General features: G+C 49.1%; 1 protein-coding gene and 1 long non-coding RNA gene across 5 annotated transcripts; one reads left to right on the forward strand and one right to left on the reverse strand.

The window, feature by feature from the left end:
• The first annotated feature begins 6,017 nt into the window (after positions 1-6,017).
• On the forward strand, positions 6,018-91,620 carry LOC149327789 (choline transporter-like protein 1). 4 transcript variants are annotated; one of them, XM_089563325.1, is made up of 19 exons: positions 6,171-6,546; positions 8,195-8,261; positions 36,524-36,637; positions 46,965-47,113; positions 48,608-48,667; positions 66,266-66,344; positions 66,874-66,937; positions 68,655-68,763; positions 69,843-69,966; positions 70,987-71,034; positions 71,533-71,604; positions 72,299-72,430; positions 73,288-73,394; positions 74,905-75,045; positions 77,493-77,566; positions 86,799-86,965; positions 87,975-88,067; positions 91,046-91,138; positions 91,476-91,620. In XM_089563325.1, the coding sequence occupies exons 2-19, from the start codon at positions 8,220-8,222 to the stop codon at positions 91,536-91,538; spliced, it is 1,731 nt and encodes a 576-aa protein (XP_089419451.1). In that variant the 5' UTR covers positions 6,171-6,546; positions 8,195-8,219; the 3' UTR covers positions 91,539-91,620. The 4 variants fall into 4 exon arrangements, 3 of the variants coding, with proteins under 3 accessions (XP_089419452.1, XP_089419451.1, XP_089419450.1); XM_089563324.1 differs by having other exon boundaries at positions 6,176-6,546; positions 77,454-77,566; XR_016286262.1 differs by lacking the exon at positions 86,799-86,965 and having other exon boundaries at positions 6,028-6,546; positions 77,454-77,566; positions 91,476-91,517.
• LOC149327790 (uncharacterized) lies at positions 48,594-51,910 on the reverse strand. Its single transcript, XR_016286263.1, has 2 exons — positions 51,008-51,910; positions 48,594-48,990 (listed from the first exon to the last, which is right to left on the reverse strand). It is a non-coding gene; the product is annotated as an uncharacterized LOC149327790 (long non-coding RNA).
• Positions 91,621-144,179: the final 52,559 nt, after the last annotated feature.

A 144,179-nucleotide genomic window follows, 5' to 3' on the forward strand; every position in this document is an offset into this window, starting at 1 on the left:
AAGAGGATGGAAGAGGCCTGTGGCAAAGAGCTTAGTGGTAGAGGTAGTGATAGGGAGGTTGAGAGCTGCCTTGTAGAGGCCCACAAGGGCAGTCTCGAGAGCGTTAAGTTGAGTCTGAGTGAAGAAAGCGTAGGGTGCAAAGTACAAGACCTTGTTGAGGGCCAGCGCGTGGCAACTCGGCACGCGTGAGCATCGTGGAGACCTGAGCGTCGAGTGACCACGCGCCGCAGGAGGTGAGTTACAGAGTGGCAGGTGGTGACAGCGCGGTGGAGGGCTTGCACATTCTTAGACGCATGCAAAGGGAAGCCAAGAACTTTGCACTGTGTGTCGACAGGAATGGGAGAGCCAGAAAGGTGGAGAGAGACGAAGTGGTTGTGTGAGCGCTGGTAGGAGGAATGGTTGAGAAGGAGAAGCTCGGATTTCTCAGGAGCAAGAGAGAGGCCAGCGGTGGTGAGAAAGGAGTCGATGAGATCTAGGCCACGTTGCAGGGTGTCCTGTACGTGACCGGGAGAGCCAGATGAACACCAGAGAGTGATGTCATCGGCGTAAAATATGTGATGCAGGTCGGGAATTTCAGCTAGCTGGGAGGCGAGAGGGGCCATAGCGAGATTCAAAAGGGTAGGAGAGAGAACAGCACCTTGAGGAGTGCCACGGGTCAGGTGGTGTGGGTTAGACAAGTGGGTATCTACTCGAAAGCGAGCCACACGTTTAGAGAGGAATGAGCGGATATAGGAGTACATGCGGGAGCCACAATCCAAAGAGGCGAGTTGGAAAGGATGTGATCGTGGCAAACACCGTCAAAGGCCTTGCGAACATCGACGGTCACAAGTGCGTAAATTTGAGTGGGTGTAGGGGACAGGAACGTTTGCTGGAGAATCAGAAACATGTCCTGTGCACAGACGCGGCGTCGAAAGCCAATGAGAGAATGGGGGAAGAACTCCCGTGTCTCAAGAAAATCAGAGAGGCGAGGCAGAGCCATTCGCTCAAGGGTCTTACCAACGCACGACGTCAGGGAGATTGGGCGGAGGTTAGAGAGAGAGGGAGGTTTGCCCGGCTTTGGAATCATAGAAATAAGGGAGGATGTCCAGGAGCTCGGCAAGCAGCCGCTCTCCCAGGCCTCATTGTAGGATTGAAGGAGGAATACTTCGGCGCAGTCAGGAAGGTTACGAAGTGTGGTGTATGTAATGGCATCCTTACCGGGAGCCGAGCTTGTAGCATTAGCAGCCAGAGCAGATTCGAGCTCTCGGAGAGTGAAGCATTGGTCCAGATCGGGGTTAGGTCCACCTGAGTGCACCGGGTAGGAGGGTGCCTGAGGGGGCGGGAGGCAGAGAGAGGCGAGTTGATCAAAAACTTCGGAGGGAGTCCCCTGAGTGAGGGCTTTAGCTAGAGTGGGAGCAAGGGCAGGCTTAATTCCAAGGAGCGATTTAAAGAGAGACCATGCGGATCGCGAGTGCAATGCAGAATCAAGGCCATCACAAAGAGCACTCCAACGAGAGTGCTCGAGGGAGGCGCAGTGGGCGACGATCTCGGCCGGCAGAGCAGTGATCCGGGAGGAAAGTTGGGCATTGTGTGGTTGGGAGCGAAAGGAGCGTTGTAGACGTTTACGGCGACGCCATAAACGGAGAAGGTGAGGATCTGGGTCTTGGATTGGGTTACGAGAGCGAACGCGACGGCTACTGGACGCGACGCCAAGAGCGTTCTTCGTCGGCGCAGCGTCCACACCTAGCCAACTCCACGCTCTAAGGGACGCCAAGAGCTAGCAAGCTGTATCAGCAAAACTGCGCGCTCTGCACGTTCCAGGAGGTGCGGGGTCTACTGATTCGGACTCTGGCGAGCCCTGGGCTCCACCCACTTGTGTGCATAGTGTCATTGCACTGCTAGCGGTCGGAATTGGGTGAGAGCAGAAATAGTAAATCTCCGCCCAACAACCGAAGGCTGTAAAACCAGCTGAACACAAAGAAGTGAAGAGCGCGCCGAGTCTCAGTATGAGCTGGTTTTAAACATAAGCCGCTCTTTTAAACCGCCCTTTTCTTAAACTGCTTGGCATTTTGGTCCAGTCCTTAATAAAACAGAATCGTCTTTTTTTGGGCTAGTTGGTTTTTCATGCTGTAGGTGTTAGCAGCGCACACGAAACAAGAACGAACAGAAAAGGGAACGAAACACAGCGCTGATTTTCAACTGAGCTTTATTGGAAAAATAACCGACTTTTATACAAAGAATTTTTAACATGTGACTCAGAAGATGTCAAAACGTCCTACTACATGTGCCATCCAAAATCACTGATACTCTAGATAAACCCTGATAAAGAACGTGATTGAAAACACTGAGGAATCCTAAGAAGAAATGAAAGGTCAGTCATGATGAAACGGGTTAGATTTATGCAACGCCCACCTTTTTTTCTGAAGACACGTGCCGCTTAAAACCATCTAAAGGGTGTCATAATCAACAACGGTGAATAAATAACAATGGAAAACCCCGTCAAAAAATTTTTGATACCAAAATTCAAAAGCAGGGTGAAGCCGTATATGGGCTCCTGTTGTCAAAAAGTAAAAGAAAATAAAAAGACAAAAGACAGGACTGAAACGGCATAAAAACATATTAACTAAAACAGCATAAAACCCATATTATCCCGCCCGTTAAAGAGTGTCCAACTTTACGGGAGCGCGCCTGCGGCCTGCAAGAATCCAAGCTCTTTATCCTGGAGCACTACGGAGGCAGCGCTGACGCTCATGCACATGTCCCCTTTCTGTTCGATGGCTTTTGCCTCGATAATCTACCTCGTGGTCTCATCGCTGCTTCTACCTAAAATCGTAGTTTCCTGGTTTCCGGGTTAATAAAACACTTTTGTTTGTTAAGAAGTTGGAGTTCGTGTCGTGCTCCAACCGGCAACGTGTCGCCGGACGAGCAGACAAAGACCCGCTTCGTACTGCTAACCGCCGTGAATACGACCACCGGCCAGCGTGCCACCGTCATTCATCGATCGAGACGAGCATCCGACCAGCCCAAAGGGCCATCCGACGTTCGAAGGTTGTCGTCTATAATGCGGCTTTTGCCTGTGGTAAATGTTTATTGATCAAACAGGGAGATGTTTAAAAGAAAAGTTAAGTGACCGTGACTAGAGCGACGTGCAATGTTAATTTTATTTTCCTATTTTTAGAGGCTATTGGTGCTTTAGAGAAACTATGAATTGCCGAACACTTGATCACCCCGCTGTCCGTGCACAGAACTTGACTTCGGTCTCATCCATGGAAGCCATCATGCGGAGAACTATTGCGTTGAAACCCTCTCAATGACCGCACTCTTTTCTACCACCCTTTTTCCATCTTTACTCCCTTATTTCCTCCCCTGCGCAGAGTAGCATGTCAGCGAATATACATGCTGATTAAAATCTCTGTTTTTCATTAAAGAGCTCTCTCTCCCTCTCTCTCGTGACTCAATCTGGACAACGGAAAAGGAAAGCACATGAGCTGAAGACAAAGAGTGCCTGCTGTCCTGTGTTTCAGATTTGTAAAGCGCTATTCAAGAACAAAATAACATCACCAGAGAGATTGATTAAGGATTAGAAATAGCGCGAGCTATTGGGATGATTCTGTAAGTGCTCCTTGAATCGTGTTGTCGAAAAAAGAGATACTATATCTTTCGTTCAAGGTCAGGAGCTGTTCGGCGAGAAGAGAAGAAGGCGAAAAAATACACTCAATCACTTTTTGGTAGAAGCTTTGTAAGCATGCGAAGTTCAACGCCAAGAGTAGAAATGCCGCTTCGTCGCATGAAAAAAAGAACAGTTCGAAAAACACACTGTGAGTCCGTTCTTTAAGCGGTTGAGTGGGCTACTTGCAAAAATAACTAGCCCACATACTGCCCCTGTTCTGTATATCGGACTTGAATCCTGTTTTTTGGGGGGGTTAAGTTATTGCAGGCGTTCCAAAACTATCTGCCACACGTTCGATGAGAGGCGTTGTGGGTTGCTTTTATTATTTGTCCCTTCGACGGTTGGGTTACCTGGCTCGAATAGACATAACCCAGTTGAGGAAAATATATTATACGTTTGTACGGCGCATTTCGTATTGCTGTTGTGCACAAACCTTAGTAAAGGTTTCACAGTTCGGCAAGACCAAAACACCGCTGCAATCTTCCCAAAAGCTGCTTCATTTTGCTTACACACAAAGTTTACCACAACTAATGGAAGTATCCTTTCCTCAGAACACCGTTATTCAATTCACGCAACACCGTTAATGGAACAGCTCTACTTTTTTTCACGGCATAGAGGAATAGAAAAGAAACGACAAAACAGCCTACCTTTTGTGAGCTTTCGCAGCGTATTCTATATTCGGGGAGCCAAACGAAGGGTAGCCGCAGCCCCACCTCCTCTGCCATTCCAGCCCTCGTTAGCTCTTTCCTTCGTATCGCCGGTATTTCGCTTCTGTGCTCGGGACCGCAAGAAAAATAGCCCCGTCTAACCTTTGCTTAAAGTCGCTGCTCGAATCGATTTCGCCTAGTGGAGCGTGTCCTCGCGAAGCCGTGTTTATCCACGAAACGCTGCAACGGCATTGTCATCGCCTCTTCTCCTTGTTTCCGGCAGGCATTCAGTGCATATATCTGCCTTTTTCTAATTTCGGTTAACAACTGCGCGCACGCCACCACGGCCTCAGGAGTTCAGTGCAACAAGTCACGCCGCGTGTTCCTCCGCTGGCATGTGCGCAGGGCGAACCCCAATCGATTCCGCGAGTGGCACGGGCGATCGCGACGTAATGGTGCCGGTGCGACGGATTTGGGTTGGCGTGTGTGTGTGCGCGGATCTATGCAACTCTACCGAGGTTCAAGCGAGGCTCGCTACGGAGCAGCAGTACTCCGCTATCTGTGCAAAGACATTGCAGTGCAGAACAGTAAGCACAGGCTTCGTCGTATGTCTTTAGGCCACGTGGCATTGGAGCAGTATAGTGGGGCAACTAGTGAACCGCTAGAGCTCAAAATAATTTCAGAGATGGAGTACAGGGCCATTCAAACCCTACAGAGATCTACAGCTGGACGGGTGCCACAGGTGTCTCAATTGAGGGATGAGAAGGGAAGCATGTCACGTGAACGCCCTTGGCCGATCGGGTACTTGCTGTCACCGGTGCTGCACAGCCAAGTTTGAATGAGCGAGTGATGAGTTATTGTCGGGAAGATGCAGCTTGGCATGCAATGCTGGCAGCATTATTATGTACACCGGCATTCAAGAGCATATAGTGCGCATAACATGAGCTAGAAAACTTTGCAGCTCAAAGTGGATTGCTTGCTATAGAACGGTGCATTGCGTTCTCACAACCTAGCTACAAGAGCATACATATCATTCCAGACTGCGTAAAAGAATGGTGACGAATATAGTTGCTCTGAGATAGAGGTTAGCTTCAGGGGTGCTTTCGCATGCATTATGCTGCCCGTAACTGCTACACCACAGTATCAAACAAAAATAACTAAAAAAGAGCCTTCGGAACAGTTCTGTGACCTGCGAGATCTCTGCCACCACTCCCACAAGCACCGACAGGAGTCATGCCACGTTTAACATTTGAAAGCCAGTTCAGCGTCCAGAAGGAATTTTAGAACAAGACGGCAAGCTTCCTTCCTGGCGTCTTGGAGAGAACCACCCTGGACGTCTGGACGTCTTGCAGAGAACCACGTGGGTAACCTTAATCTATTGAGAGAAGCGAGCAGGATCCGCGTCTCCGCCTTGGGATCTGGGCGACACATTGGAAATGGAATATACAACGACAAACTACAGCAAACGCCACATGAAGAATGCAGCAGGAGACGATACCAAACCTGTGGTAAGTACCTATACTGGAGTACCACGATGGAGTACGAATGCAGTGAATGAGTGGTTTCCGTCCTCTTTAACCCCTTGGTCACACAGGGTTGCTCCCGTATTGGGGTACACAAAGTTTTCGACAGCGGTTGCGCATACGCTGTCGCGCATGGCCAACCGGACGGAAGAATCATGTACCACCACATGGGCGACGCCACTCCGACTAAGCAAAGAGCTCCGCGCTCTTTGGGGCAACGATTGGAGACAAAGGCCGCGGTCCGGGTGCCGTGTTTTCGCAGTCGGGTGCGGCCGCTAGTCAGAGGAGACGCCGTTGCGTATGCTCTTCTCCAACACGCACGAACGCACGCACATGTAGGGAAAGAAATATAAAGCAAACTCTTGCAATGCGGCCGAGTCGATCCACTGAGTGTGTGTATAAAGGAAAGAGCACCCCGCAGGGGCAGCTCGGCGCGGGTCTCCCCCGCCGGAGCGATGCGCTTGACACGCAAGCTGGCGTCGGCCGGACTGGACAGCGCATCACGACTTCTGTCCAGCGCTGAGAAGGCATCGTAGACTTCAACACCAAGACATTGTAGACGTCACAGACATCAAGGCAAAGTTGGAGTGTGGCACAGCCTAAGTTTAAGGTAGTTGACGGAGAAGATTTGTGTGCCAGACTGAGGCTACTGAGGCACAGTGATCCGTTGGCAGAGCGCCTCAGGAGTTGGCGGAACCGGAGCGTTTTCGCAGCTCCACACGGAAGGGTAAGCAAGCGATATGGTCACGCGATGAACCCGCCTTAGAGTTGCTGGAATCCAATTAGTGCATGGAAGCTGTGGGTAGCGTTAGTTAGATGGCGACTTCTGAAAGTTGCTTGTTGGTTACAGTGGGGTTTGGTTAGCGGGCATCTTTGTCCTCAATACGCCGAAGAAGGCACGCTGGCTGGCGTGACGGGCGTGAGACAGCTTGGAACCCTCCTTGACTGTGATATAGTAAGGCCGTTTGGACTCACGTTTACTGGTTGTAATGACAAAGAGGAATTTTATTTATCTTCTAGTCTACTGTCCTGGGATGTTGAGAGCTGTGGTTGCCTACTATATCTCAGACAGCACGTTGATGATCTACGGGACAAGAAACTAAAGAAAGCAAAAGACAGGGAACTCAATTTGGCCCTCGAGACAGTCAGTGAGGGAGATGTGTTTAAAGGCTAGGTGGTGGTATTTGACTGAAACGAGCTTCAAGTCCAACTTCATTACCGGAATATTGTCAACCGAAAGTGCAGGCAGGAGTCTTGAAGTCGTTTTTCGAAAGATGCTTACTGTTCTCTCCCCTTGGATAGCCTGAGAAAGCTTTGTTGGTCTGGTTTGGTTTGGTTTGGTTTATGGGGTTAAACGTCCCAGAGCGACTTTGTTGGTCTATTGAGTATTTAACGGCAAGTGCTTTCACGCACCTTTTGTCCTGATGCCGCGCCGTTTGAATTGTTTTAAGTGAACTGGAAAGCGTGTGTGATACGTCTTCTGCACATTCTAGAAGCGGGAATAGAATTTCGAGGATCATGAGTACTGTTATCAGCTGGAATTTCTTCGCGGAACGCGCACAGCCTGATTTGGGCATGCAGCTTAAACATGTGCAAGTGCACCCGTGATTCCGTGCCTTGGTTTCGAGACTAGTGAGAACTGCGGGAAATCAGCCACTTTTATTTGAGCACCTTTACTATGCGAACTGTCTAAAAAAAAAATCTGAAACAAGAAACGTGGCAGTAACAAACACGAAGGCAGAACGCCAGCTACACTTTTAATTACCTTATTTAAAGCTTTATAGCTTCTGAATATAATGTGATCGAGAGGATGAGCGGCATAGGTGAACGAGAAACAGATGCTCAGCCTTAGTAAACGTCGGCAAATAGTCCTATTCGCTTATGAACAGAGTAGCAGATAGGGGGGTTGATACAAGCTGTCTTCCTCCTTTGTGTAAAGTCAATCCGTAAGCTTACGGGAGTTTGTTTTCTTGCTTCTGCCCAAAACTGCCATGCCGTAAACACGAGGTTCACGTATACAGATGGAGAAACAAAAAGACGGATAAGTAATTTCATGCTCATGCGTGTCGGTGCTCAGGCGGTCCTCACACAACAGTTGCTACTTCGGCGGTTTCTCCTTCACTTTCGCAAAGGGTTAGGCGCATGCCGAACCGAGTGTGTCAACTGATCGACGTCAGCGTCAAGCCGCGTCCAATCATCCAGTGGATATAGCTTGCCGAGATAGTTTACAGCAGCGGACGCGAGCTAAACGAGCTGCTGAAACCGCGAAGCAACAAGAAGCTAGACTTGCGAAGCAGTCAAACAGAGTTCTTGCTTTGTGTAACTAGGTCTAGCACAGTTAAACTTCACAAGTTTTTTTTTCAATTTTTTTCCAGGAGTGGACACGAGTACGCTGAACAGATGGACTGCTGTGGACCGCCGACAAGGGCGCCGTCAACTGCGGTAAGAAATCCGCTTCATTTGTGACCCCGATAGTTGTTCAGCCGGCAGTCGTTAATTCGATCTCGAAAGGCACCGAAATATTTCATCGAAATATGCGAAATTCGATTAAAAGGGAGCGTGTTTAACACGCGTGTCGTTAACAGGACGGAAGCGACAGCTTGAATGAAATCAGAATGAGAAATAGTTTGAGAGCCCATGTGTTTTTGCGCTGCATATTTTATACACGACGGACCTCATGACTCCGAGCAGGTGTGTGAGGAGCCCCTAAATCGAAAACAAAAAAAATCTGTAGAGACACTAAAGACTGCTTGTGTGTGGGAATTAATGTCAACGCATTTGTTTTTGCGAGGCTGAATTTCTTCCATTATTCTTTCGGCGAAAGGGTTCATTTGCGATGTTTGTTGTGCACGAAGACTGGCACACGTTCGGAACTTCGAGCTGCACACAGCGACTCTAGACAAGACGAAGTGCGCTACAGGAAGAGCAGATGGCATTGCCTCTGGGGAGAGCCGCGGCAACATACGCGGCACCGACCCTTCGAAGCGAAGTGCGCTGCAGCGCGGAGCACAGATGAGAGGTCGCAGCGAGAGAGCTCCTTGCGCGCAGGCTCTTGCTCCGGCTCCATCTTGGCTCCGGCTCAGGGAGATTCGTCATATGACGTTACTACGCGCGTACCACTTTTTGCTTCTCACCTGCCAGCCTACCCCGCGAGTCGGAGCCTGAGTGAGATCGCCCGCGCGCCTAGTCGGTGCCGTGACGTCAACCTGTATGCATGCGGCATCTCTCGGCGCAACGCATGCGCCTCACTCGGATATGGCGTGATGACGTCATATTTTGGGACCATATCACGGCCTCAGCACTGAAGGTCGCCGAAGGCATTTCGTCTCACGGGGCTAGCAATGCTTTCGGATTAAAGAAGCGACTAAATGAGAAGAGATCCCTAAAGATAGAAGCTGATACAAAGGATAGCAAGAGAAAATAACTAAACAAATGGTTCTACATAAAAATCTGCCTCTCCCGTAATCGAGAGTAGAGTAAGCATGAAATGTTTACATTGGTTGTAGATGGCACTAGTCAAAATCTTGAAATGGGTCTAGTGTTCACCACACCACACCACACTCTTCTTGTTGCGTCGAAGCGATCGCCTGCAATAGTGCGGGCGTAGGTAGGCAGCCGCGAACCGTGGCGGCCTGGTCGCTTTCGGGAGCGGCCGCATAATCATGGCGTTGTCGGCAGCGACGAGCAGTCTTCTGCTACGTCGTATCACTCGCAAAGCGATCGCTTTCCGCAAGACGCTTCCTCCCTCCCCTTCATCAGGCTCCATTGCTCGGCTTAAAACAGCTGTGACGGTGGCGGCATTGAAATGCAGGACGATGCAGAAGTGTACGCGGACACGACGAGACGCAGGCCTGACAAAAATGTATAAGCAGCGCGTTCTAATACTCCGCGATCGTGTATACATCTGCCTGCCAAAGGGGCAAACGTCATGAGCTGAAGGCCCAGCGGCCGGTCTTTTACATGCGTGAGTGTGTGGGACCGCAGCGCCATCCTTGGGGACGGCGCGGAAGCGTCCCCCCACGGCCCTCTCTCTTAGAGAGTCTCGTTAAATCTCGTACGGTGCCCGGATGCTCTCGTTTCAGTGTCCGGATGAGTGGAATTCAGTGCCCGGATGTTGGCTCTCGGTCTCGGCGTGACGTCACCACACTGCCGACAACGGGAGCTAAAAGCATTTCATGCTTAAAAATGGCGTATGTAAACAATCGGTGTGAGCCGGCGGCTGAGTGGCAGTGACGGCTTCCTCGCGCTAAGGCTTCATACGCTCTCGCTCCAGCGTGGCCCATCTAGCGCGAAACCTCGTCCGCGATGGCAGTTTCGGACGTTGCAGTTTTGCCCTCTACGCGTCGTTGCCGGCGCCGCTCTGTCTGCTGCGAGCTTCTTGCTGCCCCCCACCGATTGACTTCTCGCTTGGCGGAGAGCCTCGCGAGCGTCCTCAGTATCACCCTTAGCCCTGCGGCATGGGAGCTGCGACATCCGCACGCTGTGGTTTACAGAATGTTATTTTGTTCCTCCGGCGGCCCGCAGAGGGAATCTTGGCTTAGCTACCTCTCACCAAATTCGCATCCAAGCTGCGCCCTCTCGGGAAGAGGGAGAAAAAAGACCGATTAAGCTGGTTCACGCAGCCGATGGCCTTCGCTGATGGGAGTTTTCACAGTTAGCCAAGCGGCTTGAGATTCGGGCCTTTCCATTTTTCTCTCCCCAACGCCGTCCCTTCAGTTTCCCCCCTTGTCTTATTTCTGCCTTGACCGCCCTTCTTGTTTTCTTGTTTCTGTCTCCTTTCTTTCCAGACTTCACCGGGAGAGACAATCTCTGTCAGCAACAGCGTGCCACAATTTCTTCCCCTACTTATTCCCTTCTTTATTCCATCGGCGCCCCTTCTTTGTTTATGTGACCTTTTCCTGCTAGCAGCTTAGATCGATGAACTTGGACTGACTTCATCCACGCGACGGCTCGAAATGGGCTCCTTAAAACAGCTCGTGTCATAACGCAGCAGAAAAAATGTGAGAATGTTGGTATAGCATCTGTGTTCTAATCAGGATATAAGTGCTCGAACTACATTTTTGTATGAACGAAACAACACATCTGACGTGACAGGTTGTGGTAACTTGTTCCACAGGTTTTGTAGCAAAGAACGAAATTGAAAATGATCCTTATTTTTTTTCTAATGGGTGGTGCGGCTAAGTTGGCAGATGAAACTGATCGGAGTGCACCTGTTCCTTGTCAAGACCCGAAGTTCGAATTAAACAAGTTGAATTCGACGAGATTCCATGGCATATGAGTTCTCGTTCAGTGCATTCATAGCTGCGGCTTGCGTAGCATGTCTGAACCGAAAAGAGGAGCGTTCAACAACTTGTATTATTCACTCTAGTTGAGTTATCCATGTCATCCAAGAGAACGCGGGGGTCAGCGCCTCCAATCATTTTCCCGTGATATCTTACAATGTGGGTGGGCCTGCTGTCGGTGTTCGCATAAGTCGGAGGGTGCGGGGGCACAGTTGTACAGCTACACCACTGCTACTTTATTACGAAGAGTGGCAGTCTTATTTTTTATACATCGTTCCTTTATCCGTAACGAGTACATACAAAGCATAAAATGTGCAAAAGGAAGCGTAAAATGCTAATGCCAACGAGAAGAAAGAAGTAAACATTCGCGCTAGAAATAAAGTAAAGGGTATCAAACAGTTGGCAAGAATTTTCTTTCCTCTTGCTTAATTTTTGCTTAGAATATATACTCCGCTTCATACATAGCGGGAAACGTTGCGGAGGCTGCGGAAGTAGTTCGTCCGCGAAGGCATATTACTCCGCCACACATAATTTTTTTTTGGTCGCTTCACTGAGTATTTGAACGAAAACAAAGAGCAATGTAAAACGGAGCGGTAGCGCAGAAGATCACGGTCAAAGCTGTGAGGCGCTCAGAGTTCGGATACTCTGGCTATAATTTTTACTTGTGTGGACTACTTTTTAGGCGCGGATGGAGGAAGAGCGATTCGCCCTACCGGCCCAGTATCATACCGCCACATGTCTTACTTGATCGTCTCGAAGTCTCGATGAGTCACAGAACGAAAATGTGGCAAGAGGTCAAATGAAGTCCAGGAAGTTGCCATTCACGGCACTTGAGATTTGCTCCAACGAAATGTCTGTAGTCAGTGTAGTTGTATGGCGAACTACTTTTTTTTTTGGCGTGGGCTAAGCCTGCGCGAACAGGCGGGCTAGCTTCGGCAGCGTTACCTGCTATGTGTGAAACGGAGTATAAGGCTTAAGGTATTGAGCTGATGAATACTTGCAATTGTCATTACCTTGAGGAGAGCCATTTGGCTTCCGAGGAAAGCTGTAGAATTTTTCCCCCCATTTTGTTTCTTATCGCTGAAAAAATAAGAAATCAATCGGTCTGCTTAGTATATGAATTTTTCTGGAAGTACGAGAATTCCACAAAGCTGTTCAGTTCCCGCCTGCCGCCGAGAGGGGAAATGTTAGTCCTATCAGAAATTATCCTTTCACGTCAATCCTGCTCAGTCTTGGGGTTCTCTCTTAAGACGTTGGGTGTCTTTCTTCTTGCATTTATACCTTAGTCTAAGGAGTGATAATGCAGATATCCTCTCTGTTGCCTCGAAAAATCTCATCCCACTTGTTACCGCTGATGAAATCACTGGTGCTGCTGATATTGCTATTGTACCTTTCATGGCCGGGGACTCGGGCACGAGGCCTTCTTAGCCTTCTTGCCCCACTTGCCCGGAATATTTCAATCTTATTCTGTAAGCGCCATGACATTTAGTTCTTGTTTGCTTCTCCATATGCACTGTGCCCTTTTATTGCTTTTCATAGTCCGACATCAACCAGCCGCGGTGGCTCAGTGGTTACGGCGCTCGGCTGCTGACCCGAAAGACACGGGTTCGATCCCGGCCGCGGCGGGCGAATTTCGATGGAGGTGAAATTGTAGAGGCACGTGTGCTGTGCGATGTCAGTGCACGTTGAGGAACCCCAGGTGGTCGAAATTTCCGGAGCCCTTCACTAGGGCGTCTCTCATAGCCTGAGTTGCTTTGGGACGTTAAACCCCGACCAACCAACCAACCATAGTCCGACATCGCTCGGCTGCTTACTGAGCCTAACCTGAAAGTCAGCGACTAGGCACGTTCTGTAGAAGACATTCCCTCCCTTCCTCCCCCCCAGCCTCAATTTCCTTTTTTTTTAATGTCAAAATTTCACCTTCGCTACTCCCAAAGGGGCCAAAGAGTTTCTCACGTGTAATCATGGGCGCACCGCCCTTTCTCCTTTTTCTATTTTCCCTTCCCTCTCCAGATAGTGTCCCGTAAGAGAGACAACTTTGCCAATGCGGCCATCGCAGCGAGATGTGCTGAGATCAATGGGGGTTAGGTTATGGTATAGTTGATCGTCCGAAGCTGCACGTGAACAGTAAGAGGCGCCGTGCCGTGCAGGAGTCCGGATCAATATCAAGCACCTGTGGTTCATTAGTGAGTGCTGTAATCGCATATTACACGTGCGTTTTTGCATCTCGCCCCGAAGTAAATGCGGCCGTCACGACCAGGTTTCAATTCGGGCCGCGTCCTTGTGCTCGGAAGCCGAACGCGGCAGCCACTAAGCCACCAAGGAAGGTCGGTATACACCATGGGTCATAAATGAAGCGACATGATAGGTGTCCAGTAAGTTGTGAAGAAAAAACAGCATTTTTCTTGCTACCTCCACAGCTTTTGTACTAAAATATGAAGCAGGAAGAAAAGTAGAACTTTCAAGCAAGATAGAACATTAAATTTAAATTATTGTGTACGGAAATAAAAATTTGAAGAATTCATCGCGAGGCTCAACAACGGCCTTAGTTAGTTACATACGCCCAGCTCGCTAACCTACTCGTTTTTTTTAAACGAGACTTATTGCCCCAGGGCCTCAATGGGCGAAAGTGTGATGAAGGAAGCAGTTATGATTAAAGTAATTGGAATAGCTTAACTGATTTTATGAAGTCCAGTAGCGAGCGATGATGCAGTCCCTGTGTCCAGGCAATATACAGGTACGAAGCAGGGTTGCGTGGTGAAAGACCCGCCAGCTTCAGGTGCCGGATATTTGTAGGCTTGAGAACAGGGCAGTTTATGCATGTTTCCACCGGCACGCGCCCGCTATGGCCCGCAGAGAAACTGAAATATTAGCGCTTCTGGTTTGGTTTGTTTGTTGGGGTTTAACGTCCCCAAAGCAACTCAGGCAATGAGGGACGCCGTAGTGAAGGGCTCCGGAAATTTCGACCACCGGGGTTCCTTAACGTGCACTGACATCGCACAGTACACGGGCCTCTAGAATTTCACCTCCATCGAAATTCGGCCGCCGCGGCCGGGATCGAACCCGAGTCTTTCGGGTCAGCTGCCGAGCGCCGTAGCCACTGAGCCACCGCAGCGGGGGTTATTAGCGCTTCTATTCGGAGCTTACAACCTCTATTCAGTTCATGAAAAACTGCACTAACTATAAGCATATTTTTCCGATGACACTGCGCACAATTTTTGCTTGACGTGTCAGTTTTGTCGACGCATTTTGGCAGCGTTTTAAGCGCGTACGAATGGAGCCGACGAAAATGTTATAATCAGGCGCCGTGATGAGAACAAATCAATGTTATGGGAATTTCAGGGCAGCATTTCAAGCCAGGTGCCCAAGAAGCCTTGCGGACTTCATCGCATATACCGAGAATCGGAGCGCTCTTCTCAGCAAGAAAGGCTCTCAGGTCTCATTAGCGGCGAACTAAAGCAAACGTCATCCGGAAGCGGAGGCCGAACCTGAGGCCTAACTTGAAGGAGGACTTTTACGAAACTGTGTTATAATTTCCATCCGGATGGTATCCAGTACAGAAAAACTTTACCCTGCAATAGGCCCGAGTGAACCATCGTCTGCGCTAACAGATGATCTTCATGTCCCGATGCCTTATACCTCTTGGTCATCGCCTTTTTTTCCTCACATGATATTTATCACACGCGCTTCAACAGGAATCAACAGGAAGAGGTGATACAGGGTGTTTCACCTCAGACTTTACACTATTTTTAAAAATAGGAACTTTCACTCAGGAGAGTGGTTTTTTCGGCATGGTTTTGTCAGCGGTTTAGTACATCAGAATAGAGCTAAGACGTGCTAACTGACGGACTAGTTAACCAATATTAATTTTTGAGTTTTAACTGTCACTGTTAGCCTTCTTAATTTACGGGAGGTGTGCAGCACCCCGTAATATCGATATCAATTTTTAGAGTTTCGAAAACGCGGTTACCCTAGGCACTGTGGCCCAACAAATTTGGGCTATTTCGAAGAGTTACGCGTACTGGAGAGGTTGCTTTGCGTGCAAGCTTCTCGAAAGCACATCTAGTTTGGCGTGATGTAGTCAAAGTTTGTTCGGCAACAGTGCCGAGGGTAACCGTGTTTTCGAAGTTCTGAAAACCTGGTATATGCAGATTACTGTGGGCTACACGCCTCTCAATAATTAGTCTAACCGTAATAGTAACTTAATTATCCGATATTACTTAACCCTCCTGTTAGTGAGCAAGTCTTAGCTTTATTTTGATGTACTACACCGTTGACAATTCTATGCGGAAAAATTCGACCTTCTAACTCAAAAAGCCTATCTTTAAAAAGTGTGTAAAGTCCAAGGTGAAACATCCTGTGTACAAAGAGTGTTGGTTCAATGATGACCGCCGAAGGTGTGTTTCGATGGAGACGAGACACAAAAGAAGCCCGTATGCTGTGCAATGACAGCGCACGTTAGAGATCTTAAAGGGTTCTAAATTAATCAAAAGGTCTCCACCAGGGGGGCCCTAATAGCCCATTTGCCCCTTGTGAATGTTCAGCCTCAGAAATTATCACTCCTTTTACGGAGCAGCCAACCAGTGGCTCCTCTCCCTTACAGAAAATTCTTTAGACAATCTATACACTGCCTATGGGCTTGTGTCTATAGTCTACAAGCTTTCTATAGTAAAATCCTATAGACTAGTACATAGGCAATACAAATCATAGAGACAGTATATAAAAAATCTATACATTTATTACCATATACTTTTTGTAGGCATTTTTCTGTAGAAAATGTAGCTAGCAATAGACAAGATGAAATATCTGTGGAAGTCAATAGAGTCTATAAGAAGTGAATAGACAGTCTATAGACCATTTTTATAAAGCCTGCCCAATTTTTTCGCGGAAATAGCGCTGCATGAGCACATGCTGTCGGCTGAACTGACTTCGTTGACAACTTTCATCCGTAATCCTGCAGGTGCTGAGCGCCAGTTCAGCTGCCGCCGCGGCTGTGCAATAATTGGTTATCAGGAAACGAAAGGCGCGGTAATTGTCTCTAATCTCGGTGGACACCTCAATCACGCCGGAAAGGAAGGAATGAAAATGGGAGTGAAAGAAGAAAGAGAGAATGAGGGCTCATAGTGGAGGGCTCCGGAATGATTTCGACCATTTGGGTTACCTTTAACGGGCACTGATATCGCACAGCGCACGCCCGCCTTTTGCTGGATGTGCAATGGAGCCGGTGAGACAAGAGATATATAAGGTTTTCCATTATCGCTGACGGCACTACGTTGCCGACAGGCTGACAAGGCAGCAAAGGCGGCGGTACAGATCGCTAAGGCCTGCGTTGCGTTCGAGACAGCGAAAGCAGCGACGGACGCGATAAGCACACCGACCAGCGCGGAAAAAATTGGCCGTGGCTTAGCTTGGCTGTGCCAGGATATGCGTAGCGAAAGCATGCGACACAGCTGGCGAAGCGAGCGGAGGCGAGCGCGACGACGAGGCAAGCGCTGTGACGTCATACCAAACGGCGGCGGCGGCTCCGCGGTGAGGCGCGCGGTGTGACGTCATGCCAGATGGCGCGGCGTCCGCCAGCTGCGGCGGTTGCTGGGCAACGGCTCAAGGTCGGTCTCTGTGCCTCCTCGGAGCTCCGCCACAGCGAAATCGCAAGTTCGTGGCCAATGTAGCTTTTGCTACAAAAAGAAAAGCGCTTGAACATGGCGGAAGGGAAAACACCAAAAGGAGCGAAGGATGCCGAGCTCTTTTTACAGCTATGAAAAGCGGCTGATGCTAGAGAGAGAGAGAGAAAAACTTTATTATCACAGGTGTGTTTAGACCCCCCTTGGGTCCCTGGACCACCGCACGGTCCCACTCTACGTCGGAACGTTCATGTGGTGTTTGTCCATGACGTCGGCACCCCGAAGCACCGCAGCAAGCTGCGATGGCGGGTCCGGAGACGAGAGCACGACCTCCCAGTCCTCCCAACTTGATAACGCGGGCTGTCCCTGCGGGGGAGGATCAGCAGGGCAGCCGAAAAGGATGTGGGAGAGTGTGGCGTGAGCGTCGCTGCACAGGGTGCATGCAGCGGAGGTGCCACAGTAGTGGGATAGCAGCTGAGGGGATGAGAGAGAGCGGGTCTGGAGGCGTCTCCAGAGGATCTGTTGGGAATGGGTAAGGGAGGGGTGTGGAGGAGGGTAAGTCCGACTGTCCAAGCGGGGCATTTGCGTGAGCTCTGCAAAGGCGTGCGCCCGTTCTCTCGAGAAACCTGGATCGAGGCCGTCCTGAGCCCGGCAAATCAAACCTCGGGCCAATTTATCGGCAGCCTCGTTTCCTGGATTCCCAGAGTGAGCCGGCACCCACTGGAGCTCTACCCTGCGTGGTAAGTTTTTGGTGGGGGTGTTCAACAACTCCCAAGCAGGGGCGTGAATCCTGCCTCTCGCGAAGTTGAACAGAGCCGTTTTGGAATCGGTAAAGATGTAGTTTGCATTGGAATGTACAAGGGCTAGGGCGATGGCGGTTTCCTCTGCCTCCTCAGGCGTACAGCCCGAGGGAAGGCGGTGTGTGAGGGGCTGTGCTAGGACTGGATTGTAACCATCAGCTACAGCTTCATGAGTTGTGCACGCGGCGTCTACCCAAATGGCGTCCTGGGCTTGTCCATAATACTTGTGTAGGGCCTTAGCGCGAGCCATGCGGCGAGGGATGTGGTACTGGTGATGAACGTTCCGGGGAAGGGGTTTCACAACGAGGGGGGTATGAATGTGTCGAGGAATAGCTATAAGGGATGTCTGATTAGCGGGAATGTTGATGCGAAGGGAAGCGAGGATATGCCTGCCAGTTGCGCTCGCGGCAAGTCTCAGATACTGTGTCTGGAGGTGCGCGTCTACTAGTTCCTGAAAGGTGTTATGCACGCCTAGTTCAAGGAGCTTGGCTGTGCTAGTGCTGCGGGGTAAGTTTAAGGCTGCCTTGGTTGCTAGACGAATCATGGCGTTCACTCGCTCTGTTTCCATGCGGTTGAGCTTTAGATATGGGGTGGCGTATAAAATGCGGCTAAGTGTAAAAGCATGCACTACTTTCATGCTGTCCGCTTCGTCTAAACCTTTGTGCAGGGAGGATACGCGGCGTAGAAGTTGCAACACAGATTGCGTGGAGGCCTTGAGTGTTTTAAGGGTATGATCGTTGCGTCCTGAATCCTGCAAGTAAAGGCCAAGGATACGGAGGGTGGGGGTGACGGGGATAGGGATTCCTTGTAAAGCGATTTGAATGGGCGAGTTAGCTGCAGATTTCGGTCTTATGAGGAGAAGCGCGGATTTAGAGGGGGAGCATTCGAGCCCAATAGATGACGCATGAGCAGAGATGCTGTCAGTTGGTAATTGAAGAGTTTCCTCAATTTCTCCATCAGATCCATGAGTGGTCCATGCGGTAATATCATCAGCGTACAAGGTATGCCTTAGGTGTGGGATGAGAGCGAGTTTATGAGCTAGGGGGATGAGAGCAATATTAAAGAGAACAGGGGAGAGGACCGCGCCTTGGGGGGTTCCAAGTTCGCCGAGTGTATAAGGTGGTGTGCTCAACTCTGCGATGTGCAGGGAGGCAGTGCGGCCCGAGAGAAAGGCGCGAACGTAGTTGTAGGTATTTGAGCCTACCTGCAGTGTCTGCAGTTCTCGCATAATGGCATCGTGTCGAATCCTGTCAAATGCCTTTGTGAGGTCAACCGCCAGAATAGCTTTAGTGAGGTGGGGGATCGTGTCATCAAGCACGTCATGTGTAATTTGTAGTAGGGCATCCTGTGCAGATAGGTGCGCACGAAAGCCCACCATGCTGTGCGGAAAAAGGTGGTTGTCTTCCATGTACGTGGTTAGTCGGGCAAGAATTATGTGTTCGAAGGCCTTGCCGAGACAAGATGTCAGAGAAATTGGTCGGATATTCTCTATGTTGATGGGTTTGTGGGGTTTAGGAGTAAATATGATTTTTCCATGCTTCTAGGTGGCTGGGAGGGTACCTGACTTCCAGCACGCGTTGAAGTGGGTGACTAGATGAGATATGGTGGCATCGTCAAGGTTTCGGATGGCAGCATTGGTAATTTGATCTTCCCCGGGTGCAGTATTGCGCAATTTCAAAAGGGCTGTCCGAAATTCCGCCTCTGTAATAGGGGCGTCAAGCTGGGGTTGAGGTGGACCCGTGTACAAGGGGTGCTTGCAAGGGTCACCTAGGGTGGTATATGTTGATTTCACCTGCGCGAGGAAGGCGTTCGTGTCCTGCCTGTGGTTATGAGTAAGGCGGCGAATGCTAAGGCGTGTCTGGGTTTTAGATTGCATAGGGTCTAGCATGTGGCGTAAGAGGTGCCAGGCACGGGTTGTGGAGAGATTGCCGCGGAGACTGTCACAAATCTGATTCCAGTTAGCTTTGCAAAGAGTGGCACTGTGGTGTTCTATTTGAGTCTGAAGCTGTGCGAGTTTGAGTTTTTTAAGGCGAAAGCCTTTAATGCCTCATCGTTGTAAGCAGCAGTTGTCGACAGAAAATGTCACGCTTTTCAATTGGTCGAAACGGCCGTGACGTCACAGTGCGCGAATTTCAAACGGGCCAATTGTACTTTGCCTAGTAACCATGCTACCAATTGAAGGGATCGTATAGTGATGCTCCAAGTGAGACTGAGCTTAGTTAATTGCTTAATTACCCAATTAGCCTAATTAACTGTTCTAGTCAGGCCATATAAATAAATAAAAACGAGTAGGAAATTGGTTGAGCTCGGGAATCGAACCCCGGTCTTCGGCGTGCGAGACGAGCATGCTATCCACTACGCCATGCCAGCTCGATGGTTTGGAATGAACAAAGGCGCGTGTAGTGAATACGGTGTCTTCGCTCACTCTCATCCTCCTCCCTTCCCTTCCGGAGAGGTTTAGGTGTCCACCGAGGTATGAGAGACAGATACATTTCCTTTCCTCAAAAACCAATTTACCGATGAGCGAGGCGTAGAACCGAATGGGCAATGGCGTTCTGTGGACTCCCTGGCAGCGTTGCAAGATGCTGTCGCGTTCCACTCTTAGAGGCGAAGCTTAACATCGTAACCACACATCAGTTACCATGCTTTAGGTAAAAAAAGTGTCCCCCCCCCCCCTGAATTTTGACGGGTGTTCACCGAGATATGTGAGACAGTTACTGCGTAATTCCCTTTCCTCAAATACAATTTTAATTTCCTTCATTACGGGCCCTCTCTGTCTTCTTTCACTCCCACTTCCTCCCTTCCTCTACGGTGCGGTTCAGGTGTCCACCCAGATGACAGAGAATTACTGCGCCATTTTCTTTCCTCAAAAAGCCTTGCGTTCAAAGGGCAAGGCATCGCGCCGAACGGGTGGTGGCGTTCCGTGGACTCCCTGGCAGCGCTACAACACGCTGTCGCGTTCCACTCCTAAAGGCGAAGCTTAAGCGTCATTAATTAGCAGTTAATTAGTATCCCGGCATTAATCAGTAATTAACCATTAATTAGTGATTTCTCGTCACTTAGTAATTAGTACTCAACTGTATGTGACGCCACCAGTGCCACAGAAGCAGCGAAAGTGGTTCGGAAAACGATTTCGCCTCTACGCACTTTAGACAGTCAAAGTGCCCCTGAATTTTTAGTTTCCTATTGTGTTTTTGAGTTTTCCATCTGTGTGTTATGCGTTCTTGAGCTTGAAGGAGGTGCGCGAGCTTACTGTCAATTACGGGGGTGTCTGGGGTAGTGTTTAGCGTTCGGGTATGTTGGCGAATGTCCTCCTGTAACTGGGTAGTTCAGGTGTCTAGGTCGAAGGGTACCTGTGTTGACTGTACGTGTTCCTGGCGAAATTTTCGTAACTGGTCCCAATTAGTTTATCTAACGGTAAATTTGCGCTGAGGGCGGCGATAGCTTAGTGTTATGCGAATTAGGTGGTGGTCGCTGCCTAGTGTGGTTTGCGTTCTTTCCCACTGCAGGTGGGCCACATTTCTTTCAAGCGTGAGATCTGGGCTGGTATCTGTAGTAACACTGTTACCAACCCGCGTAGGCAGGCTGAAATCATTATAGATGGACAAGTGGAGGACCATCATTTCATTGCAGAGAACTGTGCCTCTGTGGTTTGTGCGCCGATAGTCCCAGTCCACGTGTGCGCAGTTGAAGTCACCGGCAATGAGTAGGGGATTTGATCCAGCCAATTGCGCCACGGATTTGAGGAGTGGAGGGAGTAGATTAACTGGCTGTCGTGGTAGAAGATAGCAGTTAAGAACGAACAAGGGAGATTGTGCAGGGGTTGGAGGCAAAAATTTCGATGAACGTGTGAGCGATAGGTGTGGTAATTGTGTGTTCCATGTAATGCAAAGAGTTGCAGACGTATGTGACCACCCGAGGAAGATCAGTAGAGTCCGAGGGGATAAAAGCGCTAGATGCTAGAGGCTCCTCAAGCCAGGACAGCAGCCAGGAACAGCATAGACCGAACTCGAGGAATAGAAGCGCGGTTGAAGCCGGCGGCACGATGTCTAGCCAAAAAGCAATTCTCAAATTTTCAACTTACACCGAGGTACGACCATCTTCGCTCTCAAAATGGAAATTGGTTTGGGGAAACAAAAGCGCAGTAACTGTCTCGCTTCTTAGTGGACGACTCGACACCATTGAAAGGAAAAGCATGAAGGAGGGAGGGAAAAAAGGGAGAGAGGAAGAGGTGCTGCAGTGGACAGCTCAGGAAGAAAATAAATATAATGTAAATTTTGGAGTTCAACATACTGAAGAGGAACATAGGCTATGAGGGACGCAGTAGTGGAATGCTCCAGGGTAATTTATACCACCTGGAGTTCGTTAACACGCTCAGACATCGCACAGCACAGGGGCGCCTTTGAGTATCGCCTCCATTGGAACGCGGCCGCCGCGACCGCCGTTGCTGGCGCGCTTTGATGAAGGCCTCGTTTCAATACAGGCGAAATCCCACAGAGTGTGTTCGTATTCGTCGACATTACAGATGAATGGTTATCTGGAAATGAAGGGCTTAGTGAATGTCTCACAATATCAACCAACAAGCAAAATGTGCTTAAGCAGGTCAGAATTTATGACTGTGTACGCATACCGACGAAGAAATCTTGATTTGATTTTGATTTGATTTGATATATCGGTGGATACATGAACCGCGCCGTAAGAGAAGGGAGGAAGGTGGGAGTAAAAGAAGAAAGAGGTGCCGTAGTTCAGGGCTCCGGAATTATTTAGGTCACATGGGGATCTTTAACATGCACTGATATAGCACAGCTCACGGGAGCTTTTGCGTTTCGCCTCCTTCAAAACGCGGCCGTGCCATTTGGGTATAGGTTACAAGTGCCTTTAAGTAGCTCTAAGCCAAGGAGCTGTAGCAGTATTGTAATGGGCGAACCACTGGGTAGCACCGTGAAGGAAGAGATAAAGGAAGGGATGAAAAATGCAGTGATCTGAAAAAAAATTGATAAGCTAAGATTATCGTGTTAGCGCATTAATTAATCAATTACAGCTGTGATGGCTTCGGTTTAGCCGACACTTTCCCTTGTTCCAAAATATGGAACTCGAGTTCAATAAACTAAAGCCTGCGGATGCCGGCGCTAGTTATCTGTCCATTTGTGCTTTTCTTGACTTGGTGGGGAAAGTGAGTGTGTGAATAAACGCATGCCGAGATCGCACAGCCCACAGCGTCTTTCGCGTTTCGCTTCCTTTGCATTACCACGGGCTCGGCCAGGGGACACAGCACTGCATTGCGTAGGAAGGCATGAGGAGGCGAATATTTATGTGGCCGAGGTGGAGTAACGGGTGTTGGGACTGGGGCATCCCACCGCTGCCACCACTGTTGGGACTGGGAGTCCGAGCCAGGAAACGGTCGAGGCGACGGTGAGTGAAATGAACTTTATGTACAGTATGTACAAGGGCTTTTACATGATACAAGGGTCAAGAGCACCACGGGCTAGCACAAAGAAGAAGGGCGGCCCCGGCGACGAGCGCAGCTCCGGCGTGCTGGCTCTTCTGCTGCCCGTCTGCTGCTCGGGTTCAGCGCGGCTCCGTTTTTATTGCCGCTGGTAACGGTAACGGCAGCCAGCCGTTCAAATCCTCCAATCACTGGCCACCGTTCAAATTAGACCAATGGTCGAGAGCCGGCGAGCGTCGGAGGAGTTCGCACCGACGGAGAGGAGGAGAGGAGGAAGGGTCCGTGTCGGCGCCGCGGCGGCGGGATGAGTCACGCTGCATGTCGCGACTTGTCCAAGAAAGTCTGGGCCTGCTTTGAGCGCCGGCGGGCGCGCAGCGCTGGTTTAGACAGGCCCGCCAGCGAAATAGGAGCCCCGGCACTACAGCACCACCACCGCCAGACAATGCGCCACGAAGACGAGCTATTTCCGCGTGGCTCGGATGCGGGGCGCGCTCGTACACCAGGCTCCTCCAAGTTCTCGTCCGGTGTTCAGCCGCAGGTAGCTCCAGGCTCCTTTCCATGAACAGGTCCCGCTCGTCAGGACAGGATCACTGCTCCGCAGCTTTGTCGCCCAGGTGACTGGATCAGCTTCGCTCGGTCCTTCGGAAGAGCTTGCTTCACAGCATCGGTCGTTGATCGTTCTGCAGGTTGCAAAGAACCGACCGACAACAGGCAACACCCAACACGAGCAAGTGCCCTCCGTCACCCGTCAAAACGCCAGACTTAAAAGGTCATAAAATCTCCGCTAGCAATAGTTATGTCCCCTTTTCGTTCCCTCTTCTACAAGAGACACATGTGGGATACAAGAACTCCAAAGTAATTAACTCAGACAAAGTGTCGAACACATGAAACACTCGAAATGAAATGAATGCAAAATAAATTCGCTCTCTTAAGATCACTCGGCCAGGAAAACACTCAGCTGAGGCCACAAATGAGGATATCAATTTTGCCCCGATTTACGAGCGAACTTGACAACCGTTCGCGAAGATACAAAATGTAGGTCACGAGGAGGCAAAGGCAGCCTTGCTTAGAACACACGGCTTAGTGCGTCTACGCCAGCGTTTAACTCGGTTAAACGACACCCGTTACCGCGGAAGCTAATGACTCAGCCTCTTTCGCTGTAGCTGCGCTTTTCTCTCTCTCTCTCTACTACCGTGGTAGCTAATATATCTGCCTCTTTCGCGGTATACGCGCTTTCCTTTCTCTCTGTACTTGTCTTTCCAGTTTCTAGGGGAGGTACAGTACGAGAGCGATTCGCTTTCACTCACTTGCGACTTGTCCCTTTCTTTGCGCTTCGCGCGCCAGTCGCGACGTTCTGTAGCGAGTGCGCAACGCTTCCGGTGGGACCTTTCTTTCCTTTCCTTTGTTCTTCGTGGCAAGTGAGACATTCCACGAGTCTAAGTTCTCGCGCACCCGTTTGCCTTTCCGCTCGATGTGTGGTTCGCCTCTACCCAGCCTTTGGATTTTACACCTACTGGAGAGCGTTATCCTGACACGCGGCTTTTCATCGCGATAACCGCACTTAGCCGAACGCTTAGACGGTTTCTTCTTGCCAATTTTCTTGCGCCTGTCACTACGGCCCCGTACACGCGTTTTCCTTGCGCGCGCGTGCCGCTTTCTGTGGGAGCGCGGTTTCTCCCGTGACTGCAGCGGAAAGCGAGAGACTTCATGAGAGTACGCGCTTTTGCGTGTTTTGCTCTCTTTGGCTAGAGTACACTCTACTTTGGGCTGGCGGCAAGACTCCCTCTTGAACCGCTCCTTAATTTTTCGCCTCCCGGGCAGCTGTCTTGAATCTCGGTTTGCTGCCTTGGTGCACTTTTCCGCGCGAATGTTTGAATGCTTTCTTTTCGCAGTTTACCTTACTGCCCAGATCTATGTGCCTCGACACACCGATGCGCCTCGCTTTGCGCGATAGCGACGCCTCGAACATTTCTCTAGCTCCGATTGTGACACTAGCTTCAAGGCTGACAACGTTACTGACTTTACTGAAGTCATTTTGCCGGCGACGCTGGCGCTTCCGATGGAGGAAACCCGTTTTCGCGCGTTTGCCCTTTCTCTCTTTTCGGCGGCGCCCGTCTTTCTTCTGCCTGCCTTTCATCTTTCGGCGGCACCACTCTTTCTTTTGCCTGCCTTTCATCGTCTTTCAGTGACAGCTCTCTCTCTCGAGCTTGCCTTTATTGTCCTTTCGGCGGCAGCACTCTTTGTCGGTCACCTTGTGGTGATAGCTCACTTTTCGGAACTGGCTCTCACTTTCCTTCCGGTTGCAGCTTTCTTTCTTATGCATGCCTTTCATTTTCCGATGGCAATACTGTTTCGCTAGCTGGTTCTTCGAAAGCACATGCTGCTTCCGTAGCCTAGGTTCCTGCTGTCGGACAATACCGCTCTGATTGTCAGTCGATTCACGTGTGCTACCTAGATCACGTCTATCTATGGCGCCTTTACTAGCCTCCTCCAAACTGCGTTCTTCCTTGTCAGCCTCTACGAGTGCAGCTTCGTCCTCATCTTTCTCGGAAGGAATGACGTCTACAGCTCCCATGTCGTCTGGGAGGTTCTGTACTCCACTGTCGTCCAGCACCTTAGCTTCTACAGGCGCGGACGAACCAGTGTTCTCGCCTGACATTAGTGCTGACACGCAGCTCGCGTCGTGCTCCTGACGGGTTTCAGCCGATTTCGGATGAGGGTCGGCTCTGCACTCAGTCGCGATGTTCCCGCTGCTGCAGCTGCTTTCTGGAATGTCGTAAAGCTCAGAGCAGTGCGAAAGCACGGGACTCGTTTCGCATCGCTCGCCTGAGACACCAACGCACAACTCAGCGTCCGCAAGCTCTATACGCGTCCGCATCTGTTGATCGTAAGTTTCGTGTTTCTGCATCTCTGCCGAACGCGCTGCACAACACGGTGTGCCGTCCTCATCTACTTCGCTTGCGTCGGCGCAAGCATTTTCACTAATGTCCAGACGGACGTCCTCTCTGCCCTGTTCGGCAACTTCTCCTGCTTTCGACACGCTAGGAGATTCGCTTTCCGGTAACTCCGCCACAATCTCAATGGGCGAGACCTCTGTAAGTGCATCGTCCGATGCTGTGACTACCTTATCCGATGGTAGAGAGGTTCCCTCAGTTCGCGAATGCGAGGCAATTCTCACTGTTACAGCAGCAGTTACATCTGCCAAGTACGGACTGCGTTCCTCTGTGCCGCACTGGCAGGGCTGCTCTACAGCGACGCACTCTACCTCTGTGTCCCGATCTTCCGAACCTTCCGCATTTTCGAGCCATTCTAAAATGTCGGCTTTAAACTGGTAGGGAAAATCGTTAAACGATGGGGTGCTATTCTCTCGCAGGTACCTTTGGCGAAGGTCTCGCGGTGACACGTTATATCTCGTCAGTAAGAAGCTTTTCAGCTCATCGTAGTCCGCCAAGCCGCCGTCCAACAGGCGCTTGACAACGTCATACGCTTCGCTGGAAAGCAGGGCTACCAACTTCTGTGCCCAACCATTCCGCTCAACGCGCTTTCTCTCGCAGACGCGCTCGAACTCCGCAAGATATTTCGCCATATCTTCGGCGATCACGAAGGGCTGCGGCCTGTCTCTCAGCTGCTGACCGTCGGTCTCATGCAGAGCGGATAATGTTCTATCTCTCTCATAAAAGATCTCGTGTGCTTCAAGCTCCAGGTCCATCAGTTTCTTAGCGCGAGCATGCCGTTTTATCTCAAGCTGCCTCCGTTTTTCTGCCTCTTCGCGCTCAAGCTGCTTCTGTTTTTCAGCCTCTTCGTGCTCACGGCGTTCTGTGATCTCTTCCCAGGCCTCATTGGCTTCCTCAGCCGTTACCTCCTCTTTCCGCATGATCTCAAGAATCGCATGCTTTCGTTTTGCGGGGCCCAAATCAATGCCCAACTCTTCACAAATTTCGATGAGTTCCTTCACTTTGAAGTTCTCCATCGCGCACAATAACCTCTTGTAGTTTGCCCTTTTCTTAGAATTCCCTTGCCGTTCACTACTATAGCGCTACTAGTACGACACGCGCAAGTAATTCTTTCCAACAACGCCTCGTTTACGCCCTCTGCACCAGCTTTCGTTTCAAAGCACTCCGACTTGGCTCGAAACAGCAAAGCTCTCTCCAGTGCAACACACAGCCCTACTCTAAACTACAATCACGTGTGCTAGAGCAGTCTGGCGAATTGAGGGGAAAACATCAGGCACTCACCGCGCCGAGGTAGCTGACGCCGGTCGATCCCGCAGCTGCCATCCACTGTTGGGACTGGGGCATCCCACCGCTGCCACCACTGTTGGGACTGGGAGTCCGAGCCAGGAAACGGTCGAGGCGACGGTGAGTGAAATGAACTTTATGTACAGTATGTACAAGGGTTTTTACATGATACAAGGGTCAAGAGCACCACGGGCTAACACAAAGAAGAAGGGCGGCCCCGGCGGCGAGCGCAGCTCCGGCGTGCTGGCTCTTCTGCTGCCCGTCTGCTGCTCGGGTTCAGCGCGGCTCCGTTTTTATTGCCGCTGGTAACGGTAACGGCAGCCAGCCGTTCAAATCCTCCAATCACTGGCCACCGTTCAAATTAGACCAATGGTCGAGAGCCGGCGAGCGTCGGAGGAGTTCGCACCGACGGAGAGGAGGAGAGGAGGAAGGGTCCGTGTCGGCGCCGCGGCGGCGGGATGAGTCACGCTGCATGTCGCGACTTGTCCAGAAAGTCTGGGCCTGCTTTGAGCGCCGGCGGGCGCGCAGCGCTGGTTTAGACAGGCCCGCCAGCGAAATAGGAGCTCCGGCACTACACGGGCCAATTCTTTAAGCGGCCGTTGGAGGGGTGGAGAGAGGGGAGGCGCTCCTCTTTAAAGAATGTATTTGTTAGACTTTTTTTTTTGTTCAGAAAATTTCCGTCATCACGGTGTTCCTATGTCGAATTCAGTGCACTGCGGTCATCGTCCACAGCTGAATTCCTTGCTTCCTTCTAGCGCTGTGGCGCTCGTCCACTCTTCGCCTGCTTTAGACACGCGTTTGGCCGCAACTTCAACGTCTTTAGATTAGTGCTAGGCTACTTAATGCTATCATTGAAGACATTTAAGACATAAGAGAGCACTTATATATGATAACTCATCGATTCGGACTGGGCGGCTACCAGAGAAATCTGGTAGCCTCGCGCACGAGAAAAGTTACAAACGCAAAGGCTGGGCTTTCCGCCGAATGGGATCTTTAACGTTATCGCCCTTAAACACCAAATGTGCCATATTGTCACTTGTTTCAGCGGCAAATACTCTCACCGAGGTAATTCTCCGCGCCTTTGGTCTCGTACGACCGTGACGTTAAAGAAGCAACAAGCTGCGCCGCTCTGTTCTTCGCCGCCTAAAATCGATCCCCCTGGGGACGGCGCACGCGTCGATAGAACCGTGAGTGATGAAGTGGAGGGTGACGGCTAAAGCGAATACAAAGGCACGAGGAAGAAAGAAAGGCGAGACTGAGAGGCCGGACGAGGACTCTATTGGGGTCTCTCCTTGATTGTAGCCAGTGTCGCTCAGGATAGTCGCCACGGCGGCCGCGCAGTCGGAAAGGCCGTGTGCATTAAGTCCACGGTAGGGGAAAGAGGGGTCTACGGACAGGCGCCATTCGGACTTTACAGCAACGCGCCTGTTTTTATCGGGCCGGAATGTTCGACAGGCCTACGATTGTACTCTCGCGCAATGCAAAGGATGCAAAGGAGTCGAAGGTAAGTGAGAGAAGTAGCTCTGAGAAAAAGACTTCTATAGCAACGTGGAGCTCAAATTTGTGCGCTAAATGACGATGTTAGCGCCAGATTGGAAATTTACGAACAAAAGTTGTGCATTGTTAATGAAAAACTTCAAAGGAAAGTGTGCCCTTTTCTCCTTGACATGCTGTTAGCCGTCGACTGGTGTCACACCCTCTCCCGACTTAAGAACCACTCACTGCCTACACGGGATATTAAGAAACCTCAGTATTGCACTGTCATCGCTGGTAGTCATTTTCGAGATGTCCCTTTTTTGAAGGATTTTCGGCTCGGACCGCACTCTAACGTTGCTACTTGCGCAGTCGCTCGAACTGACACGAAGCAAGATCAGATCAAACCGAGGAAGAGTGGGAACTTGCCGTTACTGCCTCATCTCATCATCACCAGACTGATTGCACCGAATGCACGGCTAATGCCTATCCTACGTCTCTCCAACTAACCCTTGCCTAGTGCCTAGTGCATCATAAATCCCGTGTAAATCGGTATAAGATGTTTGGAGACATATGTGCTCTAAACGATTCATTTCACCTTCGCAGTCCATGAGAGGCTGCCCTGTGTGATTCCTATGCCCTCCTTTCCTGGATACTTTTTTTCCTATTCTCCAGTGAATAATTTTTGGGATTTGGTAACATCTGAAATGGTAATATTTATTTCGGAACGTAAAGTTCATAAAAACACTGAACTTTAAATTCTTTAAATTGGCACTCGTAAATTTTCGCTTCCTACTTGTGTGTAGCTCGCCTAGATTACAACACTACCTCGATTGCTCATTGATTTCCTGGCGTCTGAAAGTGCCCGAAAAAATAAGTCACACAGCACACGCGGTTTATCCGTATGTGTCGCGGGCCTAAGATGCTAAATTAAAAATGGAAATGAAAGCCAGTACCCGTAGGCCTGTTAGACACGCGAATAGATTTACTTCAGCGGCGTTTCATAAAATTATTGGAGGTAACCGTTATCCCTGTCCATGTCTACTGCTGTGTGGCGGCACCAATGATAGAAAGTGATCAAGTTAAAAACGGGAAGCGCAGTTGGGTAACATTTTTTTAGTTAGCGTGCTAGCCAAATTGTTAAGAAAACTAGTGCAGGCGAGCTCCGTGTGCTGTAGGATGTCTGTTCTGTCTCTGTGACACTAGGACAGATATTTCAAGCAACAATTTGTCGTGTCGAGGAGGTTTTGTGATTGTTTGCCTGATGCCGCACTGGCAGATTTTTTATGTAATGCAAAACTTATTAAATGCTACAGTTTTTAGGAAATTTGCTGTGGCATGCATGACAGCTGAAGCGAAGAGTACGGGTAAAGGTTAAGTGGTCAGGCATAAACTTTAACCATGAGCGACCTCAACTTTCTCATATTTCAATTTGCGTAGTACGGTCCAAGTTTGGTGGAGAAAGGTTACGTGAGCTTCCGCCTTTCCTTGAGGCCGAATGACGAGGAATGTTCTGCTATGCGTCTGTCTTCATGCCGTTTATATTTTTACATAACACTTTTTGATATCTCTGGGCGGGTTACAACATGCATATGTTAAGCCTGCCCTAAATGAAGTTGCTGTTAAGACATAAAATATATTTATGCAGAGAAGTAGGTCATCGCCAAAAATAGATATAACAGCTGCGTTTCGTTACCGCCTTATAAAGATGAGTTGTTTAGAACTATGACCGTAGTTCTTGAAGCGCCTCGTGTAGAAAACTAACGCAGCATTACATGCGATCGATAATATTTGCATGTGATCGGACGGCACGTTTGCTTAGCGGTGGAAGGTGGATGATAAAAATACCTTTCCATAACATCATTAGCGACTTCCTACTTGTGTGTAGCTCGCCTAGATTACAACACTACCTCGATTGCTCATTGATTTCCTGGCGTCTGAAAGTGCCCGAAAAAATAAGTCACACAGCACACGCGGTTTATCCGTATGTGTCGCGGGCCTAAGATGCTAAATTAAAAATGGAAATGAAAGCCAGTACCCGTAGGCCTGTTAGACACGCGAATAGATTTACTTCAGCGGCGTTTCATAAAATTATTGGAGGTAACCGTTATCCCTGCTCATTGCTCGCAATTTCTTCGACACGTAGTGATTCCTTGCGATGCGGCATCATGCAAGTGACATACATTGCGCCCTACACTGCAGCCATCACAGAGTAGTGATGGAAAGGCTTTTTTCTCGTTCATGTCGTCTCGCTTCGCCTAATGTGAAACTTATTGACGCGAAGCTTTCAGTTCTTCGCGTAATCGACTGCGACACGTTGCCTTTCGATGTATGCGCACTACTTTCCTCTCTCTAAACTACTCCCCCTCCCCTTTAATACCGATACGGCACTGAATCAGATAAATTAACAACGAAATAAATATTTTTTATAATGAAGTCCCAGCATTTCTTTCTTTTTCCTGCCCTTGCTCTTGCAAGAGAGGTCTCGCCTTGAACATAAAAAAAAATGAATTTTTCGAACATTACTGTACCTGCTTGTATGTCTCGTTTTTTATGCTGTTTCGAAACTTCTTTGCTGAAATTCACTGAGAAGTATTATAAAAAATTTGTTTCGTGAACCATGGCGGGTCTGGATTTTGGTAAAACCGTCCAAACAGGCACCTGGCCAGAATTTTTTTCAGGAGGGGCCTAAGAACCCCCCACTCTTTCCATCCGCGGAGGGAAGGGGGGGGGAGGAAAAACTGAGCTTCTTCCTCGAACTATGGGCGTTTCCCGCTCTTACGGTTTCCTGCCTAGACACTCACTTTGCGGACAAAATTTCTTCAGGTCCCTTTAATCTATTTTGCACGCGCTTGTCCTGATGTATCCCAGTTCAAGACATTGCCTGTTTTTCAAACTTGCGACTTTCAAATTTCTTGTACTAATTTCTTTCTCGCTATTAATAATTCAAAAGGCATTGTTTAATAAATTCTAAACTAAAATATGTGCTTCGCGGAAAAAAAGTGGGAACAATGTCTTGACCCGCAGAACGCCAGCAGGAACGCGTGAATGTTGAACCAGCCATCTGCCAAGTTTTCTTTACCAGTCAGTTTTTTCACATGATTAAGAGGAAAAATATCGATCTCTACCTTTGGAGATACAACAGTGACATTTTATGAGTAGTAATTAGAATATTTCTAATATGCTAAAAAAATTCCATGAAGATACATCAAGAAATAAAAATAACTTTCATCTTCAGTGGTTGCCTTCCGCCAATCTTGCCATTGGGTTTTCATGTTAAAAAATAATTTTTTTACAAATAGTCTATTACATTTCGGATTTATTCTGAGTGCTTTTTGTTCAAAGCCACAGACTTTCTAAAGCTAACAATTTAGCTTGTCACCCACGGTCTGTACTCAGCCTTGTGGGAATAAAGCTTCAATTAAGTAAACAATCTTTCATTAAGCTAGATTATCATTACTGCTACCTTCTTGTTGACGGTGCACAACTGAACCCTGCTTCCTGCTTTTACTTCATGGACAAAAAATCATACTCTGTGCTCCCTCCCTGTCTGTTGGGACCCAGTAAGAGAACATGTTGCCTAGAGACGAAATTGTGTACCAGGGCGTATGCTTCGAAATCTTGAAGTTCAGCAACTTTGTGCGCTTTATGTGCATTTAGCGTCCGTTTGGTGAGATTTTTTTTCAGTCTGCGAAGTTATTTTAAGTAGGCTGTTTTTATTCCTCGCGCTGCCCAAGCATTCGATGGTGTCATGCGTGATATCACAGTATCAATTCGCACCGAGGACGGAGCCGAAAGTACAAAGAACACAGAAGGCATGATGTCATTAACATCTATACATTAGATAGCAAATTGTAAATTATTGAGAGAAACCTGAGCGAGAACATCTTCGACGGAAGTCGGTCTGCTTGTGTTTGAAATGAAAGTTGAAGAGAAACTATTACAAAATAAAGACTATTTACTCCAAGCAGAATGAATAAAAATGTAAGGCTGGCAACAAGTGTAAGTCAGATATCAGAAGGCACGACACTATTTCATCCAGACTTCGGCGTGAGGCGCCAGATATCTATTTCTCCGCATTTTAATTGAATAAGAAATATGAAGGTGGGATGAATTATCATAAATTGGCTGATGGTAGTTACTCTAGAACGCACAGGAATAAGTGAAATTAACTTCAGTGTCTCTATGACACTGTGTACGCTTCACTACTTTTCATAGCCTTGCTAAGCCCTATGAAATATCCGTTCTGCTATGAATCAACTAGCCCAAAGGTCTGTGCTCCGTTCGATAGTTACTCAAAGACCAATTGGTACGCTAGCTTTATTCAATAGGTTACTAGCCTCAAATAGGTCCACTGTCTATTACAGGCCTGTTTCCTTTGTGATCGGTAGTTTTGCGTGCAGTTCCTTATGGTCGTTTATATCTTCGTTCTTTTCCTTGAAGCCATTACTTTTAGGATGATTAACACCAGAAGGCTCGTGACCCCACTGCTGCTTTTGCAGAAATAGGTACTTCAAGCTTCGGAGCAATAGCGCAAACAGGACAAGGGACCAGGAGCGATTAGGCACACACAGCGCTGTGTGTGTCTACTCGCTCTTGGTTCCTTGTCCCGTTTGCGCTATTGCTCCGAAGTATGTACCAAGAAGCCCGAATATCAATGTACATCAAGAATTTTAGCATTTAATGCACCTACCTTCATTTTGATTGACATTAGTTGTTTTTTCCTCGTGTTTGGCTACTGTACTAGCGGCGCATCTAGAAAAAGCCGTTGTCTTCAATGGCCTGACAATAATGCGCAGATGCATAGGCACCTTGGGATGGCCGCTATAGCTTCATGCACCCATGTCATAGACACGGCGGCACTCGCGAGATTGCTGGGCTATTCACTGCGGCATGCCTCGCTTACCAAATGACGGGTCGTCAGTTGGTACAACCTGCAACAATATTAGAAAACACTCGTGTTGTACTGAAACAACAAGCACTGCTCATAACGCACAGTAGCCGCAGCATCTTAATATTCGTGTCACCCGGTATTGCGGTTCGTCTTTGATGCCATTATTGAGATAACCTTTGCTCTACGAAGTTTCCTGTAGGCACTTAGCTGCAACAGCACCTATCTAGCCGCTACTAACAGCACCTAACAGTACCTAACATCACCTAACAGCACCTATCCTGTCTAGCCGAACTAGACAGGAGTCGGCTAAAAGCACGCAAGAGATTAAGGAAAGTTACCTCACAACTTTTATACAGGCTGTCCCAGCTAACTTGGACCAAGATTTTTTTTTTTTAAAAAAACCTAAGCGTTCTTCAGAAATGAAATCATGTGGATGTTGTTAGGGTTTATTAAAGTTACACTAAAATTTTTTTCGCTCGTCCTATTTGAATAATTAGTCGAGAAAAATAAATTAACTTTTTAAATATAGCTTGAAACGTTCAGGCGTCAATAGGAAAGTTATGGAGCTCCACAAATGTTGTCCAACCCAGGCATTTTCAACGAGATAGACTTAGCGCGGCTGTTTTTATTGGGGAAAAATGAAAGCCCGCGGATTTTAAGAAATACCACGTGACAGCGCGCCCGGCTGCGCCGCGATTACAGCGTTATCATCCGTGATTTGTCATCACTCGCTTCGCGCCTTTCGTGCTGACACAGAGGGCGAAATGAAGTTGGCTTGTATCGGTACATTCAAGTGTTCTGACCACAAAGAGTTCACTTTGACTGAAACTGGAGATGTTATGAGCTAGAAAAGTTGAAATAATTAATCACAGGTACAGCCGACACTGGCCATTTTTGCAACAGAAGTACGACAGCGTAAAAACGTGCAGATTTCTAGCCTGAGCAACACCATTTCGGGTACGCTAAAAGTCGACACAGACTCTGTGTTTGTCTCTTGTGACCGTGTTGAACCTTGGTACTGGCCAAATATTTTTTAGCACAAACAAATTCGATCTACCGCCATTGTAGCCTCCACATAATCATAGAATCCTTTCCGGTCTGGACGTCATGAGTTTGAATCGAGATGCGTGAAAAAAAAAAGTTGCAGTTTGAAATCTGATTTTCGCAGCAACGAATTCGCTTTTTGTTGCAGAGAAATTCGACGATGCCCAGAAAGAGCCGAACAATTTACTTGCGCAAAGAACAAAAATTGGGTGCGTTGCCTTCACTGCCTTTTAATTATTTACTTGACTTTTTTTCTCTGACTTATTTCTCATTAGATTTCCTTTTATTTACATTTATTTCTTATCTTATCACCCACTTTATTATTCTGCACCCGCTGTGCTTCACCTGCATCCTACTATGTTACGAAGAAATAGTAGGTTTAGAGATCATCTGTTGCCCCCCCCCCCCCCCCCTCCCTGTCCTCCTCCCCCTTCTCCATTTTTAAAATTTTTTCGTGCATGTCTGGTTGCAGGCCTATTTTTTGCTCCTAAAACACCATGCACTTTGAGACCTTCTGGAAAACCATTTTTTTTATTCTTTTATGTCTATTGATTGCTTCTTGCGACCTTTTTGTATGCATTCAATTTCCTGTTTTTCGCACTTCGCACCTGCCAAAAAGCACGCCCTTTAATAAGCAGCTAGCTCGTCGTAAATAATTCCTGATATCTCAAAGCAGCGCGCTCGTAAAATTTTTAAGCGCAAAAAAAGCTTGAGGTGTGAATGTAGCTTTCTTGATTTGCCGGCTTTTTCTACCTTCTGACACCTTCAATAGCGGGGATGTATTTGCTATAAAAGCCATTATTTTCTTTATGGCGTAGTCCGCGAGCTTTCTTCGGCGAGTCTCCTGGGAACCATTCTCGATTTTCTTGCAGCGACCATGTTTCTCTTGACCAGTCGATACAACACGTGCACTTACTGACGCCTTTTATTCGACCTGTGTCGGCACTCAGTCAGCTTGACGCATAGATTTGTATGCATTAGCGAATCGCGCAAAGGGCATAGACAGTGTTTTGTTGGGCCTATGTAGATGTGAAATGTTGCTCATGGCAAACACATGCGCAAAATTTTGCATAGAAAGAGCCAAGGTAAGGTTAGTCTGAGTGAAAATTTCAGGTTTCATCCGCAGATTATGCGGTTTTGTTAAGATATACGACCTTCCTTGAATGCTGAATGCGTCAAACTGGAAACGCTTCTGATGACACGCTTTTGTACGACGTGCCCTCCTTGAAAAATGGCTGAGGCTTAGCTAAGGTTAAGCCTAGTCAGATGCGAAGCATATTGATGGCTAGGCTTGGTAATACATGGCTTTCCTTGGTTGAATACTTGGTCATTTAATACAACCACTAGAAGTTGTCGCCGAGCCGCATATTGAGCACGCCTCTTAGCCAGACGTTCATCCCGCTCTTCATCGGTCTCTGTGGCACGCTGAAGCTTTCGCTTCTCGTTCAAATCAGCCCTGCTTCTAGGCGGCACCCCAACACCTGGCCGCCTCGTAAGTGCCCGGAGAGCGAGGCAAGCTCAGCTTTATACCGCTGCTTTAGCGTCACGTGGTCAGCTGCAGCGCCTCTGACGTGGAGCCTCCACCGCCGCGGCCGACCGCGCGAGCCGGCAGCCCATCTCTCCTCTGCTGTGACGTCATCTTGTCACGTGGTCAGCCGCCACGCCTCCGATGTGGAGCCTCCACCGCCGCGACCGACCGCGCGAGGCGGCAGCCCATCTCTCCTCTGCTGTGACGTCTTGTTGTCACGTGGTCTCACGTGGTCACGCTAAAGGTCAATGGTAGCTCCACCGCCGCGCTCGACGGGCTGTAGTGTAGCTCTAGTAATATGCTTCGCATAAAACTGAGAATGACTGGTTGCGTAGTTGAATCGGCCGTTGCTGAGCGGTCGATGTGGTGCGTTTGCAGTCGATTCCGGAGCTGGGAGAGGATGACGCAACCGACTTTAGGAAGCCCGACCAGTCCAGGGAGTGCAAGGACGTCTTCTCGCTCATGGTGTTCTCCGTGTTTGCTGTATACATGGTGAGAGCAACTTTTTCTGACGCTGTTGGGACGCGGGCTCTCTGTTGCCGTCGGGACGCGGGTCCGCTGTCGCCGACCAGCCGGAGCAATGAAGAGACGAGGGGGTTAAGGAGCAGCGTGGAAAAAGAAGGTATATGTATTTACATATTTACAAGTAGCGAGAAGCACGATACATGGCACGATGTATCTCAACAGGAAAAAGACACAGACACAGGAGACGGGAGCCCTTAAAAAGAGTCGCCACAGACTCCCGCCCCTTTTCATCCAGTCAGGAGCGTCCTGTTGGCTGATTGGCTGGCAAGGCTTGAACGCCAACCCGGGTAGCGTTCCCGTAGCTGTCCGGCCCGAACGCACAACGTGCTCCACGATGACGACGCGCAGGCTCGGAGAGACGCCGGCTTGGACGCCGTCCTTGGGGAGCGTCTCTGTAGCTCAACGGCCGAACGCGCAACACTGGGAGCGTTCCGGGGTTAGAAATTCACGTTCACAACAGCTCGCCCCCGCCCGGAAAATCGTGCACGAAGGGAAGAGGTACGCAGCCACTTCTCGAAGTGCCGAGGTCGGGGCTTAGTCTTTGTCCGCCGGCCGTCATCTGCTCGCCAACCGGTCTCTTCAGGTCTGGAAGAGAGGTGGTCTGGACCGGACACAACAGCAGCCAGCAAATGCCCTTCCATCTCCCCAGGGATCTGCCAGGCTTCTATCTTACCAATACTTTCGCTGACAGGCGACAGGTTCAATCGCGAGTGCACCGTCGCATCACAGACTATTTTCTTCGCGAGTAGAAAAAAAAAAGAAACAGAAGATCACAAAACAGCAAAAAAAAGTAGCAGCCCGTCCAAATCCCTTCTATTCCTTTCTCTTTTCAGAAGCATCGGCTTAAGCCATATGCGTTGGCGTTTGCCTTTCCTTTTTTGTACTGAACCTCGAAGCTGAATTGCTGCAGAGCTAGGCTCCAGCGCAGGAGGCGACCATTTTTGCCCGACATGCGTTCTAGCCAGGTTAGAGGACAGTGGTCCGTTTGTACGATGAACTTCGTACCAGACACGTAGCAGGCAAGTTTTTGTATCGCCCACACCAGGCACGCGCATTCCTTTTCAGAAGCGCTGTATGCTTCTTCCCTGGCAGTGAGCTTCCTGCTTACATAAAGGATTGGGTGTTCGTTCCCTTGATCATCGGTCTGGCAAAGCACAGCACCCATTCCCCTGTTGCTCGCGTCACACTGGATTATGAACTGTTTTGTATAATCCGGGGACTTTAACACGGGATCCTTCATCAGGGATTCCTTTAGAGTTAGAAAGGACTTTTCTTTCGCGGGGTTCCAGGCGACGCGCTCTGGTTCACTTTTGCGCAAAGCATCAGTGAGGGCGCTAGCGGTGTCCGAGTACCGCGGTATGTATTGCCGGTAGTACCCTACAAGACTGAGAAAGGCTCTCACATCATCCTTTGTTTTCGGTGGAGGGCACGTTGAAATGGCGAGCAGCTTTACCTCAGAGCTACGCATGTCTGTCTCCCTGCGATTGTCTCTCCATTTTCTACGGGAGGAACAAGACGAGAACGATTTGCTTTCTCTTGCTGTCTTGTCCCTTTCCTTACGCCTTGCGCGCCAGACGCGACTTTCCATTTCGCGTGCGTAACGCTTCCGGTGGAACCGTCCTTTCTTTTTCTTTGTTCGTGGTGGCAAGTGACACCTTTCAGAAGTGTTTAATTTCTTGCGCACCCTTCCTTTTCGCTCGGTGTGAGGTTCGCACCTATCCGGTCTTTTGATTTTGCGTCTAATAAATGGAGCTATCTTAGCTCGGGGCTTTCTATCGCGATACCTATGCTTGTCCTGATAGCGACAAAACAACAGCCCCTGTCATTTTAGCAGCGTGACACTCTTCAGCCGCGCCCTGCGCGGTCGCAGACCGACAGTAGCTTTAGCAGGCGGTACACGACAAAACCCGAAGGTCTTAAGTGCGCGTTGACCCCTGCGAGCTCCAGACGCCGCGCAACAATGATTCGTACCGCCCTCAGCCGCGCGTCTCCGACACCTGAGCAGTACTTTAAAAGTTGAATGCGAAGGGGGAAAGATTGAATATGAAAAAAATGTCTGGGAGCCTTCCTTTCTTAGTTCCTGAACACCCTTTCTTTCCTTTTTTTCCCAGGCGCCAGTTCTTATGCGTTCTTTCACGTGGTGGCAGTGCGCGCTTCTTTGTGGCCCACTGCGCATTCCACTCCTCGTGCAGAAACTTCTTTGAACGCGTCTAGTCAGTTTGGCTTGCGTGCGGTGCCTATCGCATCTGGAGTGCCGTGGGGAAAGTCTTGCACGATTACATTGTCGACGTGCCTTCACCCTTATGACGTCTTCGGCCCGTGCTTTGTCCTTTCTCTGTGGACTACCCCTTGGCTTGGCTCTCCTTGCACGCAGCCGCTTTCCGGAAACTGCCCTAGCTGTTCTTTCTTGCACACCTCCCTTTCTCCTGGTGCCTTCACCCTTCACATCTGCTTTTTGACTCAGCGCCGAGCCGTCTTTCCCATCTGAATTTGAACTATCGGCTCGCGCTTTCGAAGAGTCACTGCACGTCGTAGCCACAATTTGTTCCGACTGCACTTTACTTTCCGCTGAGTCTAGCAACCTGCTCTTCTGGGGATTGCTATCCGACCGCATGAAACTAACCTCCTGGCCCGCAACTGTATCTAAACCACTCCCTTTGGGTAACGTTGCGTTCTGGCCTGGCGTTTCAGCGACGCCCTCAGGTGACTCACAGTCACTCTGATTACAGCAAAGCGCCTCCAATAATTGGCTACTGTTGCTCACCAGCCGCATCGAAGGAGCGTCTCCTTTGAATCCTTCACTGCGCTGGCCTGTGAGCTCACTACTCTCTTCCTGAGAGATAACAACTGACTCACTGTTAAAAGCAGCATCTGCTTCTGGGTTTAAACCTTCCCTGCCGTTACTTCCCTGAGCAACGGTTGTGTCCTCAGCTGACCAAGCGGGGTTCCTAGGCTGGTCGCTGAGACACAGATGGGAGCGCTGCCCCCTTTTATCACTTCGGACTTTAGCGTCCGCCTCTCCTTTTGGACGGTCGTCCCCCTTTACTGCTCCGGCATTCTTAAAAACTGGCTTCTCGCCTGTTTTGTCTGCTCTATGCCTAGCGGGGTACCGTTGCTTGTACCTGTTGCTTGTACCACGACTTTCAAGCAACACGCGGCGTGACGCATACTCTTCCGCGAGTTCAGCAGCCTTCTCAACAGTGTTTACCTCGGCCCTGTCGAGAATCCACCAACGCATTCGATCCGGAATTGTGTCATAAAACTGCTCTAGACACATGCATTCCACGATCTTCCCTGCGTCCGCGTGAACGCCTGCGCTCTTTAACCATTCCACTAAGTTTGTTTTCAAGTTATAACCAAACTCGAGGTAAGATTCTTCTTTAGACTTAGTGGCGTTTCTGAAACGCTGTCGAAAAGCCTCGGCAGACAGGCGGTACTTCTTTAGGAGGCTTGCCTTCACGGTCTCATAGTCCTCCGATTCTTCCGCACTCAGTCTCCCGATCGCGTCCGCTACCTTACACGGCAACAGGCTCAATAGTTGCTGTGGCCACCCATCTTTCCCAAGATTGTTTTTTTGGCATGTCCTTTCAAAGTTCACCACAAAAATACCAATGTCCTCGCCTAGCTGGAAGGGTTGCATGAAATCTTTAATTTTGATTGTTTCCCTTCCTCCTGGGCTGGGGGATGGTGGCTGAGCGACGCCGGCTTCGGCTCTCTTCGACTCCGCGTCCAGTTTCTTCAGGTCAATTTCCTGCTGTCGGCGTGCTAACTCGAGCTCCTTCTCTCGAAGCTGAAGCTCTCGATCGCGTTGCTTCTGTTCAAGCTCGCGCTGTTCTTTCTCAGCCGCTTCCCTTTCCTTCTCAGCCGCTTCCCGTTTCTCTTCAGCTGCTTTACTTTCCTTAATCAATTCCCATGTCTCGATAAGCTCTTCATCGTCCGCACCGCAAGATATTATTGCCTCTATGATTTGCGGTTTCCGCACGGCCTTCCCAAGTTCAACCCCTAATTCTTTGCTGATCAAAATTAGATCCGGCTTTTGCAAAGATTTCAGGTCCATGATGCGCTCAGACACTCGACCGGTCCCCTATCTCTTCTTAGCAATGCGTACAACAATCAGTACTCACAGCACTGCCAAAGAAAGCCTGCCAGCATTGACGCTAAATTCAAAAGCCTGGCAAAATACCTCAGGGAAGAAAGGTCGGACACTCACAGAGCCACGATCATGGGGTCCACCAACGTGGGAGCTCTTGCAACTGCGAACGCTGCTAGGCGATGCGAAGAGCTGACTTCGATCCCACCGCTGCCATCCAGTTGTTGGGACGCGGGCTCTCTGTTGCCGTCGGGACGCGGGTCCGCTGTCGCCGACCAGCCGGAGCAATGAAGAGACGAGGGGGTTAAGGAGCAGCGTGGAAAAAGAAGGTATATGTATTTACATATTTACAAGTAGCGAGAAGCACGATACATGGCACGATGTATCTCAACAGGAAAAAGACACAGACACAGGAGACGGGAGCCCTTAAAAAGAGTCGCCACAGACTCCCGCCCCTTTTCATCCAGTCAGGAGCGTCCTGTTGGCTGATTGGCTGGCAAGGCTTGAACGCCAACCCGGGTAGCGTTCCCGTAGCTGTCCGGCCCGAACGCACAACGCGCTGCACGATGACGACGCGCAGGCTCGGAGAGACGCCGGCTTGGACGCCGTCCTTGGGGAGCGTCTCTGTAGCTCAACGGCCGAACGCGCAACACTGGGAGCGTTCCGGGGTTAGAAATTCACGTTCACAACAACGCTAATTTTTGCACGTTCTGCCGGAAAAAGTGGCCGGTTGACACTGACTTCTCAGGGTGTCAGTAGGGGCTATAATACATTTTTTTGCCACCACGATGCCTAGACCTGTGGTATCATGTGTGAATGAGCACCACCTTCTGTGATCATGCGTGACCACCGATGCCTAGAGGCAGTGGCATATAGCAGCAGCTACCCCAGTACGCAAGACGCCAGAGTTCGTTAGGTCTCTACAACAATCTAAACTTTTAATCTCTGCTTGCTTGCGTTATATAGCAATCAAGAAGGGTGTTCTTTATATGCAAAACAGTACCTGCAGATAAAATAAAATAGGAATACGGAATGTCGCTAGGGCTAAATTGTTTTTCAGCAGGTGTCCAGAGGGTTCGGAATTGGAACGAATGAAGATAGCGGAAAATTAAGAAGCCCTTAGCAACGTGCTATTTCCTGGTGACATCACATAGCTGAATAAATCTGGAGAGAATTGCAGTACTGAAATGCTCAAAGAAGAACGGTGGGTTGAGCAACACCTGTTGTTAGGGTAGTTGGTAAGCCATGAGCTCAGGTAGAACCAGGGCAAAAGGACAACAGACAAGAATGAAGGAAGACGAAGAGGACAGAAGTGCCGAACTTTCTGCTTTATTTCGGAAGAAACTAGTGCAATGTAATTATACAGTTTCCTGTCAGGGACCAAGACGTACAAGCAGAGCAAGACCATTTAGATAAGGCAATGACCCAGGATATAAAAAGAATGGCGCAAACAAGCAAAAACCTACACAGCACTTTACTATAACACATCAACGAAAGAAATCAAGGAATGCGAAGGTGAACGGCTGACAAGGGACACGCCATAAACCAACGGTGATAAAACATATGCCGCCGCGGTGGCTCAGTGGTTATGGTGCTCGGCTGCTGACCCGGAAGACGCGGGTTCGATCCCGGCCGCGGCGGTTAAATTTCGATGGAAGAGAAATTCTAGAGGCCCGTGTACTGTGCGATGGCAGTGCACGTTAAAGAATCCCAGGTGGTCGAAATTTCCGGAGCCCTTCACTACGGCGTCCCTCATAGCCTGAGTCGCTCTGGGACGTTAAACCCTCATAAACCAAACCAAACCAAACCATAAAAAACATTATCTTGAAAGCTAAAAACTATAAAAGGCGTAAAAAGGTGAAAGTCCAAGAAGTAACACGGCAAAAAAACTAAAAGCTAAAAGGACCAATGTAGATTAAAGCCAAGTTTTATGTAGAGATCAACTGATGGAAGTGCGTAAAAGTGATGAAAGTGCGAAAAACAGCAGACTTGGTGGGAGGGTTCTACAGCTATGAGACCCAGCACGATAAGAGACGGAGCACTCAAACCAAATTTATAAGGAAATCAGCGATGTTTCACACCATGTACGGCGGGTAGAATAGGAGTAGCAGTTGTATAACCCTCAGCCACCGATCTCAACAACTGCACCCACCGTGAGGCCACGTGAGCGAAAGTTTTCCACATTCAAAGCGTACACGCACCACTCTCCTCAAATGAAACATCGCTCCGGCTTAGGCGTCCCAAGAAACAGTCGATTTATGCGGAAGCTGAACGAAGGAGATACTGTTACGGCGAGCAACAGCGAGGGCAGCTTAGTTGCAGTAAGGGGACTCTACTTGAAAAGTTGAAAAGGAAAACAAAGTGCACACTAACAAATATCCGTTTGCTACGATTAATGTGTATTTTCTTCAGGACTCATTTCATGTTACTGCTGCTGGGTTATTTTGAAGTGCTGGCAGTGGTATTACTGTAAGAATTTATGAGATTGGATTTCTTGTATTATGTCTGATTATAGTTACCTGATGCCGCTCGCTTTACAGAGCACTGTTTTCGTGCGTTACCCTGCGCAAGTTTCTCGGCGAATTCTTCGTTCAAACTTTGCTGTAAATCGTTCTTCGATCTTGGTTAGCGAAAAACCACACTGTGTATATTGCAGGCTTCCAGCACCTCAGCACAAATGCTCAGAAACGGCTAAAGATAGTCAAAAATATGTTTTAAGAGTAATAAAAGAATTGCTTCATAGTAAAGTTACTCATACAGCTATGGTGAAATGCTTTAAGTACACTGCTGACTGTTTTGCATAGCTCTTTGTTATGGACAAAATATCGCGATGAAGTCGTCTTCATTGCCGACATTGCCATGAGCACCGGTTCCTCCATAGCTAAATTTGGCCGCGCGAAGCGATTACGTCGCACACAACATTCGTGTCCTGCCGCCGTTCGAGAACGACGTTAATGGAGCCGGCAAAGCGCAGAGATGGGAACGGCGATAGCAGCGGCATGGATCTGTATTCATCCAGGAGCCGAAGCGCCGCAGGGACGGTTCGTGCCGTTCGAACATCACTCTACCTGAACGCGGGACGGTTGCATCGATCTCCAATACCCGTGCATTTCCTAGAACGACGGCTGTTTTACGCTGCCGACAACGAACTCGTATTCAGCTGTACAAAAGCTTGAGTTCACAAAGAAACGGTGCAGACATACGGATGTAGTCTGCCATTTCTCTTGGCCTCGGAACGTAAAAACGTGAGTGTCCTGATTTTCGAAGCGTAGACGGAATTGAGGACATGGGACACGTACGCACGACATCCCGAAGGTTTTGTCCACACGTTTGCCCAGAAATGCTTCTATTCTAGACGCTTCATAACATGCCATTCATTAATGGGGCCATACACTTTAATGATTCCTTTTGCGACAGATTCTTTGTGCCGTTCATCATTTGCAACGACCGCTCGTGACGTCTTGGCATCAAAGGCGGTGGAAATTGACAGTAATGAGGCAAAAAAAGAAGTTGTTCGGAAAAGTACTGTGCAAAGGACGACCTGCCGGGTACAATTTTTCATAACTGTTTGTTCGATTCACCCTTGAGTTTTGTTTTTCATGCAGTTTTGACTTTTTTCTTTAAGAGGAGGAAAAAACTCAGAGTAGGCTGTAGTAACAGTATGAGGCGCTATCACGGCACCTACACGAACGCGTGCACAAAAACTTGTAAAGACTCACTGCCTGAACAAGCTTTTAAAATCTCTTTGAAAATAGTATTTTCCCAATTCCGAGCACAATGATATCAGGAATTCGGTCTCTACTGGCTATCGTGGTGCCGCTTAGAATACTGTTGTGTGAACATATCGTTGCTGCTAGATTTGTAGGCCCTGTATATTTTCCGCATAGTAACGGCTGACTGTCAGGAGGCTTTACCATAATGGCAGCCATTACGCTTGACAGCAATTGGAATAGGGTGTGCATGAAATTGCGACCGTCGCTTTCGCCCTACAGTGTAAACAAAAATACGCCAATATGGGAGTAAGCCGAGCTCTAGCGCTTCCCCTTTAATTTAGTTTTAGTTTTATGGGGTTTAACATCCCAAAGCAACTCAGGCTATGAGGGACGCCGTAGTGGAGGGCTCCGGAAATTTCGACCACCTGGGGTTCTTTAACGTGCACTGACATCGCACAGCACACGGGCCTCTAGAATTCCGCCTCCATCGAAATTCGGCCGCCGCGGCCGGGATCGAACCCTCGTCTTTCGGGCCAGCAGCCGAGCGCCGTAACCACTGAGCCACGGAGGCGAATAAAAATAATAAAATGAAGCGTGCTAGAGGAGTGCTTACTCCCTTTTTACCCTTTTCTGATTAGAGTGTGGAGTCACTTTATCCGCAACCTGTAATGAGGTTTTCGGTCTCGATCGCAGGGCCGTAACACATTGCCCGAGAGGTGCAAGCAGTTCTTTGCGTACCCGGGGTTCTTTTCCACGCCCTCTGCCTGCTCTTATAGGCATGAGAATCCGCGCTTTGTGAAAGCCAGACGTGACATGCGGCATCTAGCTGGGCTGCGTCGAGAGGAGCTGCGCAAAGAATATTATCAGCCAAACGGGAGCCTCAGCTGACTTAGAATGCGGTCTCACGTTTGTAGCGGCCCTAGCGGCGGACGGCCGCAGTTTCGAGGCGCCCAGTGGAACAATTTCAGCGCCTCCTGGGCTGTGCAGGTTGCGTACAGTGATAACTGTATGTTATGACTGGTCAGTATCACCTTTGACTTCAAAGTCCGCAGTTGACTCTCCTTGATAGCCATTAGCCAAGGCGCATTAGAAAGGTGACGGCGACGGTGAAAAAAAATAGATAACAAAAATGTTCCTTTGGGCAAGATAATACGTTTAAACTCCATATTGCAAACCTTTAGTCCAGTAAATAAAAAAACAGCGTCTTAATGAAAACTGACTGATTTCCCCACATAATACCTGCTTCATACCAGGTAGTTTTGCATTGACCGTCACGGCCTATTACTTCCGTAATTTCAGCCACTTACTTGAAAATTTGATGGCGGGTATCTTCAAGCATCGGCGTGCTACAAATAAACAAAATACGAGTAGTCTACGAATACTATCGACTCAATGTGTGCAATGTGAACATGCGCGCTAGATGCAGTAGCTAAAAAGTAATGAATGGTTTCTGATCAACTACGACATTCACCGCGATAAATATCCTCTTGCGTTGGGTGCGCCTGGACGCCTAATCTACGTGCAGAAACGGTTGTCGCGCTCCAGTCATTATTATTACTTTTTTAGAGCGCAGCTCTTTGGCGCCCATTCTTGCGTTTCGCGACGTCGCCGTCGTCCCTCGTAACCAGCTCCGCAGCCGGGGCGGCGCGCTGCCCTAGCTGCGCGCGCTTCTGGCGCTATTTCTCCCACACGCCCAAGCGTCGCCACTGCGTTCGCCACTGCAGTGTTAAATTTATACTCGCGTACCATATGCGTGACCAGAAAACTAAGGAATGTTATGTTCCTGGAAAAGCAAAATTTCGCAGCGAATACCAATTTTGTTCTGGTGAACGTCATGCAATAGCTTCAAACGTAGTTTATTTCCTCTAATGATTCCGAAATCAAAGAACGCTGCAGTGCTTGCACTGTTACGCCAGGCCGCTGTAAAATGCTGTCACGTTGTGGTGACTACAGTCCGGCAGTCAGGAAGACAGCGAAAAGGGCTTCTAAAATAAACTTTATGGGGCTGACCACCGTCAACAAAGAACTGAATGACTCGTCGGCGGCGATAGCAACAAGCGTGCTCGGCGATTGACAAACAGAATGCGTGCCGCCCTTGGTGGCCCTCAATTTAAAGCTGACAAGGAAAAATCTAGATGAGCCGCCAAAGCATTTACAGCAGTCTGGAACAGTGTGGAAGGAGTTGCACTTGGGTGTGATCATTCGAGATATATCTGGCCGCATATCGCGTCGCAAACAAAATGATAAAGCCAAGTGCCGGTGGTTTTAAGCGTGAGCTAACAGTACAAAGATTCGCGGTAATATTGCACATTAAAGAGCCCCACGTGGTCGAAATTTCCGTAGCCCTTCCCTACGGCGTCCCTCATAGCCTGAGTCGCTTTGGGACGTTAAACCCCTTTAAACCAAAGCAAACGAATATCACCATAAACAAAAGCGAAATATCCCTGCTGTGATTTAGCGCCCACGTGTTTTTAATCGCCGCTGTGCGCAGGTGTGCGTCGCAATAGCGGCTGCCTCGCGGCGCGACTACGTTCGCCTGCTCCACCACGCGGACAGCTTCGGCAACCTGTGCGGGGTGGACAACCGGCACCGGAAGCTGATCGGTGTGCCCCACTCCGGACAAGACATGCGGAGGAGGAAGTGAGTCAAGAACACGTGTGGTTAAAGTCTGTTCGACTGTCGGTTACTAAGGGCCGTTGCAACGAACGGTAGTTCAGTTTGGATGGGACACTGCATGAAATGAGACCACTTGACCGTTGTGACTGTGGCACACCTGGGATGTTGATTCGTTCTTTACTTTGTTCATCAGTTTGGTCCTCCACCATTGGTTGCTGCCGCAGGGGACGTGACGGTTCCGAGCTGGCAAGCATTGCCAGTAATTGGCTATGATGTAAAAGGAGAGTGTACACAGCGGCAGAAGCGAATCAGCAAATTGGGAAAACTGCTGCAAAATGCGTAGCCAGGACTCTAATTCGACCCTAAAAAATTAGGAAACGAAGAATACTGGAAAATGCCGAGTTCTAATTAAGGGCAGTCCTTCCAATACACTTGATATTGCGGGGTCAAGGTCGTCGAGTTCGAATAAAGCAGATGTTCGCATTAGGCAAGTTTGAATCAACAAGAGCCCCCTCATTTTTCTTTGGACAGTAGGAGGAGGAGGGAGTTTTCGGTGAGGGCATACTATGCTGAAGCCTTCTTATGTACGCCGCTGCAGCGTAGGGCTGCTAAGGTACACCGGTAATGCTTAAGTTTCACAGGAAAATGTTGCTTCATTTCGTTTCATGCGGTATTCTCAGAAGGCTTAGAAAAACAATTGCTCGCTTACAGGGTACGGCCATACTCTCTCTTACACCTAATTCTACGCATTTGCCAGACTATAGCTTGTCTTTTCACTTCTAACACATTCCGTCCAGCCTCTTATCCTCCGGTAGCTTTAGCAAGCAAGGCGAAGCTGATAAACAGGCTCCAGCAGAGACAGAAAGAGCAAAGGTAATATCCCGGGACATACCGTCGCAACAGTCAGCCCTACCGAATGCCCACTACAGCTTCGAACCCTTAACGTTTCCAACTTTAAGGTGTTGGTGCGCTGTATTTAAACTCAAGGGCTTACAACAAAAACAGGAAGACAACCCTTAAAAAATATTTTAGACAGTCTATAGACTACCTATGGTCTGCCTATAGACTTCTGTTTCTAAAGACTACAAACGCTTCATGGACAAATCCTAGAGAATAGTCTATAGACCTTTTGAGGACCCCCGCCAAACCGGTTTCCTGGGCTGTGTGCAGAACGTGGGGGAGCTTCGTGCCCAACTCTTTTCTGTACTACGAGCACAGCCCAGCGCATAATATGACGGCGCCCATGGACCTCTTTTTGAAAAGGTCTATAGGCAGTACAAATGCTATAAACAGCCTATAACCATTCTATAGATTTATGGTCATACACTTTTAGTATACTTTTGTCCATGGACGGTCTATAGACTACGGATAGACAACAAGAAATATGTATAGGAAGGAAATAGTCTATAAGCAGTCTATAGACTGTCTATAGACCATTTTTATAGACAGATAACGTGCGCAAAACGTTTTGCTTGCTTTCTCACAATAACTGCTTTTGCTTCGATGTTCCTCCAACAGGATGCTCGAAAAGACGTCGGATTCGGTGTGGATGTGCGTGGAGACTTGTCAGAAGGAGACGTGAGTAGAACATCATTGCGACTTTCATGACGATGAACACAGACTTAGCATAATAACGAAATAGTACCTCGAAGCACAAATGTCAGCCATTTTTTTCTACAAAGCTGAAAAAAATAGAAAATAAAATGACGACCGAAATAATATTTTCGGTTATTCTTCTTCCTCGTAATAGTCTTCAGTGATCAGGCCTGCCCGATCTTCGGTGTCAACAGGTAAATAGTGCTCAGTTGTAGTGGTGAGCGGCTTGAAGAGAGCAAGACGACGAGACCCGCCGCGAGGTGGTTGCGAGGGTGCTCCGCCGAGTATGGCCTCTTGCGGTCGACCTGTAAGGACAGCAGCAGTCAAAATAGAAATAAAGGCCTCTGCAAGCGAAGCCTGTCGCCTACAGACGCTGCTGTAATGTTCTGACGAGCAGTAGAAGCCAACAAGCAAGCATTGCGGTAACGCGTATGTATGGGGAACCCCTGTCCCGCACTGGATTTAACCTGGTTCATCATGACGTTAAAAATTGGCAGTGGCTTATCTCGGCTACGCCAGGATATGCCTAGCGAGAGACACAGCTGAACAAGCGAGCTGAGGCGAGCGCAACGGCGAATTAAGCGGTGTGACGTCATACCAAACGGCGGGGGCGGCTCCGCGGCGAAGCGCGTGGTGTGACGTCATGCCAGATGGCGCGGCGAGTTCGCGGCGTCCGCCAGCTGCGGCGGTTGCTAGGCGACGGCTCAAGGTCGGTCTCCGTGCCTCCCCGGGGCACCGCCACAGCGAAATCGCAAGTTCGTGGCCAACGTAGCTTTCGCTACAGTAACAAATTGAACAGCGTCGTAAAAAGAGTGGTAAAATGGACGCTCCAAAGGTGCACATGGGCTGTGAGAAACGCCGTTGTAGAGAGCTACGGATTCTGTTTGCCCACATGGGCTTCCTCACTGTGCGTTTTACATTTCGCCTCCATTAAAGTGTGACCCCGTATTCCATGCTCAGGAAAATCTGTCTGCACGACAGTCTCTATGTTCATATTGTTAACATTTCACACTTCATGACTTCCCGAGGGGTGGGTGCGTCTGGCAGATGCACACGCGTTTCAGTCGCACGTATGACATACTCCATGAAATCCCCGCGTGATAACTGAAGAGACACGCATATGACACCGACACAAGCGAATGCCCCTGCGTTAGTGCACGTGCTTCGGCATGGTTCCATTGTTCTTACAAAGCTCTTATAGCTATAGCATCAAGGAATCCGTTCAGCAGAAAATCCGGCACGGAGCCGTGGCCTAAAAATCCTCATTGGTCGAGAAGTTCCTGGCGTCAGAGCATCTCAATTTATCTTAGAAGAGAAATCGGTTGGTGAAGTGCCGGAATCGAAACTGCCCCTTAGGTTGCGAGCCGGGTTCTCTATCTCTACGCCACCAATGAAGGTCCGCTCAGTGAGGATAAACGGAGGTGTTTACTGGTATTGGAATGCAGAAACGTTACCAGCGGTATAAATGCAATGGCAGTCTCACCTGCCATAGGCCGACCCTATCTGTACGTATCGTTTTCTGCGTCTTATATATCGTCACTGTCAGTCAAAGAGTGAAAGCAGATACCGTTCCTTCCGCGAAACAAGGAAGATTTGAACTTGTCTGCAAACTCACTAATGGCCGGCGAACAACCAGTGCAGGCAAACGACATAAAGGGGCTGTTTTCGACCAGATTTTCTTTCTCTACTCGGTCGTCTTAGATGGCGCGCTCACAGCTGTGAGCCCACGATCGCTAACCCTTCCGTGGATCTCTGGTCCCATGGACTTTCCTGGCAATAAGTTGACTCACCAGCTTGCGTGCGCTGCTATACTACTGGCACCGGGGATCTCGTGGACGAGCCCACTGAAGCTGCACGCGGTCAGGGCTGAAAAGGCAACTGTCCACGAATATTGCGCATACAAAAAATTGCGTTCATCTGCTCTGCCCGTGTTACACCCAAGGCTCTCGATCCGCGAAGCTCGCGCCCTTGGCCGAATTATATTCAGTCTGCTACCGCTGCTCCTACATACACCACTCCTCAATTTTGTACTTGTACACTCCCGCACCCAGATAAAAGTTAAACCTTCCTTCGCCTCTATTTCCTCTTTGCGTGGCCAAATGTAAGTTCAGGTACGCATTTTAGAACAGTTATTCCATTCATGCATTCTTGCGCATATTTGAAATGAGTCGGCCACCTCTCTAAAACAAGCGAAAGTTACTGCGATCGATTGCTACCCGTCAGCACCGACGCATTTTGCTGTTACGAAAAACGTCAGCAAAATTGCCGTTCTTGGCGTACTGAAGCAGTAACTACAGCAAGCTTATGGTGAGCAGGACTTACTCTTGCTTTGTCGCGGCAAGAGGCGACGCGTGAATCGCCGATCCGAGCTGCCACCGCTGTCGGGGGCGTCGTCTTCATATTGGGGTCGATAAGTCAATGCCTCGGATTCGGCAGCTAGCAGGTCGTGCGGCCAAGTCTTAGGCGTCGTTCCTGTGACGAGCGCTGGTGCAAGCCGCCCCGCTAACTCTCTTCTGTCGCCATCCTGCCTGCGTCCATAGATGTCCCCGTGCTTGCGCTTCGGATGCGTCGGAATTGGTGACATCCTTGGGAAAGGATTCTTACGAGGACGGTTAAATAGCCTGTCCCGAATGCGGGGAGGTAGACGCGAGAGCTTCCCGGACGTTGAGGTAGAAGAACGCTGGCGGCGACGAACTAAAGCGGGACCATTCTTCGGCGGTGGTCGCTGCCGCCCAGCGCGCCGAACGGTGGGGTTCACCTTAGTGGAGCGTGTGGCGAACCCGAGAAGTTCCATTATGCCCATTGTTGTCGATGCCTCCTCGGTAGTGCTGGTGGAGGCAGTGGTACGGGGAAGAGGGAGCTTGCGGGTCCTTCGCCGAAATTTGTGACCATGCTCTTCCGGGTCGACCCTGTCGCCGACGTCACTGATGTCTTCGTCGTCCACGAAACCGGCCTCAGGTTGCCTTCTCGTCGACGCGAGAGGCGTCGTCACCGTTGCTGTGGGCGCTTTTTTGGTCAACCGCGGGGGATTCCAGCTGACAGCAACAGCGAACCAACCTTTCTTCGTTGCAGAGCCAGAAAGAGTGGTCGTCCCTCGGGCAGTACTTAGCGTCGGTTTCTTGACATAGGAAAAGATGTCTTGCTCTGCGTGTCCAGAGGGGGACGGACTCTCACCGGCTGCTTGATGTGGGGCGACCGTTGTCTTGGTTGGGTTTGCGACACCAATTTCCCATCGCCGTCTTGGGTGCGTCTCTGCGTCGTAGTCGGCTGCGTGGTGCCTGGCGATCGTGGGCGACGGTGAGCGGTCTGATCGCCCCTCGGCATTTGCGGCCATGTAAGCGAGCGAAGCAGCGGTGATTACGAAAGTGAGAAAGAGCGGCAGCAAGATGATGCAGGCGGTCTTAATCATGCGGTGTGTGGAAATCAAGTCCGGCGAAGGGTTTTCGGATTCGAGGTTGGGCGGCCCTTGTGCAGCAGGAAAGTCATTTCTGGTTGCAGGAAGCATCTTGCAGTTGCGCAGTCCCGATGACCTCTTTCTTCTTCTTCTTCTGCCTCTTCTCCTCCTCGCAATCTGCTTTAAAATAAGCAAGCGCGTGGGAACGGATACCGGTCCTGATGGTTGAGAACCAAGCGGCAGTTAGTGTCAGAAATTCCGCTCTTCTCTAACGCTAGACGGCCAAGCAATTGTGGCAGCTCAATGGCGCACCCGACTGATTAAAAAAAAAAAATGTGCGAGGCCTTTGTCCTGTAGTGGATGTAGTTCGACTGATGATGGTAATGATGACATGGAGCAGGCTGCGCTTCGTTTTTATTTTTTTAACTCCAAGACTTGTAGCATAAAAGAGGCGAGGTGTCTCGAAGCCTAAGGGGTCAGTGTTGTAGTGCCGGCGCCCACATTTCGATGGCTGGCCTCTGGAAACCAGCGCTGCGCGCCCGCCGTCGCTCAAAGCAGGCCCAGACTCTCTCGGACATGTTGCGGCTTGCAGCGTGAATCATCCGCCTCGCTGGCGCCGACGCGGACCCTTCCTCCTTCCCTCCTCACCGTCGATGCGAACTCCTACGTCGCTTCGTCGGCCGTCGCCTCTCGACCATTGGTCTAATTTGAACGGTGGCCAGTGCCGTGACCTGACTGGAGGATTTGAACTGCTGGCTGCCGCAACCGACACCGGCGGCTTTAAAAACGGAGCCGCGCTCAACCCGCGCAGCAGACGGGCAGCAGAAGAGCCATCACGCCGGAGCTACGCTCGCCGCCGGGGCCGCCCTTCTTCTTTGTGCTAGCCCGTGGTGCTCTTGGCCCCTGTATCATGTAAAAGCCCTTGTACATAGTGTACATAAAAGTCCTTTGATTCACCGTCGCCTTGACCGTTTCCTGGCTCGGACACCCTGTCCCAACAGTGTGTACCTACAGTACTAGAGACTCGGAGTTGTTCAGCAGAGTACCTAAATTAAGCGATGACGAAGTGCGAAGATTGTTGGAACTGCTCTAAATGGGAAGCTAGGAGAACGTGCAGAGGTTAGTAATAAAGCAGGTTTTCTTCTCCCACTGAAGGCGGAAAGTATGAAATGCTATTTAGTGCCGGAAATGGTCGGGCCATGGTAAGTGCATGCAGGCTTATACTGGTAGTAATAATGGCGTGGTGTGTCTGTGCGAGACATTATAGAGATTTATCACAGCGGAGATGTACTAAAGCAGATGTATGTCGGATTACCGGACACCTGCGATTGCGGGGAGGCTGGGACGGGGCCAGGTGTGGCCCCTACGCATGCGCAGCTGTCGTCCCGTGATTCGGTATACGTCTAAGCTAGTGCTGTATGTTGCAAAAATTAATGGTGTGCGTGTGAACGAAAAAAAAATTTTGTTGCGTACCTCCCCTCCCAGACGCCGGTTAATGTCAACATCTGGTGGAACATGGTCATTCCCACACAACTCCGGACATTTCACACGATTGGCTCGCGTGATCACTAGGAAATGATTTGATTTTACCCACAGTCGCGTCTTGTAAAGTTTTGTGGCCTATAGTATGTCTCCGTTATGCTAAATCTCTTTATTTTGTGCCGCCCATGCGTAATTCAGACTAACTCAGCATGTCTAACTCAGCTGGCCAGCATTCAGCATAGAATTTCTCAGCATTGCTGTGGAACTATATATTTCAATTATATTTCTTTATTTACTTCTGCCGCACCTGCATACACACGTGCGTCGTAAATAAATGTGTGTTGTAGTTCATCTCACATAGGATATTGTGTAGAGATCGCGCTGCACATTTCGTGTTTCTTGACCCATTCATTTTCTTGAAACGCCGTGGTGTAGCGCGACGTGGTGCGAGTCCGCCTCTTGATGCCGCAGGGGAGGGAAGGTAATAGATAAGTCAACTCTGATGTCCCATTGTAAGACAATTTACAGCCGAGAACTTCGGCGTGCCAAGAAGAGCCCTGCAAAGCATTCTTTTCAACAGTGATCCCTAGAGCACGCTGCACCTGGTTTTTATTGAAAGTAGCCCGAAATGATGAACTCATATAATAATAGACACCTTTACCACACCGTATACCGTGTTATCGTTAGCGTTACCGGAGTACTAATGCGGATGCGCAGATCAGCTCGAGGGCTCCAGATAGCGCCAATTACACGGCAGCTGCACGCACGCCTGCTGCACCGAGACCAATCAGCGCGTGCACACTTGCTGTGAGCGGGATCCCGGTACTGCAGTGACGGTAAGGGTAACACGGTACGGAGTGTGCTAAAGGTGTCTAATCTCTTCAATTTAGTGGGACTCGCACTGCGTTAGATTCGTGGGGAAAAGCACCTGGATGGCGGCTTATAGTTGAATCCATTACCCGTGGCGCCACTACTGACATTGCTAGCAGAACCGTTTCAAAGGGTGGAATAGCGCGTTTAGAAGATTTTTCTCAACAGGCTTCTTCATTAGACACCTTTAGCATACCATGTACTGTGTTACCGTTACCGGGAGTACCGGGAGCCTGCGCGCCGCCAATGCGCGTGCGCAAATTGGCTTGACGGCGCCAGATGTCGCCACATACCCGGCAGGTGTGCTCGCGCCCGCAGCGTCGAAGCCAATCAGCGCGTACTCACCGCTGGTGGGCGGGTTCCCGGTACTCTGGTAACGGTAACACGGTAACACGGTATGCTAAAGGTGTCTATTATATGGCTCATCGTTGGCGAAACTTAGCGTTTTATGGCCAGAAGATTAAATAATTATTTCAGCTCAGAGTTCTTAAGGCGAATAAAACTTGCAGCATAACGGAATTTCAAGAGCCTAATTTCTCCCCTAATTTTTCAGCCTGCAATTGTTAGATCTGCACCAATCTGAAACATTGGGCGAATTTTTGTTAGTTATATTTAAAAAGAGGAAGTCAGACGCAAGCAAGGAGAAATAAAAGATAGAATATGGGGCGCCCTGTTCATGCACTGTGCTTTGACAGTATGGTAAAACTTCACTTGTGGTCCGTGTCGTACAAATGAGGTTGTATTTCATCAGGTCGAGTTATTATACAGGTTAGAAATAGGATTCAGAAGAGAAAGGAACAAATATATATTTGTCTTCTAGCGCATTTACCTGGACTATAATACATCATGGTCGACGCACCAAGGTTGTCTTTCATGACGACAATCAAGGAATCGTGATTACGCTAAGTCGCATCGTTCATTACGTTCAGAACAGTGCGGTTCTTCAATATATAACGTTCTTATGAATACTCCTGCGCTACATAGATGTTGTCACTGCGCTTGGACTTTCGGTTGCGCCGCTAGCGGAAATCTTCATCATCCTCAGAGATCCGGTACCAACCACTGTAAGTTGACGATTTCTGTTCCCTCTTTGCCGATGTGCTGGACGTGCTCTTGACTTTAAGGCCCACAGTTCTTCCTTTTGCCGGGAAGGGGTCTGAAACACTACCTTGTGGAGACTCACCATACTCCGGCCGATCACTCGACGCATTATCACCGCGTTTCTTCGCAGTCGTTGTATTGGTGGTCGGAAGTTTTTGGGCAATCTCCGGACGCCTGGCGTTCTTTGATGAAGTATGGGTAATAAGCTGCACGTCTTCCAGCGGTCTACTTGCTTTCATGCTTGTGATGAGTGCATTAGCTGTAAGAGTTAAGTCGATAGTGCTCTTTTTTCCGCTCGGGGCACGACTTGAGACACTATTTGACAAACCCTTGTATTGGGTTGTTAGCGGCACTCCAGACACATTCCTTACATGGAGCTTGATTGAGGTGATGACTGGCGTGATTGGGTCGTGGCTTTCCCGACCGGAAGTTGGCGATAAAGCACCCACGCTTTCTGACGCTTTAACGTCTACAGATGCCTGTGCCTGCTGGTGTGTCGTGGTTACCCTACGAAATTCAAGTCCTTGCGTCCTGCTGTGAGTCAGTTTCTTGAAATAGGAAAAGATGTCTTGCTCTGCGTGTCCAGACGGGGACGGACTTCCGCCGGCTGCTTGATGTGGGGCGACCGTTCTCTTGATAGGGGTTGTGGCTGTGAGATCGGTACCCCATCGCCGTCTTGGATGCGTCTCTGCGTCGTTGTCGGCTGCGTGGTGCCTGGCGATTGTGGGCGACGGTGAGCGGTCTGATCGCCCGTTGGCATTGGCGGCCATGTAAGCGAGCGAAACAGCGGCGTTGAGGAAAGTGAGAAAGAGCGGCAGCAAGATGATGCAGGCGGTCTTAATCACACGGTGTGTGGAAAGCAAGTCTGGCGAAGGGTTTTCTGGCTTGAGGTCGGGTGCCCGTTGTGAAGCAGGAAAGTCACTTCTGGTTGTACGAACCATCATGTAGCTGCGCAGCCTCGATGACCCCTTTCTTCGTCTTCTTCTGCCTCTTCTCCTCCTTGCAGTCTGCCTTAAAATACGCAAGCACGTGGGAACGGGCACGGGTCGTGGTGGTTGAGAACCAAGCGGCAGTTGGTGTCAGAAATTGCGCTCTTCTCTGACGCACATATTGACTAGCGAAATTCACACACACAGGACAAGAGAAGGCAACAGAACACACGCTAGTACGAGAAATAGTTCTGTCGGCTTCTCTTGTCCTGTGTGTGTGTGAATTTCGCTAGTCAATATGTGTGATACCGATTACCAACTTGCCCAACTTAAAGCATTATCAGTTACTTGTCTAACGCTAGCCGGCCCAGAAATGATGGCGGCTCAATGGCGCACCCGACTCATTGAATAAAAATATGCGAGGCCTTTGTCCAGTAGTGGATGTAGTTCGACTGATGTTGATGATGGTGACATGGAGCAGGATGCGCGTCGTTTTATTTTTTTTTAACTCGAAGACTTGTAGCATAAAAGAGGCGAGGCGGCTCGAAGCCTAAGTGGTCAGTGTGATTGCTATTAGGTACGTTTTCTTTGTGTATCTGCAGTACTGTAGACTCGGAGTCGTTCAGAAGAGTATGGAAACTAAGCGATGATGAAGTGGGAAGCATTAATGGAACTGCTCTAAATGGGATCTAGGACAATGTGCAGAAGTTAGTAATAAAGGAGGTTTTCTTCTCCCACTCAAGGCGGAAAGTATGAAATGATGGCAGGAAATGGTCGAGCCATGGTAAGTGCATGCACGCTTTTAATGGCGTGGTGTGTCTTTGCTAGACATTAGAGTGATTTAGAACAACGGAGATGTAGTAGAACAGACGCATGCCGGATTACCGGACACTCTCGGCGCTTGCGGGGAGGCAGAGACGGGGCGAAATGTGGCCACGACGCATGCGCAGTCGGCGTCCGGTGATCCGATATAGATCAATGCTTGTACTGACTGCTGCAAAAATTTATGGTGTGCGTGTAAACGAAAAAAAAAAATATTGATGCGCTACCTCCCCTCCCAGACGCCGGTAAATATCAACATCCTGTGGAGGACGCTCATTCCCACACAACTGCAATCATTTCACACGATTGGCTTGCGTGATCAATTGGAAATGATTTGATTTCACACACACTCGCGCCTTGTAAAGTTTTGTGGCCTGTAGTATGTCACCGCTATGCTAAATTCCTTTATTCTGTGCCGGCCATGCATAATTCAGACTAACTCAGCACGTCTAACTCAGCTGGCCAGCATTCAGCATAGAATTTCTCAGCATTGCTGTGGAACTATATATTTCAATTATACTGCCTTATTAACCTATCCTCCACCTGCATACACAGGTGCGTCGTACATAAATATGTGTTGCTGTTCATCTCACATTGGATATTCTGTAGAGATCGCGCTGCACACTCCGTCTTCCTTGATCCATTCATTTTCTTGAAACGCTGAGGTGTAGCGCACCGTGGTGCGAGCCTGCGTCTTGATGCAACAAGGGGGGGGGGGGGGGGGGTATTAGTTAAGCCAACTCTGATGTCCCATTGTAAGACAATTTACAGCAGAGACCTTCGGCGCGCCAAGGAAAGCCCCGCAAAGCATTCTTTTCAACAGTGGTCACCAGAGGACGCTGCGCCTGGATTTTTTATAGCCCGAAGTGATGAACTCACATCATAATAGGCACCTTTAGCATACCATAATAGACACCTTTAGCAGAAGGGAGAGGAACAAATATATATTTGCCTTTTAGCGCATTTAGCTGGACTATACATCATGGTTAACGCATCAACATTGTCTTTCATGATAATAATCAAGGAATCATCATTACCCTAAGTCGCATTGTTCCTTACGTTCGGAACAGTGCGACTCTTCACTATATAACGTTCTGATTAATATTCCTGCGTTAGACAGATGCTGGTACTGCGCTCGGACTTTCGGTTGCGCCACTAGCGAAAATCTTCAACATCCTCAGAGATCCAGTACCAACCACTGTAAATTGTCGATTTCAGTGCCCTCTTAGCCGATGTGTTGGCGGATGTGCTCATGACTGTGGGGTCCACGGTTCTTCCTTTCGCTCGGGCGGGGTCTGAAACACTACCTCGTGGAGACTCACCATAGTCCGGCTGATGGCTTATGATGTTGAGCCGAACATCACTCGACGCATTATCAGCGCGTTTCTTCGCAGTCGTTGTATTGGTGGTCGGACGTTTTTGGGCAATCTCTGGATGCCTGACGTTCTTTGTTGAAGTATGGGTAATAAACTGTACGTCTTCCAGCGGTCTACTTTCTTTCTTGCTTGCGATGAGTGTATTAGCTGTAAGAGTTACGACGATAGTACTCTTTCTTCCCCTCGGTCCACGACTTGAGTCATGATTTGACAAACCCCTCGACCTGGTTGTTAGCGGCACTCTCGACACATTCCTTACAAGGACATTGTTTGAGGTTATGACTGGCGTGATTGGGTCATGGCTTTCCCGTCCGGAAGTTGGCGATAAATGACCCACGCTTTCTGACGCTTTAACGTCTGTAGATGCCTGTGGTTGCTCCTTATGTGTGGTGGTTTCTCTATGAACTTGAAGTCCTTGCGTCCTGCTGTGTGTCAGTTTCTTGGAATGGGAAAAGATGTCTTGCTCTGCGTGTCCAGACGGGGACGGACTTCCGCCGGCTGCTTGATTTGGGGCGACCGTTGTCTTGATAGGGGTTGCGGCATTGAGATTGGTTGCCCATCGTCGTCTTGGATGCGTCTCTGCGTCGTAGTCGGCTGCGTGGTGACTGGCGATCGTGGGCGACGGTGAGCGGTCTGATCGCCCGTCGGCATTTGCGGCCATGTAAGCGAGCGTAACAGCGGTGATGAGGAAAGTGAGAAAGAGCGGCAGCAAGATGATGCAGCCGGTCTTAATCATGCGGTGTGTGGAAAGCAAATCCGGCGAAGGGTTTTCGGACTCTAGTTCGGGTGCCGCTTGGGCGGCAGGAAAGTCACTTCTGGTTGCAGGAAGCATCTTGCAGTGGCGCAGCCTGGATATGACCTCTTTCTTCTACATCTTCTGGCTCTTCTTCTTCTTGCAGTCTGCATTAGAGTAAGCAAGCGCGTGGGAACAGATACGGGTCGTGGTGGTTGAGAACCGAGCGGCAGTTGGTGTCAGAAATTCCGCGCTTCTCTAACGCTAGCCGGGCTGGAAATGATGGAGGCTCAATGGCGCGCTCGTCTGATTGAATAAAAATGTGCGAGGCCTTTATCCTGTAGTGGATGTAGTTCAACTTATGATAATGATTACATAGAGAAGGCTGGTCGTCTTTTTTTCTGCTTAACTCGAAGACTTGTAAAGTAGCATAAAAGAGGCGAGGTCGTTGCCTAAGTATTGCGATTTCGTATGCTCTCATTGGGTACCTGCAGTACTGGAGACTAGGATTTGTTCAGCAGAGTATAGAAAATGAGCGATGGCGAAGTGCGAAGGATTATTGGAACTGCTCTAAATGGGAAGCTTGGAGACCGTGCAGAGGTCAGTAATAAACTATGTTTTCTGCTCCCACTAAAGGCGGAAAGTATGAAATCCTGTATAGTGTAGGAAATGGTCGGGCCATGGCAAGTGCATGCACGCTTATACCGGTAGTAATACTGGCGTGTTGTGTCTGTGCGAGACATTAGGGAGATTTACACAGCGGAGATGTGCGGGAGCAGACGCATGCCGGATTACCGGACACCTTCTGCGTCTGCGGGCAGGCAGAGACAGGGTCAAATGTGACCATGGCGCATGTGCAGCCGGCGTCCGGTGATCCGGTATATGCAGAGTCTGCTGCAAAAATTTATGGCATGCGTGTAAACGAAAAAAAAAATTATTGTAGCGCTACCTCCCCTACCAGACGCCGGTTAATGTCAACATCTGGTGCAGTACGCTAATTTCCACACAACTTCAAACCTTTCACACTATCGGCTCGCGTGAATACTACGAAATGGTTTGATTTCACGAATACCCGCGTCTTGTAAAGTTTAGTGGCCGGTAGTACGTCTCCGCTAAGCTAAATCTATTATGTGCCGCGCATGCGTAATTCAGATTAATCCGCACGCCTACTTCTGCTGTTCAGCGTTGTCACCATAGAATTCCTCAACGCTGCGGTAAAACTATATATTTCAATTATATTACCTTATTTACTTCTCCTGCACCTGCATACACGCGTGCGCCGTACATAAATGTGAGCTGCTGTTCATCTCACATGGGATATTCTGTAGAGATCGGGCTGCACACTTCGTGTTTCTTGATCCATTCATTTTCTTGAAACGCCGTGCTGTAGCGCGCCGCGGTGCGAGTCTATGTCTTGATGCAGCAGGGGAAGAAAACTATCATCATCATCATCAGTCTGACTACGCCCACTGCAGGGCAAAGGCCTCTCCCACGTCTCTCCATTTGACCCTGAACCTTGCCAGTTGCGGCCACCGTATCCCCGCAAACTTACTGATCTCATCCGCCCACCTAACTTTCTGCCGCCCCCTGCTACGTTTGCTTATCTTTCCTTCGCATTAAATGCCCTGTCCAAGCCCATTTCTTCCTCTTGACTTCATCTAGGATGTCATTAACCCGCGTTTGTTCCCTCACCCACTCCGCCAACTCTGATGTCCCTGGAGGGCACTCCTTTTCTACAGTGGTCACTAGAGCACGCTGCGCCTGGTTTTCTTTTAAAGTAGCACAAAGTGAACTCATATCATTATCTCTTCTATTCAGCGCGACTCGCGTTGCGTTAGATTCGCCGGGAAAAGCACCTGGATGGCGACTTATAGTTGAATTTATTACCCGTGGCGGCACTGCCACTGACATTGCTAGCAGAACCGTTTGAAAGGCTGGAATAACGCCTTTAGATTATTTTTCGCGACACGCTTCGGCATTATATAGCACATTGTTAGCGAAACAAAATTTTATGGCCAGGAGGAGAATAATTAATTCAGCTCAGAGTTCTCATGGCGAAGAAACTTAAACCGTAATGGAATTTCAAAAGTCTAATTTCTCCCATAATTTTTCATCCCGCAATTGTTAGATCGGCACCAATATGAAAAATTGGGCGAATTTATGTTAGTTGAATTTAAAAAGGGGAAGTCAGAAGCAGGAAAGGCTAAATAAGAGTATGGGGCGCCCTGTTCATGCAGTGTGCTTTGACACTAAGGTAAAACTTCCCTCGTGTTCGGTGACGTACCAATGAAGTTTTATTTCATCACTTCGAATTACTATACAGCTGAGAAATAGCAGGCAGAAGAGAAAGGAAGAAATATATGTTTGTATTTTAGCGCATTTAGCTGGACTATAATACATCGTGGCTGACGCACCAATATTGTCTTTTATGATAATAATCAAGGAATCCTCATTACGCGAAGTCGCATCGTTGATTACGTTCAGAACAGTGCCATTCTTCAATATATAACGTTCTTAATAATACTCCTGCGTTATATAGATGCTGGTACTGCGCTCGGACTTTCGCTTGCGCCGCTAGCGGAAATCTTGAACATCCTCAGAGATCCAGTACCAACCACTGTAAGTTGTCGATTTCGGTGCCCTCTTAGCCGATGTGTTGGCGGACGTGCGCTTTACTGTACGGCCCACGGTTCTTCTTTTTGCTGGGACGGAGTCTGAAACACTGCCTCGTGGAGACGCACCATAGATCGGCCGATGCCTTTTGGGGTTGAGCCGACGATCACTCGACGCATTATCACCGCGTTTCTTCGCAGTCGTTGTATTGGTGGTCGGACGTTTTTGGGCAATCTCCGGGCGCCTGACGTTCTTTGATGAAGTATGGATATTAAACTGTGCGTCTTCCAGCGCTCTACTTGCTTTCTTGCGTGTGATGAGTGTATTAGCTGTAAGAGTTAAGTCGATAGTGCTCTTTCTTCTCCTTGGGGCTCGACCAGAGGCAGGATTTGACAAACCCCGGGACCGAGTTGTTAGCGGCACTCTCGACACATTCCTTACAAGGAGCTTGATTAAGGGTATGACTGGCGTGATGGGGTCGTGGCTTTCTCGACCGGAAGTTGGCGATAAATGACCCACGCTTTCTGACGCTTTAATGTCTGCTGATGCCTGTGCATGCTGCTGGTGTGTCGTGGTTTCCCTACTAACTTCACGTCCTTGCGTCCTGCTGTGTGTCCAGGCATAGTCAGATGGCTGCTTCGATGTCCAGAAGTGGCTGTGGTTATTCAGAGGGCTGTAGGCGTCGTGTGGTTGGTGGGCTGACCCATCTGAAGACGTTTCACTGGCGAAGACTGAGGACTTGGCGCTCGTGTTGAACAGGCTGTTATTTGTTCCGAAAGTATTATTTCGAGCTGAAATTTGCTTAAAAGTAGTTGCGCGTGAAGGTTTCTCATTTTCTGTCGTGAGTACATGGAGGTCTACCGTAGCACCAGTGGTTTGCGATATAGGCGAAGTTTGGGAAGGCGTCATAAGACGAGGTTCATTGGGGTGGGGTTTTCCGGTTTCTGACTTGGTAGCAGTACGATTGGCACGGGTACCTTTTTTGTTCAAACTTAGCACTATAATAGAAGGCAGAACAGAGGTCCCGGTGTCTTTTCGTCGCGCGGTAGTCGTCACCTCAACCAATTCTGTTTCGTTTAGTGAAGGTGTCGATGAAATTGAGAGAGTCTGGACCCTCACCTGTGAACCTGGCGCAGGCTTCGTAACGTAGCCGCTTGACGGGCGCGGTGAAGACTTTACTGGTGATATTCTCCAGGGTTCTTTAAGTTCCTCTGCACTAACCGTGGTCATTGCGTCATGTGATTGTATGTCGGGATGGAATTTCGCCTTGGTAGATGAATATAACAATGAAGAGGACATCTCGTGAAATGTTGGCAATGTATCGTTCCTCTGGAAGGGATACAAAGAGCGCTCGTCAGCGCTGGTTGGAAAATCGCTATAGTCTTCAGGATTTATGCTTGATCTTGCATCTTCCTCGAAAGGCTCAGCTTCCCCACGTGGTTCAAGCGGCGTTGTCTTGGCTTTTTGCTCCGTCTTATTGTTAGCCGACTGTGGTACGTTGGATACAGTTATGAAAGAAAACTTGCCTAGATCTGTAGAAGTTACTCTGTAGATGTCTTGCATTCCAGTTACCTTAGATGAGGAGTCTGATTCGTTATTCTTGTCTCCAGGCTGCGGGAAGCGCTTGACTACGAAGTCTCGTGAAGGCGGAGTAGCAGTAGTTTCGAGATGCGTCATTTCAGGCTCTACTGATGCACGTCCAGAGTTATTGATAAGTACAGTGCTATTCGCTTCTGGAACTATGTGCGTAAATTTAGGCACAGTTATTGACACTGACGACACAACATGGTTTTTGTGTAAACTCGTCGGGGTGCCTTGAATTATTTCTTGAGAAAGACCACGCTGCCAGAAATGCTCATTGGATTCCTTGTCAGTGACTCCATCAGTTGTTTTACGTAAATTACCTTCACTTCGCATCGCCATACTTTGCTCCTTTGAGGGAATGCCACTTTGAGGGGATGTTACTGTGATTCTGTCAGGCATATTTGAAGAAGGAATCATTCTGTCGTGGGATTGGGCACTTTTTGGAACCGTGTTAAGTCCTTCAGTGGAGTCTGGCTGTCGTACTGTGGATGAGGAATTGAATTTGTGAACAGACTGAGTTCCGAGAAACGCCCCAGTCCCACCGATCTTTCCGGAAATCGAGCCAGTTGTCGTAGCAGTTGTTGGCCATCCTGCTAGAGAACGTGTAGGCACAGTGGTGGGATCGTGTGAGCGATCGGTAGTAGAAGCGCTCTCACCTTTATTGCTGCTGGCAAGCGAAGAGGGCGCGGTAACTGAGTGCACCGTGTCGGAAGCAGTCGAGCTCGTCTCTGTGAAGGCTACCTTGTTCACAATGGATACACATAATACCGTGGAGCTGTTGCCCATTGATGGCACGGAACTGGAAGATGGTGGGTTCGTCGCTGCTCCAGTCGAAGACATCGCAGAGGGACGAGGCTTTGGTGGTACCGAGCTGCGTTCTATAAGCGGCGTAAAGTCCTCCCACTCGAAAGTAGTATCCGAATCTAGACCTCGCATATCCACGCGACCCTTGACGTCGTGATGATCCGGAGACGAGTGTGACCCGGAGGCTGACTTGGACAGGTAGAGGGCGGAGGTGGACACCACGGTGATGGTCCACAGTAGCGGCAGCAGGATGATGCATCCAGTCTTGAGAAGTCTGTGTGCAGCCTTAACGTCCAGTGCAACCTCGGTGTCGGACTCGTAGCGATGACGGTGGTAGAGGTAGGGGTTGTAATGGTGCATAGCTCTCAAACCTTTTTCAAGTTCCCTTAGCAGCGTAGGTATGCACCATCAACTGTCCACATTTCTTCTTCTTCTACTCCGCATTCAGTGACACCACCTGGCGAACAATTCAGGAATTGGGTATTTTTTATAATGCGACAGAGCCTAGGAAAAGAAGAAGGCGTAACGAAGTGAACCAATAATGCCCTGAGGCATTCAACATCGCATTAAAAAAAAAAAGTGAACCACTAATCTCCACTAGGTGGCTTCTTGGAGATCAGAGTAGTGAATTGGCATTACATAGCCTATGAAAGGAAGAAAAAGAACTGCTCAGAACAAGCATGCTGTGCTACAATGCTGCCTATTTTTATTAACACGTTACCCACGTTAGTGAGAGCACGAAACCTCTATTCCTTTGTAATGCTCCTATTGGGAGTTTACTATTATATTCTCGCGGGGCTAAGTTTACAGCACGCACGAAGAACGGCGTGCGACTTAATCGGTAACTTGGGGTAATTTCTCTATTTATATTTGAGAGCTGCTAGAGATAAACCTGGATAAGTTTTTTCCTGTTTGAATCTGCACCAAACCCTGGCTAAAGCCATCGTTCTTGAGGCGACAACAACAACTTGTGAAGTGATTAAGGTGACTTCTGCCCAATAAGATCTGGACGATTTGGTGACTTCAGTGGCAGACTGCGTTTGGCGTACATGGAAGAACAGAATCATCGTGCTGCTGGCTGCTCTCAATTTAAAGCTGTCAAAGAAGTTTTGAGGGGAGGCGACGAAAACAACCACGACATTCTGAAACAACATAGAAGTAGTTAAGCGTGGATGCAGCCATTCGAGATTAATCTGGTGTCATCTCGCGTCGCAAACAAACCGATCGATGAAGAGCTTTCCGGCGGCTTTGAGCGCAAAAAACACACAAAAAAAACAAAGATTAGCGGCAATATGCTTCCCAGATCGAATATACGTGCAGCTGAGGGGCAACAAGTAGGAAAGAACTCCGAGATGCACTCATCGTTTCCTTGAGAGTTCGCAACGGGGCTGACATCATATTTTTCTGGGACGAACTGCTAGTTTATTTGAAATTACACACAATACTTTATTTAGCCCAGCACAGTTAGAGCAGAACGAGATTGCAGATCAACGGATATAGAGCAGGCTTACTTTTAACATTTCAAATGCTTTTACGGACAAAAATTATTATGATTTCATATCCATTTAAAATAGTGGTATCCTGCACATATTTTATTACGAGTTCAAATCTACATCCGAACGAGGAGATGTCCTTTATTATTGCAATGTGTGTTTTATTATGCGGCCATTCGGTGTAGCGACACACTCGTTTTTGGAGAGCATTATTTAGCCATGTAATTACCGGATTGCGTCGCCTTGTCGCACACTCCATCAACCTGCATGACTCTGTCCGGTGGCACACGAAACCATATCTCCCGAGAATAATAGAAATCACTCGCATGATGCCGTGTACAAGACAACAAACTATTATATTTTTTTTCACTTTTCTCAGGCGTGGCCTCCTTCCCCATGTTTGTCCCGCGTCAGCGCTAGAAGTGCGCCAGCTGATACTGAAGGACTCGGACGCAAAGGTGGGTGCCCCTTACAAAGCGCTGAACTTTTTTTTTTTTGGGGGGGGGGGGGGGCTGGTGAACAAACCGCAGTCGCAGCTTGTTTGCATGCCCAACAATAATGGACGAAAGCATTTTGCGCGCGAAACCTTTTATGACGCTATGTTTTCGCACAATGTAAGATTTCAAAATAACAATCAATATATTCGCAGATCAACCGATGGCAGTCCTGTATTTTTGTTTCAATCAACATTTTCGCTATCGTCAAAACTGTCCCCCATTGGTTTCCTACGGGAGTCTTAACTGTCCGATGCGAGAAAGATTTTGCTATGTACCAGAAGAAATCGTCCATTGCCTTCAATACTTCGCAAAAGTATCTGAAAATTTTTTAGTTTCCAAATTTTTGTCCGGAATCGCTGGACATGCTTGCGCAAAAGGAGAAGAAATGATTTTTTTAGCTGGAACGCGACGCACGTACGCGAGAGAGCTCACATTAGAAGTGCTTTTTAACGTACACATTGTGAGCGCCAATTGCTTGTCCTTTTTTCAGATACTCGCTGGGGACCTGCTGTGGCAGTTAGATGAAATGTGCTTCGTGGTGCTGGTAGGAATCGGTAAGGGTGTACACTAAGTGCTTGAAGTACCATGTCTCAACTGCCGCTATTAGTGCCTGATGAAGGCATCGATAGGAACTGGAAATCGTGCAGTCTGACATGACGATTGCATTCACCTAATCTTATGTTTTTCTACCGCCTTGAGCGCCGAGTAGGGCGATAGCAGGCTCTGGCCGTTTATTGCTGCCAGTAATGAAATTGGAATGTATTAGGAGGAAAATGTTTCGTCCCTATCCTTGTTTCAAAGTTACATTTATGTCGGACACTTTATTTAAAATTGGGTTACATAGGGTAAGTAAATGTATTTTATGAATGGAAACAGAAAAATTGTATAACCAAATACTCTGACCTACAGCGCGCCCAATCTACAGAAGAATACTGCACGTTAAATATAAGCAAGAAATCTGATGCAAGGAACATGAAACATTGTGCAGTGATTTGCTAACTATGCGTTCTGTACCAGACGCTCGATAAGATCATTGCCGACCACATCAGATGAACCTAGGACCAGGTCAAATTTCGAAAGAGGCATTCGATAATAAATCACATTCACATGATCGATCCTGATGCATCGATTGCATACATTGCGAAAAAGTGTTCTGGGAGGGCTTAAGAGCAAATATTTGACGGGGAATAATCATCAACAATATCTACTTTCCACGTATAACTTTGAGTTAAGGAGCTCGAAACAAGAATTAGAGCAAGCATGTTAAGGACGTGAATAGACAAATCGCTATACAGTATGTTTATGAACTAATATGAAGGAAGCCGAAAGAAATGCAATGAGTACTAAAAAATATGGCGAAGAAACAATAACTTATGACGTGTAAGTAGGTATTAGCAGTAGTGAGCTGACGTACCTATGCTATGCTATGATATGAAGATAAAGTCCGTTATCTCAGGTTATCAAAAGCGAAAATGTTTGCGTGAAGTAAGCGTAATCTGCTCTTTGAGGCCCCTTAGAGGCTTGTTTGCAGATGGCTCCTCATAGCGACGTCAGCCTACCTCTACAACTGAAACACACTGTTACCGATCGAAGTAAATGACGGCAATAAGCACACCCCCTCACGGTGCTCATTGCGATTTAATTACTGCAAGTTCTCCAATCATGCGGCTGTTCCTATGTTCCTAAAACGCGCTGAATTATAACCACTGTGGAAAATTACCGGTAAAGCATGCTCACCGGAAATCTTAGGCGCTGGATCTAAACTGTAGCGTCTCTGATGCACACAAAAGGGGTTGAGTTGCTCTAAACGATGACTAACTGAAGAATTCTTTTCGTTCATGAAGCATCACCCACTAACCGCCGCGACCTTTTCTATGGACAATTCTACAGTACGATAGGCATTCACCGTATGTTCAGTAAAGTAGTTAGCGTTGTGTTTTCAATGCCGCTAGACAGATGCTTGCATTCCTTGGTCTTTACAGCATGCAACGTAAGTGCGCCGATTTCTGCCGTGCCCTCATTTACATCAGCGTTGGTTTCCCCAGTAGCTGCAGTAGAGCGGCATCCTGGCATGTTTATACTATGGTTTATGTGGTCTGTGTCTTTAATGAAACGACGGCTGCAACCGTGTAATTTGAGCGTCCATTCAAATCTCTGACTGCTAGCTCTAATTGTTGTTCAATACGCGCGCGGTTCATCAGCTCCTTATGCGCTGACAGAAAAAAAAAACCAAATAAATAAAACAGCTGGCCTTATGGCCTTTGGCCGCAGGCATCACGGTGGTGTGGATGCTGTGCCTTCGGTTCTGGATCAGCATCTCCTCCTGGCTCATCATGATGGCCTCCGCGGTTAGCACACTGGCCTTCACTATCACGCTGTGGTAAGTGCCAGCTACAGCACTTTTATCCGCACAGAAATGCCGGTCTTCCAGAAAGGTAGCGAAGGAGGAATAGAGGGAGCGATTGAGCAGAGACGCTGTTTGTTTATGGTTCATGAGTGCACCTGCAGACCAAGGTCGTCGGGATCCAGCCCGGGTGTGTTAACGTTTGCACATCCTTCAAACAATACTTATCGCCCTTTGTACTATGTATGGGAAATTCCTTACCACGGTCTTCGTCTGGTCGCATCACACGTCGAGTGCTGCATATAGAAAACTACTGCTGGGAATCCTTCTTAGAACCAGGTTCTTATGGCTGGAATCATAAGCATTCAGGGAGACTCGACCTTATCTTAGCCCATCTAATACTTAAACAGTCCCTCACCGCCTGTAATAAGATAAAGTGAAGGATTTTCGACACCGTTCGCGATGTTTGGGAAATGTGCTGAGTATCAAACTTTTCAAGCTGCCTTGGTGCTTCTTTTGCGACAATCTTGCATGATCTTACTATCAGCTGCGAAACTTGAATCGGTAATGTATGCTATAACGCGATATAGCATAGTATATATTGTACGGCGTGGCACAGTATGGGCGATTTAACGACCTCAGGTTGTACATGGGCCATGGTAGATACCGTAGTGGAGGGAGGGCTCCGGATTGATCCCTCGGGTTCTTTAACGAGCACGCATATAGCACAGCGCACAGGGATCTTTTGAATTTCACCTCTTCAGTAATGCGGCCATGATGGCCGGAATTATATCGTGTGCCTTTGCGCGCCTATCCACTGCCTGTGACGTGATTGCCTCAGAAACTGAACGATAAGTAGTGTTAATAGCATAATTTAAAGTATCTAGACCACGGCTGTTTCCGTGTACCGTGTGGTGGCGCGTTGAAGGAGTCGAGTACGTCCCGACAATAAAGCAAGAAGCTCGCACAGATTTCAGACTGCCCAGCTGGGGATACCTTGCAACTTTTTTTTTCTTCCCCTTCTTACTTCCGTATGACCAACAAACTTCAATAATTAGAAATGAAATTTCTAGGGTCTTAACAGGAATCCTTGCACGCCAATCGCTGACCTGCAGGTTGGCGTGGGGAAGAGAGGTCAACCTTTACGAGCACCCTCCGGACGACGTGATGGAGATGTCCAAGCACGACCAGCGCAGCAGCCTCTGGGTCGGGGTACTTGTGCTGCTCACGATTCTCACGGTAGGCGACAGTAAATGCTGCTGCAAAATGTCTGTGAGTTCGCTAAGATAAAGGCCTGCGACGGTACTGTGCTATTTCTCCAGTACTACTAAATTCGAGAGCTGTCCTAGAGCGTATTCATTCCATATCCCGGCGTGCCTCTCTCTCCACTGAAAACGGGTCCAACCGAATGCAGCTTGTTCTACAGGTATGTCTGTTTGTGGCGTCTTCCACAGTAGTCTTAGCGTACAGTGCCAAACATTCGGCAGGACCGCAACCGTGAAGCGCTGTCTTCTGTGATAACATAAGAGAAGTGCGAGAAGTAGCGTCTGTTAGCTCGCCAGAAATATACCGATGGAAACGGTAGAGGAAGGAAAACAGTTTGCAGGAGCTACGGTAGAGGAGGGACTGCAAGTATAAATGTTTGCTTTCATGTTTGAATGGTGAGGTTGTGGTTTGCATAAATGTTTGCATGTCGGCACTTCTTGGAAGTGCCCTGCTTACCGAGGAGGGTAGCGAAGTATGCAACCGCTCGTAATTGCAGTTGTAATAATCGATGAAACATGGCCATACATGCATCGCCGTATACCGCTTCATTGACAGGCAAGCTGACCATGCCATACAAATAGCGAAGATAATTTCGGACTGCAAGTATCAGTTTCACGATCACGGTATTTCACAATAATTTCAGCGACAAACGCGTGCACCGAACCCACAGCTCTCGCCGCCCCTAAACGTGATGCGAGAGCGAAAGTGCGTCACAGGTTTTGAAGTGTACGCTAAGCAGGGGCGAATTGAACGAATATTTGGTTGCGAAAACAGCACAGTGCCGAGTTTTGAAGCAACGAAAGTTGAAAAAAAACGAATGGTGCAAACAAGTTCATGCTGAAAGGCATCTTCTCAATGTTTTATTCTTTACCTAGGAGAGACTGTGCCTAGAATCCAGACATATTCAAGCACACTTCCTGATAAGGATGAAAATTTGAATGAACACGAGGTCGACCTTACAGCTGCTAATCCAACACATGCCATTTTGTGCAGGTTGCCACAGTGCTCATGATCGCCGCCGTTGGGAAGAAAGTTACCTTGGTAAGCGGGCTATCACCCCAGTCAGTGTTTAGTCATGAAAGTATCAGAGAATACAGCCCACTCTTTACAAAGGGCGTAATGTCCACCCCGTTAATGTGTCCCAAATGAGCTAATATACGCTGAAACATGCTCAGGGAGTTGCATAAATCTGCTTAGGAGCAGAGTTTATGTTCGGGCATCACTCCGTATGTGTTTTTCTTTTAATTGAAGAATGCATGCAACATGATGTGCCTTAAGAAAACCACGAAATTTGCTGCTTTGGTGCCATCAAAATGGTGCCATCAAAATGGTGCCATCAAAATGAAGTCGGAGCTAAGAGTGAATTCTCGTATTAAAACTACTTCACTACATCTCCTACACTGGAGGTAGCTGAGAAGGGATGTGTACAGCTCAGCCGACCAAAATAAAACTATCAAATATGACAATGTATAGTAGGATATATAATGTGAAATCACTCAAGAATAACTTCTTTCTACCGATTTACCTTTTAATTTTCAGGTTGTGGGTGTGCTAGAAGAAGCTGGGAGAGCCTTGGGTGACGTCCCATCTATCTTCGGTCAAGCACTCATGGTTAGTGAAGTTGTTGCCAATTTACTTGTTCATTTCGTCGATAGTCAAAAATTAGAGTCTCAGATAAAACCCTCAAAGGCTGCCACCTCCGCTCAACAACAGCTTCCACATTCTAATGGCACTGATCGAGTAGCCCGGATTTCTAGTAAGCCAAGTGCGTAGCATGTGAAGTGGAATTATGAAAAAAGTACTAACATGCAAACCAGAATTCTGCAAATAGGGTGAAATTCACAACTGCTGAAAACATATTTCAGTAGAAAAGTTTAACCGTTGAGAAGAGTGGAACCATCTGAGAAGCCCAGACATTAAGCTCTACTTTAGAGCCACCAGAGCACACGGTTTAGGCTTTCCAACATAAGAAAGGTGAATAATGCAGATAAATGATCGTGCTCAAAGCCAACATTAAATTGTTATGAAAATAACATTAGTAGTCCTATTTAAGCAGCTCGACTGAATAATCGTGAGCAAGGCGCCGTTAGGCGGACATCTTAAAACGTACTTCACACCTCTAACCTAAGGTCCAATCAACACTCGAATGCCAGTAAAGGTGGCAAAGTGCGCTTGGTTCGGAGTGTGACGAGGCTCTGGTACTGGAACATGTCGAGGTCACGAGCTTACGAGTCAAGATTTCACTGTGGGACACACTGTGACGTTACGGCTAATCTTTTTTTCCGGTGACCATGGAGTGCCGCAGGCGGCCATGGCAATTGTGGTGATCGCTGGCTTCTGGCTCCTCGGCTTGGTGGCCATCCTGTCGGTCGTGCACCCGTTCATGGAGGATGTGGAGGAGCGGACAGTGGGCTTTGAGACCGATGGCTTCTTCCTGGTACGATGCTAGCAGTGTGAGCAGTTCTTACTGCCCATCTTCACTTTACACGCTTGGCTCTTTAACCGGTTGTTTGGTTTTAGGGCTAACTTTTTTGTTACATCATTCACCATATTTTTGCAATCTGTGTTACGGACTTTTCAGGAACGGCCATTAGTGTCTAAAAATTGTCCTATCTGTCAGCACGGCTGACCTGCGGGCCTTGCGTGGCATTTGTGCCATGTTGCCATTTAAACGTTGCGTTTACTTTCCATCCGAAGTTTTAAAAGGAAGGACCGCCTGTGCGAGAGCCTGAACTGGGGCTCATTTCCACCATGCTTATTGATAACGTATGCACTGCGATAGCTGAAGTGACGATTGCAGTGTATACTTTAAGCCAAAGTATCTATGTATATGGTGCTAACTGCAACGTTAGAACATTAGCTTATGCTGAGAGAAATACGGCAGTTAGGACGGTAAGAACAAAATTACAGGTTTTTAATACTTACTCTGTTAACTATAGCTCGTTATGTGCGACTTCTCTTTAAAGTTGCCAACTCCGTTTGTATTCCTTCAACTTTAGTGACTATTTTGTGCTTTCGCTTTTGCATTAAAGTGGCCCTGTCTCAGTTCATTTGCTTTTGATAGCGTACCAGCACGAGAAAGGACCTTGCAGAGTGCGAACGAATAATTCTGGCAGATTGTGACTTTTTTATACCTCGGCACAAAAGGGAGATCTCACTCGCGTGCAGCGAGCGCTTTGTCTTCGTTCGCAGCCCCCGGACTCAAAGCAGGCATAGACGCAGGTTCGTAGTGTTGATGCCACGCTGTCCCTCTCACACACTGTCCACTTCTGTTTGCTTCTGTTTGTGCTGCAGATCATGTGTCCGCCGTACTTGCTGTTCTTCCTGTGGCTGGCGAACATAGTACTAAGCTGCCAGCACTTCGTCGTGGCGAGCACCGTTGTGGCTTGGTACTTCACTAGGTAAGCGAACATTACGCCATCCCCATCGATTTGAGCATTCGTCAGGATAAAATAAAGGGCGAGCTTATGATGTGCAGTGTTTGCCGCCTGTCGTAACCTCAAGGGAATGCAGCTCTACTCTATCTGCGGCCGGCGCTGAAACAAATAGGCAACCCAGGGTAAAAGGCAGAATTAAGGACTCCTGGCATTGCCCCAGAGCAACGAATTTCGAGGAATAGCAGTGATCGGAGTGACTGGATCGGACTTGCTCAATTTGAAACACAATGAACTTGCTGTTATATTGTTCGGTTTTTCAGTTTTGTGAGCATAAGGTTAGTGACGGAAGACTGCCAGCTAAGAAGAAATACATTTTAAGGTTCCGCCTATAAAATGTTTTTATTAATCATCAGCGTAGAGTATTTTGAGGCGCCCTACAGCTTAGCCCACAGAAAAAACGTTTTGACGTTGAACATAACGTATTTCAGTTTCTGTCGCCAATCCGAAATACATGCTGTAGTCACCTTAATGTGTACAGGACTTTAGCAAGAAATCATCGGTAGTGTTACCTTAGGCGTCCTTGAAATGTGAACCAGCCGGGATGGCTGTGTCTTCGGCTTTCGGCTGTTGAGGTCAAGGGCACGGATTCAAATACATGAGGGGGCAGTCACATTTTTAGGGATGCTGAGAGCAAATATGCCGGGCCGCTGCGTGATATCAGAGTGCGTTAAAGATCCCCAGGTGGTCCCATAGCCCGCTTTCGTCTCCAGGACGTTAAACCCCACAGACTACTTACGACATTTGACAAGTCAAGATGCTTTCAAAAATGCAGTCTTAGAGTTAATTGGCCACTGAGGACAAGTTCATATCGTTTTTGTTTAGAGTCAAAATCGGCGGTGTGACTTTTTGTATGTTCTGTTAGTACGGCTGCAAAAGTGCATTTATTGCTTACAGATCTGGATTTAAAATTCAACACTTTTTTACCTTTGTCAATTTAAATTCATGAGATACTGGAAAGGACTGCACTTGCAAGCGAATGGACGCCTAGCGCAGCTGCCGGGGTCCTCGCCCAAAATTCTGTTAGCGTCACCAATGTATGTACTTATGCATTTCTTTTTTTTTTACCCTTCTAGCAATAAAAGCTCTGTTTTGAGTGAAAATGGCATCTTTGTAATCATGACGTGGAAATTCATCTGTACAGACCAGTTTCAATTGATCGTCAGTGTCCTTTTAAGTGGACACTTGTACAGTACGGTCCACTGTTAAAGGAAACATGAGATCGCGCGGCCTTGGCACTTCGCGGTGCGCTGCCACTGAGAACTTGTGGGAATTGTCGGCACAAGACGCATGCGCAATAAGCATGATGGCTGGTCATTCCGCGCATGCGCCTGACGCCGCCTATTCTAGCCGCATCTAGGCGGCAATGCTTCGCGAAGCGCGGAGGGCACGCGATCGCTTGTTCCTTTTAACAATGGACCGTACTGTACGTCCGTCTGTTTCTTCCCTGAATGCACTGAATCCCACGTCAGCGCAGGCACAAGACGCACATGAGCGCCCCCGTGGTGCGAAGCATGCAACTCCTCGTGGGCTACCACCTAGGGTCAGTCATTTACGGCTCCCTGGTGCTCGTCTTTGCCGAGCCACTCAGGGCTGTCGTCTCCGCCGCGCGTCTCGTGTAAGTACCACTTAACAGTTCTCAGTATAAAAATTTTACACTAATTAGTACCTGTAGGAATGTATAGAGGGCGTGAGTAGCATGACAGTCCCGCTCTTACGACTGCATTACGCATGCCTTTCTAACCACACCTGCAGAATAGATAGCAAACGCTCATGCTGCTACCGCTAACTTTAACTTAAGATTTAAATGGAGGGTGACGAAGTGGTACTGAGGTTTCGCACGACATTTAGTTTGCCATCGACTGGAAAGGAAAAGATCTCCGTCCAAAGCCGGGTTTTGCGACCTTACTCAGTTGTTTCACACCAGTGTCTTCTGCACACGAGCAGAAAAGTTTGTCAAGTAGCTTTCTTGCCTTTGTTCCGACGCTTTACTCTGCCTTAGTACTGCGATAGGAAAGATGTAGGAAGCCATTATGTGGAATATATGTCTTATTCTGAACTGCGACAACTTCTTTTGTTGGCGTTTGGCGCGCTTGAAGAGGTGAGGTTGCTTTACGTGAAGAAGACGAAGAGGAGAAAGCAGAAGACGAAAACGTTATTAAACTTGTGTCCCAAATCTGGAAAAACGCTTTACATTGAAATGAGCGCTTATTTTATGCGATAAGAGGAAACAACAGATAAACCTCATAACTCGGAGACACATGAATAAAGATGGGAAGACCATAACATAACTATCGCCGCCACGGTAGTTCAGTGGTTACGGTGCTCGGGTGCTGACCCGGATTCGATCCTGGCCGCGGCGGTCGCATTTCGATGGAGGGTAAACGCGAGGCTCGTGTACTGTGCGATGTCAGTGCACGTTAAAGGACCGTAAAGGCCGGAATACATGGAGTGTTTTTACCGCGGCGAGTCGTCGATTTTCGCCCGACGGCGCAGATTTGACGCCCGGCGTCGAGAAAAACGCCCGCCGCCGCCGATCAGGACCGGCTAGATTTTGACGCGCGGCGTCCGGTGAGACCGGAAGCGGCGGCTGAAGCGAGCCAATAGCAGCGCAGAAAACCCGCTTTTCCGGTCCTCTGCCTGCCGCCGCCAACATGGCCGCCATGGCCGTCGAGCTACGCCGTGTTTTTGGCACGCAAATGTTTTTCTCGTGAAAATAAACGCTTCGTCAGACTTGAAATTGCACTTTTTTTAGAGAACACGGCCGAATCTTGGATCGGATTACCTGCGCTCCCTCGCTGAAGCGAATGTGTCGAAGAAAACTGCAGCCGCTGGTGTCCGCGGCTGAGCGGGCGTCGAAAGGTACGCGACGGCATGCATTCGAGCACGCAAATCTTTATAGATACTTAAGCGCGCGTGCTAAATTTTGTACAGTGGTGTCGAAGGGAAACTTTCCTGATTTTAACAGAATGGTCAGCGTCGCTGTTCTCACAGACCTCCTTGCACAGTTGGTGTTAGCCACTTGTTGATCACATTTGCTTTCGCGTCGAGGGATGCGCGGCGGCGCGCCGCCGCTTCAACGCTCCATGTATCTCCAGCCGGGCGTCGCGCTGCCGCGACGTTTTCTGCCGCGCGAATGTCGTCGAAAAAACCGTCGCATGTATCCCGGCCTTAAGGGTGGTCGAAATTATCCGGAGCTCTCTCTTACGGTGTCCCTCATAGCGTGAATTTCTGTGAGACGTTAAACCCCGTAAAACCAAATCCAGAAAGGCTACAACTATGTGTAATAATTTAAATTCTAAACTGCTTACGTGGTGACAGCTTGCAGCTGAGAAGGCATTGTTATTTCAGCATCCGCCTCTCTTGCTAGAGCGGCGGGGTTCGATCCCCAGTGACGCGAAATACCTTATGTCACCTTAAACATCTTGGCTAGAGCGAAACACTTATGTCATGGCTCAATTTGCCCAATTTGCACAAAGCTGCGAAAAGCTGATTCAATAAAGCTTCCGTTTTTCTTACGTTAAACAACCTGAACCTGGTTCCGTGGCAATCCCTTGTCTGGTAGACAACGCTTCGACAAAGAAACTGGTCTTCATCTGGGGTCCTTGCACACACGAAGACAAGTTCTTTTGTTGAAGCGTTTGCTGACAGACTGAGGTTCCCCACCGAACCCGGATAATTTCATTGTGTGTTGGAAATAATCCCATCGTCCTGCCTTCTCTCTGTAGTGGTTTCACAAGTAACAAAGATTAGTGGATCGATTAAGACGGCATATGCACTGCTTTAAAAAAACAGAAAAAGGCGTCATGTAATTTACTGAACGAGGTCAAATAAGTGCATTGAACAGCCGCTACGCTATCGAAACAAGTTGCTTTCAGTGCTCACTAACAATGTGCCGTTCACTCTTCGCAAATACAAAATGGTTTTGCTTTTCAGACGGGTATTTACGGGTGAGGGACCGTGAAGTAAGGTCACCAAAAAAAGCAAAAAAAAATGTGGCAACACGTTTGGTACTTCGCTTTCCAGCTTCACTGACAAGCTGCAAGCCATGGCTTCTATCAACAGGTTGATGGGGCCGTGCTGCAGCTGCCTCGACCGATTCCTGATGCACCTAAACAGGAGGGCCTATGTTATAATGGGTGAGAGAGCAATAATTGTTGATATAGGAACGATGTGTTTAGAATATGTTGCACTGTTTACCGCGTAGATATCAGTGTGTCTGCGAGGGGCTTTGACTTACTTAAAGCTGCATACAGGCTGCACTGACAGTGCGTCTGTTTATGCTCATTATGATCACCACCCATCTACATTCACAGCAGAATAATTGACTCGGCCATTTATCTTCAATTTTTCTTGACCGTCGACAGCTGCTGTATCCTTATCCTAACCTAACCTCATGTGTTCCTAACCTCATATGCCCACCTGACCCCTTCACCAGGCCTCCCTACTCGAAGAGAAGGTCCTATTTAAAACCCGCAAATGATCAACGCTTTGTCGAAAGGAAGAGAAGTCCTCTGCTCAAAATGCTGGCAAGCACCCTGAGTCTTTCCTCTTCCTTGCTAAATTTGTGTACATCTGATTGTAAGCTGATAACAGGTCTGCAACATATGCATTCCACAATGTGATGGGACCGCATTTTTAGGGCCCACATTACATATACAGTGCTACTGCAGACTGGAGGGAAAATCATATGGAATTGTTATGTAACTCTTATATAGGTTGTGCCAATATTGTAGAGACCGGTGATATTGAGATATCCATGGACAAAGCTGTCAATATTTCCGCAGCAGTGAAAGGGAAATAATACCCACCATGGATATGACCGGCACCCGTGGCAGCTGTGTTCGTTCACTTGGTGTTCTTCACCTAAATGAACATATAACAATGGTTATCTAGAATGTGGTGCTACGTGGCAATATGCGGATACATGAGAAGTTGGCGCTGCGTGCTACGTTGCTGCTTTGACATGCGCACTGTTGAGGGGCTCGGTGATGCCTATCGAAGGCGAAAATTAACAAGAGACTTTCTGGAACTCACGCAGGTTGCCAGCCTGTCATTTATTCTTACGCACTATGTCCCTTATGAGAAAATAACGGCCACATCATACACCAGCATCCTCTTGGGCGTAATCCCAATTTTTTCCTGGCATTTATAAAATAACTAAGTTGCGCCTACATGAACTGCACTGGCCTTTGAGCTTGGGGAGGCATGGACGTGTTTTCTTGTCCTGCCTGCGCACAAACCACGAGTCAGCATTTCAGTTCTTTCCTTCGCAGCCGCTTTAAACATTTAATTCGGTATGTAAAGAAGTAATATGCTTCTCTGGAGCGTTGTAGGTTGGGGAAAACGAAGCAGCCACTCTGTTAAGGATACATTTTTGCCGGTTTGGTCGCTGGAGTGCCAGCATTACCGTTGAAATGTAGAACCTCCGGTCGAAATTCGCTTTCTTCGCTCCTCAGCGCACTGCTCAAAAACACTCTAGAAATGTGTACTTAAGTGAGCACGCATGTTTAGATAGCGAAGGCGCTCGTTTTTTTTTTAGCAGGGGGTGACAGAAAGCTAGGTGGGCGGATAAGATTAAGAAGTTTGCGGGGATACGGTGGCCGCAACTGGCAAAGGACAGGTGTAATGGGAACGACCGGCAGCCGTTCACGCGATGGACGAAGAGGAGAACGAAGTGCTGTGCTGGTTTCGGTGTGACTCCGGGGTGTGTGCCTGCCGTGACGCGTCTTTGGTCAACGGCCTCCGACCTGTGCTTCGAAGACGCACCTGTACACTTGGTGGAGGTGCTTCGATCCCCGTCCCGGTGCTCAACCTGGAACTCAGGAGCGGAACGCTACTTGCACCGCCAACAATGCCAAACACTTCGACGCAGTCGTCGCCGGTCGCCCCTGCCACCGTCCTCTGTTCCGGGGTCCAACGACAGCGCGACCCTTCCCCATTTAGCGGTACGGACGACCAGGACGTCGACGACTGGTTGGCGACCTACGAGCGCGTCAGCACTTACAATCGGTGGGACGATTCCATCAAGCTGAGCAACGTGCTCTTCTATCTCACCGACGTTGCCAACTTATGGTTTCGTAACCATGAAGCGGACCTTCACACCTGGTCATCATTCAAGACTAGCTTCGCCGACGTTTTCGGCCGCCCCGCCGTGCGGAAACTCCGCGCCGAGCAACGCCTCCGTGCTCGAGCACAGCTACCGACCGAAACATTCACCGGCTACATTGAAGACATTGTCGATTTGTGTAAGCGCGTGAACCCTTCGATGTCCGAGGCTGACAAAGTTAATAACATTCTTAAAGGCATAGCAGATGACGCTTTCCAAATGCTCCTGGCGAAGAACCTCACCTCCGTCAGTGCCGTCATCGAGCTGTGCCAAAGCTTCGACGAGTTGCGCAAGCAACGCGCTTCTACGCGGCAGTCTGGTGCGCCTCCCGAGAGTCTTGCTGGCTTGGCCCTTGGTCCCTCGTCTCCGGACCAAACCCTATTCATGGAGCGCGTGAAAGATTTTATACGCGAGGAAATCGCCCGCCAGCTTTCTCTTCTCCATCACGCCGTTCCAGACCCTGTCTGCCCTACTGCCGACCTAGCGCCCTCCCTTGCGCCGACTATCCGCCGTGTTGTTCAGGAGCAGGTCGCTGCAGTCCTGCCGTCCAGCCCCCCGCCTCCTCCTGTCGCAGCACCACTCACCTATGCGGAAGCCGTCCGACGGGCACCGCGCTCGCTTGCCTCTCCTACGTACCGCAGCAGCCCTGCCTATTATGCTTCAACCCCATCCATGCCACTTCCGCCAGCCTCGTTTCCTCGCACACGACGACATCCTACGAACCCTTGGCGCACCGCCGATAATCGGCCCATCTGCTACGCTTGTGGGCTTCCAGGGCACGTCGCACGTCTCTGCCGTCAGCGCTTGCCTCGCTATGGGGATGCTGCGCACACGTACGATCACGGATACGATCACGAGCCGACCTTGCCCAATGGCTCTTCTGGCTCCTCTATGTCTCGCCCCCAGTACTCGACTCGCCGCTCGCCTTCGCCTCGCCGCCGTTCCATTTCCCCAATGCTTCGGCGCCCGGAACCTCTCCGTGAGGAAAACTGAATGCCGCAGTTCCGGAGGCAAGAACTGCGTCTTTTGCGAACTCACCAAGTCCTCCGTTTGCTCCCGCTAATGTGGTTCAGGCGTTTGTCGAAGGTGTACCTGTTCTCGCGCTCGTTGACACGGGCGCTGCCGTGTCTGTGATTAGTGACTCTCTTCGCCGCAAAATTCGCAAGGTGACGACGCCCCTGTCTGACTTTTCGCTCCGTACGGCCACCTCTCAGCGCATTCACCCCATCGCAGCCTGCACCGTACGAGTTTCGATCAACGACGTAGACTATCTCATCGAGTTTGTTGTGCTGAGTGCGTGCTCTCACGACATCATCCTAGGATGCGACTTCCTGTCCACCCACCACGCAGTGATTGATTGTGCTCGTGCTGAACTTGCGCTATCTTCCGTGTGTAACGTTTCCCTGTGCGACCTGCCTGTGCCCTCCGCTAAACTTCTCGTAGCCGCCGACACCACCATACCTCCCTTTTCTTCTGTCCTCGTCCCGCTCTTACCTGACTCTGCCTTCAGCAGCCCTGTTCTCTTCACACCCACTACTGCTGCCACCCGCCGTCACCACCTTCTGATTCCTTTCGCCGTTCTCACGATTTCCGGTGGTCACTGTGCCATTTATGTCTCCAACCCTTTTGCTTGCCCGTCCTCTCTCCTTCACGGCGAATGCCTCGGTCGTATCGAAGAACTGGACCCTGCACTTGCCTACGAGTTCTCTGATCACCGTGCATGTCCCGAGGTTGCTCTCCTGGACATTTGTGCGACCACGCCCGATCCGCGTCCCGCCGACGTATTTCATCGCGCCATCGCTACCGACCTTCCGCCCGCTCAACGTGACCAGCTACTGCAACTTCTCCAACGCTTCAGCGCGTCTTTTGACCTTTCCCAATCTTCTTTGGGCCGTGCGTTCGCCGTCTCTCACGAAATTGACACAGGTACGCACGCCCCCTTGCGCCAGCGACCGTACCGCGTCTCGCCCACAGAGCGCCGCGTCATCCGTGAAAATGTCGACGATATGCTACAGCGCGGCATCATACAGCCTTCTCACAGCCCTTGGGCCTCTCCTGTTGTCTTGGTGACGAAAAAAGATGGCTCCATCCGGTTCTGCGTGGACTACCGTCGTCTCAACCAGATTACTCGCAAGGACGTTTACCCTCTACCCCGAATCGACGACGCACTGGACTGCTTGCAGGGAGCGGAGTATTTTTCGTCCTTAGACTTACGCTCTGGATACTGGCAAGTCCCGATGGCTGCTGCTGACCGGCCGAAAACCGCCTTCGTCACACCAGACGGCCTGTATGAATTCAATGTCATGCCATTCGGCCTCTGCAATGCCCCAGCCACATTCGAGAGAATGATGGATAATATTCTCAGCGGGCTCAAATGGGAAACGTGTCTGTGCTATCTGGATGACATTGTCGTTTTTTCCAAAGATTTTTCTTCCCATTTACTTCGCCTCCAGCGTGTTCTCACGTGCCTTACTGCAGCCGGGCTACAACTAAACCTCAAGAAATGTCACTTCGGTGCCACGAAGCTGACGATATTAGGTCATGTCATCTCCAAAGATGGTGTTCTTCCTGACCCTGCCAAACTTCGCGCCGTCGCTGACTTTCCCAAACCGACCACCTTAAAAGAACTTCGCAGTTTTGTAGGCTTGTGTTCATACTTCCGCCGCTTCATCCGGAATTTCGCCTGTATCATCGCCCCTTTAACGCAGCTTCTTGCCGGCAGCCCGAACCTCTCGTCTTGGTCACCCGCCTGCGATGCCGCATTCGTCACTTTACGTCGCCTTCTGGTCTCCCCGCCAATACTGCGCCATTTTGATCCTGACTGTCCGACCGAAATTCACACTGACGCCAGCGGTGTGGGGTTGGGCGCAGTTCTTGCTCAACGGAAGACTGGGTATCCAGAATATGTTGTCGCTTACGCCAGCCGCACTCTCACCAAGGCGGAATCTAACTATTCAGTGACAGAAAAAGAGTGTCTGGCCATCATTTGGGCGATTGCCAAGTTCCGCCCTTACGTCTACGGCCGGCCGTTCTATGTCGTCACCGACCATCATGCTCTTTGCTGGCTGTCCTCCCTCAAAGATCCCTCTGGCCGACTTGCCCGCTGGGCTTTACGTCTGCAGGAATTTGATATTCACGTCATTTATCGCTCTGGACGCAAGCACTCCGACGCCGACGCACTTTCCCGTTCACCACTTCCTTGCGATTCCGCCTCTGCCCTCGTCTGTGCCTATGATTTCTCGTCGTTCGGTGTCCCTGATATGCTCTCCGAGCAACAGCAGGATCCTTGGATCAACTCACTCCTCACCTTCCTCTCTAATCCCTCGCCACCTTCTTCATCCCGTACTCTTCGTCGCCAAGCCCCCCATTTTGCCGTTCGTGATGGCCTCTTATACCGGCGTAACTACCTGTCCGAAGGGCGGAAGTGGCTGTTGGTGATTCCTCGCCACCTCCGTGCTGCGATCTGCGCCTCCTTCCACGCCGACCCACAATACGGCCATGCCGGTGTATTGAAGACGTATGCTCACCTGCGTCTGCGATATTATTGGCGCGGTATGTACCGCTTCGTACGACAGTACATTCGGTCGTGTACAGCCTGCCAACGTCGCAAGAACCCTCCCCGCCACAACACCGCCCCATTGCAGCCGTTACCCTGCCCTGCCCGCCCCTTTGACCGCGTCGGCATTGATCTTTACGGTCCGCTTCCCACCAGTTCGGCTAACAACCGCTGGGTAATCGTGGCCGTTGACCACCTAACCCGCTACGTAGAAACGTCGCCTCTCCAATCTGCGACCGCACAGGACGTTGCTTCTTTCATTCTACACCGTCTTGTTCTTCGTCACGGCGCCCCGAAAGAATTGCTCAGTGACCGTGGCCGTGTTTTTCTATCGGAAGTCGTCGCGGCACTGCTCAAGGAATGCAAAATCGTTCATCGCTGTACCAGCGCCTATCACCCCCAAACCAACGGCATGACTGAACGGTTCAACCGCACTCTCAGTGACATGCTCGCTATGTACGTTGATACCGCCCACTCCAACTGGGATAAAGTACTTCCTTTCGTAACCTACGCGTATAATACGGCTACGCAGACAACGACGGGGTTCTCTCCTTTCTTCCTCTTATATGGTCGCGAGCCTACCTCCACAATGGACACCATCCTTCCCTATCGCCCTGATTCTTCCGAGACAACATCCTTCTCCGAGGCCCACATGTATGCCGAAGAATGTCGACAACTTGCGCGCTCTTTCACCACACAACTCCAGCAGCACCAGAAGCACCGTCGGGACCCCTTGGACCCTCCCGCGTCATATCCCTCCGGCACACTCGTTTGGCTCTGGGTGCCTTCCTCCACTCCCGGCCTCGCCACGAAACTACTTTCCCGCTATCACGGCCCTTACCGCGTTCTTCAACAAACTTCTCCCGTGACTTACATAGTTGAGCCCCTTGACCCCTCCCCGGATCATCGTCGCCGGGGGCGTGAAACTGTACACGTCGAGCGTCTTAAGCCCTACTACGACCCGTCAATTCTTTCGTCCTCGTAAGTCGCCAGGATGGCTTTTTTTTCGCCGGGGAGGTAACTGTAATGGGAACGACCGGCAGCCGTTCACGCGATGGACGAAGAGGAGAACGAAGTGCTGTGCTGGTTTCGGTGTGACTCCGGGGTGTGTGCCTGCCGTGACGCGTCTTTGGTCAACGGCCTCCGACCTGTGCTTCGAAGACGCACCTGTACACAGGATTAATTGGGGAGACATGGGAGAGGCCTTTGCCCTGTAGTGGGCGCAGTCAGGCTGATGATGATGACACCTTTAGCAGTGATGTCACTGCTGGAGTTTAATTTAGAATCTCTCATACCGCAAATAGATTTCTTTTCGACACCGAGTCGCCAACGTAGTAAATAAGATTTGTAGAAATTGTGAACTTATTAGAGCGCTCTCCTTCTTTTTCACTTTTTCACGCATGTTTGGCTCCTGTAGTAATATAAGCTTTTTTTCTGAATTTTTTTGCACATGCATCTTTCTAATTGAAACAATTAGACGAACACACAGTTACTCATCTGACAGATGCTGCCATTTGACAGTTCCTTCTCCCAGATACTGTGGAACTTCTTGAAATATGTACACGCGCTTGCAAAAAGGTAACCGTTGCTGTTTCTCGTTGAAAAATTAAATGGTTTCCTTGCGGGCAAGGTAAAATATTCACGGAGAAAAATATCTGTTTTTTGGAAAGAAGCCGAAGCACCTAAAGTGTTGGAAAAGTCAGGAGCAAGAACTTGCGCGAGTGGCTACTCGTATGACTCGAAACGAGGCTACGATCATACCTTACTCCATACCTCAAAAATAATGATAGAAGTTTCGGTAAGGTTTGTGAGTATAGGCACTCTGCGCATCTAACTCCAGCGCGACGCGCGCGCTACTGGCGGCGGCGCGCGCGTCCCTGTCAGGAAGGCGGGGGCAGTCTGACAGCTCCCGCTGTGTTCCGCGCGCTGTCGCGAAGCAGTTGTGCGCCTCCTCCCCAGCACAAAATAGCACATGACAACAGCAGGACACATTGCTGTGTTGTAGGATGCAATAATACATATATAAATTCGCCTCGGGCAAGGTTTTATGGATTTCCAACGCGACATTGGGAGACGGCCCACCCTTCGCGACGGGCAACACGCGCGCGCGGTTTCTGGTCAAACAACGGTCAAACCCGTGCGGAAGACGCTTACTTGACTCATGCATTACCTCCTAGACAGGTTTTTGACTCATGGCAAATTCAGCAGACTCGGAGGAATGCCAATGGCTCTCTGGAAACCCTTCCCTCTTCTTGCACCCACGTTTTCCGGTCATTGACTTGGCTGTCAACGATATGTGGGCTTAAAAAGCCACGCCGAAACTCGCCCGTAGTCACACCTTAGGAAGGAGCCCAAATTTTGCGCTGCAAATAATCGTTTACCTTAGTTCCAGCTATGTGCAGAATCCTTGCTCGCTTCCACTGCGCCTTGACGTCCAGCGTCTTTATCGACAGTAAAGACACGTTTTCAGGGGCAACGGCAACACGCTCCTGATAAATCTTCGCCTCCACGTCTGAACGACTGGGTGATAATTTAGTATAATAATCATACATCCTAATGTCGAAGAGTCAGGGCACTTGTACTAAATGCGTAGAAATTAAACAAACCTTGCAATGAAATTCCACTTTTTCAGCACAAGCTTTCTGCAAGAATCCTGCATGAAATAGCCGGGATACTCCTTTTTTCCAGAATCCCGGTCAAGAAGTTTTATGTTTTCGGCAGGAGTTTCAGTGCGCACAGGCGCTTCGCCGCAGCTTGCATTCTCTTCTGCTTGCAAAAGCTCATTCATTGGACATCTCATATCACCAAAATACTGACGCACGTGTTGTAGCGATAATGGCCTGGCAGTTGCCGAAAAAAGAGAAAATATGAGTGGCAGATTACGCAATGGGCACGTCATTTCAAGGCGTAGTTTTAACAGGGTATTCCACCCTGTGCGGCAAACGAGGATGTTATGAAGTCAAGTTTTCGCCGTTCGCTCAGAAACTGGAGTTTTCTAATTGCCTTCATTGTTATACCGCCTGGCCGTCTTTGAAAGTTCAGGGTAAGCCTTTCTAAAGGCAGGAACACCCTAGGCTTGCGGGTGGCTCGTTTTGGAGAGCGTTTCACACCGCTCCAAAAACACGGTAACGGCAGCAGCGTGTTTACATTTGCCTGCCTTGCAACTGCAGCTCGCGGCTACAAGCTGTCTACTGGAAGATAGCTACATAAAAAAAAATGAGTGAGTGCAGCGCTGAAAGGCATTAGATAGAAATATTTCTTAGCGTTAATTTGATCGTTTTCGGTGGCGCAGTGATGCTTGTCTGCGCAATGCACCGGGCTGCTACTTCGCTCCGTCGCACGACACCGCCTCTTTCGCATTGTGTACATGGCCTGCTTCAAAAAGCTTCGTTCCTTTCCTGACGTTCGCTCCTCGAAAGAGTTTTGCAGCCTCATGAATGAATAGGTCGAAATCCCGCCTCGACGAACAGCGGCAGCCGCTAGCAGACGCCATCCCTTCGAAGTGGCGGGGCGAGCCTCCCTGACAGGGACGAGAAACTGGCCGCACGGGGGAGCTGAACGCAGCCTCGACGGTGGCGGTGCCTGGCGGGTGCAGGGTGCCTATACAGGGCGTGGTGGAAGGTGGTGTGCCATTCAATGCGCTTATGAAATGATGCATTACACCTTCAGCGATCTTCTATTTTTCGCACGCATTTTCGTCGTGCAGCGATGCACGGCCTGAGCTTCCGCACCAGCGGCCAGAGGGCGCTGCGGTTGCTGGAGCGCCACTGCCAGCCGGTGGCCGCGCTCGACACAGTCTCCTCCTTCCTTCTTTTCCTGGCCAAGTTCAATGTGGCTCTGCTGAGCGTCTTCAGCGGCCTCTGGATCATAAAGGTTAGACTCTACCCGGAATGACGAAGGAAGGAACGCTATAGTGCGCTAGTATAAATACCATGAATGAATAACCGCGATATAAATATTAAAGAGAAAAGTTCTGCGCCTTTTCCTTCACTTCACACAGAAGGAGGGGTAAACGTGTGGGAGTTTTTTTGCTATCACTCTACAATTGTTATTTTCATCCGATGTCCTGTGGAATGAAACAGGATTGGCGAAAGTTAGTTCGCTGCTTGCGCTGTAGTGTTGTAAGGCACATGACATACTGCGCTCTGTACAGGAGTTGTCACCCAAAAAATATCTCGGGTTCGGTCTCTTCAGCCTAGTTTTATAGCGGCATTCAGGCATCCGCGCTGGCCTTCTCCTTGGTCAGAGTTTGTGATTGCTCACTGGTAGCAATTGCACCGCTGAGAGTTCCTCACTTAATATCTCACAGGCCCCACAGCTATCTAGGCGATGGTTAGAGGTTAGGCGCTTACATGCGCAACGAAAAAATATGCCAAGGCACAACGTCTATTGCAAGGTGGATAGTAATCGGGCTCACTTTTCACTGCACTGCTTTATGGTACAACGTATTTCCACTCGTTTGGCATGACTGAAACCTAAGTCGTTCACTGCTTGGATCGCTGGTACCGGCATATTTGGCATGAAACACAGGGGTTAAGAAATGAATTAGTCATGAAAACGTTTCTGGCTAGTTCATTTCAGCGCCCGCGTATTAGACGTGGGGTTCAAACCCAACAAATTTACAACTGCATCCTGCTGTAATGCTGTCATGGCCCTGCATGTTAGCTATAGTCGCCATCGCAAATGTCGAAATTTAAGTGCACACAAAGTGTCTTGCGGCATTTTATCACTCCAACTGTGCCACAGGACGGTTATAATGCCTTCTAACAGGCGGCATAACGCAATTGATATACTGGAGACATATATGGATATACTGGCATGATATCAATTCTCCGAGGTGTTACAAACTGCGAAACAGTGTGCGATGTTTTTTTGCCGGCAGGAATCACAGACAACGGTTTACGTCTGGGCGCCCTTGATGGCAGCTGGCTGTGTTGCCTACTACGTGGCTGACGCTTGCATATCGTTGTACGAGGTAAGCCATGTGGGCACAATGTGTAATCCCATGCATCGCATTTAGCACCGTTTTTTAATCTCTCCCGTGATGCACATTCATAGTTTTACTGGAAAGTTTACACTTTGCATTTCACACCTATTGCAAGCCCGGATAAGGACGATCTTGTAAAAGGTCGTTGCATAGACCAATGGGAGTACAGCTTCAGAAAAAGAAAAAAAAAGGGGTGGGGGGGGGGCAAAAGCGCTATGTGGAACGCTAGTGATGGAAATCTCCTGAGACCACACTAGATTTGGGGCCAGACTTTGAAGCGAGAATTGTGCAACGCTGAGACGCTTGCTACCATTCTTCGCGTCGTAAGTTTCGAATTTACGCATTATTATTACGCATGACCTACACTGGCGTCAAAACAGTCATTCCTGTCAGTGATCTAAAATAATAGCAACTCGTCTATTGTGTTACGCCCTGAATTCCGTCATGTTCAGGGTTGTGGCTTTTAGTGTAATATTTTAAATGTGTGTGTGGGTTTTAGTATGCGTTTGGCTGTAAACATACTCCTCCGGTTGTTTTCAATTAAACAAATGCAATAACTCAATAATATAGTTTGCTTTTGATGTGACCGAATCATCTCTTTAAAACTGCAGTAGAAACTTCGAAAAGAAATAGCGAGTGATGCTATCCTAAGACAGATCTTGCGGTAGCATTAGAGAAATATGCTAAAATATTGTTATATAACAATAATAATAATAATGATTTATTTCCATCACCATACAGTGTTGGAGGGGATGGGAATAAAAGCGGTTATCGCTTGACAAGGTTCCCACCCCCTGTACAGCAAGTAGGCAGTGGCATGCGACGGCACTTCTGAGAAAATAAAAGAGAGAGATGGAGAAAAAAAAAGACAACAGACAGATACACAATCACCAGCGTGTGCAGAAAATCAATGCGGCTTTAAGAAATAACAAAAGCAACAACAATAACAAAAAAAACCTGTTATAAAGAACAGCAACCAATACATGAAATACAAGTTCAAAATGTGAAAGCTAGAAAAATGTGGCTTCGGAAATGAAGTAGTTGAGGAGGTCAGAGCAGCTAATGTTTCCTATGTCAATGTTTGCGGTAATTAATCTATTGAGGAGTGAGGGAAGTTGGAATGTTACCATTTGGCGTCCATAGTTTGTTCTGACTAAAGGAAGTACACAGTGTTGTTTGCGACGGCGTGGGTATGCGCACTGAAATAACTGAATTAGGGCTAAATCAGATATGTTTGTAATGCTTCTTCTTTGTTCTATTTTATAGGTGCGCAATAGTTTATATGCATAAAGGTTGGAAACGTTAATAATCTTGTGCTTGGAAAATAAGTTTTTAGTTGAGTACCTATATGGCAGGTTATGAACAATTCTGACAGGAAACTCAGGAACAATATTGTTCCTGAGTTTCACGAAGAATTAGGCCTGGTGTCCTGTTCCAGGGCTCCATAAAAAGGCATATTAATTTAGTACCGACTAGCGAAGCTAACCAGCCTTGTATGAGTAAACACTCGCGTAACGCCAATGGCATTGCCGCCTTAGTCCTCGAGAGTGTTGTGGTCTTTTATTTTTTTGTTTTGCTAGTTGCGCCACGCAACAGCTCCGTATAAAACGAAACTTTTGATGAATGCATCTTGCACAAACAGTGCTTGGATGGCCGCGTATGGTTACGAAGCGGTTTTAATTTTGTAACGCCTAAGAACAAGACAAAGCTTTATTTATTTATTTCGTGTTAAAAAGTGACATGTTTATAACAAAGAAGGGTGAACTCCAGACTTGCGATGTAAAGATACATTGAAATATTCTCCCCCAGAAAAATAACTGACCTAACAATGTGCAGGCATATCTGGTAGCATGACTTTTCCTCTTGATTCCATTTGCACGTTAGGTTCGAGGTAACGTCGTCGAGAACAATAGCAGCACTGCAAGGTACAGTCTTTGTCAAAAGTTTAGAGCCCAGGAGACTTGCTTCTAAGCCTCGCAGTGGGACTCTTGTAACATTCGTGGTATTCCTAACCATTGGAAGAGGCAGGACAAGAAATCTTCTTACCTTCAGCAAATTTGGAGCCCTGATGATGCATTACGAACCATACAGTGTGCTTCAGAAGCAAACCCCCTGGGCTCCAAACTTTTGACAAAGGCTGTACCTATCAGTGGTTAAGTCAAATAAAATGCATTCAGTCCTGAATTCATGCATTATTCATGAATTCATACGCAGATGTGGTTTGGGATCCGCACACCCAAGTAGATGTACAGCGCATTGAAGGCGTTCAAAGGAAAGCGCTTAGATTTATCTACAACGCATATGGAAGGCGCGTTTCGGTTACTAATCTATTGAGGCAATCTGAAGTGCAGACACTTCAATCTCGTCGCAAGTTGCACCGAATAAAAATGTTGCATGGGATTGTTAATAACTTAACAAACATTCATTTGGAGACCGACATGGCATACAACACTTCACGACGAACGCGCAATAAACACAATTTGACAATCATGGTGCCACGGTGCCGAACGAAAGTGTATCAGTTTTCTTTTTTTCCAAGAACGATATTGGAATGTAACGGGCTTCCGTGTGACGTGGTCCGTTTGACAGATCAGAAGTCTTTTTATCTGCTGTCATATTGTCATTTTAAGCGCAGTGTATTCATTCATGCTCTTTTGTTTGCTTTCTTTTGCATTTTTAGGTAACCGAGTGCAAATAATCTTGCTCTTTGTCTTTCTATGAAACACTGTGTGTTAGCTTTTGCTTCTTTATTCGCATTTTTACTTGCTTTGTTTTGTCGCGATGTACGATATATCCTTGTACCGCTCCTGCCTTGGCCACCAAATGGAGGCTGGCAGTATTGAATAAATAAATAAAAGTTTCTCAGCCAACCTGCTATTCGTACCTAAAAACATTATCTTGCAGTGTATCAATAAGCGTAGGCCAATCTGCATAATAATAAAGCAAGCATGCATTTATTATCGTAGGTGGCGGTGGACACCCTGTTTCTCTGCTTCTGCGAGGACTGCGAGCAGAATAACGGCGTCTCGAAGCCCTACTTTGTTACCGATTCCCTCCGAGTGAGTATGAGAGCCAGGAATACACTGAAAACTTACGCTTCAAGAATATTAAGTACCTTAACAATTACTGCTCACAAAACAGAAATCCCCATTAGAGGTGCACGAAAGAGGAATCTGAAATCGTCCTCTTACCGCGGGAACTCAATCTACCCTCTCAGAGCGTTCTTAGAAACTTCGAATTATTGTCCTGTGCAGCCGACTTCCCTAATTTAAATCGGAATAAACGTCCCGGCTCCAGCCTTTTTTTTACTGTTTTTCTCACTGTTTCTTTACACCACACAGGAAAATCATGTCACGACTGACCTGAAAGAAATTTATCTCTCGTTCCACAACGCAGGCCTTCATGCACGAGACTAAGAACGACCACACAGACGTGACAAATGCAAGGATGACGTCCTAGGGCCAACTGTGCGCTGCCACCTACGAGGAGAGACGAAAAACAGATAGGATATTTTAAAATAAAATGCTCTGTTCTTACTGCACCCTCTTGCATACAGAAGTCGATGGTTGTACTTGCAGGCTTTAAAGCAATTTGGAAAACACGCACGCGTGTCATGGGAGACATCAAATGTAGTATTACATGACAGTGTTTTAGGGACTCCATCGGCGAGGCGAACGGCGCTGCATTTCTTTCCCAAGGCAAGGAAAGGGCACACAGTACTGCGAAGGAGGAACGGTGGCTGTGGAGGTTCCGGGAAGTACCAAAGCGATGGCTGACACGTGGGAACCACCGGCCTCTCGTCGTTGTCGATGCGCATGCTATGTTCTTCGCGCGTACGTGCGTTTGCATATTAGACACCTTTAGAATACCGTGTATCATGTTACCGGTACCGGAGTATCGGGAGCACGCCCGCAGCCAATGCGCATGCGCAAATCACCTTGACGGCGCTAGATGGCGCCAGGTACCCAGCGGCTGCGCTCGCGCATACAGCATCGGGACCAATCAGCGCGTGCTCACCGATGGTGGGCGGGCTTCCGGTACTCCGGTAACGGCTACCCGGTACACGGTACGCTACAGGTGTCTATTAGCTAAATCTGCCTTTTTCGCTTCCTTCACTCGACTTATCGGAACCAATCACCTCTTCGCCACGTCGGCTGCGATCCCTGTGTCTAAGGCATGGTCGAGCGCCGCCGCTTGAAGATCAAGGCGACTTCCACAGTAGGTACAGTCTTTGTCAAAAGTAACCAGGCTGCATGGTTTGCTTCTAGCTCGTACAGTGGTGCCCTTACAGCTTCTCTGAATCTGAAATGGCCGTTAAAGGTAAGGAGTGGAGGTCTTCTTACCTTCCAACACCTTTTGATCTTTAGGAAAGCCACAAGGGCTCCCCTATGCAAGCCAGAAGCAAACCATGCAGCCTGGTTACTTTTCACAAAGACTGTACGTCTGAATCTCGAGCTGCCCTTCATCGTCGCAGGAGTTGTGTTCTGGGCTAAGACCAAGTTTGTCTCCTCTGAATGTTTTCTCGGCGATTTATTGGCCTCAGATTTATAGCCCCTGTCTCTGCAGCCGACGTATCTTTAGCTTCTTTTGGGGTGCTTCCGATATATTGACAATGCACTCTTGACATATTGCTGACGTCATCACCGACCGCTCGTAGTATAGGCGAGCAATCGCGTATCAATGTGTGAAGCGACGCTCAGAGAGATGGATCAGAAGGAAAGAAAAAAGTGGAGTGTATATCTGTGCTATGGCTTGATTACTCATGTCCAAAATTCTGGGAATTTTTTTTTTTAATATTGGCGAACTCTAAGGTTCTGGCATAGAAATGTTGAAGGTAATGGTCCTTTCTTCCTAAATGCCGTAAAGTATTACTTTTATAATGTTTCCATCGTTCGCATCGACCGGTTGAGACTTACTGCCATAAAAAACAATGGGTAACGCTTTTGACGATAGCAAAAGCGTTAATAGCAAAAAATTCAATCCTGCCAGCAACAGATCAGCGGCGATATTGATTGTTATAGTGAAATCATACAATATAAGTAAAAATTACGCTCATAAACTCTTTCTCGTTTAGGGATGCTTTTGTCCGGAATTGTTGGGTACGCACTTTCCTGCATAGAGGGATATTCCTTTATACAGTAGGTGCTTTCTTTTACGGCAAGAGCTACATTTACAGGAAAAAGCTACATTTACAGCTGAAGAGGTGGTTAAACCTTTCTTATTTGTTAGTCTAAGATAGCTGGCGCTTCACCTACCTGCTAGAAGGCGCTCCAAATGACAGGACACTTTACCGCTTCAACCTAACAAACGGTACTTTACTGAACGGGAAAGAGTTGCTGATGCCCAGATATTATAAGAAGGTTGAGATTTTTTGTACTGATTGCCGTTGTTTTATGATTACGTTTTTTAAAAGAGTAGAAAATTATCCCAGCAGCATTGGTCGATGGTTGTATATCACAGTTTCTTCTTTTAGAACAGCTCACAATGTACAAATAGGAAGATAACGATAAATTATCTTCAAATTTTACGGACCATAGTTGATTCACAAATCACATGCCTTAATGTGTTCTGTCGGAACACATGGTTAATGTTTAGTGCAATGCGCGAGAAATAGCCCTGTGCGACCTCCAAGTTTCGGCTGCTGCTCACAGTCAGGTGACTTGGCATCCTTCGGGAAGATTGTGTCTGCCATTAAAAAACAACGACAGTGGTGCTCATTTCAGCGCGTACTTTGGCGACGACATGTGTCTTCTTTTCTTAGCGACGGCTGCTGACTGTCCTCAGAAGGCCGAAATTAAGAAAGCTGTTTCACCAGAAACTATTATTTTTCACAATTGCTACGCGGTTCGTAACTTCTCAGCGGGATATCTATGGGCTAAATGCAGCACAGGCTTCGAGGAACCCATCAGCAGGTACACTGAGATTTTCTCCCATTGCGCCAGTGTCGAACTAATCGTCAATGTCAACGTTACCGTCACCAAGCTGCGCCACGGAAGCCACATGAATTCTGTCTGGCTTCCAGGGTTCACTTAAAACACCACATGGTCCCCAGACGACTGTAAGAAGTGCTGTGCTGACCGTGGTATGTAGTAATTCCCCCTTCCAGCCTATGGCGTCAGCCAATTCCCAAGAACCTGCTAGTAGCCTCTTTGCCGTTAGAAAGGGGTAATCTTTCGATACACGGCAACTTCTATTTTTCTCAGTGTCCCATTAATCACAACCATTAGGCTATCACAAGCGCTCTGTCATTTTTAACCTGTGGGTCGCGAACACCGCAGCCTAAACAGGCGTCGGATGTGTGCGCGTTCCTTAAATTTACTCAGTGAATAGCGATAAGGTGAAAGGCACAAGTAAAAAGGACATGTGGAGTAGGATGAACGTTGTACTTCCATGATGTCGGAAGAAAACTAGAGACTGTTGAGATACTGTGTGTTGTAACTACTTCCGGATTCTCGTCATCATCATCATCATCAGCCTGACTACGCCCACTGCAGGGCAAAGGCCTGTCCCATGTCTCTCCTACTAACCCTGTCCTTTGCCAGTTGCGGTCACTGCGCAAACTTCTTAATCTCATCCGCCCACCTACCTTTTTGCCATCCCCTGCTACGCTTGCCTTCTCTTGGAATTCACTCTGTTACCCTTAAAGGGCCACTGACCAGGGTCCGGACATTTTTGAAAAACAAGCCCACTGCATAGATGAGGCATCGAAGATAACCTCTGCAAAATACTAGAGCCATGCGCGCCCCGAAAAGCTGCGAAAATTCAAATCAAAGCCCGTTCGTTCTTTCCTTCCTTCAAAAACGGGCCCGGCCCACTACTCTGCTCCCCGCTGACGTCAAGGGGGGCTACTTTCGCTAAAGGCACTCCATTGGTGCATCGTTCTGACTGACGGGAGAAGGTTGGGCGTAGCCTTGGCGTCGCGTCGTCTGCACAAGGCTTTCCGCAGCGCCTTCTGTTCTGGCTCATGCCTACAAACCCGCATGAAGGAACAAAAAAAAAAACTGCGGAGGGAGCGTGCGGCGACAGCCTTGAACCCTAGCCATAAAAAGTAAAAAAATAGTAAAACTGAGGGAGTTGGTTCGCCCCCCCCCCCTCCCCCCCCCCCCCCCGCCGTGATCACGTCACGAGACGCTCTGCGTGCGCGCTCCCTTCTCAGTTTCTTTTCTTCTATGCGAGCCCCCCAAAACAAGGTTTTAATTAGTAGTGCAGCAGAGCCTTTCCCTCGCTCGCCCAAATGACTGCTCCGCACACACACCGCTTATCTTTCGTGCATCTTGCGTACGCCTTGACTCCAATGAATGACATATGCTTTGGAGCGGAGAAAAGACACAAACACACAGAACACAAACACGCATGGAGAAAAGCAAACGGGCGGTTGCCGGGTCCGCGCTTCGCCGTGTGTTTCGAACACAACCGACTTCCGCCCCTCCGCTCGTGAAACGGTGGGGAGGCCTAAAAGAAAATGAAAAGGTGGCTCGTTAACTGGGAATGACAAACAGATGTATGAAAGGATGCGCTCGCTAACAAGTCTAGGTGGTCGAGCCGATCGCGCCTCTCGATCGTTCAGTGTGCGGAGAAAATGCAAAAACCAAGAAAAGAATTCTATTGAAGGCGGGGCCATGACGTCGCCCTGTGACGCACTCCACAGACACCACGCCTCCGGCTTACACCGGAGAAAGAAGGGGTGATTTTGCCTTGCCGAGCCTACTCGACGAGGAGCGGGAGAGAAGAATTTCGAGGAGGGAATGGAAGGAGAGGAGGCTCGCTCAAAGAGAGGTAGAGAGTGTCTGCTGCGCTGGGGTGGGCACAGGCCCTTTAAGGACCAACCTAAGGATCTTGCCTTCGCATTATATGATCTGCCCAAGCCCATTTCTTGATTTTGATTTCGACTAAGACGTCGTTAACCCGCGTTTGTTCCTCACCCATTCTGCTCTGCTCTCGTATGGCATTACAAATGACATGATTCGCCTTTTTCATGTGTGCAATGTATGATAATCGAATTCAACGCAACGGGCGCGATGTCTCCTAAGTTCGAAGACTTCAAGATGAAGAGGATCAGCGTTTAAAAATGATTCTGAATGAAACAGTAGTGCAGACACTATGGAGAGATTTTAAAGTGGAACTTTACGATAAGGTTAAGCAAAAAATTAAGGACGCTTTATTAGGAGCCTGCACACAGAGTTGTCGACAAGGTGGCCAAAGTTAGGTAATCCGGCGAAACCTGAGGTAACAGAGTGGTGAAACTAATCACGAAATGCATCGATTTTATTAATAAATCGGTGCTTTAAACGCGGCCAATATCAAAAAAGTAAAAGGAAGTGTTTTTGTGGTTCATTGTCATTATGCGCATTATTTTCCCAACGTAACTGAATGTACCCCGTGAAAGGGCAATAAAATAGAGCTGCAGTGTTGCATTTCTTGGATCGGAGCGCTGCCAATCACCTGAATGGAGCCGAAACAAGCTGGATAATCAGGGTCTCAGCCATATACTTTGTTGTGTTCACAACGCATTAGCTCATGCGTTATTCCGTAACATATCCGAGCACGTTCCAGATTTTCTCATCGAGAGCGGCTCCAATGGATTAAAGCGCGTTTTAAAAATTGTAGCGTACGGCGCAAGAAAGACAGCACAATGAAAATTCTGCAGGCATTCGCTACATTGAAGCCTCGCAGTTTTTAAATGCAGTGTGAAATCATTGTGTCGAAGACTAAAAGCAAAAAAAAATGGCTCTGGTTTGACCAATGCCCATCCCGAGTAGAACTGCGGAGGCAACGGCGCGGCAATCGCAGCGGCGGCGGCATCTCAGGGGCAACTTTTAAGGCCCGTTCACACTTGCCCAAAAATCCGGCGAGCGAAGCGGATTCGGCCGCTTTTGACGCCGAGCGACGCGGAAAGCGGCGCGGCGAGGGCGATCGGGCTAGACCCATTTCCGCCGCGCGGCGACAAACATGGCGGCGCCCTTCGAAGCCGGACCCCCCGCTTCGGATTGAATTCTCGTTGTTGCTGCCTTTTTCAGTGTGTTCACTGGCCAGAAATGCGGCTCAGGTCTTTCGCTTCCTCTCACCTCGCCTCCAAGAAAACGTATAAGTGATAAATTTTCTTTCTTTTTTTTTCAGAGTGACGATTCCACCGCTTCTAGGCTTAACAGCAGAGTCGCTTTGTTGACAGTAATGGTTCCCGCCCTGACAACCAGATGGCGCCACTATAGCTGAGTTTATTTTTCCGTCCGAGCTAGCATACGCTGAACTAAAAGTGAGAATGTGCCTGCGTTTAACGTACGAAAGCATGCGTACGCTTATGGTACGTAGACAGCGTAAATTTATGCTCTTTTCTCACTATATCTGTGTAAGCCGCTAGCAGCGACGGGGTGTGGAAAAGGGAGAAACAGCAGCGGCGTGGCGGATCCGCCTCGCTCGCGCGTGAACAAGTGAGAACAGGTCCTTGTTTTTGCGGCGAGCGAATACGCTTCGCTCGCCGGATTTTTGGGCAAGTGTGAACGGGCCTTTAAAGTGCGTAGAGCCGAAAGCGTTTTCCGCACCACTTTGACTGCCACTGTGGCACTGGTTACGTCACCAATGGATAACGTCACACATCATTAAGTACTAATTACTAAGTAACGACAAATTACCTGTTAATGGCTAATTACTGGTTAGTGACTAAATACTAATTGACTGCTAAATAATGACGCTTAAGCTTCGCCTTTAGGAGTGGAACGCGACAGCGTGTAGTAGCGTTGCCAGGGGGTCCACGGAACGCCACCACCAGTTCGGCGCCCTGCCTTGCCCTTTGAACACAACGCATTTTGAGGAAAGGAAACGGCGCACTAATTCTCTGTCATCTCGGGGGACAGCTGAACCGCACCGTACAAGAAGGGAGGAAGCCGGAGTGGAAGAAGAAAGAGAAAGAGAGGCCGTAATGAAGAGAATGAAAATTGTATTTGAGGAAAGGAAATTACGCAGTAACTGTCTCACATATCTCGGTGGGCACCGTCATCCGTTTGCAGAGGAAGGGAGTAAGTGGGAGTGAAAGAAGAAAGAGAAAGGAAGACCGTAATGACGAAAATGAAAATTGTATTTGAGGAAACGAAATTATGCAGTAACTGTTTCACACTCGCTCGTCACGCATGCGCAGGTGGGGCTCTCCGGGGCTCCGCGAAATCGCTCACACCTATAGCGTAGTGTCGCTTCCGCAACAATATTCAATACCCTTACCTTATGCTGTATTTTCAGGGAAAGCACACATAAACTTTGTCCACATGTTTTAGACAGCAGCTCTTTGGCGTCCGCTTTTGCGTTTCGCGCTGTCGCCGTTGTCCGTTGTTACCAGCAGTGGACACCTTAGACAAAACCAATGGAGCGGTAGCTTGAAAACGGCTCATAACTGCCCTCTTGGAACGGTGTACACCTCAGTCGTGCTTTAAGCTACGTGGCGGTAGTGACAGGTGTGTACTGCATGCGTTGGCATTGACAACATAGCGCCATTTTAAGGAAATGAAGTGCGCATAACTGGCTTCCTGGGTCAGTGGACGCCTCAGTCGTGGTTATAGCTTCGTGGGGTGATAAGAGAGATTGATTTGGCTGCAGGCATTGACAACGTTGTGCTTGAATCGCGGCGCGGAAGCCATAGGCCGTCGGTGCTCATTCTGTTCATTGGCGCTGGCGTTAACGTTTTACACTCCGATCATTTTAAGGAAAGGAAGTGCGCATAACTGGCTCTTGGGGTCAGTGGACGCCTGAATCGCGCTTATACGTACACCCTCCATCAAAATTATACAGCCCAAGGGGTTTGCTTGTGTGGCCTGCAGCATGCCTCTCTATGCATCCTCGGCGACGGCAATCTTTTGGAAGAGGAATGACTTTGCGTACTCAATCCTCCCAAGGTTTGGACTGCTTGCTTGATGTGCTAGGGAGCCACGCTGAACAGCTTAGAAGCAAACCCCTTGGCCTGTATACTTTTGACGGGGGGTGTACGTGGGGTGATGAGAGAGAGACGTGGGCTGCAGGGGTTAGCGCTGACAACGGTAAGCCAACTCTCGCGATAAACCACTAAGTGCAACCTGCCAGAGTGGCAGGGTAGTACTCAGGTACCGGGTCACCATTCAGTTCAATGGCAATGGGGGGGGGGGGGGGGGGGGGGGCAATCTGTGGTTCTTACGCCGGATGAGGAGCAGTTCGGACTTCTCTGGGGACCAAGACAGTCCGATGGTCCGTGCGTAGTTTTGGGTGAGTGTGGCTGCTTCCTGTAAGGTATTGTATATGCCGCCGTCACTGCCGTGGGTGGTCCACAGGGTGATAAGGTCGGAATAAAGAGTGTGCTTCAGGTGGGGAATATTTGCCAATTTTCGGGCGAGGGGGATGAGGTTAATTTTAAACAAAAAGGGGGAAAGGACGGACCCTAAGGGGTGCGGATACTCTGAAGTGTGTATGACGGGGAAGACAGAGTGCCGAAGAGCATCGCAGCCGTGCGGTCAGTGAGGAATGCTTGTATGTAGGCGTACGTGTGCACACCCACATTCAATGGGGATAGGGCAGTCATCATCGCCAGATGTGTTTTCTTGAAGGAGTATGTGAGAAAAATAACAAGTTGTCTGCAATTGTACATACGTCTTCTCTTTCAATTTTTTCAATAAATGACTTTATCAATGACACAAACTAAATTTTCTTAACTGTCATCATCGAGCACAGACTTTTCATTGTGAGCAATTTGAAATTTCTCATTTTTAACGCGACAGCGTTAGGCGCCCCGTGTCGCAGAAAAGCCGGTGTCGTCGTCGGCGGCGTTGGCCATGAGCGAAAAATCCCAGATGCATTAATTAATAAATAAAACGGAGTAGGAAATTGGTCGAGTTGGCAAATCAAACCTGGGCCTCCGGAGTGCGAGACGAGCACGCTAACCACTCCGCCACGCCAGCCCGATGGTTTGGTATGAGCAAAGGCGCGTCTTGTGAATACGGGGGCTGTCTTAGAAGGGTGCCACAACACGATCGGGGAACAGGTGGAGGCCCTTCTTGCTCGACTCCATATCCAACACACCCCTCCAATGGAAGACAGGTTTCGCATCCCGGAACTGTGGAGACGTACCCTCCATGTGCGGCCTCTTCCAGCAAACATGTCACATGAAGACCATAATGGTCGGCGCCTGGCACGAGCGGAAGCGCTAGCCCGATATTATGGCAACAAAACAGGTGTATACTACGTGGACGCCTCCGGCCCTCACCACGGGGGATGGTACACTGCCGCGGTAGTTCACAACAGCAACACAGTTAACGGCCTAACTTTCAGAGCCCGCAGTGCAACACAAGCAGAAGAGGTCGCGATCGCTCTCGCGGCCTCACATTCCAATTCAAAATACATAATCACCGACTCGCGAGGGGCCTGTCGGAACGTCGAACAAGGCTGCACTCCCTTCCTAGCCTATCGAATATACCAAAATTGCATACGGGATACGGACCCCGCACACCGTTACCTCATATGGGCCCCTGATCATCAGGGGTTGGCAGGAAACGAGGCAGCAGACGCAGCCGCCCCCGCGCTCTCTCACCGGGCTGTTTTCTCCTCCCCATCCGATCAGGAACCCGATTTTAATCCGGTATATACATTCAAAGATATTACAACATATTATCAAAATTGTCATCGCCTTTACCCTAGCCCATGTAAAGGCCTGAAGAAGGCGGATGAGCGGCTCCTTCTCCGCCTTCTCACCAATACATTGCTGTGCCCGGCAGCGCTAAAACATTTTGACCCCTCCTTTAGCGGCAGCTGCCCACACTGTAGTGCAGTGTCTTCTGACACCTATCACATGGTGTCGGCCTGCCCCTCCAACTCTGCTATTCCCCCCATCCCCAACCCAACCCGGGAGGACTGGGAGGCTACCCTGCTCGGCTGCCACGACTTACAGGCCCAACAAGCCTTAGTCGGGCGCGCCCGGGCGGCGGCAACCGCCACTGGGGTCCCATACTAGGGACATCCACCTAGTGTTTGTAAGGATCGGTCCCTTACGGGCTGATCCAAATATACCTCCTGTTCATTCGTAATAAATGTTTTCACCACCAACACCACCGACAGGCCCAATAAATCAGGCTGAGACAAACCTCCACCGGTCGGTATATCCTGGACTCCCTCGGAATCAAAATACCGGCCAACGACCCATCCCTCCTCGCCATCCCACGACCCCTTCACCGGGAGCTCCTCATCAGGCCGCTCCCAAAGAATATGCACCCGTCCCACCATGAGCTTCGCCGCACAGCCCGTGCGAAGGCACTCCATCGAGCGTACGGCCCCGAGCCGGACGCCGTATGGGTGGACGCTGCCTGCACGGGTGATGAAGCGACAGCATCTGTGGTGTACTCCTCTTTATCCGCCCTCCTCACACTGCCTCTCCCTCCAGACAACTCCCCAGAGGCTGCAAAGGAAGCCGCCATTGCACTTGCTATCACCCGCACGCAAGCCCGGTACATTTTAAGTGAGTCAAACTACGATTCTAAATTGTGCTCGGGGCCGACTCCATGTCCCTGCTTTTGCATAGTGGACTCGCCCGATGCAGCCCGCCCCCCCTCCCGCCAAGTGGAGCTGATATGGGTGCCTCCGCACTCCGGGAATCCCGGAAACGAGGCCGCCAACCTTTTAGCCCGAGGTTCCTTAAACGGGGCTCAGGTGGCGTCGGATCGGAGATTCGCGAAGGAGCGCATGCACTCATTCAGCGAGCTGACGCATGCCTACAGAACCTCACTGCAGATCTACTCTCCGCCGCTCCCCTCCCTAGATAACAAGCAAGCAAAACTCCGGCGGAGACTACAGACACACGCTCTCCCCTCACCCCTTACCCTAGCCCACTATCACCCCTCCTTCCCCAATCCGTCATGCGCCCTATGCCCAGAACCCTTCGCTTCTTCCCTCCACATCCTTTCTCTCTGCCCGGCGGACCTTCCCCCGCGGGACCTAAAGAACCTCAAGACCTGTGAGGACTGAGACCTTGCTGCGCTCGGATTACCCGGCCGTGGAGACCATCGCCGCCGGCCGGGCTGCCAGTGTTGAGGGCCTTAGGAACATAAACACTCGAGTGCAGTGGGGTTGGGCGGGGACCCTGAGGCTTGCCGCGATTTCCTGTTGCAATAAAGCTTTCTCTCTTTATCTCTCTCTTTCTATTAGAAGGGTGCTTAGAGAGAGAGAGAGAAAAAACTATGATAAAAGGAATTCGGGGCACGCCCGAGGGTCCCCGCACGACCCCACTGCACTCAAGTGCTTATGCTCCTAAGGCCCATAACATTGGCAGCCCGGCCGGTGGCGATGGCATGAACGGCTGAGTCCTCCGAGCGCAGCAGGGGCTCCCAGTCCTCCCAGGTCTTGAGGTTCTCTAGGTCCCGCGGGGGAGAGTCCGCCGAGCAGAGGGAAAGGATGTGGAGGGAAGAGGCGAAGGGTTCTGAGCATAGGGCGCATGCCGGAGTGGGAAAGGAGGGATGATAGTGGGCTAGGTTAAGGGATGAAGGGAGTGTGTGTGTCTGTAGTCTGCGCCAGAGTGTTGCGTGTTTGTTATCTAGGGAGGGGTGCGGCGGGGGGTAGACCTGGCGTGAGGCTCTGTAGGCCTGCGTCAGCTCGCTGAATGAGTGCATGTGCTGCTTCGTGAATCCCCGATCCGAGGCCACTTGAGCCCGGTTTAAAGAACCTTGGGCTAAAAGGTCGGCCTGGTTTCCGGGATTCCCGGAGTGCGCAGGCACCCATATCAGCTCCACTTGGCGGGGCGGGGGTGCATCGGGCGAGTCCAGTATGCCAAAAGCAGGGACATGGAGTTGGCCTCGAGGAAAATTTAGAATCGCCGTTTTAGAGTCACTTAAAATGCACCGGGCTTCCGTGCGGGTGATAGCAAGCGCAATGGCGGCTTCCTCTGCATCCTCTGGGCACGTGTCTGGAGAGCCATGTAATGTGGTGTCCATTCCTGAAGGATGTACAGTGAGATATGCGAGACAGGTGTATTTCCTTCCCTTAAAAACAATTTTCATTTCATTTTTCCTTAAGGCCCTTAGGGTGCGGTTCCGGTGTCCACCGAGATATCAGAGACAGGCGTCGTTCCCTTCCTTCGGGCAAGACGTCGCGCTGAACGGGCGATGGCGTTCCGTGTACTCCTTGCCAACGCTGAAGAATGCTGTCGCGTTCCACTCTTAAAAACGAAGCTTAAGCGTTCTTTTAATTGGCCAATTAATTACAATGATTTAATTAACTCGTCTAGAACTAAAAATTACCAGGGTGGAATTTTTTTACGCAGCGCGAAATTATTTCCGACACGCGTGCCGACTACGTTGACGGCTTTTCTACTGAACGAGTGCGACGCGTTAATGCATAAAACTGAGAACGCACAAGAAAACCGATTGCCATTTCACTATTTTTCTGCGGAGGCACGAAGAGGTTGCAGGTCGCGTATGAAGTTTGCGAACATACTGTAAGCCACCAGAACATCAGCGTTCGGTTGGATCCAATCACTCCTGGAGGCTAAGTCACGCCACAACAATGAACACTCAATGGTGCACTGCTATTTTAATCAAACGTGGTCATTTTTATCACAGCTTCTTGAGTCGTTCAGCAAATATAGCTTGCAAATTTTTAGATCTCGACACGTGGTCAATATTGGTTAATGTTTCTATTCCATCGGACCTTTACCAATGTAGTGAACAACTGGTGGTGGTGAGAAACATTTATGGAAAATTAAGTTTTTTACAGAAAGGTGATTGGGGTAGGACCCTATTGGCCCTTTCCCTTTACAATACTGGGTGGAGCCCCTATTCCGGCGCCCCATTGGCAAGCAACGCCGCCCGCGTCCGTTGAATCAAAGCCTTTTGGCTCTTTAGGTCTTGACAGCCGAGCAGGGCCGCCTCCCAGTCCTCTCTGGTGGGGTTGGGGTTGGGGGGGATAGATGGGTTTGATTGACACGCCCAAGCCATGTGGAAGGTGTCAGCCACCTCCCCAAAGAACTGGCACGCGCCATCAAAGGATGTATTGAAATGTTTAAGCAACGCCGGGCACAGCACAGTGTTAGTAAGAATTTTGGCGGATAGTTAGAGGTATGCGCACGCCACTTCAACAACTCCACCCCTTCGCTGCACTCTCCCTTCACGAACAAAAATCTATAAAAGAAGTCTCAGAAGAATACTGCAGGCTACTGTCGACAGGGTTAGGGCATTCGACACTCTCCGCAGATGGTCAAACAGGCATCCCAAAGGCGGCAGTGCCAGCGTTAGACCTGCCTTTCACAATGGAAGAACTATCCACAGCTATCGCGGAGACAAACAGACACACGTCTCCGGGTCATGATGAGGTGACCTATGACGCTATTGCTAAGCTACCCCACACCTCCCGTCTTCGACTCCTGGAGTATTACAATTCTTCCTGGATGGCTGGTGAGGTCCCCACGGAATGTAAGCTGGCAAAAATTGTGCCCGTTTTGAAGCCCTGTAAGCAGCCAACAAGCTACACATCATTCCGGCCCATTGCCCTACTGAGCTGCGTAGGTAAGCTCATGGAGCGCATGATCTCCAAGCGCATAATTTGGTTCCTAGAAAGCCGAAATGAGTTCCCCCAAGAAATGAAGGGGTTCCGTCAAAACAGGTCGGCGACTGACAATATCATCGCCCTCGTCTCATCACTTGAGGAGTACCTTCATGCTGGGTACATCCCGACAGCCGTTTTCCTAGACATCAAGGCCGCCTTTGACTCTATCTTTCACCATGCAATTCTCGCAGCCTTTGGCAGTCTTGGCCTTGTAGGAAGGCTATACAAGTGGATTGGGCATTATTTAAAAGAACGGCAAATTTTTATGACCACTCCAGACGGTCCAACACGCTTTCACGCAGTGGAGAGGGGCGTACCACAGGGAGCGGTGCTCAGCCCTCTCTTGTTCAATATTGTCCTTATTCACATAACAAGAAACCTTCCGCGAGGGGTCCGCATAACAATTTATGCTGATGATATCTGCATCTGGACCGCATCACGTTCGCGCTATATTACCCGGCAACGTCTTCAGAGAGCGCTATTGCACGTTTCGATGTACCTGGCTTCCAGAGGTCTTCGTCTATCGCCAGAAAAGAGTGTTGCAATGACGTTTACAAGAAAAACGATGACCCGATATCCGCTGCTCCTAGGCGGACGATCGCTGCCATATGTACGATCTCAGCGATTCCTGGGTGTTGTAATCGACTACAATCTGTCATGGTCACCTCAGGTCAAAAAACTCCGCCAGAGGATTACTGCAGCATCGCAAGTGTTCAGGTTCATGGCGGGAACAAGGTGGGGTAGCAACTGCCGATCAATGCTTCTGCTTGAAAAAGCCTACGTTGAAGGAACCTTGCGCTACTGTCTACCAGTGCTTCAAAGATTATCTACATCAAGCAATAAGACTCTCAATGCCGCACGGAACAACTGCCTGCGAATATGTCTTGGCCTCCCAAAAGGTTCCTCTGCGTCAGGAACAGTAGCGGAGGCAGGATGTCTCCCACTAGAGGTGATTGCCGCCCAGGAAACTATGCGTACCCATCTCCGCCATGTCCTGCAAGGGAAGAAGCACTTCCTACACCGCGTCCATCTAACTCACAGCAACTCTAGCTTTGGCCAGGCAGTACAGCTCCTGCCCCTTCCTACTATTAATCAGCCACAGAAGCTACTACCTCTGGCCTTTCCTCCATGGACACTCTCTCCTCTAAAGGTGAAGAAGTCTGTTCCAGGTGTGAATGCAAAGAGCCGCATGCCACAGGCAGCGCTTCTGCAAACTACTCTCGCCTACTTAACGGAGGAATATACGCAGCACATCCATATCTTCACCGATGGTTCAACTACTAAAGAAACCTCTTCTTGTGGCCTTTATGTGCCCTCAACAGACCATGCCCTTTCTTACCGGCTGCAGCGGAGGACATCCTCTACGACAGCTGAGCTTCACGGCATTTAAGGAAGCTGTTTCTTACATCCTGCGCCGAACCGCCGGCCGTTGGGTTATCTTCACCGATTCAAAAGCATCTCTGCAGATCCTGGCCAACCTGCTGAAGGAAACGAATCACCAGCCAGTTTCCCTCGACATCGGGTATATACATCATTTAGCTATTGCCGCATGCCACTGCATAACATTTCAGTGGGTACCTGCTCACTGTGGCATTCTGGCTAATGAAAAAGCAGATGAAGCGGCCCGTAAGGGCCATCAACATCGGAGATACATTCGAACTTTTTTCACGAAATCGGATGCGTCCCAAATGGCTAAAAGTTTTGCTTACGAAGAAACGTATCGGCTTTGGAGTTTGCCGACACATCAGTACCAATTTCTTCACTCAATCGACCCACATCTTAGATGAAGACTCTCACCCAGAATTCCTCGACAACTGGAAACACTTTATCACCGACTTCGTCTGAATTCTGCATATACAAACCGCTTGCGATACCGTTTTGGACAAACGAACAGTCCGCATTGTGACAATTGTGCCTCGATAGAAACTGTGGAACATATCCTACTTGTGTGACCTGCGTATGCTAACGAGCGTGCGTACTATGAACATTGCATGCAGAAGCTATGCCCAGTGCCCCTAACAATGGACAAAGTTTTAGGTCCCTTAGCCTGCTTCAGGCAACAGAGACTTGCAATGAAATTTCTTTTTACATATTTAAAAGACATTGAATATCTAGATAAGCTCTAAATTCACTTGCACGTTACCTTCATGCATTCTTCATGCAGTGAACTTCGTCAGCCCATTTGTCGGACTATGCGCTCCATCATTCCATAGGTTACATCAATACTCGCCATTGCATCCTTAGTACCCATTTCATGGCCGCATTTTATCTTCGTTTTTTTTTCTTTTACCTCTTCCACGCGGCTCTCCTTCTGTCTTTTTCTCCCAAATTCCCCTTCCTACGCAGAGTAGCATGCCAGCGATTTTTAAACGCCGGCTAAATTCTCTGCATTTCATTAAAGAGTTTCTCTCTCTCTCTCTCTTGATGAGGAGGCGCTCGTGAGCGCGATCCAGACCCTTACAAGGGGCCGGGTAGCGCCGGTGCTCCTCCTTGTAGTAATCGGTGATTTGTTTGAATGTAAGGGCCAGATTGTCTGATTGGGAGTACCCTTCCAAGGACAGGGAGACAGCACGGGGAGAGAGTGCGCGGGCGGCTGGATCGGCCTGTTCGTTTCCCTGGAGTCCCTGGTGACCGGGGGCCCAATTCAGGTTGCGTGGAGTTGGATCTTCGCATCGACAGCTATATTCCAGTATGCGCCAGACAAGCGGGGGAGCTCAGCCCAACTCGTAGTTCCGACAGGCCCCTCGCGAGTCGGTGATGATGTGTTTTGACTTGGGATTCGTGAGAGCCAGAGCAATGGCAATCTCCTCCGCGTGTGTTGCGTTGTAGACTTTGAAAGTGAGCCCGTTAACTGTGTTTGTGTTGTGTACGACTGCGGCCGTGTACCACCCCCCGTGGTGTGGGCCGGCAACGTCCGCGTAATACACGTTTTCTTGGTTACCATAGTATCGCGACAACGCTTCCGCGCGCGCCTGGCGACGACCGCTATGGTCTTCTCTGGACATGTTGCGGGGAAGGAGTCGGACCCGGAGGGCGCGTCTCCAAGGTTCTGGCCCTCTCTCCCTTTCCTCAATGTGGTAGCTATGTTTGATGTGTAGCCGGTCCAAGAGGCGGCGACCGGACGTGGTCTGTGCAAGACGTGTGTATTGGTTGATTAAGTGGGCTTCTCGAAGCTTCCGAAATGTGTTCACCACGCCCAAGGCCAGAAGCCTCTGCTTGGACGTGGTGACCGGGAGATCGAGAGCCCGCTTGATGACTTTCCGCAGGATGACCTCCAGTTGGTCATCATCGTGTTTGCGCAGGTGCAAGTAGGGAGTTGAGTAGAGGATTCTACTCGTTACGAAAGCATGGGCAAGCCGCAGTGCATCCTTGCTTCGTAATCCGCCCCGCTTGTTGGAGACCCGGCGGACCATGCGGCCTACCTGGTCTCCCACCGTGCGAAGTTTGGCTAGGGTGGTGTCGACTCTGCGTTGGTGGTGTATGAAGAGGCCAAGGACGCAGATCTCCTTGGCCTCTCGGATCGGTCCCGAGAGGAGACTGATGCGAAGCGGTGTTGTGTCCCGAGGGGAGGGACGTAAGTGCACAAATTCTGATTTAGCTGGGGCGCACTGGAGTTCGCAGTAGGCCGCGTAGTCGTCGACTAGGGTCGCCGCTGCTTGCAGGCAGGACTCCATGTGGCCCAGGTTACCTTGAGTGGCCCAGATTGTAATGTCATCCGCATAAAGAGCGTGATGTATCCCGGGCAGAGAAGACAATTTGGAGGGAAGACGAAGCATTGCCAAATTGAAGAACAGGGGAGACAGGACCGCGCCTTGAGGTGTTCCCCTCGAGCCGATGGTGTATGGCCCGTGTTCCGCATCTTGTATGCGTATATAGACTTGACGGTCTGTAAGAAATTGTCTTATGGAATTGAATGTTTTGTGGCCACAGTTGGTGTTACTGAGGTGGTCCAGGATTACTTCATGTTTGTCGTTGTCGAACATAGTGTCCGCGAAAATGTGCTGTGTTTCGAGATAATCGGAGAGTCTGTCACGCACCATCGTCTCCATCAGCTTGCCGACACAAGACGTGAGGGAGATGGGGCGAAGGTTCTCCACATCAATAGGTTTGCCGGCCTTCGGAATGAAGGTCACGAGAGCCGATTTCCAATCGAGAGGGAGAGGAGTCTCTCCGTCCCAAATGCTATTGATGTATTTGAGGAGCGCGGCGTAGGCTGCGTCGGGAAGGTTGGCCAAGAGCTTGACCGTAACCTTGTCGCGCCCGGGTGCAGTGCACCGCTTCATCTTGCCTAAGGCCGCCCGGAGGTCGTGGAGCTGGAACGGAGTGTCCAGCTCCGTGTTCTCTTCGCCTGCATAGGAGTACGCCGCCGGCCGGGGGTCCTTAGTGGTGCACAGGTATCGATCCGTGAGCGTGCGCGCTAGCTGTGTTGTCGATCCTGTAAAGTTGTGCAATGCCCTATGTAAGTGGCGTTGGGTTTCCGTGCGTGTTCGTATTGGATCATCGAAGAATAACGGGCGGAATTGGATGCCTGTTTCATCGTCGAGAGTGCAGTGACGTTTTGGTAAGATTGCTAAAGAATCGCACGGGCAGTAGTGGATGGATGGAAACATCTTTATTACACACAAAACAAATCTTCCAAGGTGGTCCCCTACTGGTCCAGGAGTCCACGACCTTGTAACGCTCGATCCACCAGCCTTTTCTGGCCGGCGGGCTGAGAGGTCCGTAAAGAAGCCTCCCAGGAAGAATGAGTGGGATTGGGGATGGGGGTTCTGCCTTCGGTGAAGGGCAGTCGCAAAGGTAGTGGAAAATTGTGGATCTGGGCAGGTCACAGGTGGTACAATCAGGAGGAAAGGTGGCGTGAAAGCATGAGAGACGTTGGGGAGAAATAAAGCAGCCTGTCTGTAATTGTCGCCATGAGGCGCTTTATGAGGGCGACAAGGTTCTGTGCGGGGGTGGCAGTGTCATGCGGCTGAGTGTGTAGAATGTTCTGATTTCATGATATGTAGAGAGGACTGATGGGGCCTCTTGCGCAAGGTTGGGTGCCTGATAATCAGGGGTCCGGGAGGAGAGTTCTTGGGCCAGCGCATGAACGCGCTCATTACCGGGGATCGAGGCATGCCCAGGGACCCACGACAAAGTAACCGTTCGGTCGAGACAGGTGACTGTGGCAAGAATACGATGTGTTGCCGGCGTCGACACGCCCTTTAGGTAGTGGCGGTACGTGGCCTGGGAATCTGTGAAAATTTCGGTAACGTTTTTGTCAATGGTGGAGTGAGCCATAGCAAGTGCGATGGCGGCTCCTTCCGCTTCTGCAGGCGAATTAGTCCAGATGGTGGTGGTGGTGGTGAAAACAATTATTAAGAAAGGACAGGAGGTATGCTTGGATCAGCCCGTAAGGGACCGATCCTTACAAACACTAGGTGGAGGTCCCTAGTATGGGACCCCAGTGGCGGTGGCCGCCGCCCGGGCGCGCCCAACTAAGGTTTGTTGGGCCTGTAAGTCGTGGCAGCCGAGCAGGGTCGCCTCCCAGTCCTCCCGGGTTGGGTTGGGGATGGGGGGAATGGCTGGGTTGGAGGGGCAGGCCCACACCATGTGATAGGTGTCAGAAGACACCGCACTACAGTGCGGGCAGCTGCCGTTAAAGGAGGGGTCAAAATGCTTTAGTGCTGCCGGCACAATAATGTATTGGTGAAAAGGCGGAGAAGGAGCCGCTCGTCCGCCTTCTGGAGGCCTTGACATGGGCTTGGGTAAAGGCGATGACTGTTTTGATAGTAGGCTGCAATTTCTTGGAATGTATACACCGGATTAAAATCGGGTTCCTGATCGGGTGGGGAGGAGAAAACAGCCCGGTGAGAGAGCACGCGGGCGGCTGCGTCTGCTGCCTCGTTTCCTGCCAACCCCTGATGAGCTGGGGCCTATATAAGGTAACGGTGTGCGGGGTCCGTATCCCGTATGCAATTTTGGTGTATTCGGTAGGCTAGGAAGGGAGTGCAACCTTGTTCGACGTTCCGCCAGGCCCCTCGCGAGTCGGTGATTATGTATTTTGAATCGGAATGTGAGGCCGCGAGAGCAATCGCGACCTCTTCTGCTTGTGTTGCACTTCTGGCTGGTGGCGGCGGCCCCCGCTGTGCCGTCTTCATAGGCTGCGACTGCCGTGAAATTTCCTGGTTTCGAATTTTCTGCCGCGTCGACATAAGTGATATCGGAGCGGTTGCTGTATGTTTTTGTGTTTGCCGTGCTCGCCGCCTACTCTGATGGAGACTTGCGCTCATATTGCGCGGTCGGGGCTTCTGATATATGTGATCCTGAGTGCGCAGAGAAATCATGTAAGGTGTAGGACTTGTTGGGGTGGGAATGGGTGGATTGAGACGTAGCCGTAGCAGTAGGCGTTGCCCTGTTTCTGTGCGACTCTGGCGGACTAATTGGTTTGTGCGTTGAGCCTCTATTATTTCGATCACTGTATTGTGGGTACCAGTGGCCAGGAGACGTTTCGTACTAACCGTCCGTGGAAGACGTAGGGCGGAGGTGACAGCCGTGCGTATTAGGATGTCTGCCTGTTGTGTTTGGCGCTGAGTCAGTATGTGGTATGGGAGGTGGTATGTAATGGATCGGTGGTTAGAACGCTCGTCTACCGAACCGGAATTCGCGTTCCAGTTCTGTGGGCAGGTGGCTGACACCTTCCATATGGTTTGGGCGTGTCAATCAAACCCATCTATCCCCCCCCCCCCCCCCAACCCCAACCCCACCAGAGAGGACTGGGAGGCGGCCCTGCTCGGCTGTCAAGACCTAAAGAGCCAAAAGGCCTTGGTTCAACGGACGCGGGCGGCGTTGCTTGCCAATGGGGCACCGGAATAGGGGCTCCACCTAATATTGTAAGGGAAAGGGCCAATAGCGTCCTACCCCAATCACCTTTCTGTAAAAATTTAGTTGCCCATAAATGTTTTTCACTACCACCGGGTTGAAGCCGTCCGCCACCCCCACCCGAGAGGCATGGCAGACTGCCCTCCTCAAATGCTGTACACAGGAGTCCCAAAGGACTTTAGTAAAGCGGGCGTGAGACCGGGCCTCGTCGTGCGGCGTCCCGGACTAAGGATACCGACCCAGTTGCGTGGTATTGTGACCCACCAAACTCTGAGTATCAAAAAAAAAGTTGGCAGTGGCTTAGCTATGCTATGCCAGGATATACGTAGCGTGAGCAGTGACGTCACGTGGCCGGCGGCAGCAGCGGTAGCGACGAGCGCGCGCGGTGAGGCGCACCGCAGCTGTGCGAATTGACGTCACTCGCTCCTCGCGCATGCGCAGTATGGTCGACGGAAGGAGAACTTGAAACGGCGAGACTGTGGCCAATGTAGCTCACGCTACAAAAGTGTTCCGCCACCACCACCGCGGCCGCGTTTCGGTGGAGGCGAAACGCAAAAGGCGTCCGTGCGCTGCGCAATGTCACGGCACGTTAAAGGTCCTCATGGGGTCGAAATTATTCCGGGGCCGTCCACTAGGGCACTTTTATTGCGAAAGCAATGTTGGTAGCACTTTTCTGCCGTCGGCAGAGGTCGTTCCTTCGCTGTCACGTGGCACGACCACGTGATAGCGTGACGTCACGACCAGAGGAGAGCAGGGGCCCCAATTCGTCTCTTCGGCTGTAGTCGTTCCTTCGCTCGGCGCGGCGGCTACCACGTGACGGCCTCCTCGGCCCGCCGCGTCAGGGCGCTCGCTAGGAGAGGATACACGGGGCGCCGCAGGCGCGCTCCGCTTAGTCATCTCTGAGGAGTTGTACAAGGCGTCGCTGGAGCGACGTGCTGCGCGCAAACGCCGGCGCCGTGCCGAGGAGACAGATGAAGAAATGGAAAGGCAAGAGCGGTTGGCTAAGCAACGCGCCTATGCCGCAGAATGGTGAGCCCGGCGGCGTTCTACAAGTTCTCTTTCTTTCAGTCGCAACAGCAAGGCATCGCGCCGAACTGGTGGTGGCGTTCCTCCCTTCCTTTACGGTGTGGTTAGGGTGTCCACCGAGATGACAGAGAATCACTGCGCCATTTCCTTTCCTCAAAAAGCCGGTAGCCATGCGTGACGTGTAGACGCGGCGCACTGCGTTCCTTCAGTTGGAGGCGCTGCGCGCTTTCGCAACCTACCAGGCTTAACCAAAGCTAAGCCCCCGCCAATTTTTTCTTCCTCTTTTTAGGCGACACCGTATACAGCTCGTTCGGTCGAAAAGCCGTCGACGTCGTAGTAGTTGCGAGCACCGCGCGTCGGAAAAAATCGTATCATGCCAACCGTTTACTACAAAAAGTTCCGGATGATGTGATACGATTCAGCGTTTCGTGCTGCATAAACTTACTAAAGCTAGAGCCTAACTCGCGGCAGTGATTCGAACCGGCGACCTATAAGCTGGGGCTGCGTGTCATGCGCGGTTCGGGCGTCCACAAAGTCAAGTGAGACTGTTACTGCGTAACTTCCTTTCCTGAAAAAAAAAAAACAATTTTCGATTTGTCTAACCGGCAAGGCGTCGCGCCGAAAGGGCGGTGGCATTCCGTGTACTCCCTGGTAGCGCTGCGAGACACTGTCGCATTAAAGGCGAAGCTTAGGCGTCCTTCAAAATTTTAGAGCGCAGCTGTTTGGCGCCCGTTTGTTCGTTTTGCCGCGTCGCCGTCGCCGTTGTCCGTTGTAATCAGCAGTGGACACCTTAGCCGCGCTTTAAGCTGCGAAACCAATGGAGCAGAAGCTTGGAAAACAGAGGGAAGGCGCATAACTGCCCTCTTGGAACAGTGGACACCTCAATCGTGCATTAAGCGACGTGGAGGTAGTGACAGATGTGCGCTGCATGACTTGGCATGTACAACGTTGCGCCATAAACGCGGGGCTGAAGCCATAGGCCGTCGGCGTTCGTTGTGTTCATTGGCGCTGGCGTTGACGCTTTACACTCCGCTAATTTTGAGGAAAGGAAGTCGCATAACTGGCTCCCTTGGTCAGTGAACGCCTGAATCGCGCTTATATGTACGTGGGGTGATGAGAGAGAGAGGTGGCCTGCATGCGTTAGCGCTGACAACGGTGAGCGAACTCTCGCGGTCTACCATCAACTGGCACCTGCCAGGATGGCAGGGTGGGCGGGGACTTTCATGTAGATATAAAGACGAACAGGAATTTCTTACCACTTATGCGGGAGAACAACCCGTTCCTCTCGCTCGTAACTCCTGCCATGGATGTGACAACCTCGTGAAATAGTTGCTTAGACCTCGTCTTTGGGAACGAGGCATTGATGCAGTAAGTCGAGCATATATCCACCTATTTCTCCGTCCACAAAGCTTCCTTCATGACAATCAAGAACTGTTAGTGGAGTGTTTCTTGAAGAAGGAAAAAGTGTGAAAAATAACAAGTTGTCTGTAACTGTACATGTCTTGCGCGAATTCTTAGCCTCAGTCTATCGAAAAGCTGAAAAAGCTAATGAGCTGCGCTCAAAAAGCTAAATTTAGGCCGACAGGATCTGAATTTTAGAGATAGGTGTTTTCAGGCTGCTTACAGTGGGTCAACAATATTGTTGATCTGCTGGTTAGAGGGTTAAGAAGTAACGTAATCGTCGGCAATATTTTTCTGTACCTCAAACCATTTATAGTGCTCCTTTAATCGCTTCCATCAAAGGTATAGTCCAGGTGACCACCCACGATAAGATGTGCTCTTATCGCGCTTTTTCAAAAAAAAAAGAAAAACATTGATAATCTTTACAGAGGGTGACCTCTAGGATACTACTGATTGTCCGGAGTTTTGTCGCCGGATCCGAGCTGAGCAACCCGGTGTCCCACTGATTTCGAAGCGTTTGGCGGCGTCTTACGATCGCGTATCCCGCCCGACGTGCTGACCACTAAAATCTGCCACGCGTAACGCTTTTCTTTAATTGTGTTACGAACCTTAGCAAGTGAAGATATAATGGGTGCAGCAGCTGCCATCTTGATGCACAACTGAACCACGCCGTAAGGCAAGCGGTGAAGGAGGGGAGGTAAAAAGTGGAGAAGAAAGGAGGTGCAGTAGCGGAGGGCTCTCGAATGAAATGAAACGTTGGTTGATTGGTTGTTGAGCACAGGAAGGTTGAATTAATTGCCTAACTTCTGGGTAGGCGCCTCGACTGTGCCGTAAGGAAAAGGATGAACGACGGATTGAAAAAAACAAAACAAACAAACAGAGGTGCCGTAGTGAAGGGCCCCGGACGCGGTCATTAACGTGCGTAACCACCAGCCTTTTCCGCTTCGTCTCCATCGACAAGCGTCAACCAGGGCTCGGTCTGAACCCGCGTCCTCAGGCTCGGCAGCCAAGCGCAGTAATCACCGAGCCACCATGGCGGGATTTTCGTGTTCTCCCTGCATCATCAATACGCAGCCACTACGGCCATGGTATCCCGCATCCTCCAGCTCATCAATCAAGTGAGAGCCACACCATCGAGTATACAGGTAGTTTTGGTGAGCAAGTGAGTGAGGCAATGAGTGAGGCAGTGAGTGAGTGAGTGAGTGAGTGAGTGAGTGAGTGAGTGAGTGAGTGAGTGAGTGAGTGAGTGAGCGAGTGAGTGAGTGAGTGTCAGTGAGTGAGCGAGCGAGCGAATAGGGCACGAAAAGGTGCTGCTATCACTACCTCGTGCAGACAAAAGGCTGAATGAATCAAAAGATGAGAGACAGAATGGATGCTCGCCGCAGACTTCTGCGCCAAAACGAGAACGAAGGCTTCGGAGAAATTCAGACGATGGCTGAGCCACCGCGGATGAGAAGGCCATTCTGGGCCAGGGGTTCAACTGCGCGACGGCAAAGTATCTTTTCGGAAAGAGCATTTTAGGATTTTTTCAGCATGAAACCGTTCAATACTGCTGCCTGGCATCAAAACCTTACTACAGGTCAGATTTGAAAAATGATGCCGGCATCAAGCCCCACTAGAAACCATGGACAAATGGGCAGGGTTGAGGTTGTGGACGCCGTAGGCAGAAAGTGCAAGATGAAGCTGACGAATGCATTTCTGCATTAATAGGCAGTCCGAAATGCTGAAAGTACTGCTTGCGAGTTAGTGAAATGGTAAGGCAAAAAGATAATGCATTGCAGCATTCTGCGATTTGCTTTGCAACCAGGGGTGAGATCGTTTATATTTCTCGTATACCAAGCGACAAGTTGTTTGCTGTGACACTGTGACATTACTTTCAGCTCGCAAAAATTACATTTACAGCAGCAGCCGTGCAGTGTAGATTTGCTGGACTACAAAACAGCACAGAGTTTTTAAAATCGCCACTGCGCTAGATTGCTCGTGGTTGGTGGCCCTTTGGAAATAAGTGGAAACGAAAAATCATGTATCACAGAGCCTCTTATTTTGTTTATCGCTTGTTTTTGGATTCCGCGTAGTTCTCCCTAATTAGTAATCACGCGCAACAACCTTTAAAGAATAAATCGTAACGAAAGCTATATAATCTTCCCGCTCGCAATGCCACTGGCACTCAAGGTCCCGGAGTTCTGTATACATCAGCGCAGGGGCCGCTCAAGACTCTAGGCATGGAAGGGGGCACTTTTCAACATTTCTAGCGCTCTTCAAAGAGGTCGTGGACGGAAGGGGGGGGGGGGGGGGGTTGCCGTAAAGCGACTGTGTGCCTTACATATGTTTGGGATGGTAACAAAATAACGAAACATAAGGCGGCTGCGGAGGTGTTCAGGCGCAGATGGGATTAATTACACTTGCAATGTATACAGCCGAGCGCGCTTATAGGAAACCTAACGGTAGCACAAATTTTGTTCTTTGCATCAAAGTTGGTAGTAAATGGACCTCTCAAACTGCTGCCAAAAATGCAAACGCACTGAAATGCGCTGTTTCTTTAAAAACGAATACTTCATGCCTTTCGCTCCTTCAAAAAAAGACCCTATCATGAAGCTTTGCAAGCTATCTATTCATCAAGGTCATGTTCTCTTGCTGGCAACGAGCTGCTCTATAGACACGGTGTAAATCATCGCGGTTGAAGGCTTGATGGAAATTGGTACTATAGGTCTTTCTCGTCGTCGTCTTGTTCATCACATTCTTGATGGTTGGGGAGTGCTGGTGCTTCGTGGGTTCGTCAGTGCGTGGCTCTCTGATGTCGACGTCATCATCCACACCGACGAAGTCATCGTAGGCGACGTCAGGTCCGGCCAGCTGCGCATCAACGGCGCGTTCAGTGCGTGAGAACCTATCAAGGCTCTGGCATCAACTGCACTGTCTGCTGTCCGCGCATTCCTTGAACGCGGTGGCAGCGCGGAAGGCAGCGCAGAAGGCGGACAGTCCATTATGATTTTCTTAGATCGCTGCTGTTGGTTGATCCCGACCGAACACAGCTGTGTCATTTTTAGTGCTGTCTCTGTCTCGCACTTACCGAGCTTTTCCTTTCAGTTCCGGCGCTTTGTCCAGTCTTGGAACACGCACGCGTTGATTTACTTTTCTGGACGTCGGAGCGCGTTTGGCCGGCGGTTATCTACAGTTTCAATGTAGTATTTTTTCCCATTCACTCACCGCACGTTAGGCCTCTTGAGGGTAGAAAGCAATTTATCCGGGCCATACCCTTACAGAAATGGTCTATAGACTGCGCGTGGACTTCTTATAGACTATATTGCCTTCCTATAGACATATCCTTTTGTATATTCATGATGTATAACCTGTCTATAGAAAAAAGTCTACTAAAAGCAAGTGGTCATTTATCTGCAGACTGTCGAAAGACTTTCTATAGGAAATGTATTGCTTACAGACTAGTCGATAGGATTTGTCGGTAGAGTCTAGGGAGTTTTCAAACAGAAGTCTATGGACAGTCTATAGACTTTCTAAAGAAATTTTTGCAGGGGTTGGGCCCAAAGGAAGACCTTCGAATTTACTTGCGTTCTAAACGACCGCAAATGTAACCCATATGACCGCCCAGATGGACTGAACAGTTAGACTGTTTTGGCCACTATGGTCCTATATGAACCCTGTGATCTTTCAAAATGTGAAGTACTTGCACTCAGCTTTGAACCGAAACTACATTAAACATTGTTTTATTATATTAAATACAGTGGTAAAAGAAACGAGGCCACATGGTAGGGGGTTTAAATGCGTCGATTTCCTCTTGGAACTGCAGGACAGTGTTCTAGAGACTCAGGCTGGTGGAAGCTATGTAAGCCTCTTTCACTGTTCCCTGCTGGTTACAACGAAATAACCTATAAGACATGCTCCACAACACAAACACCCGATATATTACAACTCTACATGAGGTAATATATCCAATATCCTGTGAAAATGCCCTAGAATGCTCTTGAGTGACCACGACATCAAGAAATTGCAGCGTATAAAATATTACAAGAAAGAAACTAGCACCAACCCAGATTTTAGGATAAACTTCACCTTACAAGTAAGCAGTCTTTTCAGGGAACCCAGGTATCTAGGGGAGAAAAGCTTAAGATCACGAACACTTAGTTCAAAAAGCAACCAAGCGCTTACCTAGTGTAGCTCCTAAAGCACATCAACGAAGCTTAGAAAACTGGCATGGTACCGAAGAATGAAAGCCACGAATATTAGGAAGTTTGCTTTGGTTGGTTTATTGGGGTTCAACGTCCCAAACAACTCGGGCTATGAGGGACGCCGTAGTGAAGGGCTCCGGAAATTTTGACCACCTGGGGTTCTTTAACGTGCACTGACATCGCACAGTACACGGGCCTCTAGAATTTCGCCTTCATCGAAATTCAGCCGCCGCGGCCGGGATCGAACCCGCGTCTTTCCGGTCAGTAGCCTAGCGCCGTAACCAATGAGCCACCGCGGCGGGGCCAAATATAATGAAGTAAACATAGCGAGCTACAAAACGAGATAAACAATGTCTATATAAATTATTGGCTCCATAGGTAGGAAAACTATTTGAATAAACAGTCTTAATGCGTCTAGAGTGGTGTGGAACAAATAAGACGAGTACAAAAACATAATCGCCTTCAGAAATTGCGGAATCGCTTTACAAACTACGCTCATTAACCACACATCGATTTCTTTTTATTTTTTATTTTTCTTTCATGAAGTCTACGTTCTCGTCACCTTCTTTTAACGCCTCGACGTCGCTCATTGCCCAGTTTACATTCATAGAATGGCGGGAGTCCTACACGAAGGAGCTTTCACGGACACGTGCTTGTAACTGTCGGAGCCCAAGGAAATGCACAGGCCATGGTGCGATATGTGACCCGACAAATTTGCACTGCAGTATTGATTGTACATTTCTCTTTGACAGTGATGGCCTTCCTTTTCTGTCTTCGAATTTGATTTCACCGCGGGTTTTTTGTTCCGCTGCTGCATGTGCTTCTGGTGGGTGCTGATTTCCGGAGGGTGGTGGCATCTTGTAGGGTTTAGGTGGGTAGTGAAGAATTGTAGGTTGGCGATGTATATTAACCGGTGAGTACAAATCCAGGCACCCATCAGTATTTATAGACAACCTGGCACCCAGCACCGTCTCAAACCTTCACTTCAGTATGCCAGGGACGAGTATTGAACTCACGACGACCATGTGCTCGGTTAGTTGAACCTGTCTAGCGCAGGACGATATACTATAGTGACTGGGTGGTAAGAAAGCCACAGCCTCGTTCACTATTCTTCGCTTACTGCACAGACAGTAACTATACGACACACACTACAAAGGAACAAACCTCGATACCCCATGCACATTTACACTTGTGGTTTAAGCAGTGACAGGTGAAACATCTTATAGTTTGGAAGACTAAATGCCGACCGTCAAGAGAGCCTATGCATCAAGGCATCGTCAACAGACCTATTGGCGCCACAAGAGCGAGCGATGAGAGCAGGTGCAACAGACGTCAGCACCTATTCCTAAAAGCTGCAGATGCGTGATCGGAATCCCCAGTAAGAAAGCTCTTGAGAAGCCTAGATATCAGCTTAGCAACAACTTGGACGAAGTGTATCTGAAATCACAATGGAACCAATTAATCACGCAGCAGCAGATAAAGAGACCAATTGGAACCGCTCGTCAGACGAGATACCGACCACAGCTGATTGCAGGAACAGATGGTATTAGGTAGGCGCCATGCTGGGCACAAGTACGTCAGACCTAAACGACGAAAGGGCAACCAGTGCGCAAGGCCTAAACATTATTCACGAAGAACTACAATAGCTTTCGTGCCCTTATCGCATCAATCACTACACAACTGTTACTCAGAGACGCACAACGCTGAAAACAGCTTCGATATCGCCTTGGTAGAATAAATTTTTTCTCTGGCACGAATTAGACATAAACATTTCAGGGTACTCGCTGAATTATTCTTACTCTCTCAAAAATCAGCTGTTTAAATAAAAAATTCCTACGCCAGACACAGTCCTCGTGCTAAACCTGAGCAAAGCAGCAAGACATGAATTTGTCATGTATCGATCCCATCTTGAGCCGGCAGCAGGTGCAGAGGATGACTCTAAGCCAAAGTAAGTGCAAAGAGGGAACACAAGCCACATTTAACATGAATTAATGTGATATCATAAGAACAACTGATCATGCGATATATTATTAAATCTATCGAACACCATAATTCCTCGATTCAAACGCGCACCCGGCTTTCATTTTCTCTACAAATAAAGCACCCTCGAAACACGGTCATACCAGGTTTTGGTCTTGCTCCTTGTCGCTATTTAGGCGGTCCTCCTCAGCTGTCTTCGCGGCGAGCGCACATCAGACTAACAGAAGCGTAACAGCGCCATTCCAAGCTATGTAGTCGGGGGCAAAAGGAGATCAAAGGCGAGAATACAGTACACTTTTCATGCTTTCAGTACTCGCGCGAGGCCCTGTTGACTAGCCTGACCGGAGGCTATCAAACTGCCAAGGTACGCTACGCAGGTACACTATGTAGGTTTAGAGCACTGCACGGGCCTCAATCTGAGGCCCGAGCCCGGCCCGGGCCCGAGACCTGAGGCTCGAGCCCGGCCCAGGCCCGCGACTTCAAGCCCGGGCCCGGCCCGGGCCCGCTAAATTATCGCTCTAGCGAGCCCGGCCCGGCCCGTGAATCCCGTAGTGAAGCCCAGCCCGGGCCCGGCTCGGCCCGTTTCAAAGTAACGCTTGAGGTATACTGCGCAATTATGTTTGCGCAATTATGTTTGACCATGAGGTATACTGCTCACTTTGAGCAAGTAGACTGCTACTACGCCAATAAGGAACTGGCCGACAAAGGTTCTGAAACCGCAGTTTGACTTCCAGAAAGCTGGTTCTTTTTAACCCAGAAGGAAGTGGTGAAGAGTAGTGCTCTCCAGGCCCGTCTTTTGGAGACCGATCTGGTGCAGGTTCGCAATGATAAACTCGGAAGTTCCGAGAGCTAAACAAAAAGGGCTGCATACACGCGTAGTAGTCTACTTTGCGTTCCCCCATTTTTTAAATCAGTTATATTCTGCCGCCCGCGAAGTATATTAAAGCTGCCTAGCAAGCAGTAGGATGACATTTTTTTAGTGAACGCGTTCTCACAGGTTGAGCTCATAGCCGAACTGGTCGCCTCTTTACAGAAACGAAAGGCTAAAAGGCTCGAGTATTTCACGGTATGTGCTTGAGGACTACAAGCGTCCTAAACTAATATGTTCTTCCCGAATGCATTTCTAATAGTGTATATGTATGTTTTGGGATGACGAACGATCAATGGCCGATTAAGGCCGGTTGAATTTTACTCTTACTGCACCGCGGCGGGGAAATAAGGAAATGAATAAGTCAATGAATAAAGCTTAGTTTTTTTCTCAGCGCGTACTATAACTCATAGCTCATCCGTGTCGCTGCTTCAATGCCGCAATTGTATACTTCACTTTGCAATAGTGAATGAAAAGTCAGACACCAGCCGTTTCTGTACGGACCCAAGCCCGGCTCGGGCCCGCAGCTTTAAGCCCGAGCCCGGCCCGGGCCCGCAAATACAGGCCCGGGCCCGGCCCAGGCCCGGCAAAATAAATCATGTCCCGGCCCGGCCCAGCCCGCGGGCCGGGCCGGGCCCGGGCTTTCGGGCTGGCCCGAGCCCGTGCAGTGCACTATGTAGGTTATGTAAAGTCATTAACTGGAAGCTTTCCATCGTGCTACTTACCGCTCCTTTGGTAAACCGACTCCCAGTGCTAGAAAGCGGTGTAAATTAGGCACAGTTCTAATTTTTGTTAGTGGCATCTAGTTTCTATAGAAATCACGATTTTTTTATTTACTTGGAGCGGCATGCATCCTCAACTGAGCGGGAAACGGCACAGGTCGTGCAGCACCAGTGGCTGGACCCCTGAATTTTGGATGCCATTTCTAAAAATAAAATGGTCGCCTTTTAGGCGACAAGATCCGCAATTGAGGGTAAGGACCCTAAGATGGGATGCTAAATATGACAACGAAGAAATGCTTAATCACCATTTTTGCGATATGAATGACACTGGGTCTGCTTTTAGCGTGGTTTCGGATGCGCAACCATTGTAACGTGCATGTCATTTGAAGGTTCGATATTATAAAAAAGGGTGCGTTAGGATCGCTTAAATACTAACTCCCATCAAATATAGGCTGTAGAAACATAAGCCGCTTTGACAAAAGATGTCAAACATTTGTCAGTGTAACAGACGATCACATCCACAAGTGAGTTGCAGATATGAAACTTGCAGAATTACATGTAACGTTTTTCTAAAGCGGCTGCTGGCATTAAAGTTGTTAATTAGGAGTCGGTATCACTGCCCATAATTAGACGCATCACTTCACATCACTTTTATCGACGTTTTTTTACTCTCTCCATTGTTTGAATTTTATCCCAACTAATATTTTCTAAATTAGTAGTCTACGCTGAAAATCTTACACTATTTGGGAGCAGACTTCCTGACAATCTCATAAACACACTACAGAAAGGCATTTACAAAATTTGCTCCTATCTTAATGCTACTGGCGTAACACAGCCTGTCGTAAAATTGGAGTCATACCCTAAAACAATCAAAGCAGGAACCAAAAAGGAATCATCAGATGGAATTAATCAATCCCCGAATAAACAGCGGAGTACCTATTCCCCATAGTCTACCGGCGGACAAGAATGTTCTTGGTCAGGCAGTCTAAGAGGTGACCATATGACGAGCTAAAGTGTGCTCGCCAATGCAACTCTATCCCGCAAATAATTGGGGAAACGTTTTTGGAGTTCAACATCCCGAAGGGGCGCATGTGCTTTAAGGGACGCCGTAGTGGAGGGCTCCCGATTTAGACCATCTGAGGTTCTTTAATCTGCACTGAAAACACACAGTACACAGAAGATTTTTTATTTCCCCTCCATCGGAATGCGACCGCCGCGGTAGGGAACGAAACCGGGACCTTGCGATCAGCAGCCAGCAGCAACGGAGATAAACATGTGGGGGTAAATAAAAATATGCAGTAGGTTAAAACGGGAAAGAATCTATTCCTGGACATGCTATCACTATCCAATGATCGTTTTTTCATTCAAAATTCCCTCCTCACTTCCTTTTCAAGCACATAAATGCTGAGGAGGCACTCATAACAGCGCGGTCGATACTTTGAACTCACATCGACGATAATATCGCCGCAAGTAACTGTTTCCTCCTTCATGGAAAGAGCATTGTGGACATGGCCGAGCACCTAAGCGCGCAGGCGACTTCACTGTAGGAAATATTTTGTCATTGGAATGAATTTCGCTAACAGATGCACAGAACCACTTCTCTTTTCATCTACAGGCGGAAGTAGGGGCAGCAGAAGGAGAGGCGTCAGCAGGGCAAGGCATGAGATCCATAAGGCATGTTTCCAAAGCGCTGAAACAACACGGACAAAGAAGGAACAGGCAGGGACGAGCGCTCGTCCCTGTCTGTTCCTTCTTTGTACTTACGTGTTGTTTTAGCGCTTTCGAAAAATGTCAAACGTGCACCAACTAGCCAGATACGCCACACTTCTGAAATCCATAAGGAATTCAAAAAGCGCGCCTGCCGGGGAAATGTCGATTTTGAGGAAAATAAATGGCGCAGTAATTGTCTAACATCTCGGTAGACACCTGAACAGCGCAGTAAAAGAAGGGGTAACGGAGGAAGTGAAAGAATAAAGAGAGAATGAGGTGCCGTAGTGGAGGGGGTGGTAGTGGTGGTGAAAACATTTATTTGGAAGGAACAGGAGGTATGTTTGGATCAGCCCGTAAGGGACCGATCCTTAGAAGCACTAGGTGGAGGTCCCTTGCTTGGGACCGCAGTGGTGGTGGCCGCCGCCCGGGCACGCCTAACTAAGGCTTGTTGGCCCTGTAAGTCGTGGCAACCGAGCAGGGTTGCCTCCCAGTCCTCCCGGGTTGGGTTGGGGATGGGGGGAATAGCAGGGTTGGAGGGGCAGACCCACACCATGTGATAGGTGTCACAAGAGACCGTACTCCAGTGCGGGTAGCTGCCGTTAAAGGAGGGGTCAAAATATTTTTGTGCTGCCGGGCACAGCAATGTATTGGTGAGAAGGCTCCGCAATAGTTTCGGTCACTGGGGCAGCTTTAACGTGCGCTGACATCGCGCCTCACACGGGCGCCTTTTGCGCTTCGCCATCATGGGATGGAGCGAATGGCAGCTGAGAAGTGGAGAAAGCCCTAATGGCCTGACTGTAGGAGAACGAAGGCTTAGGAGGAAGGGCGGCTGGCCAATTTACGCGCTGCGGTGGTGGTTCGGGGCCCCGGTTGCTGGAAGGTCGGCGTGGGGCTCAGCTTGGCGGTGGCTGGCCCTTGGCACGGGTGCGGGTCCTGAAGCTGGTCCCAGCGATTTGGGTGGTCCGAACAGGAGCATACAGTGTCACAGGGTGGGTGGGTGCCGGTGGACCCACGCGAGGAGTGCAACGTTGCTCGTAGGTTCGAACCGCCGTGTTGTTGAGACAAGTGATGAGACAAGTGGTTGGCGAGGCATGAGGAGCCAAAAGCGGTGGCTTGGTGGTATGAGCATATCGCTGGCATGCGGGAGGTGCTGGGTTCGATACGTTTGCCCACGGGTACCCTCCTATTTTCTAAAGGTGAAAGCTTTCCGCCGGGCTGATGCTCAGCTTTTCAGCGCGAAGGGAAAAGGGGCGTTGACCATTTAAGTTTGTACAGCCGTCTTACTCTTTGATTGATTGGGAGGCCTGTGAGGTTTAACCCGAAGCTCAAATCCCGAAGGTCGAACCGATGGTGGGTGCGTTGCGATAGCTCTAACCACCCGAGCCAGCGGCGCTATTTACCTTAGTAGGCGAAGGCACTCGTGCATATTAGCCATGCGCCATGCGTTACAACAGTTCACTATGACCGCCGAAGCAGTGCTGGATGGTTTAGAACCTGCGAGAGTGGACTTTAACTGCTGTTCTTTAATCACTGAAAAATGCCAGTCATCGTTTTCTATGGTATCATTCCAAACAGGCCGGCCGAGAGCGTCCGAAGTTAATTGAATACTGCAGTATGAGTGAGGCTGGTTAAACTGAGTCTGGAAATGACGAATAATTTTCTCTCATTCCAAATCCACGAATAACTCCCTGGAAAGATTTTAGCGACGGGAGCCTTTCATGTCTGAAACGTTCCGGGCAGCGCGTCAAGAATTCTAAACAAATAAAAATTATTGTTTGCAATTTTTCTCATGCCGCAAGGATGAAACTATGGCAGAGGCCAGCAGGTAAGTAAAAAACTTCGGGGCCTTGTTCACCGCTTTCTTCACGAAGAAAAAAAAAGTTCGATAGCATTTATGTTGCCTGCTATGGTGTCTACAACGACTGTCGAATGTCCTTATTGCGATTTTCCTGCGAACACTGGCGTTATGACCCTTTCATTCCTTTCATAGATCGCAGCGGTTGCTCATACTAGTACAGGAACAATGGTGGAGCAGTTGCGTGATGCGCCACTACTCGGCAGGTGGCTGTTTCAGAGCCAACGGTGGGGTTTTTGAGGCCCGGGTTGCTCTTCCCGAGCTTCCGTAAAACTCATGCGCAGCGCCACGGTTGGCAAGTTGCCACGTGCGTGCCATGGTGGCTGGTTGTTTAGGTGGTTTATGGAGGTTTAATGTCCTAAAGTGACTCAGGACATGAGGGACGCCGTAGTAGAGGGTTCCGGAAATTTCGACCACCTGGGATTTTTCAACGTGCACTGACATGGACCTCTAGAATTTAGCCTCCATTGGACCCGCGCCTTTTGCATCAGCAGCCGAGAGTCATAACCACTCAGCCACCGCGGCGGCAGGTTGAGATTACATCGCAAGCTTTACGTGACCTCTCTTGAGCAATGAGGGAATTTCGTGACAGAGAAGCCAGAAATGTTTTGTGAGACGAAAGCGTAGATGCTGTCGCCCTGATGAGGGCTGGGCAATATTTTTTCTCAGCCCATACCGTGGATGTGTTTCATCAGTGTCCCTGTTAGAAAGACCCAATTGTATTTCACCCTGCCATATGAAATCAAAAGCCGGATAAGTGCGAGCCCGAGCCTCCAACTTCAAGCCCGGTCCCGGTCTAGGCCTGGTGAAACCATACGTTTTCCTGTATGGTCCGGCCCGCGGGCCAGGTCGGACTCAGGCTTTTGGGCAATCCAAGCACGTGTAGTGCTCTGTGGACGACGCCAGGATCGCATAAGGAAGATTGCTACTGCACCCATGCAAAAAATCAATAATACAAAAAACTTTTAGGGACGCCTCAGCAAGCATCTGCTCAGACTGTTGGCAACAAACACATCCCAACATGCTAAGCTGGGTGTCTACAAATCTCAGTTGAAAGATTAAGCCATCCCAAACCAATACCCGCACTTCACACTACGCACAAGCGAACAATTGCATTGGAGTTACATGAGCAGTTTTTTTTTAATGCGATGTTTATTGCCTCAGGGCATAAAACGGCATGTAATGATAAATGAGGATGGCTAAATAAATGAGTAAAGGTTCGCTGATCTAATGAAATCGAGCAGTGAACGATGATGAGGTCCTTGTGTCCAAGCGGTGTATGAAGCACTGTTATCGGGCGGAAGACCCGCTGCCGCCAGGTGCCGAATTCTTGTAGGCTTCAGCGCCTGGCAAACCCACAGCAGGTGGTGAACGTCGGCCTCAAGATTTCTGTTCTTGCAGACTGGACACCCGGGGCGGGGAAATACACCTTCGAATTGCGGCCACTTTCGTGTAACGGCCGGAGTTGGGGCAACCCCGACCCGGATCCTCCGAAGCGCAACCTCCTCTGCACGGGTAAGACCACGTTGGAGGGTTACCGCGCACGGAGGGATTAGAGCACGTGTGCGGCGCCGGAGGTGTTCCTTTTTTGTTAAAAGGAGGGTGGTGTCATCCAGTGTTAGGACTCGAGGCGAAGACGAAGTTGGGGTCACAAGGTGGGTCGCAGAATCTGCACGGCTTTGCGAACTCAGGAGGTCTCGTGGGACCCACTGAATTCGGATTGGCTGCGGGATGCGTGCCGCGAGACGATGGATGTCCTGGCAAATGCCTGGGGTGCGACTGACGCGTCGTAGTAGGCGTATGACTTGAAGAGCGTCGGTGCGGATGACAATGCGAGCCGTAGGTAGTAGGGGAACGGCGGCCGCTGAGCATAGTGCCTCTTGAACAGCAAGCATCTCCACACAGAAGGAGGAAGGAGGTTCTGGGAAGCGAAACCTGGACGTTTTGTTGAGGGCAGGCTTGCAAGGGCAGTAAATTGCAGTAGTGGTTTCGCAAGCCTGGATGCCTGCGTCAACGTATAAAACGATGGAGCCATGCGGCAGATGGGCGTCTTCTTGTGCAATTCGTTCGCGAAACGACGCCGCCGCGAGGGTAGATGATGGCCGACGTAGATCTGTTGGTTTGTTATCGCTTAGCTGCACAAAATGCCAAGGAGGGAGAACTCGCGGAGGCGGCTGTCGAATGGAGTGCGAGGAAGCATACGCCCTGAGTGCACACGTTGCGTGTGTAAGGTTAGACTTAAGCCGGCGAGCATCACGCCTTTGCTGCACCAGCTCATCTAGAGTATTCAGCTGCGCATGTTCTTGGAGCGCCACGATCGGGGTTATGCGGGGAAGGCAAGTGATGACCCTCATTGCCTCTCGATTAACGGCTTCAAGGCGATCCCACAGAGCCCTCGTCAAATGCTGGAATTGGGCTTGGTACACGAGGCGCGGTTGCACAACCGCCCGCACCAACTGCCTTGCAACATGAGAGCGGGCGCCGCCTGTTTTAGGAGCAATTCGACTAATCAGACCAAACGCTTGAATCGCTTGCTTTTAGCTCGAGAAAGCCAAGCAGTCCCTGTTCCTGACTCGTGAATCGTCAAGCCCAATATTTTGACTATCGAACTTTCTTGAAGTGGAGTTCCCGATAGATGGAGACGAATTGGTGTCGCAGCGAGTTTACGGCGTCCCCAGCGGTTGGCAACAGACACATACGTAGTTTTGCTCACTGAAAGCTGAAGACCAATTGAAGAGGCATAAGTCGACGTTATATCCAGGGCTGACTGTAGGGCCGAGGCTTGAGTCAACAGGTCGTGGTGGGTGCTCCACACAGTGATGTCATCAGCGTACAATAAAAACTTAATATCAGTCACTTCATGTAAGCGGCAAGCAAGGGGGATAAAAGTAATATTAAATAATGTGGGCGATAGTACCGATCCCTGGGGCACGCCGCGAAGAGGCACAAAGGATCCGACGGCCTCACCACTGAGGCGTATGGCAAAGTGTCGGCCTTCCAGAAAGGATTTTACAAAATTGCGCACTCTAACGGGGAAATGCAGCATGTCAAGTGATTCCAGGATAGCAGCATGACTGATATTGTCGTACGCCTTTTCAACGTCCATGGCCAGTACGGTACGCACATTGTGGCTGCGTGTTGATGCTAGAACTGTTGACGCCAAGACAGCCAATCCATCTTCTGTACCTATGGACGTTCGAAAGCCGATTTGGGCGGGGTGATAGAAACCGTGGTGCTCAAGCCACCACGACAGGCGTGTGGCAAGCATCTTTTCAGTAAGCTTGCACAAAGTGGGCGTAAGCGATATAGGCCGGAAATTACCAAGGTCTGTCGGCGGCTTCCCTGGCTTTGGGATGGGGATCACAATAGCCGATTTCCAAGTTTCTGGTACGACGCCTTCTATCCATACCTTGTTGATGGTGGCGAGGAGTTGAGGCAGTAGAGCGGAACTCATGTTCTTGTACACCTCGTACGGAATGGAGTCCGGGCCGGGTGCAGTCTTCCGACGGGCCTCATCTATTGCTGCAAGCAACTCGGGCATGGAAAATGGGCTTGCGATTCCCTCGGCGTCGGCTATAAATGGTAGCCTACCGACATATGCTGGAATGTCAGCCAAGGAGGCTCCTGCGGTCCTCGGAGGCAACACGTCATACTTCGGAAAAAACTTCCGCGCTGCTTCTCTTGCGAAATCATCCGGAGCTAAGTTAGCAGCGAAGCATGCTGTGGCCGCTGCGTCAGGACGACGAGAACCATGTTCCATAGCGCGAAATGTTCGCCATAAAGAAGAATTCGATGACTGTGTCGAAAACTGGTCACACCACGCATGCCACTGCCTTCGCGATAGATCACGTTCATATCTGCGAGCCTTGGCAGTAAGGTAATTCAGCCTTGTGCGTGCTTGTGCAGAAGTCGAGTCTCGGGAAGCCGCCATCTCCGCTTGTCGGCGAGCAGCCCACAAGTTAAGCAGACCCACATCCGGCACCGGACGATTGACGTCTGTCCAGGTGACAGTTGTAGCCTTGTTGAGCGCAGTTTGTATGCAGTCCATACGCAGTGTAGATGACTACACAGAGAGATCTTCGAGCGTGGTGCAAAAGGTGTCCCAATTTACCACAGAACACCTACGGCGTAATCGGCGGGCTCGTAACGGATGAAGACCGATGATGATAGGATGGTGGTCACTACCCCAGCAGTCAGGCTCCAGGTGCCACGAGGGAGTGCCGGGACCGGACCACCACGTAAGGTCCGGAGCATACGTTGGACTGCGAGCATGGCGCACAGCCCGCGTTGCTGAATCGGGATGGTTGAGTAATACAAGCAACGCATCCGCGAAGGCGTCCCGCACACGCCTACCACGGGGGCTAGAAGTGGGGTATCCCCAGTCTGGGTGAGGGGCGTTAAAGTCACCACCGACTAAAATAGGGCACCCTGGGTGTTGTCGTCGCAGAGTTAATAACCACCCCAGATTAATGCGGGAGGAAGCTCCACCGGCGGGCCTTAAATAGCATGACACGACTACAACAGTTGCCTTGGGAAACTTCACGGCCACTGCAACTACCTCCTGATATGAGGTGCACCATTTTTCTAGGGAGAGGCGAACTTGAGGAAAGCGCACATCGACATATACCGCCGCCTTTCCTGGAGGGGCTGCAGTGTGCACACGACGGTCGGTCATTGATGGAGACATGTATCCATTAAAGCCCGGAATGGATGGCAAGGCATTGGTCTCCTGCAGTAGCAGGGCCCACACCTGGAGCTCCTTCATGCGAAGTCGATATTTCAGCTCTCCCAGCTTTGTGGAGAGGCCTCTGCAGTTCCACTGGAGCACGCCACAAGAACGTGTACTCGCCATTTTCGATTAAGCGTCCAAGCGTTGTAAAAGAACGGATTAATGAACTGCTGAATAATATCACCCAGACGCATGAACGAATAATAGCAGAACTATATACAGAAAGCAATACTAAGAATACGTTTGCAAAAAAAAAATAAAATAATGCTAGAAAACGTGGTGCTCACTTACCAGAATAGCCCTACACCAGACACGCAGTTAAGTAGCCGTAACACAAGTGAGACTAAGAATAAACAGACATTAGACAATGAGAAAACTAGAATACATCGCACACAAGAGGTGAGGAAGCAGAACCGCAAGAATACGATAATGAATGAGGCATATGAGAATGGGACTGTCTGAACCTCAGTAGAACACACCGCTACCGCTGTACCTGCTGAGAATCACTCGATCGCCAGAGGTCATGCTTCTTCGAAAAACTTGGATGAATGTCAACCTACCTGGGCCCGAGGCATTTCCTTCGGGGCTGAGTAACGAAACCTGACTCTCATATAAAGATGAACCTAAAACGACCCTAAAGTCCATCCATATCACAGCTCACGTGTACTGATCGGCTTTAACAGAACTTTAGACAGCATTGTCATTAATCGTATGGCTTGACGTTTTACAATGCCCAATGTTTGCAATGAACTTGAAGTTAACATGAGTTTTCGTGACATGGATTTTTCTATGCCAAAGGAACCAGAAAGCGCACATCATCCCTATAGTCACTTCGTTGAGTGCACGCAATACTTTTCAGGGTACCATAACGGCATTCTAGACAGAGTTCGTTGCAATGTCAGTCACTTAGGTATTATTTGACGAGTACACTGACAGCGACTACACGGAAAACGACAGAAGCATCTACAACACTGCAGCTTGGTCTACATTGTGTAATACATGTAAAACCATGGGAAAAGAGTTTTGTATAAATAATGCATATATCGAGCACAACTGACCGCAGGCCTTTTTCAGAACCCAGATATTAAGGCGCGGGCAACAAACGTCAAAATGATGAACTACACACGTGCCCCACAGACGTCACCACATCCAGAACACATGATCAAGACAGGAAATAAGATGAAGAAGCCCATGCGAAAGTTTAAGTGTCAGCTTCGCAAGTACTTAGGTAAAGAGTACCTAAGATCACAATGGAAGCAATTAATCACGCAAGAACACTTGACACGACCAGCTGGAGCCACAAGCATGAGACGAGGTGAAGAACAGGCTTAATTGATTCCAGCAAAACATTAAATTTAACGCACCCCACGCTGGGCCTATGCGCCGGGATCATACATAGCAAGAGCGATTTTGTAGCAAGCAGTCAGCGCACAAGGCCTGAACACCCATGCGAAAAAAAAAATATAAACAGATTTATGCCCCCATCTCGCATCACTCAAAATGCAATGTTTACTCCGGGGCGCCCAATGTTGAAATCCGCTGAGATTTGACCTTTGCGGATCTAATTTAAACGACAGGAGAACCTCTTCAGTACCCGACTGGATTACCAGCACTCTTATGAGAAATAAACATGCCGTGGGAAGAGAACAAATTACTTCTAATAATAACAATAGTAGATGTAGCCTACCTCGGGCATGGAGGACAGTCAAGCATCCTGAGTAACGTTGTGGCATTTAAGAATATCCGTTCCGTCTCGCTTGCTTCTTGTGTAGGCGAGGAGATGAAAAGGATGACCATCTAGAGCCTGAACAGCACACAAATTAAACATAAGCCACACTACAGAGAAATCACAAACCCCATTTCATTTGAATAGCAAAAACACGAGAGAAAGAGAGAGGGAGACAGGCTTCGTTACATCACAACGCAATCATCAATCGTAATATACAAAATATCTTATTCCGACACAAGACTGCAAAAAACAGGAACCCTGGAAGCAAGAAATACGAGGAAAATATTTGACAGTGTTAAACTCTGTAGAATGACGTATAGTTTTCTGCAGACCTTACTCGCTTTAATTTTGCACACAAAATGAGTAAGCAGTCATGCTCTCACCAACTCACTCAGACCGCTCATGCTCTTGCTTTTCAAGCCAGCTGTTATACGTTCAGCCCCCTCCCCCCCCCCCTCCTTTTCCCCTCCCCACTGTTTTCGAAAGGGTCCTAGAGGAACGCACTGTCGCAGTTAGTGCATATCTCTATGCAGCTTTTGTACAGCGCTCCGCAGTCTTGAAAATCGGACGCCCGAAAAACTCAGTGTAACTTGGAGACGAGAAATCTAATCGTACGGAAACTTAGGATGCTAACACATCGTCAAAATTTGGCCCTCCAAAACTCTTGCTGTCACACGTTTTATGATAGCAACAAATAATATGCTCAACATCCCTAACGAATTTAAAGGTAATGAACAAAAACAAAACAAAATGTAATCAAGCTAATGAAAAGGATATCGAGATTGTTTCTGATAACTGATAGCGCTGCGGCATTTCCCCAATCTAGCGCCAACACGCTCTAAATTTTGACCTTCATGCTTGCGACGGCACTTTACCCGGATCTGATGTACAAAAGCGATAATAAAGAACAGATCAAGCGCATTAGAAGACTATGAGCAATGAGCTAAACCAAAGAAGATGCTTCGCTGTGGCGACATTAACTGAGTTATGTATTAAGACGGCCAGAACCGAAACTATAGAAGAATCAGATTCCCCTAAGCTATACATCCCTGCGAAACAACAGATGGTCAGCTGTTACAAAGTAAACCAAGATATTTCATGGAAGGCACTCCCAGCAGGAAACAATTGAATCACATGCCGGCAGCCTACAGAACTCTCCAGAAGCACAGATGGAACTGAATGTTTGATACGCGAACTAAAGAAAATCAGCGAACAACCAAATGTGCCAACAATACTCCAATTGAATTGCTGAGGTGTCGAGGGAAAGGAGTAGCTACTGATGGAGTATGTGATGCTATCGTTTGTAACTGTCGACATCATTCAAATGCTAGGAACTTGCGGGGGGAGGGGGTGGGGAGAAATAGAAGGGCATCAAACTTACTCGCAGCTTCAGTATTGCAGAAAAGTCATAGAAGCGGAACGAGCCTACCCCCTTCCTGATGACTATGACTTATACCCCAAAATAGTAAGCCGTCCTACAAATAACTGATTCAACCTACAAATGTTCATGGGGAAATTCACGACTATCACAGCCTATGCAGCAGCGTAAATTGAAGGAGAAAAAAAGGAAACAGTTCCCAAATGCACCCCCCCCCCTCCATACTTAATGGAAGACAACAAGCGTATCCTTGGTGTACTGGCAAAAATTGCCACGCGGGTTACAGAGACGCCGCGGAATGCAGCGTTAGTTGAAACCAGCGTTAATTGAAACTAGCGCTAGGTCCAGTTAGGAAAGAAGATGGGTGGCCTGAAGCGCTAGTTGAAGTTTGCTTCAGGCCAACTACGTCAGGTGACGGGCGGCCGTGTTGTCAACTGCAGACTGGTTTATTGGTTTATTGGGGTTTAACATCCCCACGTGACTCAGGCTCTGAAGGAAGCCGTAGTGGAGGGCTCCGGAAATTTCGACCACCTGGGGTTCTTTAACGTGCACTGACACCGCACAGTACACGTGCCTCTAGAATTTCGCCTCCATCGAAATTCGGCCGCCGCGGCCGGGATCGAACTGAAGAGAAACGGCATTATGGTGGGTATACTATAAAGATAAAAGGCAGATATAGTGGTGACGGAACTTTTGACCAGCTCTTTACTTACCAAGTTGGGTTGTTAAAGGCACTGGAGTCACAAGGGGGCGATTGAATAAGTTCCAACCGTGGTCTTGTCACACAAGAAATTATGTTTCAAACGTTGTAGGCGGCGAAGAAAGTGCGCTTGCCTTTCATATTTATGTGATTTGCGAGCAGAACACTGGTACGCATATCGATGCATGCGCTTTTACATGCTGAAAGTTCTTGTTTTTTCCAAATTTATTTGCTTTTTTTCACCTCGTAAGTGTAGTAGTCATAAGCGTCGGAGCGCGTGCCAGCGGCATGGCATTTAGTTCACGCCAGGGTGAACACACGGTGTTGTGACTGCACATGCTTTGACTGCACGTGCATGCTCTCGACATAGGAACTCGTAGAAAAATCTGGGAAACGCCTGACGCAAGCAGTGCGGACTAGTGGTGAACTCGTGTGGTCTGGACCCGTAGGGTCTCGCGACGTGGGACTCTGTCTGCGCTCTGCGCTCTGACCCTCTTATACATACTACATACTACATACTACATACTACATACTACATACTACATATTACATACTACATACTACATACTACATACTACATACTACATACTACATACTACATACTACATACTACATACTACATACTACATACTACATACTACATACTACAATAACAAAGTCTCGCACTTTTCACTAAGAAAAGGCCCCTGAGTGTTCTGTAGACCCAGTTCCTAGGCCCAAACTCCACCTCAACGCTATTTACATCAAGATGCATACCACACCGAACACTGTAGCTGTAGAACTCGATGACACAAAGCGAAAGAGTGGACAGGACGAACTAAGAACGAACACGGACAAAGCGCTTCTTCGTTCGTTCTTCGTTCGTCCTGTCCACTCGTGCGCATTATATCGTCGACTCATGCACCAACTCGAACAACAGTAGATTCCTCTAAGCTGTAGAACTGCCTGTCGCCGACGTTCACAAAGGGGAAACAGCAGCACGAGCTTCAGCAAGCCGTCAACCCTAAAGTTTGCTGTTCGGCGTGATGGCGCATTGTTAGCTGCAGAATATGATGGACAAAAAAAGACAGGTATGACACGAGAGAATGATGCCGGCATGCGTACGTACACGACAGTGCTCAGTTTTGTTTTGTTGTTAACTTCAATCTTTTGTGTTGTATCCCGTGGTTCTTTTTCTGCATCCGCTGAATCTGCAGCTGTTTGTCACTTCTGCAATCTGTTAACTGTGCTTTTGTTGTTGCTTGCCACCTTTTAGTGGCCTCGCAATACTTCTGCCAGGACGATACCGACAAGGCGAAAAGGCGAACGCCAACCGTACCAACGGCACTGAACGCGACCAGGAAACAACCAATAATCTTTGTGTAAGTTACCACAACACTGCTTGCACTGACGTCTCTTCAGGCCACAGTCATGGCGTACAAAATGCTCAGTCTTAGTCCGACTCTGGCGGCTTCCTGCGGCAACTTTCAGGTAAACAGTGAAACATTCACAGCTATCTCTTCACAGCGGAAGGGTTCCCATGCCATCATCCACACACAATTTACACAATTTCGTTTCCGCGCAAGATTGTACGCAGAATTTGTCAATCAAATCGAATCTAACCAAATCAGGGTTTGTTTCCACTAAATTGTGCAGAAAATGTATTTTAGTCATTCTAAGCACATTGTGCTTGTCAGTACACTAGGCAGCACGCGACACATCTTTTGCGGGCGATATGAACCGCTGTACAAACTTACACCATACGATTTCAAAGATAACTGTCACACAAAAGGTTTTGGTTTAGGTTTATGGGGCTTAGAGTCCCAAAGCGACTCAGGCTATGAGCGACGCAGAAGTGGAGGGCTCCGGAAATTTCGACCACATGGGGTCCTTTAAGAGCACTGGTATCGCACAGTACACGGGCCTCTAGAATTTCGCCTCCATCGAAATGCGACCATTTCGGCCGCGATCGAACCCATGTCCTTCGAGTATGTAGCCGAACACTATAGCCACTGAGGCACAGCGGATGCTAAAACACCCAAAAATGAATAAAGGTAAAAAAACAGAATAAACTTTAAGTTTGCAGTTCAGCAAGAGAAGCCACTTTAGCGGTGCGGGAGAGGCTTATTTTCTTATTAATTTATTATGCTTCGGTCTACTATTTGTAACTATTTCACTTGTTACAATCCGGAAAGGTCATGGGACTAGAATTCATTGATAGCAAAGAACAGCCAGGTGCACGTGCCATTGATGCCGTACCCATTGCTACATGCTCCGCTTTCCTAACATTCTTTGGAATGATCAGAGCTGTTCCGCTAAACAAGCTAGATTATAGCAAATGCACGTTTGTAACATGTTTTCGGGAATCAGGATTAAAGGATGAATTTGCTCCAATGGAGCTAGACAGTCGTATATTAGGCAGCTATCTCGTGTTCGCTTGTTGTAGCTCCACAGGCATCACAATAGTCAGCCGGGCTGCGCTACAGTAAGCTTAATGACAGCCTGCAAGGAGGAGAAGGCAGCTTCGTATGAAGCGGCTGGTTTCGTATTTACTATTGTGTTCTTGCATTCATGCTACTCGGCTGTGGCATGTCACGGCTCTTGTTTTCTAGCAAACATGCAGAAAATTTATGAGGGCTTTGTTTGGTTCATGACGCCAGTAGTACGGAAGAAGCGCATTATGGGATCCGTCAGACCTGTCAACAAAGGCTTGTGTAGTAGCCATATGTTTGCAATACATTGGATATAAAGCCTTGCGACTCTTCAGCCTTTCGAGAGTAAGAACCGCGGCTGCGGATTCCCACAAACTGCCACCAACTTGCACTCGTGTGTTCGCTAAACGTTTTTATTTTTATGCCAATGTATATAAAAGTTGTTAACGCTGTAAGAAAGGATTGCAGTTGACAGTGCTCCTTGCTTACCTGCTCTTCGTGTTTTCCAGTGCGAACTAAGCTTCATCGTTTCACACCGAAATTGGGCGGTCCAGTGCAAGTGAGTGCAGTTTTCAGTATTGATAATTTTGATTGTTTAATTCTGTCTGTGTTTTTCCGAAGTCCGAGAAAAGTTCATTTTATTTTATACGCAAACATAAAATTTAGCGTTCGAAAGAGAATATCGACTCCTATTTCAATCCTTCAGTACAGCCAGCGACTTCCTCACATCAAATATGCTAGGGACAGCTGTAAGTTACCCTGTGTAACTTACAGCTTATTCATTACACTTATTCATTCCGGCCTTCATTTTCGAGTAGAACACGAGTTTGAACAATCCTTGCGCACTTATGAGATATCCTAATAATCGGTTTAAGCTCCATTTTTAACCGCAAAATTCCTCTTCAAGAGACCACCTCCTGCCATGGAGAGAACTGACGACACCGGGTCGAAATATGCCGGTAATTTGAACCTGCTGTTTACAGCAGTGTTTACCGTATATTTTCTACTGTGTAGCCATATCTAACGCTCGTCATTTACGGCGTGACTTACCTCATGATAAGTCTGAAAACAAACTGCTAGAAGAGAGCCCAAAACAAAGGCAGTGGCATGGGGTGCCATACCTTGCACCCCATACAGAGCCAGGGTAGCTCACTATTTTCACGTGAACCTAATTCACCGCTTTGCCGGGTGCGAGCGCCGCGCCATCTGACTACAGGTGCCATCTGCTTGCACGCAGTGGGCTAGAACATGGCAGTTTCCATTTTGGAGGGGCGAGCGAGAGAACAGCGAGAGAAAGACTTGTCCGGGACCCGATGTAATTACCCATGCACATTTAATTGATCTCTTATATCTTGACGTGGTGGTGACGGCAGTCGGCAGGATTCTAGAGGACACCGCAATGCTTTCAAAGAGAGGTTTTAATGTGCGAATCTGGGCTCTCAAAAGAACGGAACTCAGCTTCGGCAATAGTATAAAGTGTGCCGGGCGGTCGTCGAAGATTAGACTGGCCGTCACTTTCGGCAACGGTCATTTGGCAGATTACGTCGTGGCTTCGAGATAAGGCGCCAAAAATATCTACGTCAATCTCGAACTTCGTATAAATAGTCCGCTTGTGCGGCGTCAGGCCGGCACTGCCTCCTTCGAGTATGGTCTCGCGTTTTTTGGGTGCTATGATCGTGACTGAAATACGTGGTTGACATTCAATTGAATTCGGGATTAAATCTGTCCATAATGCCACGAATCTTTGTACTGTCTGTTTGCTCACGCTCAAAGCCGTCGGCACACAGTATGCGACCAGGCTTACATCGATTGATCGCGGCCGCACGCGGTTGCTTCCACATTGTTCCACATTGTTACATTTGCTTTGGCGCCTTTTCTCAACGGTTCTTTGCCAGCTTTGAATTGAGCGCGGCAGAGAGCGACGGGCATTCTGTTCGACGGCCGTCAAGCACGCTTGTTCCTGCGCCCCCGCCGAGTCATTAAGTTCTTTTTTAGCGCAGGTCAACACAATCTATAAACAATTCTTTTTAGAAGCCCTTTCCTCTGTTTTTTCTGGTTGCCATCACCACTACGTGACATATGGTGGAAGCGCTGACCTTCGACAGAGAAGCCAACGCCGGAGCATCCCGTAGGCTTCAGTGTACTCGATGAAGAAGTGATCGTTCTACCCCGCTCAAGCGTCCTTGTCTCGGTGGGTGCCAGGTTTACACAGAACATGGGGCGCATCATCGAGGGAAAACGCAGTTGCTCTAAGACCGAGACTAGCCTTCGCCGAAGGCATTACTCGTTTCCGAAATGGACGAGTTGAGGTGCTGCTGACAAGCTTCAGCTATTAATACCGACACGTCAACAGAGGCATGACGCTTACCTTCATAGACGAAGTATCCGACGTTCGAGACGCCTTCGCCCTCTCCGACCGATCCGCAGAGATTCGCCTAACCAAGAAAAGTCGCCCACCTTCCACATCAACACAGCCTTGTCCAGGAACAGACAAAACAAGATATGCAGTATTCTTTAATGTTACAGCGAGTGCTTTTCGTCGTCATCGAAGGTCCGATGAACGACCGCTGCAAAACATCGCATTGTAACCGACAACACGCCCGACCTTTTAGCCAGAGCCCCTACCGCATGCCGCCGCGAGAAGTGGAAGAAATGCTACGCGACGACGTCATCCAGTCGTCGAAGGGCCCCTGGACGGCACCGGTTGTTCTGGTGAGGAAGACGGTACACTTCGGTTCTGCGTCCATTACCGCCGCTTGGACCACATAACGAAGAAGGATGTCTACGCCCTCCCTCGCACCGACGATCCACTCAACCGGCTCTTCAATGCCAAATACTTCACTTCGATATCGACCTCAAGAACGCCTACTAGTATATCAAAGCCGATGAAAGAAACCAAGAGAAGACCGCATTCATCACACCTGATTTCCTCTTCGAGTTCAAGGTCATGCCACTTGTATCCTGTTCCATGCCAGCGACGTTCCAACGTGTCATGATAAAGTACTCGAAAGTCTGAAGTCGCAGATTTGTCTCGCATACTTAGATGATGTCGTTGTATTCGCCTCGAACTTTGATGACCACCTGAAAAGGCTTCGAACAGCGCTGGAAGCAATCAAGTCGTCCAGGCTATCCTTGAAAATAGAGAAGTGCCACTACTTCTACGAAAAGCTGCTTGCCCTTGGACACAGCCTAACCAAGGATGGATTACGCCCAGACCCGCAGAAAACAGCTGCTATCGCAGAGTTGCCGCCACCGACCAATAAGAGAACTTTGCAGAGATTCCTTGCACTGTGCGTGTATTACTATAGTGTACTAGAATGTATTCTAGTACACTATAACCCAGCTCTCAAAGGCAGTCGTGTCATTTAAAAGGAAAGCACCAAAAGTGGAAGCCTTCAAGGACCTTGGCCGTCTCTTCCAGTCCTCGGACAGATTGATGAAAACGCCGAGACTGAAATTCATACCGACGCAAGCAGCGTGGGCCTAGGCGCCGTCCACGTCCAAAAAATCTACGGACTTGATAAAGTAATCGGGTACGCTAGCCGTTCCCTGTCCAAGGCCGAGGCTAATAATTCGACCACTGAGAAGGAGTGCCTTGAAATCATCCGGGCTACGTCGAAATTGCCCCCCTACCTTTACGGACGACCATTGAAGATAGTCAGCAGTCTCCACGCCCTTTGCTGGCGTAGAAGTGTGAACAAGCCCTCCGGCCACCTCGCTCGATGGAGCCTGCGCCTCCATGAGTTCGAAATCACAGTCGTCTGCAAATCTGGACGCAAGCACACTGATGCGGACTGCCTCTCTCGAGCCCCTGTCGACAAGCCGCCGGAAGAGGACGATGAGGATGCTTTTTGGGACCGATAAGCACCAGTGACATCATGCAACACCAACGTTAGGACGCCGACCTACAGCACCTCGTCCAGTATCTGGAAATCAAGGCTCCTTAACCTCTAGCAACGTAGAAGCATGGTTTGTCCTCTTTCTGAAAAATGGTATCTCGTGAAGAACTTCGGCCCCAACTAGACTGCGTACCTCCTCGTCGTTCCGAACAGCTTAATAGAAGAAATTCTGCAGGCTTCGCGCGACGAACGAACAGCTGGGCACCTCAGGCATTCCTCGTAACCCAGAACGCATTGAAGATAAATACTGCTCGCCACCACTGCCTGCCGACGTCGCACGATACAAGAAAACATGCCGTAAGTGTAAACGACGAAAGACGTAACCGATCAGGCCAGTTGGACTATTGAAGCCCATACCACCATCGCGCAAGCCCTTCCAGCAGATTGGGATGAATATCATTGGCCCCTTCCCAACGTCAACATCAGGAAACAAATGGATCATCGAGGCGACCGACTACATGACCCACTACGCGGAAGCGAAAGCCCTGCCTAGTGGAACTGTGGTGGATATCGAAAATTTTTCGCTGAGAAGATCCTTTTGCGGCGCGGCGCCCCTGAAGTTCTCATCACGGATAAGAGAACAGCATTTACGGCCGAGCTTGCCCAAACCTCTCTGTTACACAGCCACACCAGCCACCGGCGAAGTACTGCATAAGATCCTCATACCAACGGACTTACAGAGCGTGTGAACAAAACCATCGCTGGCATGCTAGCCATAGATATGCTGAACACAAGACCTGGGATGCTTTCCTCTCTTACGTCGTCCTTGAGTACAACGCTGCTGTAGGAGACCACCCAGATAACATCGTTTTGGCTCGTCCACGGCAGGGAAGCAACCACCCAGCGCTACTACAATCTATGCCTACGCCACATGGAGTACAAGCTCGGTGAGCCTGTGCGGGTGTAGACGCCTCTTCGACGCCGCGGAATAAGTGAAAAAAATGCAGAGATTCAACTATCCTTGAACCAAGCCTCACGAGCGTAAACGCCGTTATGCTTGGTTTTAGAAGTGACTATAGCCAAAAAGTTGAAATGCAATTTTTAGGCTAGTCTGGCTTCTCGTTCTTCGAAGGGCTGGGCAGCCAGTCTGGCACGGCTGCGTTCTCTGTCTTTCGCGAGAGTGGCTTGCCGCCGAGCTACGCCCTTTGGATGATCGGATTCGGCCTGACGCTTGCGCTGAAGCGAACGCACAGACGGCCCAGCCGGCGCACCATCCATGGCGAGACAGAGGAGCGAGCACCGCGAAGCAGCTGCTATCCCCGCTAGAACAAGTCAGGTGATAGCGCGGCATGACGTCACTCACACATGCCAGACTTCGCGCTTCGAGCGAGCTCAAGGTCACGGCGACGAATATGAATGACCTTAGGAGATATGGCGTAGTAGAGCTTACGCTCTAAAACTTTTGCTCCGCTATTTTGGCCAGTACAAGATTCTTCGTCGGCTAGGCGAACCGGACTATGAAGTCGTCCCTGGCGAAATGACTGCGTCCCAGCGACGCCGCGTACGACCAGAAGTTGTCCATGTCGTACGCCTAAAGCCATGTTATGAGCACTAAAGGACGCTGTGGTGGCACACTCGGTGTATATTTTTTCACAATCCGTTTTTGATTGTTTGTAGTCGCCTTATGTTTTAAAGCATCCGGTCGAGAATTCTTTGAGACGGGAGTAACGCTGCGAATCTCTCTGCTGTTTGTCCACGCTCAAAGCCACCGGAAACGTGGATTTATCATTTAGTTTGCGACACGAAATGCGACCAGACTTACTTCGACTGATAGCGGCCGCGCACAACTAATTCCTCATCGTTCCAGACTGTTGCAGTTGCTTTGGCGCCTTTTCTGGATGGTTCCTTGCAAGGTTTAAACTGAGCACGGCCGATAGAGACGGGTATTCTGCCGACCACGCTTGTTGCTGCGTGCCGCCGAGTCATGCAGTTCTTAGTGGGTGCAAGTCTGCCCAATAAACAGTTTCTTTTAGAACACCTTTCCGCAGTCTTTCTGATTGCCGTCACCACTACGAGACAATATCATGCCACCTGTTGAACGTAGCGACTGGATCAAATTGCTCACGCCACTCTTCGCAGTCCTCGAATGGCATGTCTTTGATGGTAGGGTTGAGGGGAGCTGGAAGAATTACCGGGGATAATGTCGTAGCCATCGCTGAGTCGAGAATTCAGATGTGCGCCGCAGCCTCTCAAGTAGCAGACTGTGATCGGAAGGCAGCCCTTGCTGGCGGCTGCTGCTTCGAACCATAACTTCGATGTTGGCAGGCTTGATTGTTTCTGTGCATAAAAAATGAGGACCTTCCTTTGCATTGCCGTTTAAAATTGTTTTTCATAGATATCTGGGAACACAAACGTCAAAATATCAAGCTATACAAGGGGATTCAATTAAGATTTTACACAATTTTTAAAGATAGGCGTTTTGAGTTTCAGAGCGCTTTTTTCAGCATAGCATTGTCAGCGGAGTAGCACATCACAATAGAGCTAAGAGGTGCTAACTGCCATGCATGTTAACTAATATTGAATAGCAAGCTTTTTAACTATTACTGTTAGGCTCATTAATCACTGAGCAATATCCATATCAGTTTTTGAATTTCGAAGATGCGGTTAGCCTAGGCGCCATGGCCAAACAAATTTTGGCTCTTGTGAGGAGTTACGTGCACTGGAGACGTTGCGTTGCTTGCAAACTTCTCGAAAGCGCATGTAATTTGGCATGATGTAACCAAAATTTATTGGACCACGGCGCCGAGGATAACAGCATTTTCGAAATTCTAAAAAAATGATATGGACATTGCTTACCATGGGCTTCACGTCTCTCAATAATTAAGGCCTCTAACAGTAATAGTTAAAGAGTTAACTGTTCAATATTAGTTAACCCGCATTCTACTTAGCACGTCTTACCTGTATTCTAGTTTACTACACGGCTGACAATGCTATGCCTAGAAAAGCACTACTATAACTCAAGAAGCGTATTACTGAAAATTGTGTAAATACTTAGGTGTAACGCCCTGTATACCCTACTGAAGACCGTGTTATATCCTGAACGCCATAGCAGCCAGCGCTTAAGGAAACGGCCACAGGAACGCAAGAATGAAAGCCAAACCTAAACGTCAGCAGTTCTGCGAAAGCGCTAAGCCGGAACTATGGCAAACAGGCAGCGTTGTGACAACATGGACAAGACATATCGCTTAACCGAGCCATAACAGAACAATATAAAAATAAGCTGCCGCAAGCTTGTACAGCCGCGCAGGAGTGCTATCACTCAAGTACAATGAACAATTGCAAGCGTCCGCTATAGAGTTCCACGCGTACAGGGCTAAACCAAAGAATTCCTACGAATGAGGCGTAGGCTCAGATCATTCAAGAGAGCGACTACAGATATAATTGAAGAGTAAGACGCCGACAATCCAGCGATGTCTGTGGAAAACTATAATATATGTCATGCGTAATACGCTCAATTAAAAGCAGTTCACAAAACGCTCTAGCAAGACTGCATTGAACCTACCAAGAAATCACGCGAATAAGACAGCTGGTGATGGAGCTCATGACACAACATAACCATTTCATCTCAACTTTCCGCTTAGAACATGCAGGTTCTCAGAAACATAACGGTATGAAAGATGCTCGACAAAAAGCACTGCGCAAAAAACATAGATGCTGAAAGGTGCTAGAACTTCAGCCATGGCAGGATGCATTCACACATGCCAGCCGTCATACAACGCAATGAGATGCACAGGAAGAAATGCAGACATGCAAACGTTGTTGCGAAAACTTAGGCGATAGAATCACACACCGTACGATCATTCTAAGCTGCCACTGAGACCAAAGACAAAGTGCAAGACGTCAGAATTAGTAGGTCCCACTGGGAAGAAAACTGATAGCCGGGGATTTTGCTTGTTAGAACTTGGCAGGGTACTCTAAGCGAACGTTAGCTGTAGTTAGGGCGCTCGAAACAACTACCAAGGAGAGTACTAAAAGCCATATTAAAAAACAGCGCGAATGACGTTGGACGAGAAGAGGCGGGACAAACACAGCGCATGGCTATTCACAACCAACTCGCCCAGCTTTCCGTACTCCAGGAGTACATAAACTCGCTCGATCACTGCACTCT

The sequence above is a fragment of the Amblyomma mixtum genome, chromosome 10 (genome assembly GCF_055824585.1).
Source record: "Amblyomma mixtum isolate Tamu chromosome 10, ASM5582458v1, whole genome shotgun sequence".
Taxonomy (NCBI): Eukaryota; Metazoa; Arthropoda; class Arachnida; order Ixodida; family Ixodidae; genus Amblyomma; species Amblyomma mixtum.

Coding starts and splice junctions, on each gene's coding strand:
- LOC149327789 (XM_089563324.1), top strand. CDS start 8,220: ATGGACTGCTGTGGACCGCCGACAAGGGCGCCGTCAACTGCG. Junction 69,967..70,986: donor TGCTGCTCACGATTCTCACG/GTAGGCGACAGT, acceptor CATTTTGTGCAG/GTTGCCACAGTGCTCATGAT. Junction 91,139..91,475: donor TTGTTACCGATTCCCTCCGA/GTGAGTATGAGA, acceptor TCCACAACGCAG/GCCTTCATGCACGAGACTAA.